General features: G+C 49.6%; 5 protein-coding genes across 14 annotated transcripts in view; 4 read left to right on the top strand and 1 right to left on the bottom strand.

Moving 5' to 3' along the window:
* Positions 1-673: 673 nt before the first annotated feature.
* On the bottom strand, positions 674-24,934 carry SLC13A5 (solute carrier family 13 member 5). Its single transcript, XM_022596003.3, has 12 exons — positions 24,827-24,934; positions 18,645-18,773; positions 18,228-18,364; positions 15,701-15,888; positions 14,566-14,731; positions 12,935-13,057; positions 9,465-9,680; positions 8,537-8,637; positions 7,356-7,474; positions 5,318-5,479; positions 2,221-2,358; positions 674-1,035 (listed from the first exon to the last, which is right to left on the bottom strand). The coding sequence occupies exons 1-12, from the start codon at positions 24,926-24,928 to the stop codon at positions 910-912; spliced, it is 1,707 nt and encodes a 568-aa protein (XP_022451711.2). The 5' UTR covers positions 24,929-24,934; the 3' UTR covers positions 674-909.
* A 15,961-nt stretch (positions 24,935-40,895) lies between these two features.
* Positions 40,896-52,830, top strand: XAF1 (XIAP associated factor 1). Of its 4 annotated transcripts, XM_022596019.2 has the most exons (10): positions 40,896-40,997; positions 42,240-42,301; positions 42,620-42,693; positions 45,257-45,392; positions 45,587-45,631; positions 45,932-45,988; positions 46,349-46,544; positions 47,715-47,800; positions 50,668-51,009; positions 52,758-52,830. In XM_022596019.2, exons 1-10 carry the CDS (start codon positions 40,958-40,960, stop codon positions 52,812-52,814), a joined length of 1,095 nt encoding a protein of 364 aa, XP_022451727.1. In that variant the 5' UTR covers positions 40,896-40,957; the 3' UTR covers positions 52,815-52,830. The 4 variants fall into 4 exon arrangements, with proteins under 4 accessions (XP_022451727.1, XP_089756688.1, XP_022451726.2 ...); XM_089900562.1 differs by lacking the exon at positions 45,932-45,988; XM_022596018.2 differs by lacking the exon at positions 45,587-45,631.
* FBXO39 (F-box protein 39) lies at positions 52,758-62,589 on the top strand. 5 transcript variants are annotated; one of them, XR_002647703.3, is made up of 4 exons: positions 57,233-58,258; positions 59,148-59,324; positions 60,082-60,165; positions 61,283-62,589. XR_002647703.3 is itself a non-coding variant. In XM_030763294.2 (3 exons), the coding sequence occupies exons 2-3, from the start codon at positions 57,233-57,235 to the stop codon at positions 59,523-59,525; spliced, it is 1,404 nt and encodes a 467-aa protein (XP_030619154.2). In that variant the 5' UTR covers positions 52,758-52,830; positions 57,191-57,232; the 3' UTR covers positions 59,526-59,801. The 5 variants fall into 5 exon arrangements, 4 of the variants coding, with proteins under 4 accessions (XP_030619154.2, XP_022451720.2, XP_022451722.2 ...); XM_030763294.2 differs by lacking the exons at positions 60,082-60,165; positions 61,283-62,589 and adding an exon at positions 52,758-52,830 and having other exon boundaries at positions 57,191-58,258; positions 59,148-59,801; XM_022596012.2 differs by having other exon boundaries at positions 59,684-62,589.
* Positions 62,590-94,108: 31,519 nt separating this feature from the next.
* Positions 94,109-113,935, top strand: SMTNL2 (smoothelin like 2). Its single transcript, XM_022595968.2, has 8 exons — positions 94,109-94,528; positions 101,786-101,876; positions 102,396-102,632; positions 103,302-103,377; positions 104,294-104,473; positions 105,461-105,578; positions 105,885-106,036; positions 112,853-113,935. The coding sequence occupies exons 1-8, from the start codon at positions 94,139-94,141 to the stop codon at positions 112,977-112,979; spliced, it is 1,371 nt and encodes a 456-aa protein (XP_022451676.2). The 5' UTR covers positions 94,109-94,138; the 3' UTR covers positions 112,980-113,935.
* A 22,468-nt stretch (positions 113,936-136,403) lies between these two features.
* Positions 136,404-140,655, top strand: part of TEKT1 (tektin 1) — a 29,318-nt gene continuing 25,066 nt past the window's right edge. For 2 of the 3 annotated variants that reach the window (XM_030763292.2, XM_022595983.3), the window contains exons 1-2: positions 136,404-136,893; positions 138,198-138,404. In XM_030763292.2, the coding sequence (XP_030619152.2) occupies positions 138,215-138,404 (190 nt within the window). In that variant the 5' untranslated portion in view covers positions 136,404-136,893; positions 138,198-138,214. The remainder of the gene's footprint in view (positions 136,894-138,197; positions 138,405-140,655) is intronic. The other variant, XM_022595985.3, reaches the window with a different exon arrangement.

A 140,655-nucleotide genomic window follows, 5' to 3' on the forward strand; every position in this document is an offset into this window, starting at 1 on the left:
TTTTGGCGGTTAACAGGTATTCGCTCTGGGTCTGCAGGTGAGGGAGGACCTAGACCTCCGCCTGTGGCCCCAAAGGAGGCCATCACTGCCCATACTTGGAGTGTGATCCCAGCTGTCATGGGGCAGGAAAAGCATCTCCCGGAAGAGCCAAACTGACCTGCCTGGGAGAAAAGGGGTGGATTCCAGCAAATGTCGGCCAGACAATAGAGGGGCCTAGGAGCTGAAGGAGGTGCCCCACAGAGCTGGGAAGGGGGTCCAACCTGTCAGTTCAAATGGAGCAGTGAACTGTCAGTGGGGTGCTGCAGGTGGTGTCGTCCGGAAGTTATCGACTCAAATTCCTCATCCTTTGGCGGTGGCACCATACTCCTGGTGGTCCCAGGAGGCTCTGATTCCCACTCACTCCAGCAGTGGAAAGCTTCCCAGGACCGGACATTTTGTCCCCAGGCTGGGTTGTCCCTTCCGAGTGACGGGAGGGATCTGAGGCAGCCCAAGGTAAGCTGGGAGAGACACAGGCTCTGGAAGGTTGTTTTCTCACCTCCAGAGCTGGGATCTGGTTGCCATTTGGATGACGAACACCAGAGCCCAGCCATGGGGCCAGCTCGAGGCTTAGTGGGGGTGGGACCCTGCCTGTCCCAGAGATGATGGCAGGCCCCCAGGAAAGATGGATGCCAGCAGCCTTATGGGAGGCTCCCTTCACTTCCGAGCCTGCCCTCCAGACACCCATCCCCAGCTGAGACCCCAGGCTTGGAGGAAGAGGTGGCCCGTTGGCTGGGTCTCCGTGGGGTGTGGGCATCATGGGGTCACCTTGGGGCATGAACCCCAAAGCTCTGCTACAAGTTGTACTGGAAGGTTCGGGTGTCCTCAGGAGGGCAGGGGCCTTGGGCGTGGTCTTGCGGCTCTTCCTAAGTCTCAATGTGCTGTCACATTAGCCCAGTCAGGGAAACTGTCCAAGTCAAATATGACCCGTCCCCAGGTGTTGACGGCCAAAAATACACAGGTGATTCCAATGACGTTCATTATTAGTCCTGTTTTCATCTGGAAAAAAACAGGGTCAGAGTCAGCACCCTCGGGTCTGCCAGGCTGTCAGAACAAAGGTGAATGGGCCTTGGGAACCAGCACTCTGGGAGAAGGGAGCAAAGGACAGACAGACTGTTTGCTGGGCCTCCCGTCCCCGGGCCAGGCCCTGTGCTCACCCCACCCCCCAGGCAGAGCAACTTGGTGTCCAGTAAGAAGCACCACTGCTAAAGCAGCCTGGGAAACAGGCAGGACAGGTGGGCTCTTCAGGCCCATTGGGACGTTTGGAAAACTGGGCCTCAGGGAGGTGAGGGAGTGACTGGAGGGGCCCGGGTCTGACTGCAGGTGCAGCGCTCACCCCAGCGCCTTCACCGTCCCACAGGCACGTGCTGGCCTTTCTAGGGCATGCTCTGCGTTCTTTGGGTGCTCACTAACCATTGCTTTCGAGCCCTGTGGCAGAGTTTTCACTGGGGATTGGAATTGAGTTTGCAATTCCTGGTTTCTGGGACCCACCCTCTGTGTGAGAATGCTCCATGGAGTCCCAAAGATACCCAGCGGAGGCTCTGAGTTAACTAACACCCGATTGGGCCGAGGGAGGGACCCGCCTTCCTGGCCTCCCCTGTTTGCCCACTTGCCTCTCCCCATTCCGGAGCTGCAGAGCCGCCCTCCTCCCACCGGAGGCTGGGATAAAGCCAAAGCAGAACTGAAGAGTTCCTCCTTTGGCAGCATTTGTTTCCAAGGCAGCATCTGCTCCCAGGCAGTGGTGTCTCTCCTCCTGCCTGCTTCCATGTCTGTAGACACCTCTGTCAATCTCTCTGGCTGTCATTAACATTTCCCCTCATCTCAGCCTTGCCCCTCCTGACTGTCCTCACGGGTTCTTACTAGATTGTGAAGTCCATCTTGTCCATGTGGGACTCCCACCCTCACCCCTTCCAAGTGCTCAGTGAAGGCTCCCCTGGTGGCTGCTCGGGCACTTCCAGGTGGGAGATTCTGTAACCCACCTCTCAGCTTTGGGAGACAGAACAGTCTATGAAATAAGAGATCATGTCAAAAAAGAAGAAAAAAGCTGCATATAAATGCAAATAATGAGTTAGGTCTGGACATTTGGTCCCAAACTGTTTGACACCACAAGTCATTAATAAATGGGGCATCCCTCATGACAAAAGCATCATAGCTGATAGGAGTGAATAAAAGCGGCTGCGTTACCATGTCGGAAACCTTGAGGTGTCCATAGGAAAACACGATGGCATTAGGTGGGGTGGCCACGGGCAACATGAAGGCAAAGGATGAAGTCAGGGTACAGGGGATCATGATGTACAGCGGGTTGAGGCCAATGGAACGTGACTGGGGAAAAACACAGCACTACAACGTCACAGATGCAGAAAACAAAAGCTCCCGGGAACCATCACTCTAAAAAGCTTTTCCCTGATGTACTGTGTACATTCCCACCTCTGTGCCTTTGTCCTGCTGGCTCCTCTACCCTTTGCCACAGCTGGATGATAACTCTGCTGGACCCTGAAGGCTAAACTTACCGGAAAGCCTTTCTGAACCCCCTCAATTCACTCAGCATATACTTCTTGGGCACCTACTATGTGCCAGAGACCATGCTGGGCACTCCTGCAGCCCATGTGTGCACATGTAGGTCTGTCCTGACACAGAGAGAGCCTAGAGGGCAGGGACCACATCTCTCACCTGTGTGTGTGCCTCTGGATGGATGTGTTTTTGTACACATTTGGGATCATTTTGTGTATGAAATTTGGTATCCATCTGTTCAAAGCTTAAAATTCAGCCACATCTAGCACAGAGTAGACAGATGCTCATAAATATTTGTTGAAAGAATGAATGATATAATAATTTGTAATGTCTGTCAATATCAAAATTAATAATCTATCATGCAGATCTACTTGCACATGAGAGCAGACACATATGCAGAGATGTTCAGTGCAATATTGTAACAGCAAAACACACAGGAAACAGACTCGACGGCCATCAATAGCAGGACGGTCAAATAAAATACATATATACAAACAATGGAATAGTTTGCAGCTGAAAAGAAGAATTGAGTAGGTCTTATGTGCTAACAATGGAAGGATCTCCAAGATATATGATTAGATTTAATAAGGTGCAGAACAGGACCATGGAATAGTGCCATTTAACAGGAGTTGTCTCTAGGGAGGAAGCTAGAGCGTAAGGGTCTGTATACTCTTTGGTATTATTAGACATTTTCTGGCTATGTGTATGTATCACATTTTCAGCTTTGAAAAATTATGTGTTCCCATTTTATGAAATACCCTTCAGGACTGTGATTTTTTTTTAATGGCTTGATAGTATTACATTGTATGAATATATGATAACTTATTTCACCAATCTCTGCTATTATGCAAGTATTTTTATAACAAATAATTCTTTGATGTGCATCTTTATAATTTAAGCTTGTAGGCATCTCTGATGATTTTCCTAAGACAGATTCCTGGACATAAAATTCCCAGAGTCCGGTATAATCTCTTAACAGTAGGGTTTTTTTAAATCCTTGTCATTTTATTTTCACAAACCTTATATCTTAAACCTTTCTATGCACAAAATATAAATATGTACATAATTTTTTTTTACCAGTGGCCTCCAATTTTCTTTATTTTCACCACTATCAGGAAAGTATTTTAGCATATACTTTTAATATAGGGGGTTTTATTATAACATATATACATGTATCACTGTATTGATATATTCTAAACCATAGGAAAAAATAAATATTTTTTTATTGGAAAAAAAATTAAAAATTCCCAGAGTCAAAGGGTTTCAGGTTATGGTTCCCATGGGTAAACAGGTCTCTGAAAAGGCTGCGCCAGTTACACTCCTAGGAGTAACTGAGAGGAACCAGTCTGCTTCCTGGTTTCCCCATGGGGTATGCACCCCATGTGCCTCTGTGACCCAGCTGGGGGGTCACCACCTTCCCTTTGCCTGCAGGTGGGTGCTGAGGCAGGAGTGTGAGGTCTGTGTGGAATCTAAGTCAGGACTTAGGATTCTAGAAAAGCTTGTTTTCGAAGGGCCTGGCCACCATCTCAGGTGAAGACCCCCATTTGATTAGTGTCTGGAGGTGACAAAGCCAGGCCTCTACTAGGGGAAGGAGTCCTCACTATGGCACGACCAGCATCAGAAGACGTTCCTCGGCATCTTTTCGCCCTGAGCAGCCTGCTTAGGGGAGGGGGAGATGGGCCGCCTTGCTCTTTCTAATACTTCCATCTTCTCTTGGAATAAAAGGAGAAAATCACTTGGGTTTGCTTTTTATACACGTGGACACCCTGGCAACTGGTAAATGAAAATTTACCAACTTCAAAATCCTGTGTTGAGGCCTTTGTAAGTCTGTCCTCCCAACTCCAGAATGACAGCCCCAGCCTCTCCCCAGCTCATTTTACATCTATAGCAGGTTTTCATAGGCCTCATCCTACTTGACCCTCAGCACAAGAGTAGGAGAAAGAACTCGAGTGACGGGTTTGAGGATCCCACTTGAACTCAGGTCTTCTGACTCCGAACCTAGGGCTTTTTCTGTACCACCTTGAGGTTGGTACTGCCAAGTGATGAGTGACAAAAGGAAATGCAAGAGGAGGTCACAGTCGAGCTTCCTGTAAGCTCTGCTTTCTTCTTAGTCCCAATTCAAAAACATGCTTGCCCACGGAACACAACTCTTTAGCTTGGCACTCAGCATCCCCATCCACCACCACCCACAGCCTCTCTGGGCTCAGTGCCCACTGATCCCCAATCCCTGAGCTTGCCAAGCAAGGCTTCTGGGAGTTTTCAGTCATGCACTTCATTTCCTTTATGTGGGCTACTCCATCTTCCCAGAACATCCTCTCCCCTCCCACCATTCCCAGGCTCCATTTCCCCCAAGATTCTTCCTGGTGGGTTCCAGCCAATGGTGTCCCCCTGTCTTGCAGGCCCTCTGCTCTCCTGTGCTGTATTCTGAGAGACCCTCTCTCATTCCCCCATGGCATCCTTGGTGTAAACCCTGTCTCTCCAGCTTGAGAAATAATCTATTACATTTATAAATAAATTTAGGGCACCTGGTTGTTGCTTAGCACTTTTGGTCAGCGTGGAGGATACAAAGAAGAACCAGCAAAGCATTGAGCGCAGGCCCAGGGCCATCAAGGGCACACAAGTCTGTGTTGGAGCAGGGCTCAGGACCCAGGTCTCCAGAGCCTGGCCAGGCTTGGGCCCCTGATGTCACTGCCTCTCTAGGGACCCAGGATATGGTCAGCTTCCTATGAAATGACGACTAAGGGTCATCACCCCCAGCAGGGTTACTTACCATGGAGGCAAAGATGGGCAGGAACAGGGTGGTGGTAGCCACGTTGCTTGTGCATTCTGTGAGCACAGCAATGAGTGTGGACAAGATCAAGGTGATGGCTGCTGGGGACACAGCATGCAAGGGCTCCATCTGCTTCCCCATCCATTCTGACAGCCCCGAGGCCTGGGAAATACAGGGAGGGCAGTCACCACAGGGCTCGTGGCTCACAGTTCCTCCGGAGCCTGGAGGGACCTTCATCTGTCCCCAAAGAGCTCAGCCCACCTTCACTGCTGATTCTCTCTCTCCGCATACATTACCAGGTGATCTAATTCATACCCACAGTTTCAGTCTCCACCCTCACTCTGCGGCCTCCTAAATCCTCACTTCCAGCCCAGCTGGTCTGCTGTCTGGATTCCCGCCCAGATATCCCATGAGCGTGTCAGACCCAACAGGCCCCAACCTGAATTCATCTTCTGCTCCCCCGGGCTCCCCAGCCCAGTGACCAGACTCACCTAGTGTCCAACCTAGAAGGCTAGGGGGTCATCCTGGGGCCTCTGTCCCCCTTATTTCTTATGCCCAGTCACCATGTCACCCAAAACATCTCATGTCCATCATCTCCTCTCTGTCTCCCACAGTTCTTAAAGCTCAAGAGAGTGATTTGAGCCAGAAATTGGGAATTTAGATTTGGGGCTTTAGGCTAAGAATGGATTGTCCAGGGCGAGAATGAAACCTGAACAAAGAAGCAGCCAAGGACAGAACCTTCAGGAACACTCATATTTAAGGGAGAACAGAGGAAAAGTCAATCAAGGAGGCAGGGCAGGAATGGTCAGAGTTAGAAGTAGACAGGAGAAAATGATGTCTTGGGGACCAAAGGAAGAAGGAGTTTCAAGAAGGAGACAATGGTCCATGGAGTCCAGTGCTCTGAGCCTGTGTTAGATGAAGGCTATGGAGCATCTACTGGGTCTTCCCCAACCCCTGTCCGGCCTAGGCGTCCACTTCAGACATCCAGGAGATTTTTCCCAAGTGCAGATCTGACCAAGTTACTCTCTGGCCTCAACCCTTTAGTAGCTACCCACCACCTTCAGAATAAGGTCCACACTCCCTATCTTGACCCTCAGTGAAGTGGCTTCTGTGAGCCTCACCAGCCTTATCGTCTGCTGTTCCTCAGCTGGATACAACACGCTGATTTCTTTACTCATGTGTCACTTCTTTCTGAAATGCTCTTCCAAACATGCCCCCCTCTCTAGGCTGTGAAATCCTCAAGAACAGGGACCATATGTCAATATCCTCTGTAATTCCTGTGCCTGACCTAACGCAGACATGATAGGAAGGTTTGATGATGAATGAATGAGTGAATGAGAAATGGATGGAGAGGTGACTAAATGGATGGATCTGTTCATCCAAATAATAGTTATGTACCCACTATGTGCCAGGCTCTGTCCTAGATGCTGAGGAAACAGCAATAATAAGATAGACCAAGTCTATGGATTACGCTCTATTCCTGGATAGATGGATGAACAGTTGGACAGAGGAGAGCAGCACCAAGCATCCCTCCCTCTGGCTCATTTCTTCCCTATCAGGGAAGGGGGGAGGTAAGAAAGTTGCATTTTTGGGTGTTTTCCCCCAAAAACTCCTCCTCTCCTCCTATGTCACTACATACCTAGCTAGAGAAAAAAAATTTTTAATGGCAACCATATCAACAAAGACTTGAAAGAAAGATCTGCCTAGAATAAATCAAAGCAGAGATTGTTATTACCAAACCCCACAGGAGACCTCCCAGCATCCCCCATCCCTTTTGGCTAACCAGGGTCACTCATTCACTCATTTCTGAAAATCATTCAGAGAGTACTTTCTCTATTCCAGGCACTATTCATGGTGCAGGGTACCTAGATGACAAGGCAGAGGCCCTGTCTTCAAGAAATGAACAGTTACATGGAGAAGACAGACACAGAAACACACAGGCACAGGCCTGGGGTGCCGAGAAGGAGGGGTGCAGCAGTTCTCAGCTGCCCTCTTGGTGAAGGAAGGGGCCCTAGGCAGCCCACAGTGGAGAAGTTACCTCGCATCCTTTAGCCAGAGCAAAGCCACCCCCCAGGAGCAGCACGATGCCCCAGGGTACTTTCTCCTGGGCCACCTTCCAATTCAGCAGCGGAGGTGGATAAAATGGTGTTTTCATTTCTGAGAAGAGATGATAAAAACACACACACATACATTGGGAATTCCCTGGCAGTCCTAGTGGTTAGGACTCCGTGCTTTCACTGCTGAGGGCCCAGGTTCAGTCCCTGGTTGGAGACCTAAGATCCCACAAGCCACGTAGCGTGGCCAGGAAAAAAAACAAAACAAAAACCTCATACATAGCCCAGAGCAGCATTAGCAAGCAAAAGAGATAAAACAGATCTAATGCAGGGGAATAAAAGCCTGCAAGGACAATGAGTGCCGTCTTATATCTGTAAATTAGCTAAAATTTACGGTAATCACTACAACACCCGCTGCTGGTAAAGACATGGTATGGTAAAGCTGTTATACACTCCTGTTAGTGTTATAAATTGGTGCAGTCTTTTTGAAAAGCAATTTACCAATACATTTTAAAAGCCTTGAAGACATATATACTCTTTTACCCCAGCTGCAATCACTGCTAGAAATTTATCCTAAAGAAGAAACACCCTCAAAGAAAAAGCTATATTCACGAAAACATTTATTTATAATAATGAAGAATTCAAAACAGCCAGAATGCTCCATGACAGGGGAATGGTTACAGCCCCCGATACAATATAATGCCGTTATTAGAGAAAATGAATTGGAAGACCGTGGCAATAGCAGGAAATGTTTCTAGCATAACCACGAGCAAAAACATGAAAACAAAAACCAGTAAAGAAACAGGATTGAAATTATGTGTGTTTTGATTATAGCCATATAATATATATGCATATTAACAAAGACTGAGAGGGAGAGAGAAACCCCCAAAATACTGATGGCATTATGGGAAATGTGAAATCTCTTTCTGTTCCTGTTGTCAAATAAATACGATTTCAAATGTTTAAAAAGCAAAAGAGGAAATTTTGCACTAAACAATATGCAGAGAAGCCTTGGAAAATACGCTGTGCCCAGACTTTGTAATCTAGCCACAGTCCTTTTCAGCAGGGTGAGATGTTCTCCCTCCCGGGCCCAGGGAACACCATGGAGATCCCTTGCTGCCGGGCCCCAACCCTGATGAATGCGAGGCCAGGACAGGAGCCTTACCTTCCTCAGTCTGGCTGCAGAAGTTGAACTTGGGCTTCTGCGAAGGCACAATGAATAGCAAGATGGCCACAAAGATGGCCACTGTGGCATCGGAGGCATACCTGGGCAGGGAGGAGCACATGGGATTAGCCCATCTTGGCTACACGACAGTCATGCAGCAAGCCTGCTCCCACGTGAGGAAACAGGCTCATCTGAGTAAGAAAACTGGAACCCCAAAGGCCAAGATCAGGAGGGGTGAGGTAGACTGAATCCTGGCTGGACACCGAGACTCCCGCGTTCTTGGCCTAGCTCTGCCACCAACTTCGAGTGGCTCTGAGCGGCTCACTTCCCTCTCTGTCTGTGTTGCTCCATAGGTGAACTTCATGAGCTCTTCCCAACCAGATTCTCTGGGATTCTGGGTTCACCAGGGTGGCCACAAGGACTTTGGGGCTACCCCAAGCAGACCTTCAAAATGGAATGAGCAGTAACAGGCAGCAATCTCCCTGTCCACATCTCCTGCCCTTTCTAGGATATGCATGTTTCTCAACCTTTCTTCCATTCTGACCACATAACATCTTAGCCAGGAGAGAAACTTCATATCCCCCCTTTTGCCAAGTCTCTGTCTAAAGAAGCTTCTGGACCCAAGGATGTGTGTCTTCAGAGGGACTCGCCCGGACCTGAAGAAAGATGAGAAAGGAAAGATGGCAGAACAGAGACTTGGAAACCAGAGCGCTGAGAGCCCCAGTCCCAGCCCAACCGACCTCTCTCTATCACAGCCTGGCTACCCTGCCAGCCTGTTGGGGCAAGAGGGGCCACAAGAACACATCTGTGAGCTTGTCAGGAAGACTGGTGAGACATAAATGAGTCCAGAAACCAACAGAGTGCTCCAGAACTGGACAGCAGAAAAGGAGGAGAGCCATGGGGGCGCGCTGTCGGAGGAGTCACTTACTTTGTCTTGCCCTCCACCCAGGTGATTGACAGCCAGCCGGGCATGAAGCCGGGGTCCCGGGAGAACCACAGGCCGACCAGCAGGAAGAAGCAGAGAAGGACGTTGACCTCAGCGAAGGAGAGGGGCCCCAGCTTCCTGTACTCCGCCCACAGCACCTCGTGGGCAGCCTTCTCCTCACTCTTCTTCTCCAGCCCGCAGCCCCAGGACTCTTTAATACTAGAGAGTGCAAAGACAAGAGGATGGCGGGGCGCGCTGGCTGACTCAGGGCTGGTTGATGGAAGCGTGAACACTGGGCAGCAGAACGTGATAGGAAGCCACACAGGGCTGCCTGTCCCCCGGGGGCCCTTGAGCAAGTCCCTTCCCACTCCCCAGTTCTGTCATCTGCCTACCCTACCTCACAGGACATAGTGGGGCAAAGTCTCTGTTTTATGGGCCCAGCATATGCCCCCAGGGTGCCCCCAGAAGAAGCCTGAGATGGCACAGGTGGGGTGTCAGGGACAGTGGAGGTAGGAGGAGAGGACGGTCAGGAGGGTGGGAGGCTGAGCAAAACAGGGAACAGGGGATGGACAGGAGCATCGGAAGCAGAGCCGAGGCCACTGCTGGCAAGGGGGTCCCGGCAGGTGCCAGTCGCCTAGAGACCGGTGGCTGCCGACATCTGGGGGTGGCCGTGAGAAATCTGGAACCGGCACAAGGTGGGGCCGAGGCTCCTTCACGTGCTCCGTCTTCCTCCTCCCACTGCGGCCTGGAGCTGCCTTCGATGGTGCCAGGATGCCAGTCCCCATCAGCAGGTGGCTCAGGAGGACACAAGGAACAAGGACAGGTCCCAGCAGACCGGGTCAGGCAGGAACAGGGTGGGTACTTGCATTGCAAGGAGCTGACATGTAGGATTAAGGACCCAGAAGACTCTGGGGCTCGTAGTAGCTGTGGCTAAGGCAGGAGGGAAGCCAGCCAGGTCCTGCTCTTGGATGGGCTCCCTAGGAACCAGTGCCCATTGGCCAACACGCCTGCCCAGGGCACCCTGCAGGACTTCCCTGGGGAGTGTTGGCAGGAGGGGGCAGGAAGGAGGAGGGATCTCGGAGGAGTTATAGAGGGTACCTAGCCTTGGGGAGGGGCTGACTGGGGCCACTGGCACACAGGATGCCAACCCCGAGGGATCCGCTGAGGATTCCAATCACACGTTCCAGCCCCCGTCAGCCTGAAGGTGGGGGGCAAGGCCAAGAGGATTATCCCTAGAGAGGCTTCCCTTGTGGGAGTCCTTCCTGGGACCCTAAAACAGACTTCCTAGGAGCACAGGGGTTAATGGAATACATGCTGAGGTGCCGAATGCTGAAGCCAGGGCTGGACGGGAACCACCCTTGAGAGGGTGAGGGCCATGCGGGGCATGGGGCACGGCCTAGAGCAGGGACTCAAGGAGGTTGGGACACAGCTTCCCGCGGTGCTCAGGGGTTAGGAAAGGAAGTGGCAGTGATGGGGACTCAGGTCTGCACAGCTGGCCAAGATTTCCGTTCTGGACAAGGGGCAAGGACGTTTGTCCTCAGGGTCACCCGCCAGGGACACCCTCCAGATCATCCAGCATGGGGATGGCTCTGCTGGCGTGGGAGCTGGCCTCTTTGTCCTCGCCCCCTTGGCATGAGAGCGTCTGTGTTCCACCCACTAGCGATCTGCTGCCACCTGTCGTTCTCGAGACTCGGGGGCTGGACCAGAGGCTTCAGGCTTCCAGGATAAGGGGTGACTTTGGTAGCTGCCCAGCCCCTGTCTGATGCTGGAGACACATCCCGACACCACACTGGCTGCAGACTCCGGGGGCTGCATCATATATGCAGTTGTCCAGTGCCGGCCCCCTGCAGTGGTGCCCCCAGGCCTTCAGGTCCCTCTCACACTAAGTGGTTCACATTCATCTTTGGGTTTATCCGTCTGGTGACCCCTGGGCTGGCACGAGATGCAGGCAGATGGATCCAGCTTTCCTGTGGGGGCCCCGGGAGCTGGGTGGGTGCATGATGAACCGGGTCAGTGCGCTGCAGGAAAGGCAAAGGGACCCCGAGCCCCGTGGCAGGGGCCAGAAGAACCGTCATGCCTAACTCAGGGCTTAGCCTGGTGAGGAAAGTTGGGTGTAAGCCAGCAGGAATATCCCAAGAGTCCTGGGTGCTCTTGGGAGGGTCTGTGGCTCCCTTGGCTGGATGTGGCCTAGGAAGCTGCCCATAGACTCAGGAAGATAGAGTTTTTCAGAATTAGGCTGGAGGGAATGACCCTGACATTGCTGTCCACGACCAACCAGATGAGGGATTCAAACTGTGCAGCCAAGCACCCGTAGGAGCAGCTTCCCTTTCACATGGGGGCCCGGACACCGGGCAGGGTGGGGTGTGCGACGAATGCCTACAGCTACCGTTATGTCGTCATTATGGCTGCTTTGATTATGGACAGAGATTTTTTTAATGGCAGTCTTCAAAACAGTTCCTCCTTCAGGAGAAAACTTAACCAGAGTGCCCCTTTTTCCCATTAACTCACAGGTCTTCGTGGGCGCTTTTACCTTTCAGCTCTGAGATCTCTTGGTCGCATAGGCCTCTGTTTTTTTGCTGGGCTCAAGCGCCATGTGAATTAAGGCACAGAGCACATGGCTCACAGCTAGGTACTTTATACTCCAGTGTGAGAGGGTCACCTTCACGCCATAGAGAAGTTTGTGCATTTAAAAATGACAACAACATTTTGAGGTATTTGTCAGCCACACATCATGGTTTCTGTCCAAAGTCTGGCTGCTGTCAAGGTTGACTCTTGGTCAACTGTGTGCTGGGAACTGGAAGGTAAACTTTGCTGAAGCTGTGCGCTGCTGGGAACATTGTAAGCATTCAGTAAATCTGGGTTTGGACTGATGTGGATATTATCAGGAGGTCTGCTGTGACCTGGCCTGACAGACACTGGCAGCCAAGTGGAAGTCTGTCCAGCAGTGTTGACTGGCACCAAGAACAAAGTTTCTTGTTAATTGCTTTGACAACGATACACCTACTCTTTCTCCCTGGGCTGGGAGCCCGGCCGGGTGTAGGGGTCAGAGAGGACTTACCGCAGGCCACAGAGGAGCTCAGGTCAGGGGAGGGATGGCACTGTAGCATGACTACAGGTGCCAAGGGGCAAGGCGTGGTGTGCCCAGGGAAGTCCGGAACAGCGAGCAGGCAATCCGTCAGAATCAGAATGGGGGTAGGGGGAGTTGGGAAAGGTGTCGCTGAGGAAGGAGCATTTGAACTGGCCTTGAGGACTGAGGAGGTTGGAAGGTAGGAAGGCAGGGGGTGGCATTCCAGGAAGAGGGAACAGCATGTGCAAAGGCACGGTGAGCAGCAGGGGTAGCGCGAACTGGAGGGCAAACTAGCAGGAGATGAGGCTGCAGAAATGCTCAGGGCCAGACAGGAGGGACTCTGTAGACTCCCCTACTGAGCCGAGGCACGGTTAGATCCTCTGTGCCATAAGCATCTCAAACTTACTTGAATCTCATATAAATAAACCGGAGCCACAGCCAGGAGAGCAGCAGCATGATCAGCATATTAGGGAAGGCAAATCCAAACCAAGAGGCGAAGTTCACGACGTCTTTGCTGTCAGGAAACAATCTGAAGGGGAAAATGCTGGTCCACATCTCTACCAGACACTGAGCTGCGGAGAGCGGGCGGGCCGTACCCTGCGGGCGGAGGCTGAGCAGCTGCCGGGCTCCGACAGGTGGTCTGGAGCGGGGCCCCCTCCTCCTGAAGTCCAGCCACCCACACCCGTCCCTCAGCATTACCCCAGTCAAGCAGGGGCCCCAGAACACAGCCACACACAAGGCAAGCCTGAGGAGCGACCAACTGCCCCTCCTGGAGGTCCACACCCCGCTGAGAAGCTCACGAAAGGCATGGCCCTTCAGTCCAGAAAAATACCCCTTTGTACACACAGATTTTGGCCAACAGCTTCAGGGGGTCCACAGATGCCTCAGAACCTCACCCCGTGGGCTTCTGCAAGGGAAGGCCCCCCCTTAGGAAATCAAATCTCAAAAGCTTCCCAGGGTGGGACCAGAAGATGTTTCCTGGGGGCTGGAGGAGGGTCACTTCCGCCCCCAACCCCAGGCACTGCTCCCTTTAGCCCAGGGGTGTCAAACTAGCCACAGAGCTTTTCCCATTCAGCCCAGAGGAACTTCAGGGGAAACCATAAGACTGTCATTACAGAAAACACTCGCAGGAGCAAAACACTCTGCTTGTTGGATCTCGAGTGTCTGCAGGCCCGCCCTTCCCACCTCCCAGCTGCCCTCCCGACCCCTGTCCAGGGTGTTTGTCTGCACAGGACGGGCACCGTCGTACTTCTGTTCCTTCCCTCTGCGCCCACTGCAATTTGTACTTATTTTCATTTACACAACCCGCCAGAACTCTCTGGGTGTCTGCTACCCTCAGCTGCCCACGAGTATCCCATGGGCAGGGCCCAGGTTCCTCTCACTTCTGTGACCCAAGCCCCACCCGGCACAAGACCAAGAACAGAACTGGGTCCTCAAAGCCTGGGTCCCTTTGTGGCCAAGGCTGGAAAGTTCTAAACCACCCCATGGTCCACCTGGAGCCTCACGGGCACACGTCCCTCTCAAGGGCAATTAGAGGGGCCATAGTGAAAGAGCCGGTGAGGCACCAGGTGACCTAACCTCTAACCTTTCCAGGTGTCATAGGACCATCGCCATTAACAACCGAGGTCGTGAGCCAGCTTTGAGGGGAGCATCTTTAGGGGCATCTATTTTCTACAAGTTTTAACCAAGGACCCCGCTTCTTGGATTACACTGTCAATTTCCATGACTAGCTCCACGTTCAATCCACATTCCCTGTCTGAGCGAGAATCCTGAGCCCAGGAAAGAAAGGCAGGACTTGTCCTGAGCAGAAAGCAACCCGGTCTGTGGACATCAGCTCCTGTGCTGTGGGGTCCTGAGCATGTGCAGGGAGGTTGGGCCACAGAGGCTGATGGCGGCCCACCCTCTCACCCCTGCCAGGCGGCCCCCACCCCCATCCAGGCTCCAGAGCCCAGCTGAAGAGGAGGGAGAGGTGGGTGGGCCCCTCCAGCCCCATCCTCCCCCCACTATTGTCCCCAAAAGGCATGGCCAGCGACTCACTCTTGCATCTGTCCCAGGAGCACCACGTTGGGTCCCGTGCCGGTCAGGGTGGCAGTGCCTCCGATGCTGGCTGCGTAGCACACGCACAGGGTCATGGCCTTGCATATGTTCTTCCTGTCGACCTCCCGCTGCCTCATGGAGGGACCTTCAAAATTCTCTTGGCTCCCTGTGGTGGGCACACTGCCGTGGGCGCACTGGGGACCACCTGCCCAGCCTCAGCTCCTGACCCTGCCGCTGACCTGAGGACCCAGGCGTGCCAGGTCTGCCGGCTCCCCGCCCAGGTTCTGTCCCCCGCCTCCAGCCCAGTGCTCTTATCCGGCCCCACGTGACCCCCAGCTACGTCCCTCGGCGAGCCCAGTCAGCGACGTCAGACACACTCCTTTCTTTCCTGCCTCCTTGCTCTTACTCAAGCTGTTCCCTTCATCTGGAGGGAGGGGCCCAAATCCATCCCAGATGTCCTCTCCTCCTAGCAAGGCCTCTCCCTTCTCTGCGCTCCCTCAGTGTCTGGCTAATGGCAACCCTTGGCCTCCCCCAAGTCAGACGAACTCTCCGAGGGGCCTCTTGACTCCATCCCACCGGGCTGCACGATAGGAGTGTGCCTGCTTCATCTCTGCAGCCCCAGGACCTGGCCCAGGGTCCGGCAATCAGGCTGTCAGCACAGGCCCTGAGTGGCCCCACGCCGGGCCCTGGGGATGGGGTAGCGAACATGACAGAGAAAAACACAGGCACTCTCTGACTCTCCTGAGCTCGGTGCCTAGCGGGGAAGCAAAGGTGGGACGACCAACCCCAGTACCTGCGGGAACAGAGTGTGGAGGGATTTGGCCTGTTCAGAGGAGGCCTCCCTGAGGATGAGTAGGGGTTGAGGGGCATCCAGTAGGTGCTCAAAAGATACCCAAATGAATGATCAAATCCACACGTATTCATTTCAGTGATGGCGGGAACGGAGGGCAGGAGCTTGCTATAAGCTCTACTCAAGGATCTAACTTTTATGCACTAATCACATTCCTAAAACTTAGGAAAACAGCATCTTCTAAGTATTTCTCTACATGCCTGCTAAAAGGAGGGCTCCAGGAAGCAGGGAGGTGGCTAAAGCTGTTGGCAACAGAGGGGAAGGCTGCCCTGGCCAGGGCCTCACCTGGCAGCTCGCCGGCCTTGCCCTTGTCTGCCAGCTCCAGAGCCCCGAGGCTGGCCTCGGTGGCTGCGCTCATGGCCTCCATCTGCCGCAGCACGGCCTCCACAAGGGGCACCATCATGGCCGTGGTGGCCGTGTTGCTGATCCACATGGAGAGAAAGGCCGTGACGCCCATGAAGCCCAGCATCAGCCTGCAGAGGAGGGGCAGGGAGGAAAGCCGGAGAATCCCCGCCCCCACCTCTCACAGCCCCTAGGGAGCAGCGGGGGGGGGGGGCGGCTAGGCGCCCCCTGCAGGGAAGCCAGGGGTCAGGGCCAAGGTGCTGAGGCCAGTTCAAGGTTGGCTATCCAGGAGGGGATTGCAGTTTTAGTGCCTGCCTCCCTCCCTCCCTCCCTCCCTTCCCTTCCTCCCTCTGCCCCTCTCTCCCACAAACATTACTGACATCTACTGTGCTGGCTACCGGGTCACCAGGCAGCCTGAGCCTCAGTCGTGGTCCTAAGGCGCTCACCATCTAGCCAGGGAAGCGCCAGCATCCAGTTTGTGCAGACCCAGTGTGGAGAGTTGGCCCTAATATGACTTAGGGGTGCGCTGGAGCAGCCCTGTGTGCAGGCAGACCAAACTTCCCACTTCTATCTAGAAGATTGCCACCCACCCTGACCCCACCTCTCCCCTCATGAGTTCAGAAGGGCTGCGTGGAGTCAGCCTTCAAGGGTAGGATGAGCCGGGGAGGGCCCTGGGAAGTGGGACCTCCTTCACGGCTGATCCCCTGCCCCACCTCCCTCCATTCACACTCTTTGCCGCCCTCCGCTCTGCAGTGGAGCAGATCCCCAAACAGTATTCAGAAAACGTTCCCTTTCCGTGTAACACCCCACCTTCCACCTCTGTGCCACCTGTGTCATCTGCCTAGAAAACTCCTCACGGTCTCTCAAAGCCTTCAGGCAGCATCCCTTCTCTGTCACCTCCTTCCCAGTGCGCACCAGGTAGGGCTGACCACACCCTCCTCAGTCTTCTCTAGGACACTTCTCTCTGGCTGGATTTGAAACTGTTTCCATGTCTGCTCTCTCCTTAGCACATGAGCAGGGGAGGTCTGATTCCTCTCCATGGGTCCCACACACTTGGCACAAGGCCAGGAGCAGAGAAGCTTGGGAGGGGTGGTTGGCTAAATGGAACTCAACCTCTTGGTCTCCATGCCCCTCTGCAGTCAGGCTCCTCCCCAGGGCCACTAATTTGTTTGCCTGAAGAAGGGTCTCGGGGCTGCACTGCACTGGGCTTTAGCTGGTATCCATGCAGGTAGACCTCATGGACCCATAAGTACAAAGGCTGGGATCCAGGCTAGGATGAGGGTCAGAGTTCACATGAATGAGGCTTCAACATGATGCTCCGAGGCTTCAAGGGTGGCCTCAACATACAGTTCGCCCCCAGCACAGGCAGTGCCCTGGACAGCTGGAAGCCAGGCTCGGAGGAGGAGCCAGGTGACAGGAAGGAGCAGAGAAGCGTGTGGGTTTGGGCACCCTGGGTTTGGGAGCAAAGGCGCTCCAGCACACTCCAGAATGAGCCCCACCCCCCCCCACCCCCGCTGACGGAGAAAAGCCAACCACTCAGAGGATCCTGAAAACAGGAACTCTGAGGCCTCACATTTCTAGAAAATGCAATGGCTTCTGATTTGACACTGTAAGTCAATCACTGGAGGGGCTCGGGTGACAGGTCGGAGAGTCACAAAGCCCTCACTCAAGGCAGCTGAGGCGCCAAGGGTGCTCGGGCGGGCCGGGGCCTCTGTGTGCTCAGAGCCCAGCATGGCCCTTGACATGAGGACGTAGCAGGAGGGATTTACTGTGAGTTACCAACCTGCCTTCCCAGGGCTGGGCTGGGTCACGCCATCATTTAGGGAGCACGTTGCCTCAAAAAATGGTGCATGCTGAGTTCCCAATTAGAGGGGGCAAGGCCCCATCAGACAGGCCCGGTCTAATCCGCATGTGACGTCAGCAAACCATTTAACCCCTCTCTGCCTCAGAACAGAACGTGGGTGATGGGAATAATCCCCAACCCTCAGAGGTGCGGTGAGAGTCAGATGAGGTGGTAAATAAGCCCCCGGTATCATGCCCGGGGCCCTGTGGGCGCTCGGTACACCCAGGTGTTTCTGCTATATCAACTCCACGGCTTGGTCGGAATGGCCTGTGACTGTCAGGGGAGATCCTGGAGAGGGGTGAGACGACTGAGTAATGGGGGAAGGGTGGGGTAAGCAGCAGCTTTGCAGAGGGAATAGATGTGCCAGCCTTGGAGGGATGACCTTTCTGCTCCCCCCTGAGCTGCGTAGTTGAGCCATCTCTTTCCCGCTTTCCCCACAAAGCCCCTAGGGGTATCAGGCATGGCTTGATCCAGCCTCCACCCGCCCAGAGGTCTGCCTGGCTGCAAAGCCCAGGTAAGGCCATGGCCAGTCCTTGCCTGTGGGTGATCTGGCCTGTGCCACATGCCCCTCCCTGGCCCTGGGGCCTAGTGCAGAGCCCTGCGGTAAGAGAGAGAAGGCGTAATTACTGGGCAGGCTTGGCCCCCACCCAGAGGAGTGTGCGCAGGGCGATCCTCTTATGCAGGTTCCAGTGCTCCACGGCCACAGCCACGATGAGGCCACCCAGGAACAGCATGTTAGTGTCCTTCATGTACTGGATGCACACCTGCAGGACAGCATGGAGGCCCCATCAGGCCTGCCCCCTGACCACACACTACTTGGGCTCAGGGTCACCCAAGTCCCCAGAGATAGGCGAGCAGAGCATGCTGACTTCAGGGCAGCTTGGAATGGGGATGGAGGGTCAAGGGTATGTCTCTATGCCAGAGAGAGCCCACAAACAGGGTATTATCTGGTCCCCCGGGTCCTAGGCAGCTCAGAGAAGGGCTCGGAGAAGGAGCCACTGGGAGAGAAGCAGGAAGCCGCTCGGATGCCCTGCGGCTGCTCACCTGTTTGGAGTCCAGAATTTTGAAGAGTGGGAAAAACAAGGCAGGCATGAGGGCAGTGACAGCCAGAGGGATGACTTCTGTGCACCAGTAAATCGCCATGAGGATGATGACATAGGCACACCTGACAAACTGAAGAGACGGCACTGAGGCCTGGCGAACTGCTGCCGCCCTGCTCCCCACCCCAGAACGCTCGGGACAGCAGGGCATGGACTGTCCAAACAGGGTGGCATGTCAGTGGGGAGCGCTGCTTCCCTGCCCCCGTCAGCACAGCCTTCCAGGTTCAGGACAGTGAGGAGGGCACAGGACCCGTCGTCAAGAGGCTTCTGCTCCCTGCCCCCCAGCTGTGCGGTCCTGGGCAGGTCTCTCACCCTTCTAAGCCTTGCATCCGTCCTCACGTCTTCACAGGGAAGAAGAGGGGGGAAAGGAGGAGGAGGAAAAGGAGGAGGAGTGCAAGTGGGGGAAGGGGGGAGGAGGAAGAAGGAGGAAAGAGGAGGAAGAGGAGAAAAAAGAAAATACTGTTTTTGATGACCTGCTCTAAAAATTAAATCATTTTACAAAGTAAGTGCAATTCTTAGGGAAGGCTCCCCAAAGCACATCCTCAGACTCCTGGTAGCTCTATCTAATTTCCTTCTCAAAAGGCTGCTCCAACTTCCTCGGCTCCCAGAAATGTGTGTTCTAAGCCAGCTCATTCAGAAAATGGCCAGCACTGAGGATTTGCAGGGCTGTTTTTTATTATAACTGAGAAGATGGTCTTGGCGTCTATTAGCCTCTCTAGTTACAAGGGTCTCAAGCTTTACTGTTCGTATTTAATCTTGTGTGAACTGCCTGTTCACACCCTTTAGCTACTTAGCTCCTGGGATCTTGGCTTTGGAGTGAGACAGACCTGGGTTTGGTTCAAGCGCTCGCGGCCCCGGCCCCTTACTCACTGTAGGACTTTAATTCTCCGTCTCATCGCCTAATAAAATAGGGATAATAATGCCCACCTCCCTGTGTTGTTTTTTGTTTCATCACCATTTTTACTATAATCATTATTAACCGACCAGCCTCTGCCTCTCCCTCATTCCAGCCCCCTCCAGTTTAATTAGCCTCCAAAACCTATAGCTTCTGCCCCAGAATCTTCCTCTTTCCCTTCTTCCTTCACCCTGTGGCCCTGCCTTTGCTCAGGCCACATCTTCTGCCTGCATCACTGCGGGTATCTTTTTTTTTATTTGCTGTTTTATTCACTGTAGTTTTTTTTGTAATTGAAGTATAGTTGATTTACAATATCATGTTAATTTCAGGTGTACAGCACAGCTATCTTCTAATACGATCTTTCTACTTGCATCGCTCCACACTGCTGCTCCCTCTTTCTCTTTTTACAAACCGGATCTTATCACTCCCTTGTTTAGGAGCCTTCCTTTGCCTTCAGGACAAAAGCCAAATGCCTTAGCATGTCTTGGGAGACCCTCTGTGATGGAGCAGGCCCTGCAGGGCCCTCCAGCCACATCTCCCATGCCCATTCCCACCCCGAGCTCCTGAGACCCCAGGGCACTGGTGGGAACGGAGGCAGATGCTCCGCCTCCCACAGCTGCTCTCACACATGACATCATTCCTTTGGCCTGGAGTGAGTGCTTGGGGCTCAGTTCACTGCTGCCCCTAGTCTGGGTCTGTGTCCTTCCTCTATGCACGCCCCCACCCGCAGCAATTAGCACACTGGGTTGGCATTATATTTCACCCACCATTGAACACTGAACAGTGGAGTGAGCAGTGGAGGGCAGAATCCGTGTCACTCGGCATCCAGCACAGGCCTGAAACCCCAGGGACACTGCAAACGCTGATTAGAGAAACGGACCAGCACAGCACGGGCTGTGACAACACTGCTGGGAAAACGTACCTGCACACGATCACTGTTTATCACCACCCGAGATAACACATATTATACGCATGGAACATCACACGAAGGCTGAGACGTTCTTTGTCTGGATTGTGTTGTCAGTGATAAAAATAAATCTTTCTTCGGCAGCCCATGAGAACCCCAGGACACCTCTCTACTGTCTAATGCAGGGTTTCTCAGCCTCGGCACTACTGACATTTTGGGTTGGATGGTTCTGTGTTGGTGGGGGGTGGGGGCCTGTCTTGTGCATGGTAGGATGTTTGGCAGTCTCTCTGGCCTCCACCCTGCTAGATGCCAGTGGCACTCTCCAGTTGTGACAACAAAAAATGTCTCCAAACTTTGTCAGATGTGCCTTTGTTGGGAAGGAGGGGAGAATCAATGCTGGTTGAAGCCTCTGGGCTCAAGGCAGGATAGCAACGTGGTTAGAAGACCAGGCTTTGACACCGGGCAGGCCTGATCAGCGTCTGCTGTCTGCCATTGTGTGGCCTTCAGTTATGCCTTCTCTGGGCCTTGGTGTCAAGGGAGAGAGAGGTAGGAATGGTCCGCTGCAGGGTGGGGCAATAAGAGGGTGTGCTGTAGAGAATTTTAAAACGGTAATACTGTCTAAAACTCACTCTCCTTCTTCTTATCATCATGTGAGAACAATTCCCAACAATGTCTTTTTTTTTTTTGCGGTACGCAGGCCTCTCACTGTTGTGGCCTCTCCTGTTGCGGAGCACAGGCTCCGGACGCGCAGGCTCAGCGGCCATGGCTCATGGACTCAGCCGCTCCGCGGCATGTGGGATCTTCCCGGACCAGGGCATGAACCGGCGTCCCCTGCATCGGCAGGTGGACTCTCAACCACTGTGCCACCAGGGAAGCCCTCTCTCCTTATCATCATGTGAGAACAATTCCCAACAACGTCTTTGATAAAATATTCCTCCCACTCCCAACCCTGGCCCCTCCCCCTGCTTGTTTCATGTCCTCACCTGTAAATTGAGGATTTAAAAGTACCTATTCTTAACATATGGCACACAGAAAGTGATTTTTTTATTATCTGAACTTAGAAGCGGCAGGTGACACGTGTAACCAGTTTTCCCGGGACAGTTCCTAGAGGCGCCAGAAGTAACCAACAGAAAAGACACAGGCTAACTGCCCTCTCACTTCCGTGCTCCTATCAGGAGACCCAGGAGGGTGCCCCATCCCTGAATACTACCAGTCAGCAAACTTGACCCTCCCTCGTCTAGAATGCTTCCAGAGTGTTGTGGAGAGAGCAGAATAGGACAGGTGACCTTGGGGAAGCCTGAGGAGCGGTTGGTCACCGTGCAGAATGAGATGGATTCTACCTGCAGATGGGAGCCCAGTTCTTGGTCAGTTCAGAGCCTTCCCTGCAGCTGAGAGTGTGGCCGGAGGAGCACTGCAAGCTGAGCTCGCAGTGGACAGTGGGATTTAAAAGTCCACACCCAGCACAGTGGAGAGCACATAGTGGGGCTCAAAAAATACGTTAAGTGAACAACTGAAGAAAACCATGGCTCATTTTTTACCTAATTATTAACAAATAAGGGCGTCCATGACATAGTGCTTAATGGAAAATTGTAGCTAAGAGAACATACTGTGTATGTGTCTTATGGGATTTGAAAGTCTTTTCATTTTTACTTTATACTTCACAGACTTTAAAAATAATATATAGGGCTTCCCTGGTGGCACAGTGGTTGAGAGTCCGCCTGCCGATGCAGGGGACACGGGTTCGTGCCCCGGTCCGGGAAGATCCCACGTGCCGCGGAGCGGCTAGGCCCGTGAGCCATGGCCACTGAGCCTGCGCGTCTGGAACCTGTGCTCCGCAACGGGAGAGGCCACAACAGTGAGAGGCCCCCGTACCGCAAAAAAAAAAAAATAATAATACATAACTTTAATAACACAATGAATCTACTTTTTTATTTAATAAAAAGCTATTTTTTTTTTAAAAGCTATTTTTTTTTAAAGAAAGAACCCAGAGAACAGGCAGAAAAGTGGAGCAGAGATGAAGACAGGAAGGAAGCAAGGTGCAGGAGAAGAGGAAAAGAAGAAAGCCTGCAGGAGAGGGGCCCGGGCACTGGCAGAGGGTGACATGCCCTGGGAGTCGCCGCCCCGCTTGGACAGTGCCGCCCAGGCTGCCAAGTTCTCGCCAGCTTCCCCGCTGCTCTGCCCCCTGCCCTGGGTTTCCCTACAAACTTTGTGGCCGTGGGTGGGGACGGGGAGCCCCTCAGGGTGACCAAAACAGAAGCACACAGGGAGAAAACAAGCAGACAGGGTTCTGGCTCCCAGTCACCTGCACCACTGGGAGAGAAAGCACATGAAGTCAGCCCCTGGAACGACCTTTACTGATACCTCCTCTTCCCTCACCTGATTCTCACTCCCAGGGCAGGTCAATGACATGCATTCACAGCCTGAATTGGGGGTCCCAGCTCAGGGCCACCTGTGTGTGTGGGGATGGGATGGGCAGGAGTGGTGGTGGGGTCTCGGCCATACTCTTCCGGAGCAGGAAGGTCAGCAAAGCTGCCATAATTGATGTCCAGGGAACCTCACTCCCCACCAGCAGAACTAAAATCACAGCTCTCCTGCCTGGCTCCCTCCCACAGATGATAACAGCCCCAAATCTTTTTCTACAGAGGAAATATGGCCGATCACAGTTGGTGTGGAAACTAAAGAACCACTCTAGTTGGATCTGCTGTCCTTGGCCCATCCAGGGTCTGTGTTCAGCCCACCCAAGGGCTCCTCCCAGCCTCCCCCTCCCCCATCCTAGGAACCAGCATAATCTCTTTTGGCACCAAAAGCCATAAAATGTCAACAACCAAACCACCTTTCCCCATCGTACAGACAAGAACACCAAGGCCCAGAGAACGCAGGGGCTTGGCTAAAATCACAAGGATGGGGCTTCCCTGGTGGCGCAGTGGTTAAGAATCCATCTGCCAGTGCAGGGGACACGGGTTCGAGCCCTGGTCCGGGAAGATCCCACATGCCGCGGAGCAACTAAGCCCATGCGCCACAACTACTGAACCTGCGCCCTAGAGCCCACAAACCACAACTACTGAAGCCCGCGTGCCTAGAGCCCGTGCTCCTCAACAAGAGAAGCCACCGCAGTGAGAAGCCCGCCACAGCAACAAAGAGTACCCCCCGCCCGCCGCAACTAGAGAAAGCCCGCGTGCAGCAACAAAGACCCAACAAAGCCAAAAGTAAAATAAATAAATAATAAAATCACAAGGATGGGTGAAATGTGGAAGTCCAGTTCTCTCAAAGATTGGCTTCCCGATACCCCAGTACAACCCCATTCCTCTAGGACTGCCCTCAGAACATCCCCTAAAGAGCTCCTCCGTTTCCCAAACCTGCTTGGGCTGGGGGAAGCTGAGGTTTCCTGTCTGGGCTGAGAGTGAAAGGTGGAAAGAGGGAATGAGGAAGGAGCAGCCAGCAGCCAAAAGCCTTCAAAGGGCTCGGGCCTCTGCCAAACAGGCCTCGCACACTGCCCAGCAGGGCCTGGGCCCGGGCTCCCCGCACTGCCCCCACCCTGTGGCCAAGGCCATTCATTCTCCGCTTCCCTCCTGGGAGCACCAGGAGGCCAGGGCTTGGGACACGGCTTCCCAGAGACCCTGCGTCGTGCCACCCAAGGCGTGAGCTCTGGGACCATGTCCCACCTCCTGCCGCCTCCACAGCGGGCAGTGAGCAAAAGCAGGCCGACCTGACCTGCATTTCAGCTGGGAGCAGGTTTCTGACTCAGCTGTGGCTGCCCAGGTTTCAGAGCTGGAAAGAAATGTGGATCATAGACAGGGAAACCGAGGCTCAAAGGAGGGCCAGAGAGGGACAAAGATGGCACTCAGGGTTCACTTAGGTGATGATCTTTCCGTGTAGGTCCCCGACTGGCCTCGGAAGCCACCTACAGCTGGGAAGTCCCCATTCCCCAAGGGAAGAGACGGGAGAAAGAAGGGAAAGACAAGCCCCCAGGCTCCCTCTTGGTACAGGTGGCATTTGGGGGGCCTGGGGACTGGGCTATGCACTCTGGGGAGATTCTGAGCCTATAGAGGTGCTGTGTGGCCAAGATCGGTGCTAACTTCTGGGTTTCTGTGCTTGCCAAAACAGTTCTTGCGCCCTGGGATCTGTGAACCCCAAGATCCATGCCTGTCAGAATTCTTTGCAGGGCACCTCCCATAGCACCCGGAGCGCCTGAGCCTCCGTGCCCCAGGGGAGCCGTGCCCGCCCCCGGGAATCCGTGCGCTCCACCTAATGCTCCCGGGTTCGGTGCCTGCTGCTGGGCACCCGGCGCCCAGAATCCAAGGGGCTGCCCAGAGACGCAACTGACCTTGGCGGGCATCAGAATGATGAGTGGCAGCAGCAGAATCGGGGTGACGAACAAGATCACGAAGGACTTGAACTTGGAGACATAGCTCAGTGCGGAGGCCATCGCGGAGAGGGAGTCTGGCGGGAGAGGCGAGAGAGGGGCAGCCAGTAGCTTCACGGGCTTAAGAAGGGGCCGCAGTCCAGGGGGTTGGAGGGGGCGGCGGGAACTCCGCCTCTCGTGGTGGGGCCTCCCCGCGGCCCTGGGGCGGGGCCAATCCCGCGGGGTCGGTGGGACAAGCCTGCCCCCAACTCTGCCTCTGGGCGGAGGCGGGCGGCGCCCACGGACTCCAGCGCTTCTGGCGGGCCCTCCAGGAGTGGTCTGGGCCCTGGCACCTCCTGGCTCTCCGAGACTTTTCTGCGGTGCCCTAGACAGGCTCCCGCGGACGGCCAAGCGGGAGTGATTGGTCATTCAGTCTGCTGGCTTAGGCGTACGGCGCCCCCTCTAAATCCGCACCTGCCCTTCCTGGGCCCTGCCGGGGTCCCAGGTGAAAGTCCCTAGCGGTTTCTGAGTCTTTCGGATCCGTCTCCCCAACCTCTCCCTCCTTTTCACCTGGTTACTCCTGCCCCTCCCACTCTCACCCCGGAGGGGTCTCCCGCAGCGACCCACCGCGCGCCCAGCGCCGTCTGCTCCGCGGGCCTCCCCTCCCGCCCCCCGCCTCACCCTCAGCTTCCCTGCAGTGTCCGCGCTGCTCTGGGCACAGGACTCGTCCCCAGCGCGCCCTCTCCCACCCAGCGCATCCCGGGCACTCTCCAGCGATCGCGGAGGAGGTGAGGCCACCGTCCTCCGCAGCCCGGCGTGCTTTCGCCCTCCAGCGGACACTGGCGCAGCCCGCCGACGCCCTGCTGGCACTGCGTGCGCGGAAGGCGGACTGAGCCCGCCTGACAGCGGCAGCTACTGCCATTCTACAGGGGAAACGAGGGTCCCAAGAGGAAGGGACTTAACCAAGGCTGCCCTGAGAGGGTCGTTCGTTCACTCGGCCCGCCTCCTGCGGACAAGTACTGAGCGCCTATTCTGTGCTAAGCCCTGTTTTGTGCGCTGGAGGTACAAGGTTGCAGATACTACCACCCCTGTCACTTTCTTCTTTCCTCCCTTCTCCTCTGCCTGCCGGGCTTCACATTCTGTAGCTTTCTTTGGGGGAGGCCTACCCCAGTTTGTGGTTTAACCACAGCCTGTTCCTTAGTGATTAGTATCCTCTGTCTTCAACCTAGCCCTGGTGCCAGAGTCCCAGATTCTCCATATTTCCAGCTTTTTCCAGCCTGGATGTGCCTCAGGCCCTGAAACTCAACACATCCTAAATCAAATTCATGAGTCTCCTCCTGTGACCTCCACCTAAGGACAGGTATTCCCCCAAACCCTTCCTGTATCTTTCTTCTGTCCTCCCCCTTTGTAATTCTCATTCATCTAGACCTGGGTTTCCCTGCCTCCCCCCATCCCAGGGCACTGAGCACTGTTTGTACCTATTTAATTATTGGTGTGATTTTTACATTTTTATTTATTTATTTATGGCTGTGTTGGGTCTTCGTTTCTGTGCGAGGGCTTTCTCTAGTTGCGGCGAGCGGGGGCCACTCTTCATCGCGGTGTGCAGGCCTCTCACTATCGTGGCCTCTCTTGTTGCGGAGCACAGGCTCCAGACGCGCAGGCTCAGTAGTTGTGGCTCACGGGCCCAGTTGCTCCGCGGCATGTGGGATCTTCCCGGACCAGGGCTTGAACCCGTGTCCCCTGCACTGGCAGGCAGATTCTCAACCAGTGCGCCACCAGGGAAGCCCCATTGGTGTGATTTTTATTTAACGTTTGTTTTATTCATCACCATATGTCCAACCAGCACCTTTTACAGTGCCTGATCTGATATGTGCACTCAAAACTTTTTCTCTGGGATGTGTGAGTGAATGCAAGTTGTCAATGAAAAAAATCAATCAATAGTCAATCTAAGAAAGAAATGGAAATTTTTATTACAGCCAACCTGAGGATTAAAACCCAGGAAATAGCCTTTCAGAAAGCTCTGAGGACTGCTTTTCCTGTTAGAGGTCCAGGCACTTAAGTTTTTGAGACAAAGGGTTATACATCAAAGTAACATGTTGACGGTTTATGTAGTCCAACAAGGCAAGTAGTGGGTTACTGTGACCCCTTACAGGATTGAAAGAGGAATGTTATCTCCTGAGGAGTTACCTTGCTGGCGCCAGGAGAAAATACCCCCCCTTTTTTTTTGGCGAGTAGGCATTCCTGTGTCTTCTAAGGGGGTCTAGTTAATGTATAATGCAGATACACAATGCACATTAAAGGGACGAAAGTAGTGGCTCAAACAGGCAGAGAGAGAATTTTATGTTTAAAATTTTTCTTGTCCTGCCTTAAAAATAATTGTATTTCCTCTAAGTAAACCAGTTCCTTACAGTAATACAACTGCTTTTATTACCCAACCGCACTTGGGTCCGTTAGCCAAACACTCAGCAAAGCCAGTCTACTGACACTAGGTTGTGGTGAAGTGTGGTGTTTATTGCAGGTGCCAAGCAAGGAGAATAGGCAGCTCATGCTCAAAAAGACCCAGACTCCCCAATGGCTTTCAGGGAAGAGGTTTTTTTTTTTTCTTCTTTGCGGTATGCAGGCCTCTCACTGTTGTGGCCTCTCCCGTTGCGGAGCACAGGCTCCGGATGCGCAGGCTCAGCGGCCATGGCTCATGGGCCCAGCCGCTCCGTGGCATGTGGGATCCTCCCGGACCGGGGCACGAACCCGTGTCCCCTGCATCGGCAGGCGGACTCTCAACCACTGTGCCACCAGGGAAGCCTGGGGAAGAGTTTTTAAAGGCAACATTTGAGTTTTTAAAGGGTTGCAGGGGACCTGACTTTCTTCTGATTGGTTGGTGGTGGTGGGGTAACAAGGTGGTGTCTCGCAACTCTTGATCGTCAACCTTCTGGTTCCAGCTAGTCTGGGGTCTATGTGCTGTGGTCAACATGTACCCCATCCTCCACCTGGGTGGGGGCGGGGGCGGGTCTTAGTTCTTGCAGAACAATTCAAAGATGTGTGTCAGATTGTATATATATCCCTCAAGGAGGAACTAGTATCCTGTTTTATTGCTGACCTATTGTTTCTTGACTGCTTTTCCTCTGTTCCTGCGTTCCCTCACTTCCCTAATTAATAACTGCTTGAGTCTGCTCTTTGGAATTCAGGGAAGACCTGGGAGACCAAAGCCTTTTTCTACAAAAAAAAGAAATGGATACGGAGGGGCTTTTTTACCCGGGAGGACCCCACAGGGTCCTGCTCGGTTTCAATCCCCCTTTTCTTTGATCCTCCTCAATCCTAAGGGGAACAGGGGCAGGACAAGAAAGAGAATAAAGTTTTGGATAGAGAGGTTAATCATAAACTCAGCAGGGGAACTCGGTTTTAAGGGGACTCGATTTCACTTTAAAGGGGGTATACGTGGTTAGAGCGTGGACTCTAGAGCTGGACCGCCTGGATGCATGTCCTACCCCTAATCTCATCCTGGCTGTGTGCCTTATCAAGTTGCCCTCTCTGAGCTTATTTTTTCATAAATAACACCAACTTTGATTTGAGAAGGTTGCTTTGAAGATTATATGAGTTAATGCTCAGAAAATGCTTACCAGTGCCCTGGCATATCATCAACAATCAGTAAATATTTGCTCTTGCAATTATGTGCAAAATACTCTTAGTGTCAGGAACAATGGGGAAGGCTTCACCCAGGAGGTGGCATTTGAGCTGAGACTTCAAGGCTGAGTAAAAATTTGCCAGGCAGCAGTGGAAGGTAGTCAAAATCACCAATGAATGATAAAGTGTTCAAATCGTTGAGAAAAATCCTGAGATAATTCAGGAATACTGGAGACTAAAGTGCAGCGACAACAAAAATAAGCTAATAAATGGAAAGATTATACCAAGTTCATGGGTAGGAAGACTAAACACTGTAAAGGTATGCATTCCTCTCAAATTAATCTATAAATTCATTTCAATTCCAGTGAAAATCCCAACAGAATTTTTATTTGACAAGCTACATCTAAATTTCAAACTTTTGCAAGGAGCCAAGAATAGATAAGACACTTCTGAGGAGAGGGGGGAAATTAGTCTTATCAGAATAAGACTCACTAAGTGATAGTAACTGATGTAACTGTTAGCTATTGGCATGAAGATAGAAAAATAGATGAGTAGCATAAAATGAAGAGCCTAGAAGTAGACGCAGGCTTAGATGGAAACTTGCTATGCAAGAAAGATTACATGGACTAGCCAGTGCCTACTGGCAGCTGCTAAACTAATTAGTTTTAAGCAGTAGAGGCATTTTTCTTTCACTAAATATGTTAAACACATAACAAAAGTTTGATCATAATATGTAACAAATTAATAAAGTTATTTCTGATTTTTTGATCCACGAGTCATTCAGTTTTTCCCGATTCTCATCAATTGAAATGGGAATTCAATTGATACGTGCAAATTTATTTACCAGCAAATACTGACAAAGTACTGATGAGGACGCGTAGCAACCGCGTCTCTCATTCATTGCTGGTGGGAATATAAAATAGTGCAAACACTCTGAAAAATAGTTTGGCGGTTTCTTATAGAGTCAAACATACATTTACCATAAAGCCCAGCATCACACACCTGGGAATTTATGCTAGAGAAATGAAAACTCATGTTCACACAAAAACCTATATGTGAATGTTCAGAGGAATTTTATTTACAATAGCCCCAAGCTAGAAACAATCCACGTGCCCTTCAGCGGGTGAGTGGTAAAGAAGCTGCACTTTATCCACGCAGTTGGAATACTGCTCAGCAGTATAAAACAAGAAAGAAGAAAGAAAGAAAAAGAACCTACTTGGATGGATCTTAAGGGCATTATGCGGAGAGTAAAAAGCCAATCACAAAGTGTTACTTACGGCATTCCATTCATATAACATTCTGCAAGTGAAAAAAACTAGAGGGAGGTGGAACAGACCAGTAGATGCCAGGGGTCAGGGTTGGGGGAGAATGTGACTATAAAAAGGCGACTGAGCAGTTTTATATCCTAACTGTAGTGATGGACATACTAATCTATTCACGTGATAACGTTTCATGGAACTACACCCACACCCGCATACACACACACACACACACACACACTGCACGTAAAAATCATTAAAACCAAATAAAGTCTGTAGTTGAGTTGTCAGGATTGTACCAATGTCAGTTTCCTGCTTTTACTAGCATGCTATGTCTGTATGGAATGCTGTGGTGGGGCAGTCTGCAGAATGGGAACTCTCTGTACTCTTTTTGCAACTCCTTATAAATTAAACTATGTTAAAATTTAAAACCCCTTTTAAAATTGCAGTAGGTAAAAAATAAACTTTAGACTAATGAATCCCATCCCTCCCAATTCATATTTTTATGGCTGATATTGTAGCAAAGAGAATGGTATTACTGTTGAGAGGCTGACATGCATAAAACATGCCTAGGAATGCAATTGGTGAATAGTTTTACTTAAACTTTAGATACTTTTATTCGAGTCTATTTGTGTCTATTTGGGCAGGGTGTGTAAGTATTTCTATGGATAGAGCAGCTACAAGGACTGGTCACTGCTACTAAAAGCAGGCATCGCTTGTCTCCAGGCTTTAACTTGGGAACACTGTTTTATTTGTAAACAAGTTTTGGTTGCTAAAAATTCAGCAACCAAAATTCAGCTTGATTCGCTCAGAGTATAGGATGTTGCCATTAGAAGAGAGCGTTGGTCAGCTTTCGCTAGGTTCAGCTTGCAGCAGCAAATATTTACTCCAGAGCTGCAAGTCGGCTGGGAGTCTGCGGTTTTCCAACTCTGCTCCCGGCTGTGGGTAGACTGTGGGCAGCTCCACACTCTTCTCATTTCTGAACTGTGGGTCTGCTTCACTTGCTTTCTCATTCCGAGACCCAGACTGAGGAAGAGGACGCTCTCAGGACACGCTGTTCCCAAGGCGGAGAGCAGGAGCAAGAGTGCTGGTGGGACCTCGCAGCACCTCTAGAGCTTCTGCTCAGGTACAGCGTACCTCATCTCCCCGCTTCCACTAGCCAAAGCAAGTCCCGTGGCCAAGTCCAAAGTCAACAGGGTGGGAATTGTACTCTGTCCGCAGGGAAGGATTGCAAAGATGGGAAGGGAATTAATAATTGTGCACAAATAATCTGACCTACCACACGTGATAAATATTAAGTCCAGGGCATTACACTTAACATCTTTTAGAAGTGGTGTGTGTGGAAATGGGATCAACTTATTTGAGTTATATGAGCTTGGTTACTTGAGTTACAAGAATTCAGAAGTGAGATGGTTGTTACAGGGATATAAATTAACATAGCTCTTCAAACTGGAAAGTGAAATCAGACTTTTTTTCATACAAAATAAGTCTTATTTGGATGATTACTTTGACAATAAATACTGACTTTGCCAATTAGGTTATATAGAGGATGCTTCCCATAAGCCAACTGTGCTAAATTTGTAGCTTCAATATTTTGACACATGTATAGTTGAATCTCATGATAACAGAAAATAACTGTCCATTGTAACAGATGTATTGAAATTGTAAGATGTATTACAATTAACAATATTTTCATTTTCCCAAGTCTTTCTGAGTATATTGAGTCTTAAGAGATGCTTCTATGGTGAAAGAGGTATTTAATTATCATTTGAAAATCCTAATAAAGACTTTTTGGTGGAATTCTTGAAAGTTGAACAGGAAAATGACCCTAAAAGTCTGAGCAGCAAATGCTTTTCTGAGCCAGGTGCTTTCCAGTTCTTTGCTGTCAGTGAAATTGAGTGAGAACCAAATCAGGCTGCCAAATGATACAACATCCAAAACAATTTTCTATGATAGATCATTATGCGATTTTTGGTGAATTTGGTGCAACTTGGGAAAGTTCATAGAAGTAAGAAACTCTGCTCTTAAAAATCTTCTATTCCTATCTATTTACCTCAGCAAAGTTGCTCAGAGCCTACATCTATAACAGAAAATAAGGATAGAATTGATGCTGAATCTTGCCTCCACCAGGTAATAAGTAACATTCATCCATGGCTAACTGATAACAAATTAAGCCCCATCGACCTTATTGAACTGCCTTTGCAATCAAATTTCACTTTTTATATATAATAATTATTTATAAAAATCTCTTATATTTATGTTGCTTTGGTTAAGTATATACTAATAATTGCTGTCATAACTTAAAAGCAGAAGAAAATTTTAACTCTTAGAGCCTTACTTTCATAAAAAATTTTGAAACATGAGTATTTCAATTTGTACACATATTTTTATTGTGGAAAAATATGGTTGGGAGAGCAGTAGAAGACTTCAAATAAAAAATATGTTAACAGAGATTTTATTAACTAAATGGAATGGAAATATAAGATAAATGAGAAACATAACTAGATAAAATTTTGGTCTGTCAAGGAAGAGTTTGAGTAATTTTAAACTGGAGGGCTTCCCTAGTGGCTCAGTGGTTAAGAATCCGCCTGCCAATGCAGGGGACACGGGTTCTTGCCCTGGTCCGGGAAGATCCCATGTGCCGTGGAGCAACTACGCCCGTGCACCACAACTACTGAAGCCCGCGCGCCTGGAGCCTGTGCTCCACAACAAGAGAAGCCACCGCAGTGAGAACCCCACGTGCACCGCAACAAAGAGCAGCCCCCGCTCGCCGCAACTAGGGAAAGCCCGAACACAGCAACGAAGACCCAACGCAGCCAAAAATAATTTTAAAAAAATAAATAAATAAAGGGGATAATAGCATGTATCAAATTACTATGATATTTAGATTCCATTGGATACATGTTGAAAAGTGAAGTAACAATTTTATTTTTAAATGATATTTATAATAACCAGACATGAAATTCTTTGCAAGTATCAGTTTGAACTATATGAAATTGTTAATATTCAACCGTTTTCAACCTACAAATATGGCAGATTCATATGGCTCAAATTAGTATTTAAACTTATGCTATAATAACCTAAATGAGAAAAGAACTTGAAAAAGAATAGATACATGTATACGTATAACTGAATCACTTTGCTGTACACCTGAAACTAACAAAACATTGTTAATCAACTATATTCCAATATAAAATAAAAATTTTTTAAATAAATAAAATATATATATACATAAATTTTTTTAATAAACTTATGATAAAAAATTTAGATGACAACTTAAAATGTGGAAAGAGATACATAAGTTTTTCAAAATTACCTTAGGGAACACATGAGTGCACAAGAAGTTCAAAGATCATTGTCCTAGGAAAAAAAATCTGCACATATGTACAGGAGACATATAAAAGAAAGTTATGGTAATAGTGTTTGCAAGAACAAAAAATTTGAAAAATCCAATAACAAGAGAATAAATAAATAAATTGGGATATTTTCATGCCAGATTTTTATATAGCAGGAAAAATGAAGGAATTAGAGGTATACACATAAATATAAATGAAGCTTATAAGTATTTGGTGAAAGATTTATAATATTTGGTGAAAGAAGTAAGTTACAGAAGGAGACTTACAGAGTGATGATGCTTATAACATTTTAAATATGCAATATAATACTATATTTTACTTAAGGATGCAAACAGAAATAGTAAAAGTATAAAGACTAGAGGGATAAATAAACACCATATTCAGTCTGGTTTTAACCTGGTAGGGAGGAGGCCTGTGATTAGAGAGGAGAGCTCCAACTATATCTGAAATGTTTTATCATTTTAACTGGGTGTGAATACAGAGATGTTTATCATATTTTCCTTTATAGTTTTTAACATATTTTAAATATTGCAAAATAAACGTTCATAATGTTTTTAAAGGGGCCTGCATATATTTAACACTAGAAAAACATTCGTGAGGCTCCAGGTATAAGATAAAGGAAAAAAAAATATTTCAGACAAAGAAGAATAGCTAATGTCCCACTTATTGAATATTTAGTCTCCAAAGGTCATCTTTGGGGGTAGGGGTATAGAGGGATAGTTAAAGCAGCATAGGGATGAAAAAGAACTGGGTGTTTTTAAGTTAGGGATCTTTTTATCACTGTGTATACAAGTGAGGTCTGAATGAAAATGTGAACTTTGATCCCTTTTCCAAATTGATGCTGGGTCCAAAGTTTTGTGCCGTGAAATAGTAATATGGCCTTGATTGGCAAATCTGAAAACACAGATTTGCTGAGTGAGGATTCAAAATTTCCCCTTTGCTCTAATTATTCAGTTCCCTTCTTGCTGAATGGCAAGTCCTTTTTTGCCCCCCCTCTCTCTCTTTCAGATACATCCATCAATAGAAAAGATTAAAATATTTGTTGGGAGGGTCTTCCCTTTAGTAAAATGTGCCCCTTTTATAGCACATTGCATTTCGTTGTTAAAGATGCCGTATAGAGGGCTTCCCTGGTGGCGCAGTGGTCGGGGGTCTGCCTGCCGATGCAGGGGACGCGGGTTCGTGCCCCGGCCCGGGAGGATCCCACGTGCCGCGGAGCGGCTGGGCCCGTGAGCCGTGGCCGCTGAGCCTGCGCGTCCGGAGCCTGTGCTCCGCAACGGGAGAGGCCACAGCAGTGGGAGGCCGGCGTACCGAAAAAAAAAAAAAAAAAAAGATGCCGTATAGAGTTCTATCCCTCTGAATTAAGTTGTATAATTCTTTTTATATAAAGTTGTTCAGAATCCCCACAGTGCAGATTGTCAAGTGGACAATAAGGTAACTGTAGATGGAATGGGGTTCAGCAGAGGCAGAAGCCAGACTGCAGTAGGGTAAGGAGGGGACGGGAGATGACGCATGGAAACAAGCAAGATGAGACTTCTCTTTACAGAAGTTCAACTGTTAAAAAAAAAAAAGAGAGAGATTTACTTGAAAGGGCTAGAGGGTCAAAGGAGTTTTTAATTTGTTTATTTGTAGTATTATATACATTTTAACTCCATTTATACAAGGTTTCACAAGTATGCAAAAACAATATTATATGTTGTTTATGGGTCCAAACATACGTAGTAGATGTCTAAAGGACGTGCCAAGGAATAATAAGCTCCAAATTTAGGTGAGTAGTTAGATATGGGAATGCAGGGCAACAGACCTGGAGGACACAGGGGACTTCAACTATTATTTCTAATATTTTCTTAAGCTGAGTAGTGGCTGAACAGATTTTTTTTTATTTTGACATTTTAAAATATTAATAATAATGCTTTTACTTTTATAAAATAAGTGAGGGGATTATTTCAAAAAATAAACAAAATTTATAGAAAGATCAAATTTTATTTAAAGTAGAAATAGGAAACTGGAAAGTCAGGTCTTTGCTTAGAAATTTCAGAAAAAAAGAAAAAAATAGAGGGATAGCAGAGAAGATATCAACAGAACCCCAGCTGTCATTTACAATATGTAAGTAAATAATCTAGTGTTGCTTAACTCCAACCAAAAAGGGACAGAGACTGGAATATAACTGTTTAAAAAAAGAAATCAAGAGGAATGCAACAGAAGGGAAATTGTGCAAGCAGAAGGGAAAGTTTCCCAGTATGCCTAAACGACTTCCCTTACTATAATTGCAAAAGGTGGTTATATGGACCTAATCTGGAAGTCTGTATGTGTGGTTCTTTTCATCTGCCCTGAGGATGGTAGAGACGTCCCTCCAAGTATGGGCGGAGGAGGAAGGAGACAGAGGTGGAGCTTTGGATTGTATATAAATGTGAGTATTTGCCCAACTGTGTGTCCTAGAATTTCTTGATTACCCTGAATATCTGGTGTTTCTTCCTGCCAAGCAGGCTACTGTTGAGGTCCAATCAGCCAGTGTGGTCTGATCTGCATTGCCTTACTTGCTCTTCCCATCAGCGGCCATACATGGAAGTGGCCCTGGAATGAAGGATAACAGAGTTCATTTTCCTAATGACATTTCCATCCGGCTGTTGACGGTCATCATTGTGGCAACCTGTTATCTCTTTGGCTCTCCCAGCGCCCTCGTACCACTAGAAAGGGCCGAGATGGCGACAAGAAGGAACTAAAGGGGCTTCCCTTGGTGGCGCAGTGGTTGGGAATCCGCCTGCCAATGCAGCGGACGTGGGTTGGTTCCCTGGTCCGAGAAGATCCCACATGACGCGGAGCAGCTAGGCCCGTGCACCACAACTACTGAGCCTGTGCTCTGGAGCCCATGAGCCACAACTACTGAGCCTGCATGCCACAACTACTGAAGCCTGTGTGCCTAGAGCCCATGCTGCACAACAAGGGAAGCCACTGCAATGAGAAGCCCGCGCACCACAACGAAGAGTAGCCCCCTCTCGCTGCAACTAGAGAAAGCCCGCGCGCAGCAACGAAGACCCAACACAGCCAAAAATAAATAAAATAAAAAGAAGGAACTAAAGCAAGATGTTCAACAGCACTAAACAGATATTTCAACAACCAATTAATCACCCTACCTACCCCACCTCTTCCCATCCCCCAGAGGTACACACTTGCAACACTACTTCTAGCACTTTATTCCAGTATTTACCTCTATATTTCTTTTCTTTTCTTTTCTTTGGCCTGCGCCATGCAGCACGTGGGATCTTAGTTCCCCGACCAGGGGTGGAACGCGTGCCCCCTGCAGTGGAAGGGTGGAGTCCTAACCACTGGACCACCAGGGAATTCCCCATATTTCTAAGTAAAATAAACTGCGATTTTGCGACTTCCCAAGTTTATAAAATATGTCTTGACTTCCTATCATAAAAGATGAGCATGCAGCCCTCTTACACAAATCCTACCACATCACTGCCAGCCATTTCTCCTTTCCCTCCCCAGGTCTTCTCAACATTTTACATATCAACGTTCTAACTGGTGATCATACATCGACCCGCTGGGTGGGTGGATCATCCCTAAGGACATGAAAGCTCTTCGTCTGGGAGCCTCCAGACCTCCTCCTGTGCGTCTCTTCATTTGGCTGGGCCTGGTTTGTATCCTTTATGATCCACTGTAATTAATCGTAAGTATAGCACTTTCCTGAGTTCTGTGATTCATTCTAGTGGATTCTCGTACTTGAGGGAGTCGTGGGAACTCCCAGACTTGTAGCCAGCTGATCAGAAGTGAGGGTAACCTGGGGACCCCCAAGCTTGTGGCTGGTATCCTTAGTAGCTAGTGGGAACCCCAGGATTTGTAGCCAGTCAGGAGTGTGGGAGGGTTTGGAGTCCCTGAACTTGCAACTAGTGACTGAAGCGAGGTCGGGCTCAAGGGGAATGTGCCTTTATCTGGTGAAATTTGATCTAACTCTGGTAGTTAGGCTTAGAATTGTATTGTGCGTGGATAAATACAAAAGACCATTCTTCTCCCTCTTGATTTCTTTAGAATTCCTATGGCTTTTTAATGCACAATTTACAACATTGTCAGATGGTGTCAGGACTGAATTGTATCCTCTCAAATTCATATTTTGTAGCTCTAACCCCCAAAGTGTCTGCATTTGGAGATAAGATTCTTAGGAGATAATTAATGTTAAATGAGGTCGTAAGGGGTGGTGGTGGTCCATTTTTAAAAACTAAAAGACACTAATTATTCTCTAAAACGAGTGGCTGTTCGTCAGCATGACTTATACGAAGTAAGCTTTTCTGATAGCAGAAAGATGCTCAGGGTCTAAATTTTTTCTCTTTCATTTCCCCGCCCGCCCCCCCAGAAAAGTGACAATAAAAGATTTAATGTACGTGGTCATTTGTCCTGGGTCACATGAGATTTGGCAGCAACTAAGGTGGCCATTCCATGATTGAGATTTAGAAAATCACCAGCAAGAGGCAGAAAGCCCCAGAACACTGACCCTGAGATGTGCCTTTGGGGCACTGAAGCAGTGACCATCTGGAGACAAAGAGGAGAGCTGGGATTGCCGATTGCATGGGGATGGGTAGGGGGAGAAGGTGAGGAGGTGCTTTGACCAGGAAAAGAGCTGAGAATGTGTGGAAACAGACCTCCGAAGGAATGGAAGGGAAAAATACTTGGGACCACAATTGCAGACAGAATGCGATGAAGTTGCTGTTTCTTGCCCATGAGTTTAATGACAAGGTTCCCCCCCTTTGGATGCCAACTAAGCAGGAGCCGGCCGGGCATCCCCTGACTTTGCAGCCCAGCCAGGCCTGGAATCTGCCCCAAACACAATCACAGATATTCCCAAGGCTTGAAGTCCATCCAGAGACTAGTCATTTGATGCAATTGTCTGTGGTCTGAAAAACAAACTCCCACCCAAACATATTGTACCTGGGGAGACTGCAATCTCAATGATCATGTCTCCCAGGACTCAGGCCCACTCTGACCACAGGATCTTTCTAAAGGCATGACCGACAGCAGTGTGCACAATTCCACCATGTAATTTTTGTCTGGGAGGTAAAATACGTGTGTCGTTACATCATTTTCCTTAGCGTAGCAATCCCTTAAGAGAAGAAAGCCTGACCAAGATCCCTTCTCAAAGTCAACCATGGAAATAACCTTTTAATATTCTCTCCTGTCTTCCGTGGCCTCGTACAGCTTTCACACACAATTTCTCATTTTATCCTCAAAACAACGCATCGAGGTATGTACTATTACTCCTGCTTCCTGGGCCAGCCTAGAATTTCTGCTTCCCCCTTTCCATCCTCCCGTTGGAAGGTCACACTGGGCAACTCAGCCAAGTCACGTCGGAGGGATTAGTTCCCTGTGACACCCCTTCCCCCACTCCCCTGACCCACAGGCCGGACACAAAAGAGGCTGCCGGAAACTCCTGACCGCTGCCAAGCCGGTAGCCGCAGTGCCCTGGAGAGGAATTCTCAGCTCACAACAGAGCATTTCTCATCAGTTTTTTTATGGGTTTGGGGTTGGGGAGGGGTTGGTGACCAGCCAAAGATGGGTGGCAGAATGATGAAATCAGGCAAGCCCGCAGCACTGATTCATGTCACGGTGGGAACGGGGACAGGCTTTTGTGCCAACCAGAATGTGCCTTGGTTACACACTCCAGTTAAAAATAGTGATGGCTCAGGATCGGCCATGGTGGTCCAAAAGAAATTTTCCTTCGTCTGTAATATTCTAACTGCTTTCAAAGCAAACATATTTCTGCATTAGTTACAGAATATAAGTTATCTTTAAAATTCAGAAGGAAATGACCTCCGCTGCTGTTTGGAGGGCCCTCGGGTTCTGGGGTGGGGTGGGGTGGAGGTGAGGGTGCAGGGAGATTTCTAACTTCTGCTCTGATTATCTCAGACCCGCACTGTGCACACCCGTTCAGCTCAGCCAGCGTTTACCTGCCCACTACTGCACAGCCCAGGGCTTCACGGCCTACCAGGCACAAGCACATGGGACCCTCTGGAAGAAGGTGATGAATCAGAAAGAGTCTGATGAAAGAGGTGATGAATCTCAAATCACCTACACCCGTGGTTGGCTGAGGGCAAGTTGGGGCAACAGACAGACAAGCAGCCAACCATAACCAGAGACAGAGGAGGGAGGTCCTGTATCAGTCATAATGTCAGAGTTGGCCTTGAAGAACTTGTGGAATTTTGAGATGTAAGGAAGGGATGGTGCAGGGGTGGGCCAGCCCAGGAAGAGGAAACATCTTGGAAGACAATTAGGATGTAGATGAAAAAACTCATGGTCATTTCCAATTCCACCGCCATAGCCCCCATCACTGATCCTTGTGCCCCTGGAACATCTCACCTGTGCAGCCCTCTTTGACATCTCTACCACCGCCTCCATTCTGGGGGATCTCAGCAGGAGACAATGTGTGTGAAAGCACAGTTTTTTCCACTGTTGTTGCTATTCATAAAACTGCCTGGAGATAGACAGAAGTGGGAAGCAAAGGTCAGAGGGATTAAAGAATTTGCCCAGGGCTTCCCTGGTGGCGCAGTGGTTGAGAGTCCGCCTGCCGATGCAGGGGACGCGGGTTCGTGCCCCGGTCCGGGAAGATCCCACATGCCGCGGAGCAGCTGGGCCCGTGACCCATGGCCGCTGAGCCTGCGCGTCCAGAGCCTGTGCTCCACAACGGGAGAGGCCACAACAGCGAGAGGCCCGCGTAACGCAAAAAAAAAAAAAAAGAATTTGCCCAGCTGGTGAGGAAGGGAATCAGGAAGCTAACCCAGGTCACCCCCATCCCCACCAGCTGTCAAATAAGGTAGATGGTGTCTGGCTTGGGTTTATAGACCCCTAAGTGAGATCACCCTGGTTTCAATCCCAGTTCTGACATCACTGTGTGACCTTGAGCAAAGTACTTAACCTCTCTGTGCCTCCATTTCCATAGGTACAGAATGGGGTAATAATGCTTACACCAGAGCCATCGGGCAGATTAAAATGGATCCTGCCTGTAAAATGTTTCGCATTCATTCGCCGCTGTGATCTCCTATCACTGATAGTTGTTGTCCCCACCCCCTGTCTCTCATTCGGTACCTGAATTTTGGAGGCTAGTAGTTGGCTGGAGACCACGTCTGAACCTTTTCCTTAATCCCACTGCCCTCCTCAGAAAAGCTGCTCTCACTCCATTTGCAGACTTCACAAGAATTCTCTCAGCCCGCTTGTGCCATCACTCAGTATGGTGCTTTGGAATCCTTCTGTTAGCACAGCTGTGTCTGGGGTCTGGGAAAGCTCTGAGGACCCCGGGGGTGGGAGATGCACATGAGAGAGGGTCTCTCGAGCAAGTGGAGGTGGGGGGTATGTAAGCAGCCTCCCATCCTGTTCCCACATCCCAGAATAGCACTCTGTCTGGCAGGCCGGCACCCCTTCTCTTCCTGTGTGCTACCCAGGGCTGGCCCAGACGAAGAGCTTGTCTGCACCTTGGCTTAGATGGGCTTTCTTGCAAGCTCACCCGCAGGGGAACATGAGAGCTGCATGCTCACTGAATCCTAGACCCTCCCGGCCTCACTGCTACGGCCAGGTCCCCTCCATCCCTGACAGGTTCATCCAGGGACTGGGTCGTAACCAGGAGGAAGTTCGGGGCCTCCTGGGACTTCCACCCACCGATCCCAGCTCTCCTCCTGCAGAAACCCAGCCCCGTCTTTCTTCCTTGGTGGGTCCCACACTTCTGGAATCTTGAGTGAAGCTCATGTGCCCCATCCTCTTATTGTTCATATGAGAAGGCAAAGGGCCAAGGCTAGAACTGAGAACCAGCCCTTTCCCCCTGCATCAGTGGCTCCCAACTTCTTTCCACGTTAGAATCACCTGGGACCTTTCAAAAACTCCAAAGTCACAGCCACATGCCAGACCAGGGAAATCACGCTCTCTGGAGTTGGGCAGGTAAGTTTCCCAAGTGATTCCAATATGTGGACAAGTTTTGGAGCTACTGTCCTTGCAGCCCCAAGAATCCCGATAAATGGCCACACGTCAGGCTAAGTGCCCTGAGTTAGGATTACCCATTACCTCAGCGGTCCCGTTTCGATTGCTGACCTTCTGAGATAGGTCAGAAGGAGGGACGTACTCATGTATTAGTGAGAAGCTGCTACACACTGAGCCAGTACTGTAGAGTTATGTAGTCGGCATGCTCACTAAAGTTTAAATAAATTAATATGCTTAGACAAATGTGCAAAGCCACAATCAAAATTCTCCAATTATTCACTAATATCTTAATCGTGTTTATAAAAAATAAAGGTGAATATTGAAGCTAATTAAATCTCCTTAAAAATGCCAAGGTGAAGTGTATAAAATCCAAATGTCTCTGACGGGGTTGCAATTATTTGCAAATTTTTCAGTTCCCACTGAGCGATTAGATACACTGTTTTATCATTTTTATTTATCTAACTAATTACATCCTGCTTCTCGCTGTGAAAAGAACACAAGTAGACAAACAACTGTTCTATATTCACTTGATCCAATTATGTGTATAATTTTGGACATGTGTTGCCTTTAGCAGAGTTTGATTTCTTTGAATCTCAAATTTTGGGGTCAATTAGTCCAGTCATTTATAACTGTCTGGGTCCTGGACTCCTTTTGAGTCCACGTACTCTGATGAAAGCAATTTTTCACACAGTTTCTGGGAGCACCTGGACTCCCAAAGTCCCCCAGGTCCCCAGCTGAGTCCAGAAAAATGAGGAAACAAGCCCAGAGGCTAAAGTGACTCAAGCCGCCAGTCAGTTCCACTCTCAGGATTGGAACTCCCATCTCCCGACCCTCTGGCCATTCTGGGAGAGACAAGCCTAGGGCCTCCTTGCCTGGGTTCAAAGCCTGATTCTTCTGCCTGTTGGCTGGCGATGTGTGCAAGTTATATCACCCCTCAGTGCAGTGGTTTCTGTGTCTGAAGACTTCCTCATTTGCCTGCCCGCTTGTTGTGTTTGCTGTAATTATTTACAAGCGAGAAAAGAGGCGCTCGGGGGATAGGCAGTTGCCCTAGGTCACCAAGCTGCTAAGCGATGTGGCTCCAAAGCCTGCAGTCTTGGCACATACCACGCTGCATCCCCAATTTCTCCCGGCCCTGACCGGGACCGGAGTAGGATGCAGGAAGTCCAGGAGCCACTCTCAGGGAACAACCTTCACGTTCAACAGGGCACGCCAGCTCTCTCCCCGGCAGAGAAAGGACCAGCAAGAGGACCAGGAAGGAGAGGGAGGTCAGTGTTTTACGCAAGGGGATGGAGAGACATGCATGAGTGAGGCCAGCCTGGGTGAGGGGAGGGGCTGCTGCCCAGGGGGAGGCCTGGCCTCTGGCTCCCACCCCAGGGGTCGTAGAAACAGCTGGTGGCAGCAGCACAGGCCGAGGGAGGCGGCAGGGGCTGGCTGGGCTGGCCGAGCTACAGAGGGGCTTCCTGGAGTGTCCAGCCACAGGTACCTTGGAGCAGCCCTGGGCTGAGAAATCTGAAAACCCCTCCCTTCCTGGGCTGTGGGCTGGGTTGTTGGAACACTTTCAGTTTTGTTTCTCTGCCCGCAAGAACCGAAACTCCTCGAAACAGAAAGACTCCGCAGACCAGAACATGGAGGGAAACTTCCAGGCGTGCAGGAACTGGTAAGAAGTTGCTTTCCCGGCGGCCGACCTGAGGCTGGCTAGTGAGAGGGGCAGACAGGATAAGGCTGTTTCTGAAGTTAAGAGGAAAGGGCCCTTGTACCCAGGAGGGCTAGGGTGGAAGATTTAAACTCAGGAGATGTAGGGAGATGATGAGAGATGGTCGGGGTTGGCTAACATCCCACCCCAGATATTTCAGTCTTTCTGGGACAGTTCTAAAGCCAAACAGCCAGGCTAACTGTCCCTGCTGGGCTATTCATATTTTTCAGAGCTTGGGTCCTAACTTGGAGTTCTGATCATATGCTCTTCGCACCAGTCTTAGACAGAAAGGGGCCCACGGAGGTTGTCCGGGACCACACCCGCCCTCACCTTGAGAGGGCGCTGTGGAGCAGGGTGAGGGGATAGAGCAGGGGTCCCAGACCACACCTCTAACTCAGGGAGACCTGGCCCCTTGAAGTACCTCACTCTCGAAGCTCCCTACCTGTGGTGGGAACCAGGGGGATCCCTCCCAGAGAGCTTTCTCCAGGCAGACCCTCCTGGCTGAACCAGCTCAGGAAGAAGAGCTGAAGGGCCAGGCCGGACAGAAGGAGAAAGGGGCCAGGCCGGGCAGAGGGGCAAGAATAGAGGAAGGGTGTGGGAAGCAGCTTTTGTGCCACCTGCTTGGGCTGTGCAGAAGCCAGCCCTTGTTCAGACCAAGCAGAGTGAGCCTCTGGCTACTCCCCTCTGGCCACATCCCATGTGCCCAGGACATGGGCGGGCAACTCTCATCATCGTTTAGGCCTTTAGAGCTATGGCCACTACGTGTCCTCTCTCCCAAGCTGCCACAAGCAAGAGCTGGTTGAAATGAAAGGAGGAGTATTAAGAAACACCCTGCCTGGGGACTGGGAGGGTCAGAAGCTTGTGTTTTTTGGGGTCTCCAAGAAGGGTCTCAACCTCTCTGTGGGTTGCACAGGTGAGCCTTAAGGCAGGGAAAGGTAGATGGCTTCTCGTTCTGGGAGACCTGGGAAGCTCTCCCTATGGGGATTCTGAAAGTTGGCATTGCCCTTGCAAGGCTCTGAGTGGGCATGCAGGCCTGGATTTCCAACTGGCTGTGGGCCAAGCAGGGGAGTGCTTGAAAATAGACAAAATATTTGAAAGAATTTGATGTTTGTTATTTCATTTTAAAAACAGCTTTACCAAGGTATAATTGACATAAACTGCATTTATGGTACATTTTAAAAAATATTTATTTTATTTATTTATTTGGTTGCACCAGGTCTTAGTCGAGGCAGGTGGCCTCCTTAGTTGCCGCTCACCGGCTCCTTAGTTGTGGCATGTGAACTCTTAGTTGTGGCATGCATGTGAGATCTAGTTCCCTGACCAGGGGTTGAACCAGGGCCTTCTGCATTGAGAGTGCCGAGTCTTAACCACTGCGCCACCAAGGAACTCCCTGTGGTACACTTTTAAAGTGTGCCATTTGACATGTTTGACATAGATATATACCCATGAAACCATCACCATGGCTACTAAAATTCAATAAACTATCAAGTTAGGAAGAACAAAAGGGAATTTTATTCAAGCCACACTGAGAATGATGACCCAGGAAGCAGATTCTCAGAAAGCTCTGAGAACTGTCCCACCAGTTAAAAGTCGAAGGCACAGTCATATACATTTTTGAGACAAAGGATCATACATCAAAATGACATACTGGGGCTTCCCTGGTGGCGCAGTGGTTGAGAGTCCGCCTGCCGACGCAGGGGACACGGGTTCGTGCCCCGGTCCGGGAAGATCCCACATGCCGCGGAGCGGCTGGGCCCGTGAGCCATGGCCGCTGAGCCTGCGCGTCCGGAGCCTGTGCTCCGCAACGGGAGAGGCCACAGCAGTGAGAGGCCCGCGTACTGCAAAAAAAAAAAAAAAGAGACATACTGATATTTCACAAAAAAATTCACCAAGGATACATAGTCCAAGTAACCACGTACAAAGTGTACCAAGCAAACAGCGAGTCACTGTCACTAGGACCCCCTACAGAGCTGTGGAAGAGCCCTATTCTTTTATGAAGTTACATTGCTAGCTTCAGGAGAAAGAAAGAAAAAATTGATCTTTACCATCGAGCAGGCACTCCCATCTTTGAGGAGCTCTGGTTAATGTGTAATACAGATGCACACTGTACATTAGGGAGGGAGGAGGCCCAAACAAACACAGAGAGAATTTTATGTTTAATTTTTTCTTGTCCTACCTTAAAATATAAATTATATTTCATCAAATCACAATCAAGATGATGAACGTATCCATTCCCCCCAAAAGTTTCCTCCGGCCGCTTTGTAATGTCTGCCTCCCGCCCCTCCTTGCCCGCCCCCTCTCACCCCAGGCAGTAGAAGAGTTTACAGAGCATCCTTACACTTATTTTATGATTTTGCATTGTTCTGATCTAGGACCATCATGGGGAAGGGGGGCAGGTGCTATCGTCATCATATTTTCAGTGCTTGAGGCCTTGAAAGGTCTTAATCCAGCAGCCGTGGAGACGAAATACGGCTCCATGCTTTATACCATGAAATAAGCCTGTTTTTCCTCCCTCTTGATCCTGCAGCAAAAGAAGCGGGGCCCCTGGCCACTTGGCCCTCCATGGGGCCCACTGTCTGCTCTTCAAGGTCCTCTGTCCGGAGTGCAAGGAACCCGTCCTACAGGATACGATGGAAGAACACGGCGGGGGCGGGCACCAGCAGGTGGGGAGGCGGAAGCAGGGATGGGGGTGGGGGCACCAGGTGGCCAGCCGGAGCCCGGCCCGCACTGCAGCCCGTCTCAGGTGGGCACCCTGCGCCCAGCACCCCCTGTGAAGTGGAAAGGGTAGTTAAATCTGCCTTTCTTATACTGCACTGAGTCAACCCTGGTTTTCCCATCCCCTATCCTTTCCCTACAGGCGAATGGGTTCAGCCAAGGCAAGGGAGTCCCTGTTTCAGGAAAGGTAAAATGTTCTTTCGAGATGTGTCAAGAGGAGAGACAGGAAAGGACAGCTCTAGAAGGCACTCATGGCCAAGGCTGGTCAAAGGTTAACCTTTCTCTCCTGCTGTTTCTGGAGATCCTCAAGCTCAGGCATCCATTTCAACTCAGCGGGTCCCACAGATGCTCCTTGAGCACAGGGCTGGTGCTGCAGGGAGACGAGGGAACCTGACTCCTGCCCCCAGGCGCTCACAGACCCGCACCTGACACACACAGCTGGGGCCGCTGAGCTGGGTGGGACTCCAGCGTCTCCCTCCGTGTTTAGGTGGGGTGCGCAGTGTGTCAGCAGAGCCTGCCGAAACACTTGCTGGAGATTCACGAGGTGAGAGTCAGCTGTGATTTCTTCTCCCAAGCCCAGGAGGAGGGGAAGGGGCCAGTAATAAAGATTTCCCCCCCTCCCCCTCCCCCAGCTCTCTCTTCTCACCCAAGGAGGCCTGGGGCACAATGGGGAACTAGCTCATCACAGGGCCTCCTGCCCCCAGATGCCCGTCAGAAGGGCCTGCCATGGTCCGCAAGCCCAAGAGAGCTCGTGTTTGCCAAGGAGAGTCCCCCCACCCCCTGGCCTTTCCCACCTGCTTTCTCTTACTGGCTTCAGTCCCCCAGGGAAATAAGCTCATATCCCCAACGCAACTGCAGTCACTGCAGGCCAGTGATCATGCCCGTCCCCCCTGCTTCCCCGCAGGCCAAGGAATGCCAGGAGCGCCCCGTTGAGTGCCAGTTCTGTGAGCTGGCCGTACGCCTCAACAAGGTGGACATCCACGAGCACCCCTGCGGCAGGCGGACGGAGGTCTGCCCAGACTGCGGCCAGCGCATCGTGCTCCACATGCTGGCCCGGCACAGAGACGAGTGCTGCGGTGAGCAGACCCGGCTCCAGAAAGGTGAGCAGGGGTGGCAAGGAATGTAAGCTCTCAGCAGGACAGGTGACATGTGTGATGACAGATACACGTATCTCAAATTCATATGGCTACTCTGGACCACGTACTTAAGAGTGGCCTTCTTGTGTGTCTGCTGTGGTCTCTAAATGACTGGTCCAGGGACACCAAGACGCCAGGAGCTGTGGGCCTGGGAGCTACACAGATGAGTGCAGAGGCAGTGGGGGTCCGACAAAATGGGAGGCTTCCTTGGAACCCCTCAAGCACAATTCCAGCCTGGCAGAGACCCACCTGCATCCTTTTACAGATGAGAAACCTATGCATAGAATGAAACAGGGGCTTGCTAGAGGCAGAAACCAGACAGGACATCCAAGTTCCCTGACACCAAATCAGGAGGTTTCACCACCATCAGCAGCGGACAGAAGGGATCTAGTTGTAACTCCTGACCTTTGAGCCTATGTGTTGGCCGCCTGGTAGCACTGTGTGTTGTCTTGACCTGGTTACCTCTTCATGAGATGCGTTTACGGAGGACAGCAGTGTGACAGATCTTGTGTTCACTGGTTGTTTTAGTAACACAGTAACACGTAGAGAGAGCCTAAAATCCTTTGGATGGTAAGTCTCTCCTGGTAAACGATTTTATTAAAATCGGCACATGAAAAACTGGAGTGCTTGAGATGTGTGCACATTTCCAGCATGGCTGGGCTTCAACACAGCCCACAAACGACTCTTCAGCACAACTTCACCAACACAACACAACTTCAACAAGACAACACAGCACAGCTTCAACACAGTCAACAAAGATGTGTGCAATAACTCCTCGTTTGATCACAGAGCTCAGAGACCGGTGAAATGAAAGAGCAGTCAGACTGGACGGGGCTGGCATCTGTGGTAACGGCTCCTTCTGTCTCCTTAGAAACCAGTCCTGCGCCAGGAAAATGTCTCTTCATCAGGGCTGTGTGCTGCCCCGAGTGTACTTTTGCAGCTTAAAGGAAATGATGTGGGTGATTCCTGCTGTGGGTGGCCTGTGTGGCCAAGGACCCTGGCAGTGCAGGACACTCACGGCAGACCAGGGACAGTTCATCATCAGGACTGCAGGCCATGTACGTGGTTGTGGGACAGTCGGGCTAGCCATTGTCAAGGGCAATCATTTGTGCTGTTGTTTCCATGCTTTTTCAGGGAAGAGAATTCCAGCTCCTGAAAGCAACATCGGCTGTCATTATTGCAACCAAATGATCCCAGGAAATAAGTATTTCCACCATGTGGTGAGTAGAAATTAGTTATTTTCTAATGGTGCCAATAGCTAGTCCATATTCCAAAAAGAGTGATATGAAAGGTAGATTCTGGGTCCAATTTTACACAGCATGGATAACAGAGGTTCCCATATTTAGTTTTGCTTTGTTCAAAAAGGGATGTTGTGAATTGGTGTAGGCTAATTTAGCACACATAATTGGTCTCCCATTGTGCCAGCCCTTCAAGGAGCCTCCCTGACCAGTCCAGCTATCGTTGATCACCTCCAAACATCTTCAGCCTTCAGGGCCTGGCCATGGCAATTTGGTCCTTAATAGGACCTGCCTTATTATTTTCTGTCCCATGCGGGAGTCTTCTCAATTAGACTGTGAGCTCCCTCGAAAAAGTTAACAACTTTCTCCATCTTCCCACAGTGAAACTGGTATCAGGGCTAGGTACCAAAAGGGGGACTCTGTAAAGATGTCACGATGTGATTGATTGATTGATTGCTTTTGCCTGGGAACATTCACAGACTCCTCCCTCCACCACCCTGAGCACGTTTTAGTGCATTAGCCTGTGCCAAGCTGCTCCCTTCTTTTGCAGGATGGAGCATTTTATTTCTGGGGAAACTTCCTAAGGCTTCTCTCCAAAGAACTCATTTCCTTCTGCTTCGATGGAGCGCTGTTTGTCCTTTCTTTACCCTTCAATTCAGAGAAATATGAATATCAGAACTTAAGAGACCCTAGGGATGATCTAGACCTTTTTGTTTATTGTGGGACAATACATATAAAATTTACCATTAGTGACATTTAGTGCATTTTAATAGGAATACTTGACTTAATAAAGTCTAAATTAATCATATTCCCTACCCTCCTTACAAACAATATATGGATTTGAGAACATGTTGACTCCGATTCTCTATTCCCACCTTATATGTAAATGCTATGGAATTTAGTTTCACCTTTTTTTTTTTTTTTTTTTTTTTTTGCGGTACGCGGGCCTCTCACTGCTGTGGCCTCTCCCGCTGCAGAGCACAGGCTCCGGACATGCAGGCCCAGCAGCCATGGCCCACAGGCCCAGCCGCTCCGTGGCATGTGGGACCCTCCCGGACCGGGGCACGAACCCGTGTCCCCTGCATCGGCAGGCGGACTCTCAACCACTGCGCCACCAGGGAAGCCCCTCACCTTGTTTTCATACTATCCCTCTTTAGTCATTATTATCGCTGTCATTTTATGCAATTCATGCCTGCTTGGATATACTCACACATTCACGTTTCTCTTTGCTTACGTTCTTTCTTAAATCCCAAGCTTTCCGTCTGGGTAGGATTTCTCCCTTCCTGAAATACACGTCTAGGTAGTTCCCTCAGCAAGAAGCTGTGAGGAGTAAATTTTTAGTTGCCTGCACAGGTACTTTTCTCCTGCATTATTGAATGGTAGTTTAACTGGGTATCCGATTCTACGTTAACCATAATTTTCTCTTAGCGTTTTGAAGTTTATTCCACCGTCTTCCCACCTCCATGATTGCTGTTGATAAGTCTGCTCTCAGTGTAACTGCCGTTCCTTTGTGGGTAACCCTTTTTCTTTGGTTGATTTCAAGATCCTCTTTGCCTTTGATCTTCCTGGTTTCACTGCAGTGCGTCCAAGAGAAGACTTATTTTTATTCATCCTGCTTAAAACAATATGCTCAAGTGTGTTTATTTTTTTCTTTCTTCTTCAGAATTGCTCCCGCCCAAATCTAAAGATTTAGTTCTGCCTTAATCAGTTCTGAAAAGCCTCAGCTATAATCTCTTGGAATCCCCAATATTCCCTAACCCCTCCATGTTCTCCCAACTCTTTCTGTGGAACATATTAGATGTACATCAGGCCTTCTCATTCTATCCTCGTGTCCCTTAACCTTTCACATTTTCTATTCCTCTCTCCTATATTCTGAATAATTTCCTCAAATCCTATTTTCAAGTCCATTCTTTCTTGGCCAAATCTAACTTGCTATTTTTAAGCCTATCCATTGAGGTTCAGTGTCTGTATTTTTCATTTCGAGAAGTTCTGTTTATCTCTCTTTCAAATTCACCTACTCTTTTTTTCATAGGGTCGTATTCTTTTCTCTTGTTTGAATCATTTTTAATTAATTTATTTTACAGTCTCTCTCGTATAGTTCTGTTATCTGAACTCGTTGGAGACTAATCCTGCTAATGGTTGTGTCTGTGACTCTTACCCAAGGTAGAGTGTTTCCTTGTGTGTAAATTTGAATCGTGAGCTTCTATTTGGTGAGACTCTATCTGTGAGAATCCTGTATGACCTAGTTTGGGATTATGTAACCTCCAGAGGGATTTTGTGATTGCCTCTGCCATACATCCCAAATTTTACATTAATTCTTCTGCTTGGGTATTCCCAGAGCATGAGGATTTTGTAAATCTGAACCCCAAATACAAGAATGGCATGAGCCTTGGATTTTGAGTTTTCAGGAGTGTCAGTTTTGCTTCCGCACCCTCAATTTCTAGTCCAAGGTAGACAAGCTCTCTTGCCACTTTCCTTTTCCAATTAGCCGATTCTTTTCTCTTAGCCACCACAGGTTAGCCTTCAAGGTTCCCAGCTTTACGCAGGGAAAGGGGAATCTTACTTCCAATTCCACATCTTGTGTGGATGGGACTCTTCTCTTATCCAAGCTCTTAGATACGAGATTGACCCCACATCTCCTCCTAAAGTGTCAGCTCATGTGCTTAACAGGTCAGGTCTTCATTCCTGGAACATGGAGCTTGCTTGCTTTCTTGCAAAGTCAGCTCAGTGAATGTCATATTTTATCCAGCATTTCAGAGTGGGAATATTTCAGGTTATCTTGCCTATTGTATTGTCCACCATTAAAGCTGAGGTCATTTTAAAATTTGAAGTATGACTCATAATTGCAGGACAGATGCCGTCCAGTCTCAGACTCTGTGACATATTCTCCAGTTGGGAAACCAGATATTCCTCCTTCATCCCTTTCAAGTCAGGCTGCTAAAGATCAAACTTCCACAGCAGAGAAAGACGTCCGTCCAAAGACGAAAAATACAAGCAGATTTCCCCTTCTTTCTGAAAAGTCAACGCGGCAAGCACCGAGAGGCACAAGCAAAACCACGGATCTGCCTTTGAAGTCTGATGGCAAGCTCAGGGCCTCCTCTCCTGTAGAAGACGAGACAGCCTATGACATTCTGAGGAGGTGTTCTCAGTGTGGCATCCTACTTCCCCTGCCAACCCTAACCCAACATCAGGTACCCAGCCTCCATTCTCTCCTCATCTGGCTGGGAGCCATCTGGACAGTGTTTAAAGAAATCCAAGACCTGCAGGATATTCTCAGACATCTTTATCTCCCCTTTCTCTGTGTGTCCAAATCCATTCTCATAGCACCTGTCACCTGGTTATATATGTGCATCATCTCCCACCTCTGAAGGCAGAGCTAGATCTTTCATCTCTGTATCTCCAGTTCCCAGCCCAGGGAATAACCACAGCAAATGCCCCCAAACTGTGGAGCAAACAAACGAACAGAGCATACCCAATCTAGCTGTCTAGCTCATAGCGTAGATAAGGCAATCCAGGCCCAGAGATGAGAGCCTTGGTCAAGATACTAAGTCAGTTGGTATCTTACCTCCAGCAGATCAGGACTTGCAGCCTCAAAAGCCTGATTTTTTACATCCTAGATTATTTTCCAATAGTAACAAGAATTAGTATGAGGTCGTTAACCATTATGCACCAGTTACAATACAAAGCTCTTTACAAATGGTTAATCATTATAAAAAACATGCAGGTAGTTTATCCCTATCTTACAGATAAGGAAACCAGACAGAAAGGTCGAGTAGCTTCCCCAGGATTATACAGCTAGAGAGTGGCAGAATCCAGCCTAAAATACATGTGTGTATAGTTCCGAAGCTTATGCTTTTAAGCCCCAAACAGGATGCCTCACTCAAAAAAAAAAAAAAAAAGCTTTCATTATTTGATGTTTTTCAAAATACAAAAGTACTAGATACTACTAAATACTATATTTTGTTGTAACCAGTTGACATGATACCATACAAACAAATATAAAGATAAAGCTCATCCTCCCCCACACCCACCCCACTTCCCCAGTCCCACACCCCAAGATACTAGTTTCAGTATCCTGGTGGGTGTCCTTCCAAAGCTTTAACTCTGTTCACACAAACATGAACAAGCCTCTATGGGGTTTGAATTGTTTTTTCTTTTCCCCTATATATCATCTTCCTATATTCATTACTCTGCCATTTGCCTTTTTCACTGAATATATGATGCACGCTCCTTACAAAAAAGTAGACCTAGATCTTGTTTTTTCTAACTTCTTCTCTATATGCACACAGCACATGATTTTACAAAACTCAGTGAATTTCATACTTGCTGGGGGTGTTATTAGTGCCATATTTCCTTGCCTCCCACAATTTGAAATTTCCTTCCATACTTCCCTCCATCCTTACATAATAGGGTCGCCGAATTTAGCAAATAAAAATTCATTACTTGGGACAAAAATAACTACAAAATAATTGCATGAGACATACAAAAAAAATTCTTTGTTTCTCTGAAATGAAAATTTAACTGGACATCTTGTATTTTATCTGGCAACTCTGTTGTATAACTGCTCACACACATACACATTTGGAGTCCAATTATACACATTTCTTTACATGTTAATGTTATGATTCATCAATACCCAAGGACATCCCTCCAAGTCAAAGGATGTTGCCCCCCCCCTTTTTAATGGCATAAGAGTCCATGGTGTGGGTATCCTCTAAACTGTTCATCCACCCCCCTCATGGTGATAGGCCTCTATTAAACATTGTCCCAAGCCTCCCATAGACCCCTCATGGCTCACTGAGCTCCATACAATTTCTATGCCATCTGTAGCTCAGGGTTCCTGCTCCGGGAACTGGGGATAGGATTGCCCAGAGATATCCTAGGAACTAACACTCCCCACTTTAAACACACTGAACTTTTTTAATATCCATTTCTTTAGGAGAAATGCTGGTGGTTAGCTTCATCAAAAGGAAAACAAGTGAGAAGTTCCAGCTAGCTTTGGAAAAGAAAAGGTACAACAGATTTAGAAGATTTTGTTTTTACACTGGTTTTTCTGCTTGCTTTCTGTGCTAGTCTTTACTTGTGAAAAGAGATGGGCTTTATTCACTGGGTTTCTTTCTTGTAGAAGAAAAGGTTTGGATTCTGTTTTCCTCCTTTTGAGCCGAGATGTTGGTTTCCCCGAGAGGTACAGATAAACCAGAAGAAAAAAGGGCTCTGACTCTTCTGCCTGAGAATTCTGATCAAGCATCTAGGCTCCACACAGCCTGGACACCTTAGGGAACCCAGGTGTTTTATTCTTGTCCCCGAAGAATAAAAAAGCCCTCCCTGAAAACTTGTCCTCCACCTTTTTGTAGATTTTTCATTGGTTTTCCAGGGCCACGGATGGCAGCGGCTAGCACGGCAAGGAAAGGGGAGTGGCAGCAAAGAAGAAAGGGAGAAAGGAAGAGAAAAATGAGGCTGGGTGGCAGGGGAGAGCCAGAAAGCACAAAGACGTGCTAGTGAGGGCTGTTGGCAGGGAGACCAGCTGGGAGACACCTAGAGATGCAGCCCACCTCCCAGCAAACAGCACACCCTACCTTTCTGCCTGGCCCGTGGGGAGACCCCAGACCCCACCAGGGAAGGGAGGGCCCAGGACACCCCACCCTACCGAAACTGGAAAAGTGGGGCATTTCTCAAGCTTTGTCAAGTTGTCAAAGTCAGGTTTGCTTAAGACTTTCCTTGGGTCGGCAGCGACAGTGGTTTCCCGAAGAGAGGCCCCGCACGCTGGGTCCCCGGGACTGGACAGGACCCCGAGGATGGGTCAGGACAGGAAAGGTGGCGACTGCGCGGGCCTGCGCCCCAGGTGTGGGGGCAGAACCTCTTCTTCGCATGAGGAGGGACGGGCAGGGGTCGCGGGGCCCAGCCTCCCGCCTCTGGCCCCCCGGCCAGGGCGCCTTCCCGGGCCACCTGCGCGGGGACCCGTCTTGCCCGCACGCGCACGATCGGTTGAGCTGGCAGCCCCAGGTTTGGGCCCCGCGGCCGCGGGCTTGAGCAGAGCCCGGCAAGTGGGGGCGCGTCACAAAGGCGGCCGGCCCCTCGGCCTCTAGCCTCTGCGGGGCCGGGCGCGGAGCCCACCGCCGGTGGCGGCGGAGCCAAGGCGGCGCGGGCGCAGCAGGCCGGCGCTCGCGGTCCCAGCAGCCCGAGCAGCGAGCGGCGGGTAAGGCGACGCGAACGGGCACAGGCCGGGGACGCCCTGAGGCCAGCGCGGGGGTGCGGGGCTGCCCTCCTCACCTGCCGCCCCCGCGAGGCTCCTGGGCCACCTCCCCTCCCCGGGTGATTGGACACCCAGGTTTCCTCCCAGGCTTGGCAGCTGTGTGACGTGGTAAACCCAGCCTATGTTCCAGCGTCCTTAGGCTGGATTGGAATCCCGCTCACCACCTAGTACGCCATCTCACCGGGACACTTTCCTAACCTCCCATTTGTAAATACCTTCCCTACAGGGATGTTTTGGAAGCACCCTGCCACCCACTTTCTGATGGCAGCAAGCACTTGTATAACATTTACTGTGTGCCAGGCACTGTTCTGGTGCTTTCCGTATATCAGCCCGTTTAATCCTCCCAACGCTAGGAGAAAGGTACTATTATTACCCATATTTACAGATGTGGAGACTGAGGCATAAATAAATTAATTAACTTGCCTAAGGTCACATACCGCAGCTGACAGAACCAGGATCCAACCCACTAAGCTACGAGAGGGGAGGTTCCAGGCGGTGACATGACTTTTGGACCACTTGCAACACCTTTTCCAGCCCACCAAAGATGTTCTTCCAATCCCCCTGCCCCCCATGGCTTAAAGTGTTGTATAATTCTTCAGACCCTGTGACCTTGCTGGGTCAAAGGGCTTCGATTAGCTTTCTAACTGGTTTAGCTTTTTTCTTTTTTCTTTTCTTTTCTTTTCTTTTCTTTTCCCTTGACCACTCTGGGAGGCTTGTGGGATCTTAGTTCCCTGAACAGGGATCTAACTGGTGCCCCCTGCAGTGGAAGTGAGGAGTCCTAACCACTGGACCGCCAGGGAATTCCCTGGTTTAGCTTCTCTTGAGCATCTCTTAGGTGCCTTGCTCCTTACTAAGTGCCGTGGAGTCCCCTAGCCCCGGGCAGTTTATATGTGATTGAAGACACAATCTTATTTCTTCATTAGTTAAATGTTTAAGAACTTCCTCAAAAGAAGAATGAGGCTGTCCCTAGTCTCAAGGAGTGTGTGGGCTTCTGGGAGAGAAAGGCTTAGATTATACTAAGATTATACTAAGGATGGACACAGAGAGAGAGGGGAAAGAGAAGGGGAGCCGGCTGACCCCACTGGAGCCCTGTGTCCTGGGTGGGGGCAGGCTGCTACCAGTTCCCGTGTGGAAGTCTATCTGGGTGGGAGATGGGAGGACCGGCTGGAGGCAGGGGCCAAACTGTTCTGTAGGTGATCATGGGGTAGGGAGGACAGAGGCACGGGGGAAGACCCCCAAATAGGTCCCCTACGGGAGCTTGCTTGAGGATGCTCATCGCCACTGTGCTGTTGGGGGGAGCTGGAAGAGGCCTGGGGGTCCATCACAGGGAGAGTGGGTAAGAGAGAGAAGGGGATACCCACCGCTGGGTCTATTCAGATGACAGATGCCGTATGAGACGTACACAGGGCAACGTGAATGATGCTTACGGACGCTGAACACACATTTGGCAAGCGTGCACACAACCAAAAAGCAGTGCATCAAACACGCTGGAATAGTTGCCTGTGGTGGGGAGCAACGGAGTGGGACATAGAATTAAAAGGGAATAAATGAATAAATAGAATCAAAGAGAGGTCTTGCACAGACAAGTGTCTGTCCTGAACTGAAAATTATGATTAACTTGTCCCTCTGAACCCAAGGCCTGAAAAGTGGACGTAGGAAAAAAGTGTAAGAGAAAGAGTAAGAAAGCCCAGGTCTAGCCTGAGTCTTGTTACTAACTTGCTGTGTGACCATAGGCAAGCCCCTTCACCTCTCTGTGCCTAGTTTCCACGGGTTAAAAAAAAAAAAAAAATCAATTCTCAGATCTCTTCCAGCTCTGAGTTTTTGTGAACCACAATGAATGATCTTGGGTTACCTGGTAAAGAAGCCAATAAAAGCTTTATGGAGTGGTAGGGCTTGAACTTTAAAAATGGGGGGTTTGGGAGACATAAAGAAAAGGAGGGTAGTTCTCAGGCAGGGGAAACATTGAAAGCAAAGCCATGAAGATTACAGCAGATGGCTATGAAAAGTCTGACCGAGGGCTCAGTGTATCTGGTGGGGCCTTAGCCCAGTTCTTCCCCTGGGACCCCCTAGCCTGGCTGGGGATACCACCTGCAATCCAACAGCCAAGTCAGAGACCTTTCAGTCCTCCCAGTTCAGGTGTTCACCAGTTACCAAATCATGTCTGCCAAAGAACTCACTACCCACCCCGATTCCCACTATAATGCCACCCTAGTCCCAGGCTTCAAGCCTGGCCTCTACTATGGACCATCCTTCCTCCATTCCCCCAGAGTATTCTTTCTTTACCTCAAGACTGACCACGTCACTTCTGGGCGTGTGATCCTTCGACCTGCCCTGACCTCAGCTGAGGTTCTCCACCTTTGTTCTGCTGCTGCACCTTTTGAATATAAACACAGCCATCAGCAATGTTGCTCAACACAGACACTGATTCTCATCCAGAGAAGATGTCAAAATTCCAAAGTCTTAGGGAGAGGGGACAGTGAGAATCCCTGGCTGTAGGACACAGCCTTTATCACATCATTCAGAACATCTTGAATGATGCCCTTGAACCAGCACTTCCCACTGCTCCAGCTCCAGTTCCATCGCTCCCTGACCCTCACAAGTTAAGCTCCAGGCAATTTTTAGTTCCGTGAATGTGAACACATCACGCATACTCACAGTTCTGTGGCTTTGCCCATCTTGTTCCCTCTGCCTGGAATATACCAGTTCCTCCACCACCAACCTGTCTGCCTTGCAAATCGTACTCACCCTGCAAAACCCAGCTCAGATGCCACCTCCTCTGAGCAGCCCTCTCTACTACTTCTTACACAGACAGAACTAATACCCCCGTTTGTGCCACCCTGCACCATGAATATGCCTGAGGATTTTCATGTCTCCCACAGTGCTGTCATTGAGTCCTGGTCTATGTCCCTGATAGACCCCTGATAGGCTGTGACTCCTTGCAGGTGTGCACAGTGTGGTGGATTTATCATTGCACCCACTGCACCAGCCCAGTACTTACACATGGGGCCATAGTGCAAGTTTGTTCCATTGGGTTTAATATGTGTTTGGCAGGTAATGGTTCTTCCTTTTTACTCCCCACAGAAAACAAGTGATTGCTTTTCTTTCCTCATTTTTGGAAGCCCTGCCTACCGCACAGCTGCAGTGGACATCCCGGTTGCTTGATGGACGAAGAAGGCCAACTGATCCAGCCTCAAGACCAAAGCTGCTGGGCCACCCTGCCCGATGTGTGCCTACATCGTATTTTCTGGTGGCTGGGAGACAAGGACAGGTCCAGAGCAGCCCTTGTCTGCAGAAGGTGGAACCAGATGATGTATTCGGCCGACCTCTGGCGACACAGGGCCATCACGTTTAGTGGGAGACATTCCAGGGTACACGCGTACGAATTTGAGTCGGCTGTTTGGTATGTTAAGAAATTTGGTCGTTATCTGGAGCACCTGGAGATCAAATTCCTGACTCCTTACAGCGTTGTCCTGACCAGGAAGTTCCAGGTCACCATGCAAGGCCTTTTCTCGTGTCTGGGCAAGAGAAACAACCGTCTGAAATCCCTCTCCATCCAGTACCTGGAACTGGACCGCCTGGTCTGGAGGAACAGCATCAGAAGCTTGTTCTTGAAAAGCTTGAGCTCCTTCTTGAAGAAAATGGGCAAACACCTGGATCATCTCAACCTAAAAGGGGCTAGGCTCACCGTGGAGCAGGGCTGCCACATCCTCAACTCCCTGAGCTACTTAAGGACAGAGAGTGCGGTGTCAGAGCTCAACATCGAGGACTACTTCAGCCACCGCCTCGCTGTCTACAGCAGCCCCCAGTTCAACCAGACCATGGCCACGTTCCGCAACCTGGTGTCCCTGACCCTCAACTACAACTGCATCTCCGATGAGCTGCTGGAGAACTTGGGTGAGAACAATGCCGGCACCCTCTGGAGCATGAACATCAAGTGCCACGCTCATGACCCCCACGGGCAGGTCGTCTGGGGCATGTCCTGGGCCAAGCTGGCCAGGTACGCCACCAAGCTGAAAGTCAACTTCGTCTTTGAGAAAGTCGTGAAGTATGAGCGCTTGGCCCGGATCCTCCTACAGGAGATCCCGATCAGGAGCATCAGTCTGAGAAACTGCTCTTTCAGCAACCCCGACTGGTCCATGAAGCCCACTCTGACGGATCTCCTGCCCACCTTCCGACACACTCTGCAGGTAGGTATGAGCTGAGGGCTGGGAGGCTTGTGAGGAGTGGCTGCCCCTCAGGTTCCTGCTACCTGCTCTTGGCTGGGCTTGCACACACTCACTCAAGGTCAAATTGAGGTTCCGGGAAACGTCACCAAACTAAGTCTCCCCCGGTCCCCAAGACCGCGGCAGAGGACAAAAGCTACTGCTCACTTCCTAGACGTGGAACCAATTCCTGATTGTCTGTCAACCAAGGAGAGCTCCTATATCCCTGGCTCAGAGCTGTGGGGCCTGAGCACGCAGGTGCCTCTACAGGTGAGAAGCAGGTCAGCAGCTTCTTCTACTTCTCCACCCAGTCACAGCAGCACACAGGACCCGGTGTGTCTCCAAACCAGACAAAAAGCCAAATTTGACCCAAGTTACAGAAGAGCTCAGAGGTGTGGGAAGCTCCCCATCTATAAAATCGGGATCATTTTGTCCCCCCCCACCGAAGACCTCTCTCAGAAGGCTGTGAGGATTGATACTCAAGCATATAAGTACCACTACTAACAGTGAGGGATGACAAAGTGCTAAGAGCTCATTTACGCTCACACAGCCCTGAAGTGGGCAGGCAGACATCATAGCCATTCGGTGCTGCCCATGGCCACCTGGCTAGTCCATCGCAGGGCCAGGACCACCACTTTAGTCTCCAGACTCCAGATACGTTGCCTTGAAACTCCAAGTCTCATAAATTTGGATGAGATCACTTTCATTCCCAAATCCCTTCTTCCGACAACTGCTTGTCCAGTGCCCCTTATCTAAAGCACTTGAACCACCATGGGCTACCAGGCCAAAGCCAGGTCATGAAAGTGTTATGAAATGATCCAACCAGTCCCAGCATCTCTGTCCACATCCGTCTTCCCCTTTGGTGCTTTTCCAGAAACTAAGTTTTGAGTTCAACAACAACCATGAGTCTCTGGAGGAGGAGCTGCACCTCCTCATCTTATCCTGCACGGAGTTGTTTTACTTCAACATCTGGGCTTTCCTTGATGTTAACTTTGTGGAGCAGATCCTGAAGAGTCAGGAAGAAGGGCGGTGTGCCCTGCGCACACTCAAGGTAAGAGCCCGCCCGGGGGGGGTTCCACGGGGATCGGGCAAGGGCATCCAGGCCCCTGGGCGGGTAGGCGTCCAGCCCCAGCGTTCCTGCTCTGGGATGAAGGTCAGGAGTGAGGCAGGGCATGGGGGGTGGATGTCTCACAAGTCCGTCCATTGGAAGTTAACAATTTCACGGAAGGAAATCTGGAGCTTTCATCCTTAGTTGGGCTTGGGCTTTTCCTGGTTCTGCCAACAATTGTACGTGTACATCATTCAGATTGTCTTTGGGGTCTGGGTGATGTAGCCACTGTGTGTGTGTGTGTGTGTGTGTGTGTGTGTGTGTGCATGCGCACACGCGGGGGTGTTTGTCTATCGGCACAGGTGAGAATTTATACAAACAGATATGAGACGCCTGAAGAGGACAGGACACTGCGGCATATTTACAGGAAGTACAGAAAGCTGATCGATTCAGAGTTTAACTATTTTTCCGTCGCTTACTGCATGACGTAAGGAGCGCTCTCCAGAGGAAGAAAGCCAAGAGCACTTTGAACTTGACAATCTGAGCCTCACAGAATGACACTTTGGGCATCCCTTACCCCCAGCCCTCTTTCTCCTCTCTCTCCTCTTTGCTAGTTTCACACCAACATGACACCCCAGCAACGGCTGGGACTTCTGGTCATGTGAAGACCCCAGGTGACTTTAAAGTGCTATCTTTACCAACTATCTGGGTGTGATTTCTTTTTTTTGTCATTTGGTTTTGCTTTTTGACCCTCACTCAGCCACAGAACTGAAAGCCCAAAGTCGCTTGGAGCAGTGTCTTACTCGGGGACCCTGACTTTTGCTAATCTCCCTCCGGAAAAGGTGTAAGTAGTCAGCGAGCAAATGGAGCTGCATTTTCCACTGACTGTCAGTATCAGTTCAGAAACACTTTCTATCCTGGCTGACCTTCACATGAGAGCCTTCTGCCACTGACGCTGGCCAGGCCTGATCTCAGATGAAAGAAATTCACCAGCACATCCTAGAGTGAAGCAGGGAAATTCCCTCGTTTAGAAGGAGCCTGCTCAGAGCGGGAACTCCCTCCCACAGGAGATCAGCCCCTAATTTATCAGTGTTGTGGACTCGGGTCTCCCGCATCTGCTTTTCTGGGGTCTCCTTTATTCCCCATCCAGGCAGCATGGCGCCCAGCCTGCTACAAACGTTCAGTTCTCATGTGGGGCTGAACCAGAAGTGGCCTTTACACTCATATTCACAAAGAATCTGTAATGTCCTGGAGAACTATTCCTAATGTGATGTTAAGTGGAACTGTGTTTAGCGTGATACCGATCATGTAAAAACACAAACACAGGTTTGTGGGGTTTTTTGCAGTACGTGGGCCTCCCACTGTTGTGGCCTCTCCCATTGCGGAGCACAGGCTCTGGACGCGCAGACCCAGCGGCCATGGCTCACAGGCCCAGCCGCTCCGCGGCATGTGGGATCTTCCCGGACCGGGGCACGAACCCGCGTCCCTTGCATCGGCAGGCGGACTCTCAACCACTGGGCCACCAGGGAAGCCCTACAGGGTTTTTTTTAAGCATAGAAGAGATATACCAAAAATCTTAATAGTTATCTCTGGGTGGTGGGATTATGGGTGATTTTTATTTCCCTTTTCATGCTTTCCCCTATCTCTCAAATTTTCTACAAAGACCATGTGTTATTTTTATAGTCACAGGGAAATCTGATGGGTTTTAAACGGGGAATAAGGGTAAATTCCTGAGCCCATGCCATTGACATAGATTGCTTTTGGTCTTTTGAGATTTTTGTGCATATAGTTGCTTATGGGGGGGTTTCCAATAGATAAAAATGAATATATCTCAGAACATTTTGACAAGTGTCTCACTTGTGATTTTATCTTATCTTTTGTATATTGTGTCCATATTTATGCTTAGCTTTTCAGGTCTTTGTTCAAGTTCATATTTATCCAGTGCTTTTCAATTTTCACAGGATTTCCACATTCACTGTCATATCTGAATGTCCCTGCAATGCTGTTGGGTGCCTATGGTTCCTGTTTCATGAACATTCAGAAAAGATCAACACCGGCAAGTGGTGTGGAGTCCCTACCTTGTTACCAAACTCGGGTTCTGCTGCTTGTCACTCAAGAATCCAATACTGAGAGACAAGTGTTGGGTAAAAGGAAAGATAGCTTTGTTGAGGAAGCCAGCAATCCTGGGGAGAAGGTGGACTCATGTCCAGTGGAGAACCACTGGACATGTGGAGAACCAACCAATGTCAGTGGAGAACCAACTCCCCACTGTTGATCGGGGGCAAGAGCTTTTAAAGGGGAGTTTTAGGGGTGCACAGGTGGGTGGGGGGCTATGTGCAGAAGAGCACAGCCAGCTCCAACAGTCACCTTGAACTTGGTCATTGGTGGTCTGATCAGCCTCATCTTGATTGTTTTAAGTGCAGTTAATCTTCAGTTCCAGGGTCGCTTTGTTCCCATTTCCTTGAGGCCAGGTCTTGGAATTGTGCAAGATGGAGCAGCTCATGTCACGGCCACAGTCTGGTCATCATGTAGGTAACTTCTTCCACCTGGTGGAGGTTTCAGTATCTGTAAAACAGCTCAAAGGATATGGCTCAGAATATTATCTGTAGCCCTTGAGGAGGAGCTAAATGTCCTTGACTTTCCTTAATGGTTAAACTATGATTATTTTGTCTTCTTTGACTGTTTGCATTTCTTTCTGCATTTTCTTGTCTGATTAAATTTATTCTTTGGCTAAAGTTTTTCTACAGACAAGAGGTGGCAGAGGGTAAGGGGTATCTGTCCCAGAAAGGCCCCATAGAGTCCTGCTTGGTTATAATCTAAGGAGAGCTCCCAGGTCTTAGTTGCTGAAACCAGAAGGGCCCTTGGGAGCCATCTAGTGCCTGTGGACCAGAGATGAGGCAGCTTGCTTTAGGGGAGAGGGAAGGCTCAGCTGGAGTGCAGACCACCTGGGAGACTGACTGATTGATTGATTGGTGTAATGATTTATTCATGCTGTGGACCAGTTCTGGTTAGTTTCCTTTCGTCCCCAAACACAGGATCTAAGCATAGAGGACTCTTTTATGGAAAACATGTTAACAGAAGTAACATTTTTATGAACATGTTTTCCATAAAAGAGTGGATTTGTTTTCCAGTTTTGCAAATCTCTTGCACATCCCGCTTAATAGCAGACAGCTGGGTTCTCATCCGGGTTTCTGTGGTCTGTCATAACGTCAGACGCTGTGCGGGGAGCCTCCGCAAAACTCCAGAGAGAATTAAAGTGAAAAAGGCACGTAACGTCTTGCTATTAGTGGATCTCTTGAAAAAATGTCTCAAGGACCCTCAAAGATTCCCCTGACCACACAGAGAGCTACCGCACAGACCTTCCTGTTCCCCGAAGAATCGAAACAGCAACAAGCCCGGGAGAGTCCTAGTGGGAACGTGCAGAGCACACGAGGTTTCCGAACCCACGGATTTTTAACAGGTATCCACTTTTTAATTTACCGCATTCAGAGGCGCAGTGGTAGGTGGAGACACAGACCTGTGGCCTGGCTGGGTGACAGCTTATCCGCGCCTGTCCTCCAGTGCAGGGCAAGAGGCCGGAGGGCTGCTCCCACACGCCTCCCCCTGCTGGGAGTCCACAGAGAGCACGCGGTTCTTTGCAGAAACGCGCAGAAGAAACTGGCACGTCCTGTCTTGTATGGATGAGCAGGAAACACATTCTGACTCCCCAGTGCCTCCTCTCAGCTGTTGGCGGGGCTGATGAAGCCCCGGCCACCAAGTGACTGGGGTCAGCTCCTCAGAATTTACGAAAATAGGAGGAAAGTAGGGCTGTGATCAGACTAAGGTGTAAACAGTTACCCCAGGCAAACTGACAATGAAAGTGCAGTTTTTCGTTTTTGAAAAGACTCTCAGGGGCGGACCTCTGACTCTCTGGGCTGGAAGCGTTCTGAGACTTGGGTTCTTGGTCCACTTAGGCCACTAATTTGTGTGACCCTGCATAAGTTCTTTATCCTGCTCAGGTCTTAGTTTCTGCTATCTGTCAAATGGGAAAAGCTGAACAGTGTATCACTAAGGTCCCTGAAAGACTAATAATGCTGGGATGGGGTGTGTGACACTGAACCTGGTGTGAATGGCCACATTCCTCAGCCTGGGCTTCCAAGCCAGGCTGCCTGGGTTTGAGTCCTGAGCTGCCCCTCACTTGCTGTGTGCCCTTTGGCAAGTATTCCCTGTCCCTCCGAGTGTTAACAGCTCTGTTTGTGCATGGAAAAATAATAGCGCCTCCCACCCGGGTCTGCTGTGAGGGATCAATGATTTAATACATATAATACCACACATAAGCCTATCCCTTGGACGTTCAACAAATGTTGGCTTTTACCTTGTTTAATAAATGAGGAAACAGACTCAGCAAAGGAAGGTCACTTGCCCAAAGCCATACAGCCATTTCGTGGCAGAACCAATACTATGGTTTTCTGATTCAGAACCCAGAACTCTTTCTCCCAACCCTAAGGATAAAACGGGAAGAGCCCAGTTCCCCTCCCCGTCCCAGTCAGCCCATGCCAGACAGATAATTAACGTGATCACTGGTTGAGCATGTACTATGTGATAGGTATTAATTCACAGTTTCATTTCATCCTCACTACAGCTCTTGAAGGTAGAGACTGTTATATCCCTCTTTTAGAGAGAGAAGAAAACTGAGGCTTAGCAAGGTGAACCTGCCCAAGGTCACACGCTTAGGAAGCTTTGGAAGTGAGCCTCAAACCCAACCCAACTCCAAAGCCATTCTCTTACTTACCACGTATCGCCTCCCACAGCAAAAAGATTTGGAGTCAATCATACTGTAATTCCATTTAGCACAGGAGCGTGTGGAGGAGAGGATCAATGAAAACTTTTGTTTTACTGTGTTTAGCTTAGAAATGCTGCCGGGTCCAACAGATCTCTTAAGAACCAAGTATTTGAGTAAAACAGAACAATATGAATTCATCGTTATGAGGTTTTTAGGATGGTGTCATTGTTTCAGAAAAAAACGTCACCAGCGGTAACTTGATAGAAACAATCTTTTATTAACACAAAATAGTCCGCTTCTTTGATGGATACTTACCCCTTTATACAAGTGACCCAAACAGCTATTCCAGAGAGGGGACCTACAGAAAATTTGATTTGCAGTTGGAGGCCACAGAATTGTATTAGTTCACTGGATGAATATCACACACAGAGATCTATCACACACAGAGATTGCCTGCCTTCCCTGGGTGGTGTTTAGAAAATTAATCTGATTCCTATTCCTCTACATTTGCAAAAGTACAGATTTTAAAAAACAGTCTAGACAGCCACACAGAAAATCTCAAATGCTCAGGTGGTGTGTAAGCCCCTTGAGAGCATACATTTTTGCTTTGTTCATTGTGTATCCTGCGTGCGTAGAACTGTGCCAGGCACAGCAGAGGCAGTCACCATTGAATGATTTAAAATAAGATCTTGTCGAGGTGTGAGTCCACCTTTGTTTACAGTAAATAATTGCTTTTTAAAATATTTATTTATTTGGTTGCACCGGTCTTAGTTGCGGCAGGCAAGCTCCTTAGTTGCGGCTTGCCGGCTCCTTAGTTGTGGTATGCAAACTCTTAGTTGTGGCATGCATGTGGGATCTAGTTCCCTGACCAGGGATCGAGCCCCGGCCCCCTGCATTGGGAGCATGGAGTCCCCTGCACCACCAGGGAAGTCCCTAAATAATTGTTTCAAAGTAAAATGTTTACAGATTTTAAAAATATTTCTTAAAACTTAATGTGCATAATGGGAAACTGAAAAACACAAGAAGCAAAAATAGTCACCCATAATCACAGTTTACAGTTTGACGTGTCCTTCTAGGTCCCATGTATGTATCTACACAACTAAACATCCATTTTTATGTAATTAAGATTGTATAGTTATGTACCATGCTTTTTCACACATCATGAAGATTCACTGTTTCAAAGACCCAAAGCTATTCAATATATGAGTATTTTGATAACCAAGAATACACTATACCAACTCAATCAAGAAGAAAAAAATGTAATCCTGCCTCTCTTGGCGACAAACATTTCATAAAAGACAAAATTGGCAACAGGCCTCTAGCTAAAGATATTGTCAGAGTTATGATTAAAATACTGCATTCCCTTAATGTTCAATTAAAAATGAGATATAGGGACTTCCCTGGTGGTGCTGTGGTTAAGACTCCATGCTTCTCCTGCCGGGGGCGCAGGTTCAATCCCTAGGTGGGGAACTAAGATCTCTGCGTGCCACGTGGCTTGGCGATCCTCCCCCCACCAAAAAAAATGAGAGATAAAGTAACAGAGTACACAAAGTATAATGCTTCTAAGAGAATTCATTATCCAACGTATACTATTAAAATATTAGCAAGGAGATGTGTTTCCATTGAATTACTCAGCAATGTATCTCTATAGTACAGCCGAAAGAGATACACACACATCAGTGGTCAGCCTCAAAATGTAAATATGAACACATCCACACACATCCCTCCCTCTCGAGCCAGCGCACAGCCACAGTGCGTACTGTTCAGAAAGGTGGTTTGGCCAATCCCTTCCCCCCTAAAATAACAATATTTCATATGAATCTTAACAAAAAGATACTTTCAAAATGTCTTTTTACTACCTCTACTTTTAACATATATCAGGCACTTCAGAACATCCACTAGATACTTCAGAAAAGTACTTAGCATTGTCAACTATTTATACAGCAGTGAGGGATAAATTGCACACACAGAACAATGGTTATGACATGGAAATGTCTCCCAAGTGTGACCAGTCTGGCACAGAAGCTTCTTTCCTTCCTCCTCAAGGTCTGCCACTCCATGTCCTCTAACCCACGTATGAGTGGGACGTACGTGGACCTGGATCACCCCGATGTCACCTCTAGAGGTCACCTCTAGAGGTGATTTAACTGTTCCATTTCAAAATGTCATTTCCAGAAGACATTTCTTCCCTATGACTTTTTAAAAAAACAAATGGGCATTTACAAGGTGTGCAATTTTCTTACTGTTATCCGTGGGCAACCTCTTTACATCTAGAAGACCTAGATGGGGCAAGTTTTCTTTTGAAAAGTGGTGCGGGTGGAGGGTGGTGAGTTGCGAGTATCTTTTTCGTATTATATAGACAGGCCTTCTATAAACAGCCAGTAACTCTAACCAAAAGGTGGTGCGCACTTCCCATTGGCCAAATATGGTCTGTTATTCTACCATTTCTATCTCCTGAGATCAAGGTCTGGTAGAAATGACAACCACTGCCCTTCAACCCCTCCTCACCCGGGGCTCTGCTCACCCATTAAGGCCTTTGTCAGATGTTGTCTGGTCCAGGTGAGGCACCCATTGTCGACCAGGGCTCCACTCACCTGACAGGCCCATTAAGGTGTCCAGACGAGGGGAGGTCTCGTCCAGTTGGGACAGAGTGGTCACCCCAGGTCCAGGATCTACACAGCTCCAAGGCCTGAGTGTGGTCAAGCTGTTGTCCAGGTACCACCTTCTCGGGCCCTCAGAGTTCTGACAGCCCCCGTGGGGTTCGAGTGGCCACTGTTCTCGCCCTGCCCCACCCAACTCCCAGAAGTGCCGCAGCTGGGTGGGGGCTTCACCTGAGCCCCCAGCTTTGGGCTGAGAGATCAGGCAGTCAGCAGGGTCTGGCTAGGAGATGGGGGCAGGCGAGAGGTCTGGGCCCAGCCGTGGGCAGCCCGTCCCTGGCCCTCAGGTTACCTGCTGGCCGAAGGCCCGAGGACCTGGTTGGAGGGCCCCACGGGAGAAGGCCATGATCCGCTTCTCACCACGCTCTCTGCCCAAACTCCAAAGTAAAATGTTTTGTTTTGCCCACCTTACTGAGTAATAAGGCAAATATGTCTTTTTTCTTTTTTAAGCCATCAATAAGAACACACATTTATGGCACCGATACAACTGTGCAATTATTTTAGTCAACTCTCTCGTGTACTTTTAGACCACAGGCTGGTAATATAAGGCCTTCTCAGTGCAACAGACCTTACAAATCACTTTACCAGCCCCTCTCACCACCACCCCAGTGTCCCCTCTTCACAGATGAGGAAAATAAGGCCTCGGGGGGCTGGGGGTCTCGCCTACCAGTCTTCAATACGTAACTACCAAAACTGGAAGCAAAAGCATGTCTAACCTCAAGGCCTTTGTGCTTTGTCGGCCACAACCATTCCTAGGGAATTTATCCAACCCCCTTCCCCTCTTCCCCAGGGGAAACCTTGTAAGTCACAGCCTAACTTTGTCACTCACCTATGTAACTGATGGCCTGCCTGTGACTGAGGAGTTAGACAACTTTAGAGAAATACAGGTACAAGAAGAATGACAAAGATGTTTCCTGAAGGACCATTAGTTATAGCAGAAAAGTAAAATCAACTAAAGAGTCCATTAGCTTGGGAGTGGGTGACTTAAGCACTGGTAATTCTGCATCATGCAGCAATTTAAAGACGGAGGTGGGTCGTCATGTCTCCACGTGGACACCCTTCAAGACGTACTAAGCGAAAAAAGCAAGCTGCAGGTCTCTCCTGCGAGGGTCAGGCCACAGGGCTGTCCCGTGGCCTCCCACCTCGGGCTTCTGCGACCCCTCTGGCTCTGGGGCTCATCAAGCTCCCTGCTACGCCCCCGGCCGCCGCCTCGACCCCCCACCGCAGACAAGACCAGACACCGGGGAAAGCGATCCCGGAGGGTGGGAGCCAGCGTCCGCCTGCTTCCTTCAGGGGCCCGGACGCTGAAGACCAGGGTTTCCTTTCGTGGTGGTCGAGGAAACCGGAGAACAACCAGTCTCATTTGAGGAGGTGAGAGAAGCGACGAGGAACAGGTAGGCCGCAGGGGTCGCTGGCTAGCTGCTGGCTCTGGCCCCGCCCCCAGGCTCTGATTGGCTAAAGCCAAAGCTTCGGGCCGCGCCCCCACTCGCGGGAGCATTTCAATGAATGGACCTGGACCGCTCTTCAGCTGCCTCCTGGGAAGCCCCACCTAGGTCGCCCGTGCCTAATTACCTGCCTTTCTCCAGAACTTGAACTTGACCGTGGTCTACAGGGTCTTACATGATGTTACCCCAGTCCACCTCCCTGGGCTCTTCTACGACCTTCCCCTTTTCTCTGTTCACTAAAAAGTCCAGATGAGATTGTTTTCCCCAGATACTCACATGACTGCCACCTTCTTGTTGTTCACCTTTATCTCAGCTCATCCGAAAGGCCTTCTCCCATCACTCAATCTAAAGTGGCAGCCCGTCCTGTCACTGGTATCTCATCATCGTATTTCCATCACCACACTTTCCACTATCTAAAATGACTTTGTGGTTTAACTGTACCGTCTGCCTCTGGATTGAGCTCCACGAGGACAGGAAGCTCTGTCTAATTCATCTCTAATCTCAGTGCCTAACACAGTCCCTGACACTGTAAATTGGAGCCCAGCAAGTATTTGATGTTACTGAACAAACAAATAACCGTACCCCACCCAACACACACACACCAATGATGTGCAAAAGATATGAGTATACCTGTGCTGACTGGCCGAAGATTCAGTGGGTTTCCCTGTGCAGGGGGCATTGCTGGAGGCATCGAGGTCTATAGTAGCTTCTCTATGGAGAATGTGACAACCCAGCTACAGTTAGATGAACAAGCGAATCCTCCCGCTTCAAGGGAGTAGGTGAGATTCTTCCTAATTTTTACATTTTTTAAAGGCTTGCAAAAATTTATAGATGAATTTTGAAGTAAAAAATACTTTTAGGCAACAGATCCTGGTTTCAGGATCTGGAAGCCCGAGGTCCAAGTAAGCCTCGGTCACTCATTAACCATGTGCCCTCTGGCGAGTCAATTCCTGCTTCTGTGCCCTCATTTCATCATTTGAGATCCTGTCAGTGAAAACGCGTTACAAATTGTAAAGCTCTTTTGCTGGATGGGAGAGCTCTTCGTAAGAGCTGGAGCCTGTGATCCCTTGCCACCTCTGCCCCAGATCACCTGGTGCACACCCCTGCCTCTTCCCAGGCCTCAGTTTTCCCATCTGTACAATGAGGATGATGGATAAGTTGTTTTCAAACTGTGCTCCCTGGGCTCCCCTGGGGAACGCTACAGAGAGAGACTGTTGGTGAAGCTGTGTTCTCAGACATCCTGCTTTGGGCAAAGGAGCTCTCCCTCCAATTTTTGCTTAACCACAATTATCCCATAAGATTGTGTTTGACAAAGCACACATGTGGCCTAAGCTCAGCCAGTTAGATAATTGATCTCAGGTCGTTTCATTTGTGTGAGTGACTTCAGTATTTGGAGATGAGGATCATGGACCAGTTTGGCCCTTCCAAGAGACATTGCCATGCTTCTGGCTTCTTGGTCTTTTAGAACAGGTTTTGTCAACCAGGACACTCTTCTGAACCACAGAACACAGAAGATGATTGAGTGACAATTTCCCCCATCTTTCCAAAACTTTTGCCTTTCCTCTTTCTTCCTGCCTGGACCCAGACTCTAGACCTAGACCATGGGGATGGTGGAGCTACACTAGGATGGTATGGTAAGGAGCCTGTGCTTTGAGGACTTTTCAACCTGTTGTATTAGCCCCGGACTGTATATCTTTATTTTCTAAATGGAATTATAATTTACATACAATATTTGTTTCAGGTGTACAACATAGTGATTCAATATTTTTATGTTTTATGAAATGATCACCGTAAGTCTGGTTACCATATGTCAACATACAGAGTTGTTACAATATTATTGACTATATTCCCTATACTGTGCATTACATCCCAGTGAATTATTTATTTATTTATTTGGCTGCGTTGGGTCTTCGTTGCTGCACGCAGGCTTTCTCTAGTTGCGGCGAGTGGGGGCTACTTTTCGTTGCGGTGCGCGGGCTTCTCATTGCAGTGGCTTGTCTTGTTGCGGAGCACAGGTTCTAGGCGCACAGGCTTCAGTAGTTGTGGCTCGCGGGCTCTAGAGCGCAGGCTCAGTAGTTGTGGCACACAGGCTTAGTTGCTCTGAGGCATGTGGGATCTTCCCGGACCAGTGCTCGAACCCGTGTCCCCTGCATTGGCAGGCAGATTCTTAACCACTGCGCCACCAGGGAAACCCCTGAATTATTTATCTATAGCTGGAAAGTTGTACCTCTTAATCCCCTTCACCTATTTTGTCCATTCCCCCACTGTCCTCCTCTCTGGCAATCACCCATTTATTCTCTGTATTTATGAGTCTGTTTCTGTTTTGTTTGTCTGTTTTGTTTTTTAGATTCCACATATAAGTGGAATCATGTAGTATTTGTTTTCTCTGTCTGACTTATTTCACTTAGCGTAATACCCTCTAGGTCCATCCATGTTGTCGCAAGTGGCAAGATTTCATTCTTTTTTATGGCTGAATAATATTCCATTGTATGTATTTATACCACATCTTCTTAAACCAGTTGTCTGTTGATGGGCACTTGGGTTTTTTCTATGTCTTGGCTATTGTAAATAATGCTGCAATGAATGTAGGGGTGCATGTATCTTTCTGAATTAGTGCTTTTGTTTTCCTCTGGTAAATACCCAGAAGTGGAATTGCTGGATCATATGGTAGTTCTATTTTTAGTTTCAGTCGGGGATGAAGAAAAGCTTCTGGAGATGGTTGCATAACAATGTAAGTGTACTTGCTGCCACTGAATTATACATCTTAAAATGGTTAAAATGGTAAATTATATGTTATGTATATTTTACCACAATAAAAAATGTAAAATAAGTACAAGTCAAAAAAATTAAAAGTTTAAGGTTAAAAATGTCTCCCTTGCACCTTCCCGATGTGTTTTGGGTAGACAGCATGCAGCTGGAAAAAGTGTGCATAAGTGGTGGCGGGGGGAGGGGAAATGTGTGCGTCTGACAAATGCCTGTTTCCATTCCCCCACTGCTCTTACACCCTGAGATCCTCTTCCTCACTCACTCACTAGGCTGCTTTTGCTTTCTCTGGAGTTGAAATGAGGGAGGGAGAGGGAGGAAGAAAGGGGCAAGAAAGGTCTTATTCTGACTAGTACTGTGTGAGCTGCCACATAATCTCCCCGGGCCTGGCATGTGTATAAAGCTGACTGTTCATCTAGCGGGGCTCTTTTGTAAGTTCTTCCCAACCCTCTAGCCCACACCATTACCTGGGTCTGTCACCCATAATTCTCATCCTTGGTCTGGACTGGCAGCTGACCTCTCCTAGGCCCACGGGCAGGCCTAGGCTTCAGCTTCTTGCTAAGTCTCAGATGCCCTCCTGGTGGCGCCCTTGGACAGGTTTTATTATCGCTCTATGCAGGTCTTCGCTCTCCAATGGCTCACATCTGGTCCAAGGGAAACAGTCACACATACTTTCCTTCCTACAGATTTTAGGGGAACCAGTTTCCAGTGCAGCAAACTGTCTTCACTTTACTATCAAAACCAGTGGTAGAACTAACACAACATTGTAAAGCAATTATACTCCAATAAAGATGTTAAAAAACAAACAAACAAAAACCAGTGGTAGCCAGCAAGTCTGTCATGCATTCTATTTTAAAAATCGGATGAATTGAGGTATAATTTACTTAAAGTAAAATTCACCAATTTTAGCTATATACCACCGTTGACCAACACCACAATCAGCATAAAGAACATTTCCCTTGACTAAAAAGGTTCATTGTGCCCTTTGCCTCACCTCTCACCTCTGGCCTTTAGCAACCACCAATCTGATTTCTATCCTTATAGATTTGCCTTCACCAAAGGAATCATGTTTTGAGGATTTACAGATTATAAATGCAATCATACAACAAATAATCACTCAGATTTGGTTTCTTTCACTTAGCATTAACGTTGAGAAACATTCATATTATTGCATGTATTACTAGATTTTTCTTTTTTTGCTGAGTAGTGTTTGTTGTATCTATACACTACAATTTATTTATTCACCCATTGATGGAGTTGTTTCCAAATTTTTATCGTTACAAATATAGCTGCTGTAAACATTTGTGTACAAGTCTTTGTGTGAATACATATTTTTATTCCTCTTAAGTAAATATCTAAGAGTGGGATTTCTGGTTCATATGGTAAGTGTATGGCTAACTTGATTTTTAAAAAAAAAACAAAACTACCAAATTACTTTCCAGAGTGACTGCACCACTTTGCATTCCCACCAGCAATGGATGAAAGCTCCAGTTGCTCTATATTCTTGACAACACTTAGTATAGTCAGTTTTAAAAAATTTTAGCCGCTCTAGGGTATGTGTATGTGGGTTTGTTGGTTTTTTTTTTTCTAATGTATCAGTACTTTTAATGTTGTGTGCACCAAATTATAGTAAATAGATGACTATAAACAAGAAGCAGTCCCTCTGTTTTCATGAATAGCACACTGCGTTTATAGGAAATTGAGTTTATATTCCACCAAGTGTGGTTCTCCCATTAGTTCACTTTGTGATGTGTCATTAAAAATATCTTCAAATCCAATAGGCTCGTCATTACTCCTCAAATATCCAGTGAAAGGTTTGAGCTTGGAAGAAATGGAAGATGCAGAACATGCTGCATTGCTTTGAATTCCATTTGTAAATTTAGTGGAGCAAATAGACCCCAGAGTTTCTCAGTGTAGAAAAATTCATTTTGTCTTGGTTGAGCTGGAAATTTTATTTCTGACAGTGTAAGAGGATGACTGGGAAAACGTTCATTTTTCACACAAGAAAAACACCTTTTCAAAGAAGATCATGGCTTTCAAAATGTCCACTTGCTGAGATCCAAGCCCAAGTCACCCTGCACACAGCCTCTCAGCACCATTACTGTCAGCCGGCCCTGCTGCTCACTTCCATTTCATGTGGTTTTAATTTGCATTTCCCTAAGGTCTAATAATGCTGAACATCATTTTATTTGTTTATTTTCCATTCATATATCTCCTTTGGTGAAGTGTCTGTTCACATCTTTTGCCCATTAAAAAAAGTAAGCTGTTTTTATTGAGTTTTAAGAATTCCTCGTACATTCTAGTACAGGTCCTTTACTGGATAAATGTATTTTGCAAATATGGCTTGCCTTTTCATTTTTCTTAATGATATCTTTTGAAGATCAGAATTTTTTATTTTTGATAAAGTTCTATTTATCATTTTGCTTTTGTTTCCTATCTAAGTAGTACTTGCCAAGGCCTGGTGGTTAGGATTCCAGGCTTTCACTGCTGTGTCCCAGGTTCAATCCCTGGCTGGGGAACTGAGATCCTGCAAGCCATGCAGCACGGCCAAAAAAAAAAAAAAAGGATCACAAAGATTTTTGTCCTATGTTTTTTTCTAGAAGTGTTATAGTTTTAGCTCTTATAATTAGGTCTATGATTAATTTTTAATTAATTTGGGGGTATGGTGTGAGGTACAGATCAAGGTTCATTTTATTTTTGCATATAGGTATCCAGTTATTCCAGCACCATTTGTAGCAAAGACAATCCCTTTCACACTTTCCAGCCTTTGTTGAAAATCAATTTGCTACGGACTCAGCCTCGGGTCCTTGGACTCTTTAATCAACAGAAATTGAAAAGAGGCCAGATGAGAAATTCAGGCTTCATCAGGAGGGAGCGAAAACACGTAACAGGTGCCTTGCTCACTCCTGGAGGAGCCGAGAGCTGTCTCCTTAAATTGGGTAACAATAGGGGTGGGTCCGTGGGTTGGGCAGGAGGTGTAGCTTAGGTGGTCCACCAGCCCCTTTGTGGTGCTGTATGCAGGGATCATGCGTAGTACCCGGCTTTTCTCCCAGCACCTCAGAAGTGGCAGTTGGTTTGTGGCCTCTTTGTATCTTATTGTTCATAATTCGCCCCGTTACTGCACATGCATGAACTTATTTTTAGTCCCTTATAGTTTCTTTGGATTCGGTTGCTCCAGGAGAGGAGGAGAGACTTGTCCAGCTGCAAGTGCAAGCACTCCAGTAAAGGGTCCCAGGTCCCATGTCCCAGCCTTGACTCTGTGTGTGTGAGCCTATTTATGGACTTTCTATTCTGTGCCATTGATGTCTCTGTACCCTTATACTGAGCTATCTTGATAACGGTAGCTCTCAAAATTGGGTAGTTTGAGTCCTCTAATATATTTCTTCTTTTTAAAACATTTTTTGGCTAAATTTTAGAATTATCTCAGCAATTTTCAAGAAAGAAAGCATGCAGGAATTTTGACTGGGTTAGTTATACTCTACAGATCCATTTGGGGTGAATCAACAATAATACTGTCTTATGATTCATCAACTTGGTATATCTCTCTGTTTATTTAGAACTTCTTTAATTTATCTCAGCAATATTTTGTAATTTTCTATGTTTGGTATATATTTTGCTAAATATATTCTTAAGTGTTTTGAGTTTTCCTCTATTGTGTATGGTATTGCATTGTCTGCTATTGTAAATACTATGTAAATGATACTTTAAAAATTCAATGTCCCACTAATGTCTCACTAATATAAAGAAATACAGTTGCGTTTTGTATATTAACCTTGATCCTTTGATCCTGAGACTTTGCTAAATTCATTTAGTTGTTCCAGTAGTATTTTGGTAGATTGCTTAAGATTTTCTACCTGGACAATCATGTTTTGTAAATAAAGACTTTTACTGCTTCTTATCCAATCTGTATGCCTTTTCTTTCCCTTGCCTCATTGCACTGGCTAAGACTTCCAGTACAATTTTGAATAGAAGAGGTGAGACAGATATCAGATATCTGATATTAAGGGAGGAAAAAATCTGATATCCTGATTTTTTTCTCCTCTTAGGGGAAAAGCATTCAGCCTTTTATATTAAAGTATAATGTTAGTTGTAGGCTTATCTTGACTGTCCTCTGTAAGGCTGAGGAAGTTCCTTTCTGTTCCTAGTTTGCTGAGGTGGTTTTTTTTCCCCCCTAAATCATTAGTGGATGTTGCATATCATCAAATGCTCTTTCTGCGTCTTTTGAGAGAATCCTGTAGTTCTTATTTGCACTGGTAATTTGGATTATATTGATTAATTTTCAAATGTTAAACCAAGCTTGCACTCCTGGGATAAACCCCTTATGGTCATGATGCCTTATTTTGTTATATATTACTGAATTTGATTTGCTAAAATCCTGTTAAGGATTTTGTATCTATGTGCATAAGGGATATTGTTCTGTAGTTTTGTTGTAATGTTCTTAGCTGGTTTTGGTACCAGGAAAAACCAGGCCAGGAGCTGGCCTCATAGAATGAGTTGGGAAGTATTTCCTTCTCTACAGATTTCTGGAAGAGTCTGTGCACAATTTTTAGTATTTCTTTCTTAACTGTTTGGTAGAATTCATCTGTGAAGTCATTTGTGCCTTGAGTTTTTTGTTTCTGTTTTTTTTGGAAAGGTTAGCTATTCTTTTTTTTTTTTTTTTTTTCTTCTTTTGCGGTACGTGGGCCTCTCACTGTTGTGGCCTCTCCCGTTGCGGAGCACAGGCTGCGGACGCGCAGACTCAGTGGCCATGGCTCACGGGCCCAGCCATTCTGCAGCATGTGGGATCTTCCTGGACCGGGGCACGAACCTGTGTCCCCTGCATCAGCAGGCGGGCTCTCAACCACTGCGCCAACAGGGAAGCCCTTAGCTATTCTTTCTTTTTTTTTTTTTTTTTTAGTTATTCTTTTTGAGTGCACTTTGATAGCATGTGTCTTTCAAGGAATTTATACAATTTATACAAGTTTATTGGCATGAAGTATTTCATGATATTCCCTTATTATCCTTTCGATGTCTGTAGTATCTGTAGAAATGTCCTCTTTTCATTCCTGATCATTTGTGTCTTCCCTCCTTTTCCCTTTTCCTGATCAATCTGCCTATATTCCCCCACCTCCACCCCATTTTATAGATAATTTCAAAGAATCAGCTTTTGAATTCATTTCTGGCATAACTGACTTTATTGTTGTTCTGTTTTCTACTTAAATTCTGCTTGTTATATTATTTTCTTCTGCTTATTTCACACTTTACTTGTTCCCATTTATCGTCCTTTTGTGATTTCTTTGGATCAATCAAATATTACTTATGATTCCATTTTGTCCCGTTTGTTAGTTTATTGGCTATAGCTTGTTGTTACTGGTTGGTTTCAGGTTTATAGGTTACGGTGATGTTATACCATCTCATGTGTAGCATAAGAACCTTACAATAGTACATCCAAATCCGTGAACTGAAGCAATTGTAGAGTTCACCTAATTTTTCCCCATCTTTCAGAGATCACTGTCCTTTGTTGCCTGAAATCAAGTGTCTTGAAAATTGTTATTTCATATATTTTGTCTGTTCTTAGATTGTTTCAGTAAGAGGGTAAATCCAATCCTCATTATTCCTTCTTGGTTAGAAGTCGAATCTTTTCAGCAACTTGTAAGATTTTCTTTTTGTCATTGGTATTAGCAATCTGACTGCGATGTGCCTTGGTGTGGTTTTCTTTGTTTCTTTGCTTGGGTTTCTTTGAGATTATTGGATCTATGGGTTTATAGTCTTCATCTAATTTGGAAAATTTTAAGCCACGATTTCTTCAAATATTTGTTCTGGGGACTTCCCTGGTGGTCCAGTGGCTAAGACTCCGCACTCCCAATGCAGGGGGCCTGGGGTCAATCCCTGGTCAGGGAACTAGTTCCCACATGCCGCAACTAAGAATTCACATACCACAACTAAAGATCCCACCTGCCACAACTAAAAGATCCCGCATGCCGCAACTAAGACCTGGCGCAGCCAAATAAATAAATAAACAAACAAATACTTGTTCTGTTCCCCCATTTTCTCCTCTTCTTCTGGGATTCCAATTTGTAATTGGAATATGTTAGATTGCTTGATATTGTCCTACAGCCCCCCACTACTCTGCTTACTTCTTTTTCAGTGTCTTTTCTCATAGTGCTTTATCTTGGGTAGCTTATATTGCAATCTCTTCCAGAAAACTGATCTTCTCTTCTGTAATATTTCATCTGCTCTTAAGCCCATCCAGTGTATATTTCATTTTGGATATTGTGTATTTAAGCTTTAGAAGTTTCATTTTGGTCTCTTTTTTTTTTTTTTTTTTTTTTGCTGTACGTGGGCCTCTCACTGTTGTGGCCTCTCCCGTTGCAAGAGAACAGGTTCCGGACGCGCAGGCTCAGCGGCCATGGCTCACGGGCCCAGCCGCTCTGCGGCATGTGGGATCTTCCCGGACCGGGGCACGAACCCACGTCCCCTGCATCGGCAGGCGGCCTCTCAACCACCGCGCTACCAGGGAAGCCCTGGTCTCTTTTATATATCTTTTATTTCTGTCCCTATCATGGCCAGATTTTCCTTGATTATATTTTAAGATTTAAAATAGATGTTTTAGCAGAAACTAACATACATTGTAAAGCAATTATACTCTAATAAAGCTGTTTAAAAAATATATAAATAAATAAAATAAAATAGCTGTTTTAAAGTCTTTATCTACTAATTCCATAACCTCTGTCATTTCTGGGTCTGTTTCTTATTTGTTTTTCTCCTAGGTATGGGTCAGATTTTTCTGTTTCATTACATATGTCTTGTAATTTTCTAATGGGTGCTGAATTTTATCTTGTTGAGTCTTATGTGCTGTGTTTTATTGTATTCCTTTAAAGAGTGCTGGGTGTTGTTCTGGTATACGGTTAACTCACCTGTGACTCAGTTTGTCCTTTCAGGCTTCTTTTTATACTTTGTTATGGCAGGAAGCCTTTATTTTGGGACTAATTAGCCCTACTACTAATGCATCATCCTCATTCCCCTCCCCACCAGCTTTACTGACGTATAGTTGACGAATTAAATTGTAATATATTTAAAGTGTACAACATTATTTGATATACATAGGCATTGTGACAGGATTCCCACAGTCAAGTGAATTAACACATCCATCACCGCACATAGTTACCTTTGTTGGGTGTGTGGGGGAAGCTTAAGGTCTGCTGAGAGAGCAACTATACAATAGTGTGTTATCGGCTGCAGTCACCATGCTGTGCATTAGATCCTCAGAACTCATCCATCTTACAACGGAGAGTTTGTACCCTTTTACCAACCTCTCCCCATTCCCCCCTCTCTCCAGCCCCTGGCAACCACCACTGTATTCTGTTGCTATGAGTTTGACTTTTTTTTTTTTTAACGTGTAAGTGATATTATGCAGTACTTGTCTCTCTCTGTCTGGCTTATTTCACTTAGCTTAATGCCCTCCGGGTTCATCCATGAATCTGCAAATGACAGGATTTACTTCCTTTCTTTTTTTTAAATAGATCTTTATTGGAGTGTCATTGCTTCACTATACTGTGTTAGTTTCTGTTGCACAACAAAGCAAATCAGCCACATGCGTACACATGTCCCCATATCCCCTCCCTCTTGAGCCTCGCTCCCATCCTCCCTATCCCACCCCTCTAGGTACTGAATAATATTCCATCGTGTGCGTGTGTACGCACACATATGTGTGTGTGTGTGTGTGTGTAATTTTCTTTATCCATTCATCTGTCAGCAGACACCTAGGTTCTTTCTATATCTTTGCTATCATGAATAATGCTGCAGCGAACATGGGAGTACAGTTATCTCTTAGAGACAGTGCTTTCATTTCCTTTGGATGTGAATCTCCCAGAAGTGAGATTGCTGGATCTTATAGTAGTTCTATTTTTAATTTTTTGAGGAACCCCTGTACTGTTTTCCATAGTGACTGTACCAGTTTACGTTCCCACCAACAGAGTGCTGGAATTGACTTTTCTCAACATCCTCATCAACATTGGTTATCTCATGTCTTTTTTTTTTTTTTTAATGGCTGCATTGGGTCTTTGTTGCTGTGCCTGGGCTTTCCTCTAGTTGCGGCGAGCAGGGGCTACTCTTTGTTGCGGTGCATGGGCTTCTCATTGCGGTGGCTTCTCTTGTTGTGGAGCATGGGCTTTAGGCGCGTGGGCTTCAATAGTTGTGGCTCTTGGGCTCTAGAGAGCAGGCTCAGTAGTTGCGGCGCACAGGCTTAGTTGCTCCGTGGCATGTGGGATCTTCCTGGACCAGGGCTCGAACCCGTGTCCCCTGCATTGGCAGGCGGATTCTTAACTACTGCGCCACCAGGGAAGTCCCTCGTGTCTTTTTGATAATAAACATCCTAACAGGTGTGAAATGATATCTTATTGTGGTTTCGACTTGCATTTCTCTGATAATTAGTGATGTCAATCATCTTTTCATATTGGCCATTTGCACATCTTCTTTGGAAAAATATCTATTCAGGTCCTTTGCCCATTTTATAATTGGGATTTTTTGCTGTTGCCTTGTATGCATTCCTTATCCTTTTTGGATATCAACCCCTTATCGGATATGTGGTTTGCAAATATTTTCTCCCATTCCACGGGTTGCCTTTTCATTTTGTTGAAATGCATGACCCATCTGAAGACTCTACCCAATGCTTGGTATATTACGAGGCCTCTCCATTCTGACTGGTGGAAACAGGGACTATTCCTACTCCTGTGTGAGCCCCAGAAACGTTTGGTCTGCTCCTCTATGATGGTTCTTTCCCTTGCCTTGGGTAGTTTCCTCTCACACACAAGCACATCAGTTCTTAGCCCAATCCTCTGGGGATCCCAGTCCCCTAGCCTTAACCCAGGTGGAGGTCTGGGGCCCTGGGGGAAATGGCAGGGACCGGAGGGGAAATGGGGGGGTGGGACAGACACTAGGAAGCCCTGTGGAGGGTTGGAGAGACTGGGAGGGTGGGTGAGGTTGAGGGACCAGGGGTCTGGGAAGGGATGGGGGAGCTGGGAGGAATTTGGAGGAATTGCGTGGTGATAGGACAGATGGGAAGGGAGGCAACCAGGGCTGGCCATCTTGATAAATCACAGCCCTTCCAAAAACAGACCGCTCTGGTCCCCCGCTCCGTGACCAGCTGCTGCAGCAGGCCCCATGCTCTGGCTGGGTCTGTGTGGTGGCAGCCGCTAGGACCCTCTGCTGACTGGACCTGGAGCTCCCTGGCTGCCAGGATGGGCCCTGCCCCCACCCTGTGATCAGCATGCTCTCATCCTGCTTGGGGTAGGAAATGAAAGGGAGCCTGGGGGACCCTGCCTTTCCTCCTCACTGGGTCCGGGGGTGGCTGGAGGTGACATTAAAACCGTGTTTGTGTTTTACTCATATCTGGCCAACCAAGGGTCTCAGTGTAAGGGCCCTTCTGGCAAGTGGGAAATAATGGAAAATAAATAAAGATGCTCTGGTCCCACATGAGGAACTAGAAAATGAGTCTCTAAGCAGACGGACCAAACGGGGAGTGGGGGGTCCTGGAGGGACTCTGGGAAATGGGAGGAAGTTGGTGGGGTTCAGGGCTGGGGGTATAAAAAGACTGAGTGTCTGGGAGGGTTAGGCAAGGACTAGGGGAGCTATGAAATAGAACTGGTGATGATTTGGGGATTTGAGTTGCTAGGGAGAGACTGGGAATGGAAGGAACTAAGGAGGTAAGAGGAGCTGAGATTCCAAAAGGGGTAATAGGGGGCGTAGGAGGGAAGAGGTGAATTGGGAGAGCCTGGGAGAGGCCAGGAAGGCTGGGGGCTCACTGGAAGGATGTTAGGGCCTGGAAGAACTGTCAGTGACGTTCAGGGGCTGGGAGGCGCTAGAGGCTCTGGGAAGAAGAGAGAGGTGATATGAAGACGTGGGTGAGGCGTGGGAGGGATGGCCGCAGGGGGCAGGGGAGAAAGTGGGGGCTACAGGGCAACACGGGCGGGGCTGAGAGACTCTCCTTCACCCAGAGGTTAAAACTGCCCGCTGTGGTTAATAGATTTCTCAACTTCTCCTTGTAGAGCTACCAGTTCTGGCATTCCCCACTTCAGGGCTGAGTTAGGTACATGCCTCACTGCAATCCCCTCCTTCACGCTGGCCCTGTTGAAATCCACCTTCCACGTGGCAGTAAAGGAGACCAGGTCCTCCCCTTACTTGACACCTTCCAGAGCTCCCTCTCCTGCACCACTGCCCTCAAGGCCACCCCTCATATGGACCCACCCCCTCACCGCTGCCTCCCTCTCTGTCCTCAAGCCTCTGCCCATCTTTCTGCTGCCCACCAGCCTCACCGTCCTCAAAGCATTTTAACGCTCCAGACTGGATCCAGGCTCAGGCTTCTTTGCTCCTGCTGCTGCTTCTGCCTGGAATGTTCTTTCCTATACAGGTCTTAGCTACCATCTTACTTTTCAGGTCTCAACACAAATTTCACCTTCTTTGGACAGACCTTTTCACACCCTCCTGGATAAAACAGCCCCCAGCTCCCTACAGTCACTCATGGACCACAGGGTTCATCTTCCTCATGGCACTGACCAGCACCTGCTGTCACGTGACTGCACCATTTGTGTTCATATTGAGTCCCTCCACCAGAATATAAGCCTCTGGAGGGCAGACTGCTGTCTTGTTCACGGCTGTATTCCCCACGCCTGGAGCCATACCTAGAAGACAGTGAGGTTTCAATAAGTGACCATTGGTTGACTACTGATGGACACATGCGTTCACACTCATGTTCATAGCAGTGTTATTCACAATAGCCATGGGGCAGAAGCAGCCCGTGTCCATGGATGGAGAATGGATAAACAAAATGTGGTACATACATACAATGGAATATTATTTGGCCTTAAAAAGCAAGGAAATTCTGACATACACTGTCAGAATTCGGATGAACCTTGAGGACATTATGCTAAGTGAAATATGCCAGTCACAATAAGACAAATACTGTACGATTCCACTTTCATAAGGTACTTAGAGCAATCAGATTCTGAGACAGAAAATAGAATGGTGGTTTCCAGAGGCTAGAGGGAGGGGGACATAGGGATCTATTGTTTAACGGGTACAGAGTTTCGGTTTTGCAAGAGGAAAGAGTTTGAAGATGGATGGTGGTGGTGATTGTGCAACAATGTGAATGTCCTTAACACCACTGAACTGTACACTTAGAAATGGTTAAGGCGGTAATTTTTTTTTTTTTTTTTTTGCGGTACGCGGACCTCTCACTGTTGTGGTCTCTCCCGTTGCGGAGCACAGGCTCCGGACACGCAGGCTCAGTGGCCGTGGCTCACGGGCCCAGCCGCTCCACGGCATGTGGGATCTCCCCGGACCGGGACACAAACCCGTGTCCCCTGCAGCGGCAGGCGGACTCTCAACCACTGCGCCACCAGGGAAGCCCCGAGGTGGTAAATTTTGTTATGTGTTTTGTACCACAATAAAACAAGAACATGATTGATGCACTCATGACTGCTGAATCCTGTTAGCGGGTTGTTCATTTTATTAGTATGAAATAGCCACCTTAATCTTAATGCCTTTTGTTCTGAATTCTATGTTGTCTGACCTCACTATTGCCACAACAGCTTTCCTCTTTCTTTTGTTCTTGCCTGAGAAGGATATTTTTGTCCATCCTTCCTATGTCAGTATTTCCATATTATAGTTGCTTTTTAGCAACAAGTTTGCTCTTGTTAGTAGAATATGATTGGATTTTATCCATTCTGAAAGGCTTCGTTTTCTTAATAGGTAAATTTAAGTCACTTAAATGCATTGTGATAGGTATATTTGGACTTACTTTGACATCTTATTTTGTATCTTCTATTTACCATGTTTTTTTCCTTTTCTTTTTCTAATTTTAGTTTTTATTTCCATTAGTTATACATGCACATAAAGAATGAGGTAATTTCCTTCAATGTTTGTTTAGAAAAAGATGTTTGTTGGGTTACGGGTTTTTTTTTGGCAATCACTTTCTTATTTCCTCCGGAGTTGATTTTTGAAATATTTACTCCTACACAGTAGAAATCTTTCATTTTATAAAGTCCACAATATTACTTTTTTCTTTTGTGGATTGGCTTTTTGTGCTGTGTATTAAAACTCAAAGCTCATGATCTACAGACCAAACCCAAGGTCATGTAGATTTTCTATGTTTATCTCTATAATTTTGATAGTTTTGCATTTTAAATGTCTGTAAATGAATTTGAGTGAATTTGGTGTAAAAAATAAAGCAAAATATTTACTTCTGTATTTCTAAATGACATGTTTGTGTTACTACTTCCTGATTATTAAACTATCTTGCAGCTTCATCCTGTCCTCCATATTTTGCTCTGCTATACAATGGAATATCATTCAGCCATGAAAAGGAATGAAGGACCACAATGCATGTTGCATGGTTGAACCTTGGAAACATGCCAAATGGAAGAAGCCAATCACATAAGACCACATGTTATATGATTCCATGTATATGAAATATACAGAATGGGCAAATCCATAGAGACAGAAAGTAGGTTAGTGGTGGAATTGGGGAATGGCTGCTAGTGGGTACAGGATTTCTGCTTGGAGTGATGAAAATATTTTGGAACTAGATAGCAGTCATGGTTGCACACCTTTGTGGATATATGAAAAACCACTGACTTTACATCTGCAAAATTTACTTAATGGATGTAAACTATCTCAGTAAAAAAGCAATCTGCATCTCTATGATCCTTCTGAAGAAGACAAGAACCTTAGTGTCTTAGCTCAGAGTCCTACTGAAAGCAAAACTTGTGATAAGGACTCTTGCGTTAGAAGGTTGATCTGGAAATCACGGCAGGAAACTGGAGAGAGAGACCGGGAGAGTGAGGGATGGAGAAAGCACCACTATGAGTGTGATACTGAGGTCTCTGCCGTGGGCAATTTGGGCTCAGTTCCAGTGGGGACCTTCTGAGGAGCCTGTAGAAAGCCTCTCAAAATTGTCCACATGAAGAGCTAGTGGGAGAAGCATTTATCCGTCAGCTCCCATGCCCCCTGGTTGAGGGCCGCCTCTGGAGGCGTTAACTCCAGAAGCCCTGGAGCAAAAACTGAGCCTGTCATCCAGAGCCCCCCAGGAAGAGTTGGTTGCAGCTTTAGCTGAAATCAGGAGAGGCAGGGAGGATGTGAATTAGGACGTCAGTAGCATCTGATACATGGAAATCCTTTTTTTTTTTTTAACTGAAGTATTGTTTATTTACAATGCTGTGTTTCAGGCGCACAGCAAAATGATTCAGTTGTGTATATATATAAATTTTCACATTAGTTTCCCTTATAGGTTATTACAAAATATTAAGTATGGTTCCCTGTGCTATATAGTAGGTCCTTGTTGGTTGTCTATTTTATGTATAGTAGCATGTATATGTTAATCCCAACCTCCTAATTTATCCCTCCCCCACCTTTCCCCTTTGGTAACCATAAGTTTGCTTTCTGTGTCTGTGGGTCTATTTCTGTTTTGTAAATAAGTTCATTTGGGATACATGATACTCATGACTGCTCTCCATGCTCTTCCCTGCCAACTCCCATGTTCTTGTGATCTGAAGTTTTAGGACCAGGAACTAAACATAATAACATTAATGATAGTTATTTAGATTTGCCAATATATTTAGCTGATTTATTTGCTCACTCTTATTCCAACCCACTGCTTCTTTCCAAGCTCATTTTTCCTTTTAAGTGATGTCTGAAAATGTACTTAATCTGCCATTACTCTTAAACGATAGTATTGCCATGTTCACAACTCTAGGTTCAGCTTTGTTGTCCTTTACTCCTTTGAAAATATTTTATCGTCTTCTGGCTTCTAGTACTGTTGATGAAGACTCTGGTGTCATATTCTTATTCCTTGTTTTCTGGTACTAGGATTTTTTTGTCTTGATCCTTGATGTTCTGAAGTTTTACTAAAATGTGAAACTAGTATAGATTTTTTTGTTTTTTGTTCACCGTGCTTAGGATGTGCTAAGAGTTTTCCCAGTCTAAGGATTTATGGATTTTTTTTTTATTTCTGGAAAATCCTCAACCATGACCTCTTTAGCAATTCTCTCCATCACGCTTTCTATATATCTGTTCCGGATACATCTGTTTCTATTCTCCTCATGTCTAATTTTTTTCCTTCATATTTTCCATCTCTCGATCTCTTAGTCATAAGTTCTTGGAGATTTCCTCAACTCGAAACTTCTAATTCATTATGTCTCTCTCCAGCTCTATTCAGTTAAGATATTCAGCTCACCTTTTCAGTTTTTTATTATCTGTAATTTTAATTTCCCGTGTTTGTGATGGATTCTGTCATCTGTCCTACTCTTATTTCACAACCTCCTTTTGTTGTTTTGTGGTTGCGGTTTCTTTGAGGACCTTAACGATACCTACTTTAAAGGCTTTTCAAATTGCTCTAAAACTTTGTTTTCTCAGCTATCAGTTCTTCCATTTGCCAAGTTTGTTGGCTTCCTCAGTGCTCTGTGATTCTTGGTTGTGAGGTTATCTGGAGGTTCTGCAAAACCCAAGGCCATCTGCTAGTGGCCTCAGCTTGGTCTGTATCTGGCTGGGCTCCAGACCAGGGTTTTCTCAGAAGTGTCCACTGTGGGCCTCCAACCTCATGTGGATGACACATTTCTGGGACAGTCCCTTTAAGCCTAGTGGCTCTGCTGAGGGCCCAACCACAGGTATGTGGCTTTGGTTTTTGCCACGACCTTGAAGGGTGGACAGAGCTGCTCTGGTTTATCATCACAACTGGCACCACAGATCCTGACACCAGCCAGGCTCAGGTCCCAGCCTGGCTTAGCGTTTACACCATGGCCCACACCCTACAAGTTCAGCCCTGCTCTCTTCCCAGCCCCTGGGGACTGCCAGCTTCAGCCCCTTCTCTCCCTGCGGCCTCCTGTCTTCTTTCTTTTACGGAGTAGTCTCCATTTCTTGTCTACAGACACGTCCCCCTCATTAATTTTTAACAATCTCACGTCTACGTGTCTGGAGCAGAAGGAGGTGGTTTCAGCCGTCTTCAACCAGAAGCAATGGCGACTTCTCCTCATGTCATACAGCTGCTATTAATGACACGTGGTTCTACAAGCAGATCTGTAGAAATGCACACACCCAGAGCTATATGTTTTTCCTGTACTTGAGTTAAAAACTACTCACATCGAAATTGTTTGGACCTGCTGGTGACCAGGGTCTGGCTCAGCCTGGGGCAGCAGGATAAAGGTGAAAGCAACATGTAATTTTTATTGAGAGTCAAGTTTGAAGCATGCATGCATATTTATTAATTTTATGTAACAGATAGGTAGACAGACAGATAGATAGGGTGCTTACTATGTGCCAGACATAGGACGTTTGTTTGTAAGGGCCTTACAGACATGAACTAATTTAATGCTTCTTAACAACCCCAGAACACAGATACTATTAATATAATCCCCATTTTACAGATAAGAAAACTGAGGTCCAAAGATGAGTGAGCCATGACTGAGATGCAGAGTCCTATGCTCTGAGCCACTCCCCTATGCTGTGTGTGTGTAACACCAGCTTGCACATGGGAATGGGGACTAGGAAGTCAAACTCTGACTGTGGTATGACTTTCCACAACTAGGCGTGGAATGAGGAAGAGGGACAGAGGAGTGGCAGACTCAGGGATCTGGCCCACTGACACAGCCTCCCACCCCAGGCCAGCTCTGCCCACTTCTTCTCTGTCTGCTCATGTGGCCGTGGGGCTGACCTAGGTCTGGCTCAGACACAGCAGCTGAGGGTACCAGGGAGGCCTAGCTGCAGCAGGGGCACTGGGTTCTGTTCTCTCCCATCCTCTCCCAGCCCAGTCCCAGCAACGGGAAAACTCTGTTCACTGCAGACCGAAGGGCTAACACACCACTCCATAGTTCCACTTCATGTCCAGGGAACAGAGAGATGGAAAAAGACACAGGAGTAAGGACTGAGGGGAGAACAAAGACTACAGAGAAACACAGAAATACGGAGAGTCTAGACAGAAAGGTGCAAAGACAGAAACAGACGCAGGTGCTGGGAGACAGAGAAACGTATGTTTCAGACACCTGGAGGGTGTCTGAGATGGGAGCTGCTGGGAGATGGGGTGGGGATGAGTCAGAACTGATGTGTGTGGAGGGGTGGCAGTACAGGGAGCCGAGCCCCTGAGGCCCTGAGGGGCTTGGGGTCCTTGGGGATTCTGGAACAGAAGGGCCTAGAGCCAGGGGTTCCCGACCTACCGGTGCGGCCCTTCATCCGAGAGTGGGGCTGGGGCTGGAGTAGGTGTGTGGAAGCGTTTCCAGCCTCCTCCCTGGGCTGCTGACCTGGTGTCTGTGGAGCTGGGGACAAATGCCCTGCCTCTCAGTGCCCTCCTCAACGGCACCAGCTGGTCCAACCCCCCACCCCGGGGCAGTGTCAGGTTCCGGGCTGTTCCCTGGGGGAACTTTGATCTGGAAAGAATGAGAGTGACCGAGCTGGCTGCTGCCCAGGGCCGAGCAGTGTCACTGAGACCTGGCCTGGGCTGTCCCTGTCACCTTCCTGCCCACTGGGACACCAGGCAGTCCCTCCAGGGCTCAGGAGACACAGAAGGGATCTTTCCTGCTTGCTTTCCCCGCTGGTTCTCTCCATCTCCATTTGCTGTTCAATCACTAGTTCCTGCGCTCATGCATCCAGTGCCCCTCGCCGTCACTCACTCATTCAACAGGCCTTGGCTGTGGAGCTGCGGGCTGGGCGATGGGGCAGAGGGCTGAGTGAGGTGGGGCCCTGACCTTTCAGGAGCCCCAAACTGAGATCACTGCTCAAGAGAGACACAAGCCACACATTGGAGGAGGGAGCCAGGGCGGGAGAGGAGGGGTGTATTCCAGTGGGCAGTGTGGGGCAGGGAGGAGAGACGGGGAGTGCTGCAGGCTTCATCAGGTTTGGCTTCCCAGAGGAGGTGGCGTTTAAACTGGGCTCTGAAGGTCTAAAGAAGGAGTGGGGAGGTTGTCAGACAGGATGACAAGTGGAAAGGATGCTTCAGACAGCGGGACCAGTGCAGCCACAATGGCAGAAATGTGAGAGTTTGTGCATTTTGCTGGAAGGGCCTTGAATGGCACCCTAAGCCATTCACTTGTTGGCGGAGCAGATCCATGGGCCAGAGGGACCGTTTTGTTAGAGAAAGGAGACTCTGGGGGCTTCCAAGGGAGGCGGCAGCCTGGCGGGCCCTCGTGTTGGCCTCCGCGCTCCAGGCCTTCCCAAGGATGGCTCGTGCCCTTGTACACCTCCCTTATCCGCCCCAGCCCCAAGGAGCCTGCAGGACACTTCTGAGGAAGCCCAGCTTGTCTGTGGACTGCAAAGGACTCCAGAGGGGCCCTGGCCCAGGTCCTAGCCCAGCCTCCTGCCGTGGCCTGGCCTCCCCAGCCCCCCTGCTCACTCTGAGTGACATGGCCTTTTGCTGGGCTGAAAGCGGACCCTGCCCAGCCTGGGGAAGGCCCAGTGAGCTCTAGCCCTGGAGCTCTGGCTCCCCTTCTCCTGGAGGCCACTGAGCCAGGCCCTATAAATAGCCCGGGGAGGGGGAGGGGGAGGGGGAGGGGGAGCAGGCCAGGCAGGGCTGGAGGGGGCAGGCTTTGGGTGGGCAGTCGTGGAGGTGCGGGGAGAAGGGAGAAAAAGCCCAGAGTTCGAGGCCCGGTCCTGTCCCTGACAACGACGGCTCGCCCCTCTGGGTCTCAGGGTCCTCTGGGCCGGGGCAGCCAGGCTGGCAGAGCACAGAGCGCGCACAGGCAGGGACTGTTGTTCTAAGAGGACAGGAGAGACCCCTCCTCCTTCCTGGGTGGCTTTTCAGAGGCACAAGGGGCAGGATATTAGCTGTGAGGGGCCCCAGGCTGGGCCTGTCCTGCCCCAGGGACCACTTCCCCAGTCCCCGGTGGCGCAGGACAAGCTATGGTGAGGTGCCGGCTCTTCCAGCACCTCGTTTTCCCCTCTTGGCGCTGCAGATCCCAGGGTGGGGGCAGGGAGCTGGGGTGAGTCAGCGGAGACCTTTCCGGGCCCTGAGGGGGAGGTTCCTGGAAATGGAAAATGTGAGCCCACAGCCTTATCTGGGCTGGAAGCAGCTGTCTCCACCCCACACCCTCTGCAGCCCCTGCCTTTGCCCGGAAGAGGCAGGCGCCTCCACCCAGGCTTGTGTGCTGTTTTTCCTTTTCTCTCTGTGTAGCCTGGCTTTCAACAGAGACCCGTGGGAGATGCTCCTCCGCTGGGACCAAGAGGGCCCCGTATTGGTCCGGGAGGGCGGGAAGCTCCACCCTTTTACCCCCTTCCCCCATCAAGACCACCCTTAGAATCTTATATGCAAGTCTCTGCAGAGCACCCAGGATCCATACCTTCTAGAGACAGACTTCCAGGTCTGGTTAAAGAAGCAGCGAGAAATAGGGCACGTGACATGTGTGATCAAACTCACACGATGTACACACAAACATCTGATATACGTGAGCATATGTAGGCACTCGAACTACACATACAGGCATGTGCCCATCCTGTGTTGACACATGTACCGCAAGCACGCATACATGTGTGTCTAGAAACACATTCACCACTTATGAGCAAATGCATAAAAATCCCTCCTAGAACCACGGGTGCTTGAAAATGTGCCCACACTACATACGCGTGCAGGTACTGTAGACTCTGTACCTTCCACGTCTTCCCTCTACACCAACACACCCACACAGGTATTGTACACGCAAGCCTGATAACGTGCACAGACACATCCTCAGATACACGGGAGAAAGAGGAACATTACAAATTTACACGTGTGTCCGGCAGCGTGTCCCTGGGATGGAGTTTAAAGGAGGGTTCGGTAGTGGGGAGTTGGAGTGACCCAGGGGGCAGAGGTCTCTTCTGTCCTCCCTCCCGGGGGCCTCAGTTTCCAGGATCAGCCCCAGTGGCTCCGATTCAGGCAGGCAGAGCTGCAGGGCAGGGCGCAGAGCCTCTGTGCTCCTCTCCTGGGTCCTGGCTGGAGATGAGGCCCGGGGGCCCCAAGACTGGCCCACCCAGGGCTCCTGCACAGCCTGTACCACGCTCCTGCTTCCCTGCTTAGCACTCCCCTTGGCTCCTGAACCCAGCAACCCGTCAGGAAAAGATAAACGCAGGCCCTGTGTCCACACCCCTATGGGTCTCATAACAAGGCAATGGTTTCCAGGGCAGAGGCTGGATTTCAGGATTTGGGAGGAGGAGCCGGGGATGGTATGCTTGCCGGGAGGGAGGGGTCCAGTCCTGGAGTGTAGTTCTCCGTTGGGTCATTGTTAGCCTACTCCCTGTGGGTGCCTGCAGCTGGGGACCCTGAGGAGTGTGGTGTGGCTGCCTTCACACACCTTCCCAGTTACAAAGCCAGACTGCCAGGCCCATTAGCCCGTCCCATCAGGCTGAGGGCTACATGGAGGCCATGGCAGGGCCAATCGGGGTCTGACAGATAATGGGTCTGGCCCGCCCCATGACTTTGCAACCTGAGCCCTTCCTGGCAGAGGGGCTTGGAGGGGTGAGGTGACCAGTGAGGTCGGCAGCTGCCTTTGACTCAGTGCAAAGGCTGATGTGACCTTGGAGACAGGCCCTGTGTAGTACATGTGAGCCCCCTCTAATGCATCCTCTCTGTGACCCATCTCACTGAGTCCATCCATTCACTAGTCCTGTTGGTTCCACTGGCTCTCCAATGAGTCCCCTTTCCCAGGCATTCAATCACACAGGTTTATGGAGTACTTTCTGAAGCCAGTTGCCTCTCCAGTTGTGGGAATGGATGCACAGCAGAGACAGACCCTGCTCTCTGAGGATGGGCTCCAACACGTGCACGCAAGTGTGCGTACGTACCTCACCCATGTACGGGGACCAGGAGCGGTCCCAGGTAGGTGGGCCCAGGACGGCAGAGGACTGCACCAGCCCACTTCTTAAGTCCTTTCCCCTCCCCGTAAGCCCTATGTGTGTTCTCAGAACGTCAGGAGTCTGGGGAGCGGATGGGACCTTCAGGGCTGAGGGCTGGAGGCGGGTGGGTATATGGAGAGGGGCTGGACTGGAGGTGGAGGAGGGGAAGTCATCAGTATGGGTGTGTGTGGGGGGGTGACACCACCCAGAAAGGGTCTGCGGGTGAAAGGGGGACAGGCCCAGCTCAGAGCCCCGGGGACCACAGTTAAGGGATGAATGAAAGCACAGTCACTCAGGAAGGTCACCGGGGAGGAGAAGCAGAGGAGGCAGGAGGGGAGGCAGGAGGGATGGTCCTCAGGGGCTCCTGCCAGAGGGCCATGAGGGTGGTTCTGGAGAGCTCCGAGGAGCCATTCCAGGGGATTGGAGCCTCTGGGCAACCTGGGAACAGGAGGCACTGCCCAGACTTGGCTGGATTTGACTGTTACCTCCAAGGGGTGCTGGGAGCAGAGCCAGGGCCCTGGGTTCCAGTCCTGTCTTTGCATCCCTTGCTGTGTGACCTGGGGCCTGTCCCTGTGGGCCTCAATTTCCCCACTTAGGTCCCTGGCTTCATGGTTTTGGCTTGGCTGGGATTTGATTTCAGGAGGTAACTGGCAGGGGACACAGGAAGGCTTGTCCCAAATCCTGCCCCCAGCCCAGCACCAGAGCAGATCAAGGGACCAGCAGACAGTGGACGGGTCGGAACCAGGGGAGGGGGAGCTGGAAGGGCAGGTGCCAGAGACCCCAGGACTTGGCAGGAGGTCGTCCTTGCTAGCCTGCTGACATCAGGGCTGGTGAATGTGGAGGGAGGTCAACTGGGTCCATCAGCCCTCACCTCCCCCCCGCCGCCCCGGTCTGGTACTGGGCAGGAGCTGAGCCGGGGGAGGGTGAGAGGAGGGGCCTTGAGAGGGCAGCAGAGAGGAGCCCCTGGGGCCTGGGATGAGCATCAGCCTCAGCCGAACTGGCGGGGAGCCAGCCCTTGGGTGGCGCTGGTCTTCAGTGCCCCCCTCCCCGCCCCAGAATCGGTGCCTCCTCCCTCCCTCCTCCTCTCCCTGACCCTCTGCCCCTCTTCCTCCCACTCCTGGTTCATCTCTCCTCTCCTAGGCTCATCTCCAGCTACTGACTCAGTGGTCTTACTGCCGAGGGAGAGGGGCCAAGGGAGATGGTTTGCTTCTTGTACTGTCTGCCCAGAACCCACCGTGAGCCCCATCTCTGCCCTTGACAGAGTTCCTACTGCAGCCGCAGATGGAGCCCTGCCCAGCCCCCAAGCAGCCCTACCCAGATGTTGTCACAGTGGATCAGGAGACAATCCAGCTGAGGTGGGAGAGTGTGGATGGATCCTGGGCAACCAGTCTCTAGATTCTATCACCCATTAGGGGTCCCACTCTAGAGACCTGGCCAGCCTTTCTTCTCCTGGAGGCTGGGAGAGAAGGCTGGACCCCTGCCCCCCCTCCACCACCACCCTCACCTATGCTGCCCGTCCAGGCACCGGCCCAGATGCACATCCACTGTAGGGCCAGGGACCAAGCTGTCCAGCCCCTCCCAGACTTCCCCACCTGGTCCTTCCTCAGGTCCTGCAAAAGAAGAGGCTGGGCTTTTCTGGCTGAGAGCTGGGTCTCTGAACTCCAGGCTCCTGGGCTCAGACCTGGAGGGGCTCTGAGTGTTACTCGGGGCAGAAGCTGCAGCAACAGCCTCTCTCCTAGTCTCTATCAAAGATTCTACCCCAAGAAAGAATGCAGGGAGCAATCTGGCTCACCCTGTCCACACAGCTACTTGGAACACACACACACACACACACACACAACATGAACGCCTTTTGGCACTTGACTTTCTCATGAAATAATTGCTGGAAGGCTCCTTGGATTAGGTAACCCAGCGTTCCTTCCTGTCCCCACGGTGGAGGGGGGAAAGGGGGAACCAGCGTTCAGCATCTGTTAGGCTGATCCAGTTCCTTTGGGGCAGAGCAGGCCAGTCCAGGAGGTCTGTGGCTGCAAACATCTTTGGAAGCCTAGTGTGATGGGAACAAGCCTTTCGGACGTCTCGTTCCCCAGTCACCTGGCTGTGCCTGCCCAGCCACCGGGCCTCCTCCGGGTGGGCCGTGCCTGGGAAGGAGAAGGCTAATCAGGAAAGATTTTTTTTGCACAAAGAAGGATGGGATGTTCCCATGTTTATTTTAAATCAATTTTACAATATATTTGGGAACGTACAGCATCTTTGCCTATCATTCTGAAGCAACAGCTGTTTTCACTCCTCCCTTTCTTGGGACGGTTGGGGGATGGGGGGTATGGAAGGGAGGAATATCTGGGTTCAGGCATGAAAGGAGTGTTGAGAGGGAGTCGAGGTGGGAGCCCCGGCCTGTGGATAGAGGCCAGGGACCAAGGCTCTGATGGAGGGAGGGGGTGATTAATTCCAAGGTCGCCGATCCTAGGATTTGGAGATTGGGCCCTAAGCACGCTCTCTCCTCTGTCTCTAACCCCAGTCACTCATGGATCCCCTAGCAGGGGCCCCTCAGTGAGCCCTGAGCCCCTATGACCACCAGCAATAAGGATGCAAAGATCTTGCTACACAGAGTGGGTCTGGGAGGGGAGAGCACATAATTGCAGAGTCAGGGAGGGACCTCACCACCTGTCTCCTCCCTTAGGTCTTATAACAGGTGCAAGAAATTCCAGGCAAAGATCCCACAGGTGAGTATGTGCTTGTGAGGGCCGTGTGCACGGTGTAGAGTGGGCAGTGACGGGCACAGGGTGACGGTCGGGATTCTGGGAATTACTGCTGTGGCTCTCAGGTCTCCCTGAGCAGTGAGGGGGTCCCTACCCCCAGTAGGACCTGGGCCCTGCGAGTGAGAGCCCCGATGGAAAGCATAACCCACGTCCGCGGTCTCCGAGGTCAAGTCCACTTGGGAATCGAGGCCTTCTTCAGGTGGCCCGCAGCCCCTCCCCCAGGCCGCACGCCGCTCCTCCAGGGTCAAGGGGGGCTCGGCCTCCGCACTCCCTGTGCAGCTCCGCACCGCGGAAGAGGAGAGGCGGAGTGAGCTCTTCTCCTCCGGCGCCACCGGGGAACCTCCCCTCCCCCACTTCGCTGCATCCCTCGGGTCGACTGGACAGGGGCTATCCCCCCCCTCCGAGCCGCCTGGCCCCGCCCCCGAGGCCCCGCCCCCGCGCGGCGCCCAGTCCCCCGGCTCGCGGGGCCCGCCCCGCCCCCTGCCCGCCCCTCCCACCAACCCTCGGGAGAACCCGGCTGCGGGCGTCCAGTTGCTGCCCGGAGCTGCGGAGGTCGACTGCTCGCCCGGCTAGGCCCGATATCCCTCACACGTAAGCGCTCTGCCCCATCATGGAGCCGGCCCCCGACGCCGAGGAGGCGCGCACGGTGCGCGAGGCGCTGGGCCGCTACGAGGCGGCGCTGGCGGGCGCGGTGCGCGCGCTGCACGAGGACATGCAGGGGCTGCAGCGCGGCGTGGAGCAGCGCGTGGCCGAGGCGCTGCACCTGGCCGGACCGCTGGCGCGCACGGTGACAGAGCTGCAGCGCGACAACCAGCGGCTGCAGGCGCAGCTCGAGCGCTTGACGCGCCAGGTGGAGGCGCTGGGCTTGACGACCGGGCTGGCCCCCGCGCCCGGCACGCCCAGCCCTCCGCCCGCGCCTGGCGTCCCGGACCGCGCGCCCCGTCTGGGCACCGCGCGCTTTGCCAGCCACGCCACCTTCTCGCTGTCCGGCCGAGGCCAGGTGAGCCTCGGGGAGCGCCGGCGCCTGTGCGCGTGCGCCGGGGGAGGAGGGCTCCGCGACCCCCGCCGCGCCTATAGGTCCCGAGTGCGTGCGCCTGCGGGACTGGGCGCTGCCCTGCCACCCGCCGCTGCGACTCCGTCGTGGGGGTCCGGCCACCATCCGGCGAAGCACCGGCTTAGCCTGCCTGCTGCACCTGTCTTGGGGCCCCTCCCTTCTTTGCAGCCGGGCCCTGTTCGCCCCGAGTTCTGTCCCCCTCTCTCTGCTGTCCCGTGGCACTAAGGGCTTGGGCGCTGTTTAACACCGCCCGGGGCCCAGCCGGCGTGTTGGGGTGGTCAGCAACCCACCCCACTCCCCACTCCCACACCTCCATTGACGCGCCCCCTGCGATGCCGCTTCACTGAGGCCTGACGGTTCAGGTTATTGATTAACCCAGATTGAGAACTCAAGCCCGGGTGTGTGTTGGGGGCAGGAGGACGCCGTCTGCTGGGGCGCAGCCGGGGCAGCGGCGTTTGGGAACTCGCAGGGGGTAAATCCTTACCTTGAAGGGAGAAACGGGGTGGCGGTGGGGGCCAGGGGGAACCAGTCGTGAGCAGTCTAGATTTCCGGGGTCAATGATCTGCCAGAGGCCCACACGGCGTGGGTGTGGGGTGGAGGTCTCTCCCCTGAGCCTGGGGCCTCCTGGAGCGGCGGGTAAGAAGGTTCCTGTGGTGTGTGCAGTGGCCCTTAGGTGGGATTTCCCACCCTGCCAGGCGTGTGCTCCGGGGTTGGGGTGCCAGGGTCTGGGTAGTGTGCACCTGCAGTCCCTCCTTGGTTCAATCCATCACACCTTCAAATCTCTTGTGTGGGTTGGGCTGCACCTCCAGGGGCCAGGAGGAGGGGGATCAGATTAGCCCCTGCCCCTGGAGGTCCCAGCCAGGGTGGGCGATGGCCCCAGACCGAGCAGTACCAACATCGCGGGCAGCCAGAGCAGATGTTCTGCTCCAAACACGATTGTCCCGTCCCGGTGGATGTCTCAGGCTGGCTTTGTGCTGGAGGCCAAGGACCTGCTGCTGCTCGTTCAGGGGGCGGTGTGTGGGGCTGTGCCTGCCGCCTCAGAGAGGCTGGAAGGACTCACCAGCCGGAGGGGAGCCTGGTGGGTATGAGAGCAGAGGGAGGAGTTGTGAAGGCCCCTGGATGCTGGGCCGGGGAGTTGGGCTCTGCCTTGGGGGGTGGGGTGAGAGGTTCTTAAACATGCTGGTGGCAGAGCTCCTGGGTGTCCCGGTGCTCCGTGTGAAGTGCCTAGAAATGGATACACTTAATTCTGTCCTATAAGCATGACCACTGTTTGACCATGGTATAAGATCACCACTGTGAGCTCACACGTACCTAATAAACTGTGTCATCGGCTGTTTCTGAGATTTTATTTTAACACACATTTGCTACTTGTCTGCTCGTGAAAGCAGCTGTCCAAGTTTTCGAAAAATGCTTTCAGAGTCGTGTAAATAGGTACATGAATTCACGCAAATATGTGAGAGGAATCTCTCCAGTCATCTAAGTTTTCTCAGTGGGGAATTAGTCACGTGGGGTGGGCTAGTCCTCTTGGCTATGGAGCTGGTAGGCACGGGGCACCGGGCAGGGGAAGGACAGGGTCCTCCTTGTATCCAGCAAGGTCCATGGATGGATGGCAGGTTGGAGGGTGGCTGGAGACAGGATAACTTAAATGTGGTGGTCCAAGGAGAGGACAGCCAGAGCTTGGGGAGCCCTGCTGGGGGACTCCTGAATCACACATCTGGTGGAGATGCTGGGTTCCATTTGGGTTGTGCTGAGGGTGTGAGGCTGTGGGACATCCAGGCGAAGGTGTCCCAGAGCAGGCGGAGTCACAGATCCGGTCGAGGTCGGAGGTCAGGGGGACATCGGGGCAGAACCGGTGGTTGAAGCCCTAGAATGGGTGAGGTCTTAAGGGCAGCCATGCAGAAGGAGAGGGTGAGGCCAGAGCCCTGGGCAGAGTCCAGGAAGCTGCCAGGGGGCTGGGAGGCCCTGGAAAGCCCATTCTTAGACATGGAGAGAGGGAAGTCCTTCTGGAAGAAGAGGTTGGGGGTCAGCAGGGACGCTGCCCCTCGTTGAGGGATGAGGATGGAGACACAGTTGAGGAGTAGGTTCTGGACTTCAAAAAAGCCTGAAAGGGGCTTCCCTGGTGGCGCAGTTGTTGAGAGTCCGCCTGCCGATGCAGGGGACACGGGTTCGTGCCCCGGTCCAGGAGGATCCCACGTGCCGCGGAGCGGCTGGGCCCGTGAGCCATGGCCTCTGAGCCTGCGCGTCCGGAGCCTGTGCTCGGCAACGGGAGAGGCCACAGCAGTGAGAGGCCCGCATACCGCAAAAAAAAAAAAAAAAAAAGCGAAGGGAGGTGGAACAGCCAGCAGAGTTGAGCGCTGCGGGTAGAGGATGGTCGAGGCCTCCAGTGGGATCAGAGGCTCCCTGGGCCTGAGGCAGCTTCTCCCTGCCCTACCAGAGGCGCTGGTCCCCACTTCTCTTGCAGCCCACCTCTCTCTCGCCCACCCGGGCTCCGAGCCAGTTTCTGGCAGGGAGGGTGCTGTGCAGAGTCATCCACACGTTCTTGTTCATGGGCTGTTACTGGCAGCTTGTGAGCGGACACTTGGTCGTGAACAAGGAATCGGGGCTCCAGGGTGAGACTGGAAAGTGTCAGCTGGGCGCTGGGGCTGTCTGGCCTCTCATACTCCCATATTCCCACGTGTGTGTTGCTGGGGGTCGGGGGGGGCAGGGTGGTCTGGGTAGGAGGGTCTCATCCGCGCACAAGAGCCAGTGGTGGCAGTCGTCAGGCAGTGCGGAGGCCGGTGTTCCACTGCCCCTCTGTAACAGGCAATGAAATGTAGAGACCCTTGGTTGAGACCCTTTTGCTTCCTGCAGTTTCAAACCAGGGACTGCAGGGGTGGGAGGTGGGTCATATTCAGCATATACTTATGCCCTGAACTCAATGCAGGGTTGATCTAGTAATCCAATTCTGAGTGCACAAACCTTGACCTTGCTAGGTAGTGAGTAGCCAGGGAGGCTCTGGGAGGAGGGAGAGGGCAGGGCAGTAGGGTGGGAATAATCAGGAGGACTCCCTGTAGGAAGCCCGAGACCCTGCAGCAAATAGGAGCTGCCTTGGGCACATTCGCTGTGAGGCCTTAGGGACATCTCCCAGCTGGACCTCAGTCTCCTTGCATCCAAGGGGGATTGGCCCATCCCTGTTTGGCCCCTGTGCCGAGTGGGCTGCGTAGTTATAACAGTGACATCAACCTGATCGGTTCGTAAGAGTGTCCACGGAGCCACAGCTGTGGTCTGGCTAGTGGAGGGTAGCCTGAGGCCAGGCCTGGCCCAGGAGGCTGTGCCAGAGTTGGTCCCTGGAAATGTCCTCAGCTGAGCTGGAGCCACCGGGTCCCCACGTGAGATGGCCAGGAGCAGCATCGAGGTCCGGCGTGAAAGAAACCAGACTTGCCTTATCTGCCTTCCTTTCCCAGACACACTGTGTGATAAGAGAGTGAAATGCTTTGGGTAGAAGTTTGAATTGAGTCTTTAAAACTGTGGTGTGAGGGAGGAGGAGGACGGAGCAGCCGTGTTAGGGGCTCAGGATGGGGGTTCTGGCGGCTTGTGGGCTGTGCTAGGCACGCAGACGTGCTCCCCTGCCCGGGCGCATGAGCCCACGTGGGGTCAGGCAGCCCCAAGAGTGCCTGAACTATTATTCCTGGCCTCACAACAGTGTTTAAACACTTCCCCAGGGAGAGGGTCCCTGAAATAAGACTCACCACCCCCCGCCTCTCCCCCGAACATTCCCAGGCCTGGGCTTCCTCACAGGGAGCCTCCCCCTTCTTCAAACAAAGCCCAGATCTTGGGAGTGCGAGAGCCAGCTCCCCAGGACCTGTCTCATCCCCAGGGCTCTCCAGTGACTTCTACTCTGACCCCAGCACACAGAACCCACCCCCTTCCCTTCCCTGTGGCTGAATCAGGCTGCCCCCACCAAAGGAAGACCACTGGGGGAGCATGCATGCTGGGGGCCCTGTGGGTGGGCTCAGGGACTCAGATCCTGCTGGAGCACTTACCCCGCTCTCCTCCTCCCCTCCCCCTCCAGGGCCCGGCCTCACAAATTTGTCTTGAGTTGTCTTTCCTGCTCCTGGAAAGCATGAGCGCTTTGTGGATAGAGCCCTGGGTTGGGGTAGGAGACCCAAACCTTGACTCTGCTGCTGCCTTTGGTCACGGGGTGAGGTTAGGGATGACCCCCACCCACCAGGCTCGTATGAGGGGCTGGAGGGGGATCTCTGGATGGGTTGAGCGAGCAGTGGGTCCCAGTCTCGGGGATGGCGTAGCGAGGGGAGTCCGGCCTGCCGGCGTGAGTCAGCCCCATCCCCTTTCCCTCCTGCTTTGCCGGAGACCCCTTGGCAGGAATCCAGCTGGTCCAGGACCTGCTTCCTGCCTGATTGTGGCGTCTGGTCCCCCTGGGGCATCATGGGGTGGGTACGGGGCCTGCAATGTGTGGGGGCTAGGCGTCTGCGGTGGCGGCAGGGGGCCCAGAGAGACCCACATTCCTGGGGAAATGGTTTCACCAGTGGCCGGGCCCTCCAGACCTCCGCCTAGACCTGCAGAACCTGTTGGACCAGAGTAGAGTGGGCGGGCAGGACGTGAAGCCCCCAGAGCTGAGCGCCCTGGTGACGGGTGGGGGCTGGGTTCAGGATGGACTGGCTGTTTCTCCTTCCTCTGCCGAGCTGGCTTCAGTTTAGGCTCTAGGGGTGCCCTCCCCACTCTGAGGTGTCAGGAGTTGCCCCCTCTTCTCCAGTGTTCCCGCGAGTGGGGCCGGCCTGTCCCGCTCCATCCTCCTGAATCGGAAGTTGGAGGAGTCACCTCCCCTCCAAGCCCAGGCTCTCCCCAGGCTCGAGTCCTGTCCTCTCCCACTTCCCCAGGGTCCCCACCGCACAGAGGGTCCCATCACCCGGCTGGAGCCTTTCTCTCAGCCTATAAACATTGTTCTACCTCGTCCACCTGGAGGAGCCCCTCCCCCCGCCCCTCATGGCTGCAGGTTCCGTGTCTCCATCTCTCCCCGAGGCTGTCTCCTGCACCCACCCCCACCTCTGATTCAGCTCCTGAACTGTCACCAAGAACCTCTTTTTTTTGCTAAACCCAAAGGACCTTTTTAGATCTTGTCTTGACCTTCTTTTTCTTGACCTGAGGCTACCTCTGGAGCCGCTGACACGCCAGCCTTCTCCACACACTTCCACCTGCCTTTCTCCACGTTCTTCTGGTTTTCTTCCTCCCCGCTTTGGCCGCTGCTTCTTATTCTCTTCTGCAGGTGCCTCTTTTGCCCCCAGGTGTGGTGCCCATCGCAGGCCCCATCGGCCCCGAGCCTGCTCTTCCTCTGCTGGGCTCCAGATGGGAGAGCCCTGTTTCTCCATCGTTTGTCCGTCCTTCCTCTTAAACTTCAGACTCAAATATCCAGCTGCCTCCTGACCTCAACCCCTTGATGCCCCAAGGACACCTTACACTCATCATGTCCCAAATTGAAGTTCTTATTTTCCCACCGATCCCCCCCCCACCGCCATAGTCAAGTCAGCTGGGCCCAAAGCCCAGGCTTGAAAGAGGTGTGACTCCCCCATCCCTCCATATCCACTTACTCTCCCCAAACCTTTGAGTCCTTTTTCACTGCCCCATCTCTCCTCCCCAGGTCCCCATGTGGGACTAGTGAGGTAACTGGCCATCTGGTCGCCCCCTTCCATGGCACTATGTCACTGGCTTCTGAAGGATGTTCCTAAAACACAGCTGACAACCTTCAGTTCCTTCTTGTCCAAGGAGTCAAGTCCAAGTTCTCCAGGCTGGCACCTTGGGCTGCATGGTGCTTCTCCAGCCACCAGATCAGAATGCTTTGTGCCTTGCTGTCTATCTGCTTTGGCAGATACTGGTCGCTTCCACTCCTGGTCCCACCTGGCTTACTCTAGACTGGCTCTCAGCTACCCCTGCCTCTGGGAGGCCCTTCCTGGCCCACGGGGCTGGATGAAGTCTGTCTTAGGCACACACCCTCATGCTGGCTTGTTGTCATCCGCTCACAGCCCTGGCTCCCCCATCAGACTGATCCCCCCCATGGCAGGGTGGACACCTCTTGCACTGGTTGCAGTGATAGCTGAGCCATCGGGGGCCAAGGATGGGCCTTTGTCATTCTGGGAACCTGGTAGACAAGGGGGCTAGGTAGTCTGGAGTCGTCTAAGGAGAGGTACGGCCACCTCTCAAGCCACTCATCCTGGGCTCTTAGTAGAGCCCCGGATCGGGGTCTGCCTGTGTTCTCCTCTTGCAGGGCAGACCCTACCATCCTCACAGATGCTCCGAGCCCTCCAGCCTTCCTCACTGTGACCAGGGCAGAGCCAAGGTTGAGGACAACATCCCTCCTGGCCACAAATCTCAGCTGTTTCTCACTGTGTAACCTGGACTGCTCACATCCCCTCTCTCAGCCCTCAGGTCCCATCTGTAAAATGGGTGTGGTGGCATCTTCCTGGGGGGACAGAAGCAAGTTGGTTTAAGTGGCATGCCCAGAAAAAGGACCTGACGCTTGGCAGATGCTGGAATGGCAGAGGCTTTGCATAACCTACTCCCTCATCTCGAACAGGGAAACCGACCCAGAGTGGGCACGACCTGACCTGGGTCACCTGGTGGCTGGCGACACAGCCAGGATGCCAGGTTGCCTGCTGGCTCTTGGTCTTGGCTCTCTCTCTGCATGACACCCCCCACTGCTGTAGCCCAGAGGAGATGGAGGGGCCCCATGGAGCCAATCAGGCCTCTGTGCTCTGGACATCCAGGCAAATCCTTGTGACCCGGCAGCGTGAGGGCTCCTGGGCCCATCGTTGGCCCGGAAGGACCTTATGTTGCTGGGTTTAGGCTGCTCCCACACAGGCAGCCCCCGGGACGAGCAAGGGCCAGGCTCTCTGGACCCCAGGCATCTGGTCCAGCCTGGGGGAAGGGGTAGGGCGCCTTGCACATGCTTTCAGAACTCCCAGTCTTGACATTTGTCCCTAGCATTTTGGGGGTCTGGGATGAGCCCCGTGGAGGTGTTTGCCTCCAGGATCCTGGGGGCTCAGCTGGTGAGACTGAGTCCTGTGTGACCTTGGCCCATCACTGTACCTTCCTGGGGCTGTCTCTCTCAAAATTGAGTGCTGTTTGCCCTGTCAGAACCAGGGGGGTCGCAGGGGGTGCGGGCAGCTGGCCCCGGCTGACTAGGCCTCGGTGGTGTTTGTCTCTCTGTAGAGCGTGGATCACCATGACGAGGCCGGAGAGTCGGAGATGAGAAGGACCTCAAACTCGTGCATCGTCGAGAACGGGCACCAGCCTGGGGCAGGTAGGGCTGGCGGCAGAGGAGAGCGGGCTGGGTAGCTTTGGGGTCAGGGCTTCGGCCATGCCTCTGGGCCAGGCCACCCCTTGTCAGGGATGGAGGGCTTGAGCCTAAACCCCAGCGGGTGGTGAGGCTGCCAGGAGAGCAGCCTCATTCAGTGTGAAGTAGAACTGTGTAAACACAGAAGAAAATGAGAGATCTCGGAAGGTGGTGAGCTCCCCTGTTTCTGGAGGAATGCAAGCAGGGGCTGAGGAATCGTCCAAGCACTGAACAGGGTAGAAAGTGGACTGATAGACGACTATTTATTGAACTGTCTATGAGGGAAAGTTGGAGCAGACGCCAGCTCTGGTTGGAGCAGCGAGACGTCCGCAGCAGGGGGAGGTCAGGGAGGCTGGAGTGGTCAGCGAGGCCTTCCTGGAGGAGGTGGGAGGAAGGTTCACAGAGACTGGAGTCCTCCTGGGAGGGTCTGAGGCCCCTGTGGATGCCACGGCTGACACCCCCAACCCTGCTGGTCCCATGTTCCAGGTCCAGGTGATGGACCCCCTGAGACCTCCCAAACTGTCCCGGCACCAGAACCCCCCAAGCCTCGCCCTGCGAGCCTCTCCTTGCGGCTGCCTCACCAGCCAGTCACGGCTATCACGCGAGTCTCCGAGAGGTTCTCTGGGGAGACGTCAGCCGCAACTCTCTCGCCCACGTCTGCCACCGTCCTGGGGGGCCTCAGCCCCAGCGAGGCCACCACACCCTGGACTCCCAGTCCCACTGGTAGGAGCAGGAGGGCATGGCCTCAAACTGGGGGGGAGGGCAGGGGCTGGCGGCAGTTGGCAAGAGACTCAGGAAACCTGGGCAAGCCCCAGCCCCCCTCTGCTGTCACTGCGACCCCCTTCCCTAGCTCATCTGCTCCATAAGATGGGGCTCATCTTTCCCGACTCCTCCCCCCAGAGATGCTGTAAAGTAGCCTCGTCCCCCACGGGAGACGACTGTGGCTTTTACTGCAGGTCGAGGCTGTGGTTAGAAGGTGGCCTCTTACCCTGCACACTTTGACGTGGTCCCCGGGGCCTGTCTTGGGCCTGGGGTCAGGCCTCAGTGGTGTGTCCTGGGGTTAGGCTGTGTGGATTTCCAGAATGAGGGCTCGGGAACAAAGTGTTTGCTGGATACGTAGCACAAGAGGCCCTGGGCTCTGTGCTCTCAAAAGCGGGGCTGGGGGCGGGGGACGCTTTAAAAGGCCTCTTTTATGTCATTGCTGTATGTTCCCAGCATCCTTTCTCCTCAACTGTTGGCCGAGGCAGGGCCAGCTTAGCCCAGGGGTCCTGCTCCTGCCCTGAGTGACGCTGGGTAAACGGCACAGGGCCAGGTCAGAGGAAGGGAGGCTGGCAGTGGTGACCCTCCCCGAGGCCAGGGTTTGTTATTTCTCTCCCTTGCTTTGTCCCGAAGAGAAGAATTCTTCTCTCCCACGGTCTTTATCCAGCTCTGGCTACGGGGCAGTGACGGCCAGCAGGAACAACGGCAGGTGAGTCTGGGCCCCAGTCCCCGGTCGGGGGAGGTCAGCCCTCCCCAGGCAGCGTCTGGACTTTGCCTTGAACTCGGGCTGCCCGGGCCCCTGCAGGGAGCTCCCTTGCTGACCCAGGATGAGGCACCCTCCTGGGCTTGGTTCCAAGGGAGAGCAGGGTCGATGGGTGGGGTTTGAGCAGAGGACATGAGGCCTCGGGGCTAGGTGGAGGGTTTTGTTTGGAGAATATATATATATAGGGCCTCGGGCTGGTTTCTCTTAGGACCCTTGAAAGGAAGTCTGTGCAAAGATTGGAGGGGGTGTCTCAGTCCCCACAGGAGGATGGAGCGTGGGGCAATCTCCCACTTTCCTCTCCACCCATCCTGCTTTCCGCCCGCGGCTGAGGACGTCTCTAGGCTGGGGCAGGTCTGCTGCCTCCTGGCCTGTGGTTGTCCCCATTCTCCTCCAGGCCCACTGGATTGTGATCGGAGCTGGGGATAGAGGCTGGCTTGGCTTTTGTCCCCCCTTTCAGTAATAAAAGGAGAATTGTGGCTTTCTGGAAAACTGTTGCAGGGGAGAAACAAAGGGGGTCTTTTTCCTGGTGGTGAGGAGGGGGCCTGGTCCTGGTGAGGCCGGTTCTGCCTACACCTCCCGCGAGGAGGATGCCCCCACCCCCACCCCGCTCAGCCCAGGCACGGACACCTGCGAGGGGTGACGATGCTCAGAGAGGGGCCCGCTGCCGGCCAGGCCTGCCTCGGACAGCAGCTCAGTTTGGAAAAGCTGCAGAACCGGTTGGGGACTAGAGCAAGTGGTGCTTCCTCCCTGCCTGTAGCCCGGTTGCTGCCTCGTTCTACACTCAGTGGGGTGGGGGACCCGGGGCCCAGGTGAGCTAGTGATGGGCGGGTCTGTGTTCCTGACTCCGTGCTTCTCTCCTCAGCCCACCTCTGGTGATGCCACCCGAGTCTCTCCCATCCCCGCAGCCGCCAGCCACGACCCAGGCCCATCGGCAGGGGGAGCGTCGCCGGGAGCTGGTGAGGTCGCAGACGCTGCCCCGCACCTCGGGGGCGCAGGCCCGGAAGGCGTTATTTGAGAAATGGGAGCAGGATACAGCTGGCAAGTACGGATGCTCTCACCCCCCCGCCCCCCAGACCAGTCTGGGCCCCCAGAGTAGGCCTGGGCCCAGACTAGGGTCAGGCAGGCACAGTGCGGGGGCAGTTCCCCAAGATGTGACCTCTTGGACAAGACACAAGGTCAGGGCCAGCTACGGAGCAGGCTGAGGGAAGGAGAGGAGGGGGCAGGGGGCCAGGCAAGGCCTGGGGAGAGCCTAGGCCCCCTTCCCCGAGTCCTGGAGGGACCCCGGCTGCCCTCACACCCACATTCCTCACCCAACTGGAGAAGTTGGTTTCAGGGCGTGACTGGAGAGGCCAGAGGGCAGTCACTGGGATGCCCAGCAGTAGCTGGAGGTGACACAGCAAGACCAGCCCCCTATCACGCCCCACCCCCCGCTCCCAGATGGGATCCACCTCTGCACGCAATTTATCCAGCGCTCCTGTCCGCTGGTGGTATTGATGCCTGTTGCTTGTGGGGTGCGGCCCAGGCATATTTGATGATGACCACCCCCAGTCCCGCTCCCAAGGCTCTGACTCTAGTGAGTCAGAAGGGACACCCAGGAAGTGTCCTGCTGACCCAGACAACCTGTTCTTGGCCATTAAGGAGTGTCCTTGGGGCCCAGAGGAAGAAACCGTTGCTCCAGGCTAGGAAAGAGGGCAGCCCCAGAGGGAGGCTCAGAGGAGGGGTGGGATGAAGGGAAGCGGGGAGTGTGCTCCAGGCAGACGGCAGTGGCACATGCGGCCTCAGGTCCTCTGCCCCAGGATTGCCCATGTGGGAAGTAAACAGGGGACATGGAGGCTGGAAGGGATCTGGTCGTGCCAGACTCCATCAAAGGAGGCTGTGCCCTGGGATGGGGGGGCTCATGCCTAGACGTGGGTGTGGGGCTGGGAGGGTTGCGTGCTACCTGGGTGAGCAGGTGCGGCACATTCTCGGAGTAGATGGCAGCCGAGGGGCAGCCCCCCAGCCACCCAGCAGGCCTGCCCTCTCTCTGCAGGGGGAAGGGTGAGACCCGGGCGAAGCTGAAGCGCTCGCAGAGCTTCGGCGTGGCCAGCGCCAGCAGCATCAAGCAGATTCTGCTCGAGTGGTGCCGCAACAAGACGCTCGGCTACCAGGTGAGCCTGGCCTGGCCGCCGGGACCCCAGCCAGAGGTGGGAGTGGGCACCGCCCCCCCACTCTTGTTCCCCTGGCCGGGACGGGAGCCCCAGTCTGGGGCGGAGGGGTAGGAGCTGGAGAAACTGTACCCTCCCGATCGGTCCCCAGCCGCTGCAGGTGGAGTCCAGCAGGCACGGCTTGTTGCTGAGCTGGGTAGATGGTGGGCCTGGGGAGCGGCTGGGAGGACCTGCTCGTGGGATCGAATCAGGTGGAGGAGCTGAGGCCAGCGCTGTGCTCCCCCTTACCTCCCTGCGTTGGCCTCGTAGCACGTGGACCTGCAGAACTTCTCCTCCAGCTGGAGCGACGGGATGGCCTTCTGCGCCCTGGTGCACTCCTTCTTCCCCGATGCCTTCGACTACAGTGCCCTGAGCCCCGCGCAGCGGCGGCAGAACTTTGAGCTGGCCTTCACCATGGCCGAGTGAGTATGGCGGGTCCCCTGGCTGCCAGCCCCTCCCAGTCCCCAAGCCCGAGTTCTGCCCTGCGTCCAGCACAGGGGCTGGCAGGACGGGGGCAGCTGTCCACAGACCTGAGAGCCTTGAGGCCACCCAGTCTGTCGCCTCCCGTGTAGATGGAGAGACTATGGCCAGGAAGGGGGGATTTTCCCCGGGCCACCCGGCACTCAGTAGTAGAGCCAGGCTCTCTCCTCTTCTCGTGCACCTGCCCTCTTGGCTGGTACCCAGCCTCTGGTGTGCAGTCTGCCAGACCAGCCACAGACAAAGTGCAAGGGGCAGTAGGACAGGGTCCGCCGGAGCGCTGAGCCTGTCCTCTCCAGGCTGGTGAGAGATACAGTTGCTTGGGAGAGCCCAGCAGCTGATCAGCAGGAAACTGGATAATATCTGACTTCTCCAGTAGGTACACTTTGCTTCCCTAAATGTCGTAAAAGTGTTTGATATGAAATTGCCTACCTTCTTAAGACCTGCTCATAGGGAGAAGATTGGGTGAGGGGTGACTCTGGGTTCAGGAGGTGCTCGGGGAGCTTGGCATTTGGTCATAGGCTGAGGGCTACCCCCAGTGCCTCAGGGGAGTGTCAAAGAGTGCTCTGGTGAAGGTGCCTTCAAACCGAGTAGGCAGGAGGGTTTAACAAAGGGCTTCCTTGCAAACGTGGGCAGGAGTGAGCGATGAGCCAGGCGCCGTGGGGTACCCTCGGGCTGGGGAGAACAGCTGTGCGGAGAGGGCTGGCTGATAGGAGCTGTACTTTGGGGCAGTGGGTGCGACCAGCTCACAGTGACCCGGCAGGAAGGGAGCTGAGGGAGTAAACCCTCCGCCCTCCCCCACCTCCTGCCCTCATGCCAGGGCCTCACGTGGGCTGGACACGGAAGGCAGAGGGCAGGGGAGCTATTGCTGCGGTCCATCGAGTCCGTGCCCCCGGTCCAGGGCAGGCACGGGGCAGAGATGAGGGTGTTGAGGGCTGCCTGTTGCTGGGCTTTGTGGAATTAGGGGGAGGAAGGTCAGAGGGCAGGAGGACCTCCCCAGAGCTGAGTTTCCTGGAGGGAACATTTTTCATTCTCTCCTGGCCGCCCACCTTTGTGCCTGGTGGAGTGAGCCTCTGGCCACCCGTGTGTGCCTGACCCCCCTCGTGTCTTGTCCGCGACCCCGGTGCCCACGTCCGGGAGGTGCTCTCACGTGCTGGCGGAGCTGGAAGAGCCCTCCCTGAAGCCTAGCCTGCCCACCCCCCCCCCACCCCGAGTCTGTTCCACCCCACACCTGGCCCCAAGCCCGGCCGGGGAAGGAGTTGGAGCTCACAGGTTACAGCCCCGTGCCCGGGACTGCGGGTCTCGCTCTAGGGGCAGAACGGAGACCCTGACTTGTTGGCGTGCCGGCGTTGCCCCTGCGGCGTTGTCTCGGATGACCTGCGTGGCCTCTCGCCCCCGTGGGGTCGTAAGAACTCCTTGTGTACTTTGGAAGCCATCTCTTCCCTGGCTGTTTAGGATTAGCTGTCGTACTAATTGCGGAAACAGCTTTGGGCAGAGCGTGTTACACAACCGAATCCAGACGATGCTGAAGTAGCGCCAAGTGTAACGGCTCGATGTTGAGGAGGGGGCGCCTCCCCAGCTGCTTGGAAGCCCAGAAAGGGCGACTGTCGAAAAGCAGATGGTCAGAGTGTACAGGGCCCGGGCTCTGATGTGGGCACCCAAGACCCCCCCACCACCACCGCTGGGTGAGGCCACGCTTGCCTGACAGTTTTTCTTCATCGAGTCCAGTGGGCCTGGCGGTGCCCGCTCAAGCCCCGGCCACCTTGGTCACCCTCAGCCCTGGACCAGGCTGGGCTGTGGCAGGAGAGGGGTGCCCCGGGCCCCAGGATGGTGGCCCTGCACCCCAGCTCGCAGGGAACGTAACTTCCCTTGGCGACCGGAGCCAGAGCCATTCGTGGCTGTGCTTTCCCAGCACGAGGTGTGAGCTCAGAGAGCCTCCAGACTCCAACCAGATGTTTCTTCTACTCCCACATTGGGGTTGGGGCGTGGGAGCCTGCTTCAGGCTGTACCTCCCTCCCACCCAGAGCAAAGGACGTGGTAAAAACGGGGCCCCGCCTTCCTGCCGCCTGAGCCGGCTCCCGGCTAGCTGGGGAGGGGAGGGGAGGGGAGGGGAGGGTGGGCTTCGGGCCCCTGAGATGAGTTCTGGCTTATCTGCTGACTCGAGAGAGGGCCGGGAGGGGCGCCCACAGCCGGCCTGAGGGGGAGGAAGGTGCCTCCCCTCCTGAGTCATCCGGGAACTCAGCTCACAGGTGTGGGGGACAGGGCTGGGAGGGTGGGCCTGCCTGCCCGAGGCCTCCTGGGAGGATGGCAGCTGGGCTCACCTAGTTTCTTGGACAATAAGCTGGTTAGAACAGCTGGAAAGAAGGCACAGGGGCACCTACTTGAGGATACTGGCTACCAGTGTCTTAACAGACACTCCTTAGTTTTGCCAGCAAAAGCCAAGCAGACACGCGGGGCTGGGGGAAAGCCATCAAGGGCCACGCAGGCAGCAGAAAGGCAGTTTGCGGTGGGCGGTGTAGGGTGACGGGAGCCTGGGCTCTGATGAAGGAACAGCCTTTGGAAAGGAAAGGCAGCCGTGGACAGGGCCCCTGCACATCAGGAAGGAGAAGCTTCCAGACCCTTCGGCGAGCAAGGGGCCTTAAAAGCACAGAGACGCATCTAGAACTTGGGGAGTAAGAGGGGTTTGTGATGCCCCTCCCCCTGATAATTTACCTCCCCAAAGATTCCCCGGGGCCTAATCTGTGTGAGTGATGCGGTGTCGACAACACAGTGAGCTCCCCTCGTGGGACAGGTGTTGGGGGCTTGGAAAGCGGGAGGACCAGCTCCTGTAGTAGGTGGTTCCCCGCCGAGATGGAGAGTGCGGTGTAGGCCCGGGGCCGGCCAGTGTAGCTGAGGATCCCGCTTGCCCTGCGGGGAATGTGTCCTACTCTCAGGTTACAGCCCAGCTGAAGGAGCTTCCAGGCTATTTGTAGTGCCCATGTGTCTCTAAAACCAGATAGGAGGCTGTAGTCCGAGCCCTGGCATCCCAGGCTGCATTTAGAGAAGGCTTAGACAAATAAAAATAACCCCTCAGGCACCTCCTCCACCTGCCTGCCTGACAGGCTAGCCCTGTAGTGACGAAGATCACAATAGGAGAGCAGTAGGAGAAAATCCTCTAACGCTTTTTTAACCCCAAACAAGATGGGGCTAATTCATCTAAAATTGGTAGTAGGCAAACGATAGCTCTGGTTCTTGCTGCGCAGTGACATTTGAAATGACCTGTACTTTCTTCTTTGGCTGATTATTCCATGCTGTTTGAACTATTTAAAACAAGTTTGTGTTTTCACAAAAGCAGTTTTGTTTTCATTTAAAAGGCAGTTGGGGCCTGTAATATTTTGAGACTGAAATGTTTTTATAAAAGTCAGTGTTCATCGTCATTTTCCTTTACTCACATCCTGTCTCAGGAGTTGTGTCCATAGCTTCTAGAAATCTTATCATTACTGTCACGGCTGGTTGGGGTGGGGTGGGGACCAGATGGTTAGGGGCTCAGTCCTCTGGTTTCTGGGGAAGCCAGCACCTTGCCCATAGCTTCCTGTCTGCGGGGTAGAGGGTGATACCAGGGTCAGGCCTTAGCGCCCGTCCTGACTGCCACCCTGGGCAGGGGCAGGGATGTTATTAGTGGGAGGGTCAGTGCAGCCTCTAGAATGAAGAACGGGGGCCAGCCCAAGTTGGACAACACTTGGGACGTGCCAGCAATTCTAGAGAGAAACCAGAACCTGCTCAGAGGAGGGCCCCCAGGTACCCACTGGGGGCACAGCGAAGGAACCAGACATGGTTAGTTTCAGGGAAAGACATGGACATTAAGATTCTCTTCCAACACGTGAAGGGCTCTTTTGTGGGGGGGAAAAGCAATTAGACTGAGAATAGCCTTGTGAGGCCAATAGGTAGAAAGTACCAAGAGGCAAAATAGCGTAAGAAACGTGAGGGAAAACTTCCTCCTGGCCAGGGCCACCCGCAGAGGGATAGGAACGGTGCTTGGAGGAAATTAGGGCCCCTTCCCTGAACCTGGAGGGGAGCATGGCCGAGGCAGGGCCTTCACCAGGTGGCTGGTGCCTGGTGGGGTGTGTTTGGAGGGTGGGATTTCAGTTCTCTTCCAAGGCTGAGGTTTAGGGTTCTAATGGTGCCCACGTTTCCTGGGGGACTGAGTACCGAGGCCACTGCTGTCAGTGGTGATACCTGGGCACACACCTGGCATTCTCCGTCTGCAGCCCTGGGAGGGTAGGAGGAGCTCTCCCTGCGCTGCAGGTAGGGAGAAGGGCATCAGACGCCACCTGATAGCTCAAGGAGGTGAACTCAGGTCCACGGCCTCCCCAGGAACTCAGGTTTTCAGTCCTTGACTATCAACAAAGCACCTCTGCGTGCATATCCTCGTCACAGCGTCCACTCCCCTGACACCGAGCCCTGCCCCGGCCCATCCTGGGCAGCCAGGGTGCCCGCTTATCGGGCCAGAGCCACTCGCCACCCCACGAAGCCCTCGGCTTCCCTTGCAAGCTGCCCGCTCCAAACCGAGGGGGAGCCCGCCGACGGGATCCAGGACTGGTGTCTCCGTTTCGCCCTGACTTTCGGTTTCTGATAGGAGGCCCGGCGTCAGGCCAGCACCACAGGATGGGCCCCGTGCTAATATTACAGTGCTTGTCTTTGGAGCACGCAGGCCCAGGAGCCGGCAGGGACTGGGAGAAAGTGCTTGGGGTACAAGGCACCACCTCCCAACAAGAACAAGCCCACCGGGAGGGGGAGCGGAGGTCGGGGGCTGACTTTCCACCGAGGAAATGGCACAGAAGGATGAAGCTATGGGCAGAGCCGGGATCTGAACCCAGCTCTTTAGAGTTCCAGTTCAGGCCTCTTTTCCCTGATGACCCACTCTGCTGCTTGGAGCGAACCGTGATAATACAGACAGCAACAGTGATCATTCCTAACGTTTATTGAGCTCTTCTGATGTGCCAGACACCGTTCCTGCTGGTTGTGTGATTAGCTCATGAATCCTCCCACCTCCCTGTGAAGTGGCTGTTATCCAGTCGGGGAAACTGAGGCCCTGAGAAGTTAAGTGTCGTCCTCAAATCATATCGCTAGGAAGGATACAGCTGGGATGTGAACAGTGTCACTCATGGACTTATGGATATGGGGGCAAAAAGACCGGAGACCCTGGAACTACAAGAGTGCACACAGCTGTTGAAGCTGATTGGACCGAGTGCAGTTGCTTTGGGCCTTTTGGGTTCAGCCTGATAACGCGTCTGGCTCGGCACAGGGCGGGGCTTTGCTGGGCTTGGCGAGGGTCCCTGCTGTTACCTCCCAGGTGGATGCTCGTCTTCCCACCTCCATGAGACCTTGAAGCCGGGACCTTCAGTCCCCCTCCAAGCTGGGAACGGCAGAGGGAACAGCTTTTTTTTGCAGCCCAGTGAAAGGCCCCAGTTTCCACATGCATCTACACCAGTGGGCCAGAAGTTAAACCAGTATTTCCCAGAGCATGAGGTGGGCCCAGGGCGAGGTTGAGGGGAGGCTCACAAGATGATTTGAAGCAACTTTTAAAACTTTGAGTTGGGGGCTTCCCTGGTGGTGCAGTGGTTGAGAGTCCACCTGCCGATGCAGGGGACACAGGTTCGTGCCCCGGTCCGGGAAGATCCCACATGCCGTGGAGCGGCTGGGCCCGTGAGCCATGGCCGCTGAGCCTGCGCGTCCACGGGAGAGGCCACAACAGTGAGAGGCCCGCGTACCACAAAAAAACAAAAAAAAAACAAAAAAAAAACTTTGAGTTGTTGTGACCCTTGAGTAGATAATAAAATCAATTTAGTGGCTCACGACCAGCATTAAAACAAACAAAACAGAAAAACAAACAAAAAAAGGAGGTGGGGAGAGAAATAAAGACGAAATCTAGAGAAAATATGAGTAGTAGAAAAGGTCAGTATCTTTGTGAAACTTTATTTCCACATAAATGTATGCATGTGCTGAATGAATCACGATGAAACACCTCTAACTATGGGTTATGGTTAAAAAAAAAGGTTAAAGACACTGTTTTTTTTTTGTTTGTTTCGTTTTTTGTTTTTTGTTTTGCTGTACGTGGGCCTCTCACTGTTGTGGCCTCTCCCGTTGCGGAGCACAGGCTCCGGACGCGCAGGCTCAGCGGCCATGGCTCACGGGCCCAGCCGCTCTGCGGCATGTGGGATCTTCCCGGACCGGGGCACGAACCCGTGTCCCCTGCATCGGCAGGCGGACCCTCAACCACTGTGCCACCAGGGAAGCCCAAAGACACTGTTTTAGGAAGCATATGGGTGAATTTATTTTTTACTTTATTCATTTTACATTTATTGTTATAGTCCGTGCTGATTCTCCATATACTGCTGATACACGTTGAATTTTTTTAGTGAAATTTAATTTTGGAGCTAAATTTTTATTAATAAAACTAACCTTTTCGATTAATATAAGTTTGTCTAAATTAATAAAATTGAATTTTTTAGCAGAACTTAATTTAGTGAAACCTTAAAGTGAAGCTGAATTTCACTGAAATTTTAAAGTAAGTCTAGTTATGTAAAAACACGAGTCGTAAGGGCAGTTCCTGGATGTGGGAGTCTGGGAAACACTGCATTAGAGAAAGTAACCGCAAAGGCTCTTCTGGGGTGATGTGAATTCACAGTTGGAGAGCACTTGGGAGCCTCCAGCTCCGGGCCAAGCTCTGTTCTGGGGCTGATGGCTGGGGCCGGCATTCTGATGCGGCTTCTGTGTTTCAGGAATCTGGCCAACTGTGAGCGCCTCATTGAGGTGGAGGATATGATGGTGATGGGCCGCAAGCCAGACCCCATGTGCGTCTTCACTTACGTCCAGTCTCTGTACAACCACCTGCGTCGCTTTGAGTGAAGCCCCTCGGGGCTGGAGAGCCAAGCCCCGAAGGAGTCGGTGGGGCCGCCTGTGTCCCGGAGTCAGGATGCCCCCCGAGCAGAGTTCCATTCTGGTGTGAGAGAGCTGTTTGTTCTGTGCCTCGTAACCGCGCTCCCCAACCTGCCCGGCTGCGTTACTGATGGGAAAGTACCGCTGAGCTGCGTGCACTGACTGCACTGATCACAGCCAAGGGCTCCAAGGAAAAGGAAGTATTACCAGAGAGAGAGAAATTGGTGCTAAATAATTACCTTCCTTAAAAATAATAATAATAATAATGCTTGTCTGTAGATTCTGGAAGCCTGAATCAGTGTTCCCTCTGCTGAACTGGATCCATTGGCTTTACAGGGTTGCATTGACTACCAAGTGTTTTTTAATCCAAACACCCAGAGTTTTCTACTTCCTCACACTATTGTAGGTTCCTTTCCTCCCTCGCTCTGGGCCACTGCCAGGAAATATAGAGACGCTTAGTCAGCAGCTTGACAAAGAAGACTGAAGTCTTGGGAAGAAACTGTTTAATCACTCCCAGGTCCTGGGCAGCAGCTGACCTGCAAGTCACCTCGGCTCTCTGGGGAAATGGGAGGGCTCTCGCCGGGTCCCAAAGCGGTCCTGTCCTTCCCAGGAGGGCTCCACACGTGTTTGGCTGAGAGTAGGCCCCCGGGAAGTTAACGCTTTTAGGGAAGGACGGGCATTTGGTGCCATGAGGTGGTTTTTAGTCACAGCTTCTTTTAAGGGATTTGACGCATATATTTATAAAAAGTAACTCCATCTGTACCACTGACCGTTTGTACATAAAAAGATGTGTCGCACTTCGCTTGGGATTTGTTATTTCTGTTTGGGAGATGGGGTGCCTGGGAATAAGAGATTTCTCATCCATTTCAAATGAAAATCTGCTTACATCCCGCCCGCCCCCCACCCTTAACCGTTTCTGTACCAAAATCACCGCTCAGAAAGTTGAAAATCACATTTGCTTTTCTTGCGTTTGCCTGTCAGTCACCCGTCTCCGTGTCATGGAAGGAGCACGGACAGAAAGTCCCCCCTTGCAGTTCTGTCCCCTGGAAGTTGACTGACAGATCTGTGATCAGCAGTGGGGTGGTCCCGCATGTGGGGGAGCCCATCGAGGGGCACTGGTTTATTTTCACAGCTGTTCGGTGGTACAAAAAAAGCTGTTAGGGTTTTCTTAGAACATCTTTAGATTCTATAAAGCCGCAGCCATTAGCTTATTCTTATTCAAGAAGCATTTTCTAATTGGGTTGGATTTTAGCCATGAACTTGGAGGACTTCCCTTTAAGGAGTTAATATATGTGTTCAGCTCATGCAGTGTGTTCTAACCACCAGCATCTGTGCCTTCTCAGAGTCACCTGTGGTCCCCTGTGTTGGGGGACAGAGCTCTTCGGGGGTGTCGGGAGGACCACGGCAGAGCTTGCCAAGTGGGTGACTGGTAGGTCTCAGCAGGTTTGTTTGTTCGGGCTGCAGCCTTGTCCCATCCTTTGGATTCTTCCACAGTGGGAGCCACTCCCTTTCCAGCTCTTGTCTCGTGGAGGCTTGGGAAGGTGAGCCCTATTCTTAGCAAAGACACTGCACCTGGTTTTTTTTTTCTTACTGAAGTTTAGGGTTTCAAACCTAAAGCCAATCCAGGCACACAGGGGCTGTATAAAAAGCATGCCTATACATTCCTGAGTCCTTGCACGTGTTAAGCGGAGCTCTCCTGAATTGCAGATGTGGTCTTGCACCTCTGCACATAAAATAGAGCAGATCCTGCTGGGGAAATGAACAATTTCTCTTAAACTGAGGCATGGTGTCCCTCATGTCTCACATTCAGAGTAATACAGGCTAGATATCTTTAAAGTAGGTCCTGTAATGTTCTCGTCTGTGGTTTGGGGGGAGGGGCAAATGAGGGCTCATAAGCGTTAAGGGGTTTGAAACTTGATTATCTCCAAGACAAAGCCTGAGGGTTCCAAGGTGTGGGGCAAGTAGGGGGGTGGGCGGAACGCGAGCAAGCCGCCCAGTCTCAAGGCATTTGGAAGCCATCGTTTTAGATCAGTCTTGCACGGAAAGTTCCCATTTGTGAAATTGGACGTCGAGTCGCCTTCTACCATGGTACAGATGGCCTCACATGTTTATTTCCCATCCCCACAACACCTCCCGAGAGGAATGATTTCTCAGAGCTGCCTGTATTCCATAAGATTCTTCTGCTTTCCCAGATCCCTTCACCTGGATTTTGTTAAAACTTATTAAGTGACCAGATTGGCTTGTGTGTTTTTCCCTGAAGGGAATGTTTCTCCAGAGCCAAGATGGGTTTTAGCTTCTCTGACAGCTGATGGAGATTTTTCTAGCCAAGGGAGAGCTCATAAGCACTTTCTGAATATGATCTTGTACATGCTGGTTAGAGGAGAACGTTCAGGCCAGGTGTTCGGGGAACAGTCTGTGAAGGCCAACGCATTTCGCAAATGTGTTCGATGACGAAAAGTTCTCAGTTTTCCCTGCTGCAGTGGTCAGTGCTCTGTAACTGGAGGAGACATGTGTGAGAGGATATTTTCTCTTCTACCATCCCAGGTCTATGTGACTCCAGGCAATTGGATGGCACGCTGAAAATGCTGAGTAAGTTGGTCAGTTTTAGGTGGGACATCTGTGCAACCCAGAAGAACCGACTCTGAATTGGGTTTCTCGGACTTAGTGACAGGTGACCAACTCATCCTGATGAATCGATTATGCCTGTTGAGACGGCCAACTTGATTTGCCTTTGTTCCCCTCTCTGAGCTACGCTCTCACATCCACCCATCATCCCCTTCTGCTGAATGACGAATGTTCTCGGTGGGATTATTATCCGTCTTATCTGTCTCACTTTTGAGATTTGGTTTGGGCTTGCTTTTAAAGCCTTTGATCTCTTATCTCTTGGTTTTTGGACTTGATTTGACATCAAACAGCCCTCATCGTCCTTTGAAAGAGCACCTTAAAAATGCATAGGCCTGCCTCTTCCCTAGAAAGCACCAAACAAACCAAAAAATACCTGGGAAGGATGAACCAAGAATGCTGCACTCTCTGGGGTATCCAGGCAGCCTCTGCAGGAGGGAGACTGTCCGACTGGGTGTAATAAAGAGCTGATGGAGGCCCCGAATCAGTAGGGCAAGACGATATGGGTGGTGACACCCGAGACATGCCAGTGTTTGGGTGCATCTTGACTCCACCCTGGTCCCTTGAGTTGATCCAATGCTGTCACATAGGCAAGGGGCAAAAATCTATATTTTTTACAAACCAAATTTTTCAAGACTCACAGTTACAAGTGTCCTTAGCGTGTTTGATATCTCGGTGATATGTGCGTTATTAGACCCCTCTTCCTGGCATCCATGACCTCACCCACACTCTCAGGTTCCCCCCACCTGTCTGGCTGTTTCTTCCCAGTCTCCACCATGGCCTCCTCTCCCTCCATCCGTCACTCCCCTGTGCTGTGTCTTCTGCTCTGTGCCCTGTCTTCTACATCAGGGGTTCATAACCCAGGACTGGTGTGGGCTTTGGGAGCCTGAATGTCCAGATAGAATGTTTTCCCTTCCTTTTCCCTCCACAACTGGCTCCTTCTCCGGTGTTTACTGCATCAGAAAACGGCAGCATGATCACTACCCATTGTCTATGCCAGAGACCTGAAAGCCACCTTGTCCCTGGGCATCATGGACCGGCTGCCAAAGCAGTTCACCTGTTTCCTTTCAGGCATTTGCAAAACTCTTGCTAGCAGAGCCTCATGATTTCTATTGAGTGTCCTGACGCAATAAAACCCCAAGGTTTTATTCTGATAATCCTCAAATTTACAGAAATGTTGAAAGAAGAGTTCAGTGAACATCGTGTATTCTTTTGTCTTGATAACCTTCTGCCACGTTTGTGTCCTGTCTCCATTTTTCTGAGCCATTTGGAAGTAAGGTGCATTATGACCCTCGGCCCTGAATACTTTTTTAGCAGATGTCTCCCGAGAATAAGAACATTCTCCTACATGAGCACGATATACCAGCACACCTAAGAAACAGAACATTTACTTGTATACAGTGTACATTCAAATTTCCCTAATTGTTTCCACATGCCTGTTAGGCTGTTAAAAATTGTTAACAATCCAGGATCCAATCAGAGTTCACACACTGCACATGGTGGTTGTGTCTCTTTAATTGCTTTTAATCTAAAACCGTCCCTCCACTTTTTACTGCGTATTTTTCACTTAACTCTTTTGAAGAGCCCAGACCGGTTGCCTTGTAGACTGTTCCCCACTCTGCTGTCGTTTGTTTCCTCCTGAGTAGATTCGCGTGAAACGTGTTTGGCACGAACACAGCCCAGGTGATGGATGTTTCCATAGCATCACATGAGGAGCACGTGGTGCGGGTTAGCCCCCTTTTGGCCCTGGGAGGGTTGATGGTGTGGGGAAGGGTGTCCACCAGACCTCTCCATTGCACTCTCTCCCCCTGTAACTAGTTAGAAATCTGTGGGTGATGCTCTTGAGACCATGTGAGTATCCTTCTCCCCAACACCTTTAGAATTATCAGCTGAGGATTTTTGCCTGAGTCTGTGATTAGACTGGGCGTTGAAAAGGGTGATTTTTTTTTAACTGAAGTATAGTTGATTTACAATGTTGTGTTAGTTTCAGGTGTACACCAAAGTGATTCAGTTATGCATACATATTTTTCAGATTCTTTTCCATTATAGGTTATTATAAGATATTAAATATAGTTCCCTGTCCTTGTAGGTTGTCTATTTTATATATAGCAGTGTGTCTCTGTTAATCACAAACTCCTAATTTATCCTGCCCAGCCCCGCCACCCTGCTTTCCCCTTTGGTAACCGTAAGTTTCTTGAAAGGGGTGATTTTTAAGTTCCATCATTTCTTCTATATTTAATAACTGACACTCCTCCGTAAAGGCCATTCTCTCTTCATATCTCATTTTTTTGAGTATTACTATGGACTTATGATTCTTTTTTTAAAAATGCAATGTGTTGAAATCCCTGTCATTATTATTTTTGATACTCAAACTGTCCAGTTTGTCCAGGGGGAGAAGACAGCTCTTGTGTCCTTTTGATGTGTCCCCATCAGCCTCTGAGCACTTCCTTGCCTTGTGGCACAAGGTGTTCCAGGCTGACCTTTTATTTTCTTTGCCGTAATCCTGGAATCAGCAGCAAGGGATCCTGGTCTCTTTTAGTGGGGAGTCGTATTTATCAGTCAGGATCCGGGAACTAGGTATGTTCATTGCTACTGGGTGTCTTGCTTCTAAGCCCTTTCAGTGAACAGAGCTAAGAAATTTTATGTATAAATGCCTCCAAGCATACCAGCAAATCCGAGACCACAGGATTCATCTGTACCCTCCTCTATTCCATACTTACATTTCTTTTTCTCCAACAATCCTGATTCCCGACAATTGCGATGTATTACAACTGTCTTCTATACTGTAATACACAGACAAGAATTCCAGAATTTAAAAACTGATGCCAAGGCCAATAACGAATCCACTAAGTAAAGTTCAGGATTTCTTGGCAGCTCTCCCCCCCTCCCCCCCGAATAAATCCTCTTAGGGTGCACAGATCCTTCCCTCAAAAGCTGCTTGCAGTATTTGTTTTCTCTTTGAAGTCATGTTATGAATTTGATATATAGTTAGGTTCATCTGTTTCTGTTTGCATTCAATTGAGGGTTTGTTTCCATGAGTTTAGTTTATTTTTTAAATGTGCAAATTCTTTCCCTAGTTTAAAAATTAAAACTGTATGAAAAGGTATCCTCCCATTCACGTTCCCCCATCCATTCCTGTTCACTCCTTTACACTCTGGTTCATCCTCCCTTTGTGTCTTTCTCTCCTTTTTTTCCCCTCCCCTCCCTCCCTTCCATCCACAATAATAAGCAAATACATAGCTATGTTTTTATTTTCCTTTCTTCCTTACATAAAGGATAGCGTAGCCAATACTTGCTATGTACCTTGCTTTTTTATTTTCATTAGCAAGTGAAATCGTTTCATAGAGCTCGTCCTCATCTTTAAAAGGTGGCTGCATGGTCCTCTACTGTGTGGGTAGTGGGCAGTTTCTTTAGCCAGTCTCCTGTGTAAGGGCATCTAGGTCCTTCTGATGTTTAGCTGTTACGAGCAGTGAGCAGCCTTGTGTATGTGCTGCTTTATATTTGTGGCGGTGTGTCTTCAGGGTTAAATCCCAGAAATGAGGTTGCTGGGTTAACGGGTAAATGCCTACTTTGTTAGATATTGTCAAATTCCCCTCCCTATGGGTGGATTTTGCACTCCCACCACGAGTACCTGCTTCTTCCCCAGCTCACTTTTTCCCCAAGTGAGTGCTCTCAGACTTTGGAACTTCTGTCAATCTCACGGGTGACGGATGGTATCAGTATAATTTCAATTTGTATTTCGCTTAAGAGTGAAGATGAGAATATTTTTATACTTATAGGCTATTTGTATATCTTTTTCCATGAACTCTCTGTTCGTGTCTTTTGTCCCTTTTCTTTTCCCCCCCTTGATTTTTTAAGAACTCTTTATATGAGGAAGATTTCTGTATCTCTTTCTTTAAATTTTTATTTTATTAAAAATGTTTTTAGGGCTTCCCTGGTGGCGCAGTGGTTGAGAGTCCGCCTGCCGATGCAGGGGACACAGGTTCGTGCCCTGGTCCGGGAAGATCCCACCATGCCGGGGAGCGGCTGGGCCCGTGAGCCACGGCCGCTGAGCCTGTGCGTCTGGAGCCTGTGCTCCGCAACCGGAGAGGCCACAACAGTGAGAGGCCCGCGTATCGCAAAAAAAAAAAAAAAAAAAGTTTGAAAAAAAATGTTTTAAAATGTTATATTTTTAATACAATTTTGAAAGGTTACTTTCCATTTACAGGTATTACAAAATATTGGCTCTATTCCCCATATGATGTAATATGCCCTTGCAGCTTGTTGTACATCTAATAGTTTGTACCTCTTAACCCCCTACCCCTAAATGGCCCCTCCCCCCTTCCCTCTCCCCACTGGTAACCACTAGTTTGTTCTCTACGTCTGTGAGTCTGCTTCTTTTTTGTTATATTCACTAGTTTGTTGTATGTTTTAGATTCCACATATAAGTGATATTGAACAGTATTTGTCTTTCTCTGACTTATTTCACTTAACATAACGCCCTCCAAGTCCATCCATGTTGTAGCAGATGGCAAAATTTCGTTCTTTTTACAGCTGAGCAGTATTCCCTTATATATAGATACCACATCTTCTTTTCATGTTTTAAAATTTATTTATTTATTTATTTACTTATGGCTGCATTGGGTCTTCATTGCTGTGCACAGGCTTTCTCTAGTTGTGGTGAGTGGCGGCTACTCTCGGTTGCAGTGCGCGGCTTCTCATTGCGGTGGCTTCTCTTGTTGCAGAGCACGGGCTCTAGGCGCACAGGCTTCAGTAGTTGTGGCTTGTGGGCTCTAGAGCGCAGGCTCAGCAGTTGTGGCACACGGGCTTAGTTGCTCCAGGGCGTGTGGGATCTTCCCGGACCAGGGCTCGAACCTGTGTCCCCTGCATTGGCAGGCAGATTCTTTTTTTCTTTTTTTTTAATTTTTAAAATTTTATTTATTTTTGGCTGCATTGGGTCTTCATTGCTGTACGTGGGCTTTCTCTAGTTGCAGTGAGCAGGGGCTACTCTTCATTGCGGTACGTGGGCTTCTCATTGCAGTGCCTTCTCTTGTTGCAGAGCACAGGCTCTAGGTGCGCGGGCTTCAGTAGTTGTGGCACGTGGGCTCAGTAGTTGTGGCTTGTGGGCTCTAGAGCGCAGGCTCAGTAGTTGTGGCGTACGGGCTTAGTTGCTCCAAGGCATGTGGGATCTTCCCAGACCAGGGCTCGAACATGTGTCCCCTGCATTGGCAGGCAGATTCTTAACCACTGTGCCACCAGGGAAGCCCGATACCACATCTGCTTGATCCATTCATCTGTCGATGGACCTTTAGGTTGCTTCCATATCTTGGCTATTGTAAATAGTGGTGCTGTGAACATTGGGGTTCTTATCTCTTGATCCCAGTTTCCTCCATCCACTCTGCCTGGTAACCTTATGTAACGCATATCACTTCTCACTTGGATTAGAACAATTACCTCCTAGAACTGGCCTCCAGGCCTCCATTCTTGGCCTTCTCTAACCCATTCTCTACCCTCAGCCACCAGAGTGATCTTCCAATGCAAATCTGATTGCATCACCACCTCCATTGAATGGATTCCCGTCATCCCTAGGATATAAGCAATTCCTTAACAGGGCATTGAAGACCACCAACCTGGCTCCAACTCTCACCTTTATCTTTGTCCCTCACTGTTCCCTCTGCCCTGTTCACCTGAATCTTTCCTACTTCATGCTCAGAGCTCAGTCTAAATATCACTTCCTTCGGGAGGCCTTCATTGACAGCCCTCCGCCACCTCTGTCCCCAGAGCACCATAAACTCACTTTGTCCTATCACCCACCACTCTTGTTTTATCACTAGACCGTAAGTGCCAGGAGGGCAGAGAGTGGGCCCGGCTCCCTACTGGGTGCGCATGGTCTAACAAGAGCCTGACACACAGTAGGTGCTCCACGAGTACTTTCTGAACGGATGGGCAGTGCTGCCAGGTGGGCAGGTTATTCTGAGCTGGGCGAGCACAGGAGTAACAGGCCAAATGAATCAGTTGTTCTGGGCCCCCGGGACCCCGCCCAAGTTTCTGAAGGTTAAGTGCCTCCTTTCAGAATGAATCTGGTGCCGCTGCCTCTCCTTCCAGTGGGACATTCTAATCCAATGTTGCTTCAGTTCCAATCGCCAGAGACTCTCAAGCGCCCACGGGAGGAGCAGAGTTAGGCATTTGTTTATTGAGCTGATACTGATACGTGAAGCCGAAGGTAACAAGCTGTAACTGAGCTTCTCCAAGCTTGACTGGAACCACCATCGGTTCAGAGGTTCAGATTTCGGCCCCCAGAGTTCAGCGTCACTGCCTTGGATGAGGGATGGTGATTAGTGTCACGGGTTTTCCACTACGAAGGCCACCTTCCCTTCAGTCGTTATCACGAGACTGGAAAGAAAGAAAATCCAGTTCGGTTAGAACAGAGAAGGGTTGAGAACACTTCGGGGTATCTGCTGTGCTCGATGAGAAAGCAAAGCCGGGGAGGGGAAAGCAGACCACAGCCCCTCCCCTGGCTCTGGGACCCCCAGAAGGACCCACAGGGTCCTTCCAATGACTAAAGGGTCCTTCCAATGACTAAAACGCCGCCCACAACAGAGTACAGAATCAGATCTGTCCTAGCGTAGTTAAGCAAATGGCATTAACCACATGGCACATGGCAGAATCACAGAGCAAACTCCTACCGATGACACTGAAGTATCCTGAGCCACTCAATTGGTCCACTGAGCCCCCGGGGACAGAGGCAGAGCTGTGTGCCCATCCGTTCCCACTGCCATCCTGGCCTCAGACAGAGTTTGCACATAGTAGGTGCTCAGCAGGCTCTGTTGACCTGACTGGGACAGGTCACCTGCCCACTATTGACACCACTCCACTGTCATGGTTACCATCGCATTGCACATTGGCAAGTTTGGGGGACGCCAGGCCACTTTATCCCGCTAGTAAAGGCTTTGACGTAACTAGAGCAGGTTCTGTGCAGAACTAACCACAGATCAGGGGTTAATTAGTCAGCCCTGCTGGCAGTCCTCAGTCTTTAAAGGAGTAACTGATTTACAACGGTCTTGCCTCCCACTGGTGACTTTCCCTCTGCTCCCCAGGCCAGGGATGGGCTCCAGCACACCAGGCCCGCCCCCCGAGAGGGACCAATTCCACAGAGGAAAACCCAAGGTTCTGCCCCGAACTGTGTCCCCTGCACCCTCGCCACAGTCTTCCTCTGGGAATAGGAATTTCATCCCAAAGGAGATCTGTTTGTTTCTTTCTGTTACTTTATCCAGCAGGCTTACGCTGACCCAAGGAGCGTGACTAAGGGGAAATGGAGTATTTTCAGTCAGGGGCCATCACAGCCACTGTATCAAATATCTCTTGGAGAGGTGGATTTCATGACAGGTGTGTTTTTATTCCGGAAAAATAATGCACTTTCCTTCCAAGAACGCTCCCTCTCTCTCTCCCTTACCCCCATCTCACGCTGCCAGGAGAACCCTCGGTGATGGCAACCACCATGTTTAGCGTGGAGAGACCATAACACCTGAAGGACAGTAACACCAGAAGTCCTGGCTTCAAGTCTCTACTCTGTCTTTTAATGACTAGGTGAACTCACCAAGCCATACTTTTCTCTTCTTTCAAATGGGCATCAGTCCTGCCCTACTGGCATGGAAGGGGTGGGGAGGGGGATTAGTGAGATGATCTAAGACCTGGGAAGCTGCGGTGGTCCTTGTTGGGACAATGTGGACAGGAATGGAGCCCCGGGTTGGTCTCAGCGCTCTTTCAGGCCAGAGACGTGAAGGAGAAGGCAGAGTGAAAAGGTGGCTGGGTTGGGATAGTTTCTAAAACTGCCCTTGCATTATGGATTGGGTATTTTTCCTATACATTTAAAAAATCAAAAAAATAAAATAAAAAATCAATTTTAGGACTTCCCTGGTGGTCCAGTGGTTAAGCCTCTGTGCTCCCACTGAAGGGGGCATGGGTTCGATCCCTGGTCGGGGAAGTTCTGCATGTGCAGAGCGGCCAAAAAAAAAAAAAAAATCAATTTTAGTGAAACAAAATTTACATCCTTTAAAAAACTGTTTTATCAAAGTAGTACGTGTTCATAGGTTAAAAAGTCAAATGGTACTAAAAGACATACTGAAAAACACTAGCCCCCTTCCCTTCCCATAGCCTCACCCCATCTTGGGGTTCCTTCTTCTATATATTTCCCTTTGTATTTATCCCTGTTTTTTTTTTGTTTGTTTTTTTTTTGCCATGCCACGCAGCTTGCACGATCTAAGTTCCCTGACCAGGGATCAAATCCAGGCCGTGGCAGTGAAAGTCCAGAATGCTAATCACAAGGCCACCAGGGAACTCCCCTGTCCCTGTATTTCTAATGGACATTGTTTCACTCCTCTCTCTCGATTTTCCCTTTGTATACATCCACTGACTTCCCACAACGGGGGATGGTAAGGTGCCCCTCCCACACTGCGACCCCATCACTTTCTCCCCATCAATCCCCCCCAATGTGGTCACATCATAATTTTTGGCTAAAGCAATGGTCGGTGTTTATTTTGTCACAACTATGCAAATAGCGTTCATCTCAGAATGTCCCCTAACCGAATTATCTTCTTCCCCAAACCTGCTGTGGTGGTTTTAAAACATGTTCACAAACCCTTTGACTTTCCTTCTACCAAGAGGGGAAACGGATCCCCTGCCTACTTGATATGTGACTTGATTCTAAGGAATAGCAGGTGGCTGAAGGGATGCTGTGTTGCCTCTGATGCTGGGTCATTAAAGGTGATGTGGCTTCCCTCTCTGTCTTGGGACATACCCTGTGGAGCTCTGGGCGACCGTGTAAGAAGTCTGGCTCTTCTGAGGCCACCATGCTGGAGAGATTATATGGAGAGACCATGGAGAGAGAGACAGAGAGAGAGAGATGGATGTCTGAGGAGCCCCAATTGGTCCATCCTCCAGCTACTCTAATCTTCTAGTAACCCTAGCCCCAACCAGCAAGTGAGACATGCCCAGCTGAGCCCAGCTAATGATAATAAATGATGGTTGTTTTATGCCACTAAGTCTGGGTTGGTTCAGCAATGGATAACAGGATCATTGTTCCAACTTCAGTCTCCCCGTCTCATTTGACTGCAACTTCATCTTTCCAGTTGCTCAGACCAAAAATCTTGGAGGCACTTTTGACTTCTCTCTTTCTTTCACCCCTCACATCTATTATGTCAAGAAATATTCTGGCTCTGCCTTCAAAGTCAACCCAGAGTCCACTCACTTCTTACCACCTCCAATGCTGACACCCTGGTCCAAGCCACCATCATCCTCTTGGGTCATCATGGTTGTCTTTTACCTGGATCATGGCAATAGCCTTCTAACTGCAGTAGCATCTTGCTCTACCTTTCTGCCTGCTACAGTTTATTCTTTTTTTTTTTTTTTTTTTTTTTGCGATACGCGGGCCTCTCACTGTTGTGGCCTCTCCCGTTGTGGAGCACAGGCTCCGGATGCACAGGCTCAGCGGCCATGGCTCACAGGCCTAGCTGCTCCGTGGCATGTGGGAACTTCCCAGACCGGGACACGAACCCATGTCCCCTGCATCGGCAGGCAGACTCTCAGCCACTGCACCACCAGGGAAGCCCCGGCCCCATTCTTTTCGCTAGTCTTCAAATGCTCACTTCTACCTTAGGCCCTTTACACAAGTCATTCTTTTCATTTATTTCCTGGAGCTAGTAGTTACTTTTTGTTTTCTATTTGCTTAGCATTCTCTATACCAATTGCTTATTTTTCCCCCAAGCGCTTCAGTATTTCTGGATATTATTTCCTATGTCCTCAAACATGTCATTTTCTTTTATTCCTTGAGTGCCTCCCTCCTGGTCCCCGCTGGACTGGCTGCTCTCTAGCCACTGTCATCCTGGCATCTCCTTTCACTGTCCTCCTGTATTGAATCCCACGAATCCTAGTTCCACATCTTCTTTCTTAGTTTCCGTTCTCATTTTGTTGGTGTATATCCTGCAGTAGCTGTTTCAGAGAAGATATACATGTGAGGTAAAAGTTAAGTCCTTTCATGTTTGAAATGTTTTATTCCACTTTCATATTTCACTGATCATCTGGTTACAAGTATTCGAGGCTGAAGGTGATTCTCACGCAGAAGTTCGAAGGCTTTGCTCCATTATTTTCTAACTTCTTTGTGGCTATTTAGAAGTCTAATGCCCTTCTGGATCTTCTGTATGTTTTTCTTTTTCCTTTCTGGAAGCTTTGAAAATCTTTTCTCTGTTCAGGGTCTGCTGAAATTTGTGCTGATGAATCTTGGTGCGTCTGTATTCATTGTGTCAGACACTTAGTGGGGCCTTTCAATCTGCAGACTCATGTCCTTCAGTTCTGGGAAATTGTATTGCTTTTGCTAGAATTTCCTTCCTTCCATTTCTCTTTTCCCCTGTTCTCTCTTGAATTCCTTCCTGTTAGTTGGAAATTGGACTTCATGGAATGGTCCTCATTCTTATCTTTCCTCAATTATTATTATTATTCTTAAATCTCTTTGTCTTTTTGTTCTACTTTATCTCCTGAACTTTCTTTTAAGTATTTTTTAAAATAAATTTATTTATTTATTTATTTTTGGCTGCATGGGGTCTTCGTTGCTGCGTGCGGGCTTTCTCTAGTTGCGGCGAGTGGGGGCTACTCTTCGTTGTGGTGCACCGTATTCTCATTGCGGTGGCTTCTCTTGTTGAGGAGCACGAGCTCTAGGCACGCGGGCTTCAGCCGTTGTGGCACGCAGGCTCAGTAGTTGTGGTGCATGGGCTTAGGTGCCCTGGGGCATGTGGGATCTTCCCAGGCGAGGGCTCGAACCTGTGTCCTCTGCATTGGCAGGTGGATTCTTAACCACTGCACCACCAGGGAAGTCCCTCTTTTAAGTATTTTATTCTTACTCTCCTTTTAAAATATTTCCAAAATCTCTCTCTCTTTTTTTTTTTGGCCTTGTTGCACAGCTTATGGTATCTTAGTTCCGTGACCAGGGATTGAACCTGGGCCCTCAGCAGTGAGAGCATGGAGTCCTAACCACTGGACTGCCAGGGAATTCCCCAAAATCTCATTCTTGTTTTCTCATTAATCCTTTTAAAAATAACATCCAACTCATTTAATGTCTATAACATCTTATTTTACTTCTCTGAGAGAATTATTGGAAGGACTTTTATTTTCACATTTTTTTCCTGCTCCCATCAGCTTTCTTTCCTCCAGATTCCTTCTTCCTGTTTGTTTGTGTCTCTATCTTTCAAGTTGGAAGCTTTCCTTAAATATTGGGTGGTCCTGGACTGCTCATTCTGTCTAAGCCTGATTCGCTAAAAAGATGAACAGAGGCTGTGAGGGAGTGGGTGGGCTTGTCAATGGGAAAGACTTACTACAAGGTGATTGGGCCTCAAACTGGCTTTTTAATGGGGGCGGGACTCTAAAATGTCAGACAAGAGAGTTCTTTTCTCTGGAGCCATTGAGTTATCCAGAGAGAACTTTCATCAAATCTTCTAGCAGTGAGGGTGAGGGGGGCACGATGGGGGTGTGGAGAGGGCTGGGGTAAGCCTGCCTGTGATGCCTGCTTATTTTCAAAAGCAGAAGGGGGAAGGAGGTCTAACCACCCCCTATACAGGCCCTTTAGCCCCCCAGATTTTAGTGCCATTCCTCGTTCCCACCTTCTGTAGATCCTGTGCCTCCAAGTCCCCAGAATGTAGAGTTGCACAAGGCCAACCCCTTCTGCTTGTTGGTCTCCTTCTCTGCAGAGGCCCAGGTAGTGATCCCCAGTTCCACCAAATCAGCTACCATCCTCCCCATCTTTCCAACTGTTTGTGGAACTGTCTTATCCATGTTGTCTCTTCTCCCATTTTCTCCCTTACAGGCTTATGTGTATATATTTTTATTCCTTTGCTGCCATTTTAGGGAGGTTTGGGAAGTGGGAAGTAAGCCATCTGCCATGCTTCCTAAGAAGCGGGTTGCATTCTAATAACAGAATTGGCTGTATTGCTCAAAGATAAGAGAGGGCGGTTAAAATACTCAATTTATGTGCGGGATGTGCATTCTCGCTCATAATCCACACGTGCCTTCCACGAGGGGCCAACTCATCAAATTCCCAGGTGGTGGACTCGCCTTCTAGAGCGGTTATGAAGGTTCAGTGAACTAAGACAAGTAAAATGTACAGTGCCTGGCATTTGAGTACTAAAGTATAATTATTCTTATAATTTGGAATGTACTTGACTAAGGGCTCTGAGGATTTAGGTGAACTTCCAACTCTCCTCTTCTGTGCCCTGAAGCAAGAGCGTTCTTCTGTGAGCTTCTCCTGGGAGATCCACCAGCCCATGGGTCTCGGGGCTCTGGATTTTGAGGAGGCAGTGGGGAAATCCCTCTGGTCTTGGCCACTCTGGCTGTGCGTAATCGGCATATGTGGGGCATCCCAGCTCAGCCCAAAATGGTCTTGTTTTTTGGCATGAACCCATCTCTTTGCAAACACAGACACTTTGTCTTTCTTCTCAGCCCTCTCTTAAAGTTTTCTTCTTCCTATTCCTGCTCATATACATCTTTTTCAACATGAAAGTCAGCCTTTAATTTGTAACAAAGAGACCTGGGTTCTAGTTCTGTCTTTGCCATTAATGGCTTAGAAGTAGCTCAAACAAGGCATCTAGATTCAACCTGCCTAAGTTTGAAGCCCAGAGCTGGGCTTCAAACTTAGGCAGGTTGAATCTAGATGCCAGTGTCCCATGGGCAAGCAGGTTGCAACTTAGGCAGGTTGAATCTAGATGCCAGTGTCCCATGGGCAAGCACTCAATCTTCCATGGGCTTAGTCTCCTCATCTCTCCAGTGGAGATGGTAATAAACTCATAGAACTGCTCTGGGGATTAAAGCCATAATCCATGTGAATCTCCCAGCCTGAACTCAGCGTTCAAAAAAAGCTAGATATAACTCTTATTATCATGCCCAATTTAAACCCTCGGGCAAACTTTGTTACTTCAAGCACAACTGGAGATGAGGACTCTTAGGGGTTTGAAGCTTTTCAAATGGCTGAGGCAGAGGAAATGTGATCTCCTTGATTTTGTTTATAGCTTCTACTAAACCACATAGCAACAGAACAACATAGCAACTAATGAAAGCAATCCCGTTTTGCTCAAGTCAGTCAACTTGCGTTTTTTTTTAATGTCATTCTGACTTTTAAAAAAAAACTACTTGAGTAGGTTTCGTGTCATCTAGACAAAACCCTGTGCTGAAGGCGGTATTTGATTTTTGTTTCTGCCCGAAGCCGTTCTCATCATAAATTTATAAACGAATAACAAGCTCCCTCTGTTCGCACGAGCCTGTTTTATAAACGTTTCTAGATTGTTGCCACACTGCCCTCTAGTGGAACATGATGATTTCCTTGTCTTAGGTTGCAGATTTTTTTTTCTTTTTTTTTGTTGAAATATAGTTGATTTACAATGTTTCAGGTGCACAGCAAAGTGATTCCGTTTTATATATATATATATACACACATATATATGTATTCTTTTTAAGGTTTTTTTCCACTATAGGTTATTACAAGATATTGAATATAGTTGCCTGTGCTATACAGTAGGTCCTGTTGTTTATCTATTTTATATACAGTAGTGTATATCCCATTTATTATTTATTATTAATAGTATTAGGCTCATTTGAAGATATGGCTTATCCACATATTTTACAAAACTTTAAAAAAAATTACTTATGATTTAATTCTCAATCCTTTGAACTAGGAGACTTGGTTTTCTCCATCTAAGATTCTACCTTCCTGCAGAGCTGTTCTACTGGTGGGCACATCAATCTCACTCTTATGGTTCCTCTGGGTTCAGAGGGCTGCTCTCAAATTAGTCCACAGCAATTCTGATGGAGCAGGGAGAGCAGGCCTCACAGGGCCCAGGCCAATTGTTCTGCACAGGGGATGCAGTTAGAGCTCAAAGAAACTGCCTGAAATCATCCTTTTGTGCCAGTTTCTGTCCGACTTCTCCCCAGCTGGATGTGCTGATGATCTTGAAGGGGATCAGAATATGCCACCCTAAAATATGCCACATTGGCATAAGGATTATTCGGAGCTGGAGGTAACTGAGAAACAACAGATGCAGGAAAAGTTCTCTGCCCTCCCTTTATCTGCCTAAAAGTAGGGCATAAATTTTCCTTGGAGGAAGGTGTCCCTCTGTACCAGGAAGAAGAAACTAACTCTTTTCACCAAAGACTGGGGTCACACCGAGATGAACCCGCATAAACAGACCTTACTTAAATAACCCTTATTTTCCGTTAGTTTCCCCATATGTTCCCTAGTCACTTTCCCAGAATTTATCACCCTTAGAAGCTCACATTTCCTTACTTTTGTCTAGTCACTTCTTCACAATTTATTGCCCTTTGTTAAAATGGTATAAGCCTCAAGTCTAGCTGCTTCTTTGAGCTTTCACTTCTTTTATTGTGAAGCTCCTGTGCACACAAAAATATTAACATCAATAAAAAATCGTATGCCTTTTCTTCTGCTAAACTTTGTCAGTTTAGTTTGCACGTACCCAGATACGGAATATAAGAGAGTAGAGGAAACATTTTTTTCTTTCCTGCAATCCCAGGTGTGGAGATAATTGCGAAAAGGGCAGGAGGTGGGTTAGCAGCCTTTGCTGCACCCTCCAGGAAGCCTCCAGGGAGCATCTGGCAGCTGGTTTGACTCTTGAATTTACTACCTCATCCAATTCAGCACCTTCAGCTGCTGTGCCTGACAAATGGCTAAAGACAAGAAACCAACCACACAAAGAACCCAGCGCACACTTTGCTCTGCCTCATCTTGACTTTCATGGGGCTTTGTGTGCTCTATGAAATGTTAATCCTCCAGGGTGAAACCCAAGCTAGTTTATCCTTAGAGTTACCCGGGCCAGTAGAGATGGTGAGCAATGAAGCACTAAATTTCCTCTCCTAAAATACAAGGGATCTATTCAACAAGCTCACTGTTGCAGCACAGAAAGCTATTCTTGTATCAGATCAACAGAGGGAACTGGTCCAAGTGCAAAGACAATTTGAGGTTTATGTTCTGTTTCCTGTGGAAAAGTGAAACCCAAGGGAAGACCACTGGTAGGACACAGCAGGCCCCACAAAGGTGCAGCATTTCTTAAACTTAAGTTCTGATCTAGCAGGTCTGTGCTGGGGACTGAGAATCCATACTTTAACAAGCATTCCTGGGGGGTTCTGATGCAGATTATTGGAGAGTTGCCCACATTCTGAGAAATACTCAATGGTGTCTGCCAAGATTCAATAGCAGATACCATTAAAATTATCAGGAGCATGAAGCCATGACAATATAGTAAAAGGATAAGTATAATTACATTTTCCAGGGTTTGGCTCAATCAGATTTTGCTTGGCCCACATAAATGCTAGTAGATAGGTATTTATAAACAATAAACATATGTTTCACGTCCTGAACTGTACTTTTAAATAGAACATTAGGAAATAGTCATTATACATAGAGAACAGACTGGTGGTTGCCAAGGAGGAAGGGTTTGAGGGAGGGATGGAGGGGGAGTTTGGGGTTAGCAGATGGAAGCTTTTATATATAGAATGAACAACGAGGTCCTACTGTACAGCACAGAGAACTATATTCAATATTCTATGACAAACCATAATGGAAAAGAATATTAGAAAAGAATGTATATATATATGTATAACTGAGTCACTTTGCTGTACAGCAGAAATTAACACACTATAAATCAACTATACTTTGATAAAAGATATTAAAACTGAAAAAAGAAATAGTCATTACAGAACATTATTAAGTTGTAGTATACAAAATCAATACACAAAAACCTGTTGTGTTCCTTATATTATTATATACTAATAATGAACTATCAGAAAGAGAAATTAAGAAAATAGTCCCATTTACAATTGCATCAAAAAGAATAAAACACCTAGAAATAAATTTAACCAAGGAGGTGAAAGATGTGTATATTGAAAACTACAAGACATTAATGAAAGAAATTGAAGAAGACACAAATAAATGGAAAGATATTCCATGCTCATGGGTTGGAAGAATTAATATTGTTAAAATGTCTGTGCTACCCAAAGCAATATACAGATTCAGTGCAATCCCTATCAAAATTCCAAAGGCATTTTTTCACAGAAATACAACAAACAATCCAAAAACTTTTATGGAACCATAAAAGCTCCCAAATAGCTAAAGCAATCTTGAGAAAGAAGAATAAAGCTGGAGGTATCACATTCCCTGATTTCAAACTATATTACAAAGCTATAGTAATCAAACAGTATGTGGTATTGGAATAAAAACAGAGACATGGATCAGTGGAAAGAAGAGAGCCAAGAAGTAAACTCGCACATATGACAAAGGAGCCAAGAATATACAATGGGGAAAGAGCAGTCTCTTCAATAAATGGTGTTGGGAAAATTGAACAGCTGCATCCAAAGAAGGACTGCCTTGAAAGGTGATGAGTTCCCCCTCACTGGGAGAGTTCAAGCACTGGACAACGATTTGGCATCCTCTGTATCTGCTATATAGGATATTTCAGCATCAGATTGGACCAGATAATTGTTCAAGTTCCTTGCAATTCCAAGAATCAGATTCTCTTAAAGGATAACTCAAAAATTCAAAAGTACACCTATAGGCTTAAAAACTACCAAAGTTGCTTTCCAAAGTTCTTTCATGCAAAATGGAATCAAGGTGAGTAGAAACTCTAGTACTGTATACACTGAATACTTTAAAAGTTTGAAGGAATAGAACTCTTAAGATGTATCTAAGCTATCTGAAACGTACATCAAAATAAGAGGAGTATGGGACAAAGAACAATGCAATAGCATCCTTTGCTGATTTTCACAAGCCCCAGATAGGTAATCATGAGGGGCAATTTCTTTAAATTACACTCAAATTGTATGCTTTCTAAGGTCTTGAAGTATTTTAGCTTTTTGATTATTGGGATCCATACATGTATAATAATCTTTTTCAAATCTTTATAATTAAATTGACTCTTGGTAGGAGAACAAAAGCAAGCATAAAAAGAGAATCTGTTTTCCATAGCTTTTCCTATATAGAATAAAATGGTACTTAATAAGAAGTAAGCAAGCAGTGATTGGGTAACATAAATCAGAGCTAGCACATTGAGTTCTTTTACTGAGTAGCTTGTTTCCTGATATTAATTTCGGCAACAGGGTGTTCTCAGACATCTCCCTTCCACTTAGGAGAGCTGCATTCTTATGCCAATGCTGCTCACTCTCATAGCGGCTGGACAGCTCAACTTACTAGAGCATATTCATTCAGTATGCATTTATCGGGCACACACTATATGTGCAGTGAGGCTAGGCACTCTGGGCAGAGTAAGATTTAGTCCTAGTCCTCCAGCTAGGGTCATGGGTCAGTTCAAGGGTCATGGTAGCACTGTAGGAAAGTTAAACAAGAAGTTAATAATATCTGATTTTTTTTTTTTTTTTGCGGTACGCGGGCCTCTCACTGCTGTGGCCTCTCCCGTTGCAGAGCACAGGCTCCGGACGCGCAGGCTCAGCGGCCATGGCTCACGGGCCCAGCCGCTCCGCGGCATGTGGGATCCTCCCAGACCGGGGTACGAACCCGTATCCCCTGCATCGGCAGGCAGACGCTCAACCACTGCGCCACCAGGGAAGCCCTTTCGTCATCTTTTATCCTCAGTGCCTAGCACAGGCCCAGTACTTAGTAGATGTTCAGTAAATATTTGAACAAATCAGTGTGTTAGTGAATTCAGGAATGAGATCAGAGAATGATCAATAAATCTCTATTGGATCAGAAAGTGAATGAGTTCAGCTGCGGGGATAAGTCATGCCTTCATGAAGTGGGTAATGACACTTGTAACCGTCTCTTACATTTCATATATTACTCGGAAAAAAAGCACATCAAATTTTAAGTTTCTTCATAGTTACAACTTTCTCATACAACTTTTCAATTTTCTCAGAATTTCTATTTGTCTTTCTCGATTAGAAGAGACATATAATTTCAACTCATCAAGAGCACGCAGTCATACTTCTGGATTATGAATCACACACTTTGTGTGATTCTTCTTAGTTCTTCAAGCACTCTTCTGACTTTCAGGTATAGTTTGAACGGATCGCTTTCCAGTTACACAGCCATTATACTGAGGTTTCTTTTCTTTATGGTTCCTCTATTTGTTATGGTCAGTATCTTCCTCTTTCTGGATTTTTCACTTTTGCTCTCATCATTTTTTTTTTCCAAAAGAGTGTAAATTCAACTCTTAGAGCTGTCCAAATATATCTTTAGTTTGCTCTCATACATGAGGTGTTTTGACTGGTTATAGGATTTCAGATTTAAAATCATTTCCTCTAGAATTCTGAAGACGTTATTCTAGCATCGTTTCTAGCAACCCGTGTTATAGACAAAAAGCTGTATACTTATTCATTCCTTTCTTCCTTACTCTTTGAATAAAGAAATTTCACCAGAATAGAATGTATATACATACAGGATAGACGCACATATAATGTGTATGTATGTGTGTGTGAGAGAGAAATAATTATCTCAGGTGAGTCTTTCAATCTAAAGACTTGAGTCTTAAATTCTGTATGGCATCACTTACATGTAGAATCTAAAATAATACAACAAACTAGTGAATATAGCAAAAAGGAAACAGACTCACAGATACAGAGAACTAACTAGTGGTTACCAGTGGGGAGGGGGGTGCAATATAGGGGTGGAGGAGTGGAAGGCACAAACTATTCGGTGTAAAATGGGCTCAAGGATGTATTGCACAACAGAGGGAATATAGCCAATATTTTGTAACAACAAAATGTAAATGGAAGGTAACCTTTCAAAATTGTGTAAATTTTTTTTTTTTTGCGGCTCCGGACGCGCAGGCTCAGCGTCCATGGCTCACGGGCCCAGCCGCTCCGCGGCATGTGGGATCTTCCCGGACCGGGGCACGAACCCGTGTCCCCTGCATCAGCAGGCGGACTCTCAACCACTGCGCCACCAGGGAAGCCCATCAAAATTGTGTAAATTTTTAATTAATTAAGGTAAATAAATAAAGACTTGAGTCTTTAACTCAAGGACATTTTCTCTCTCTCTCTTTCCTTCATCTTCTATTCTCTATTTTTCCCCCTCTGGAAGTTCCACTTGACAAATATTAAATCTCCTGAGTCTATCCTCTCGGGCTTAATTTTCCTGCTGTATTTTCCATCTCCCAGTGGACACAGTGACCTGGAGTGTTTTGCCGAAGGCCTCTTTCCCACACCTGCACTCAGGGTTGCCCACTCAGGCCTCTCACCCAGTAGGAGGCGGGCTGGGGAAACGGACCTACACCACCTCTGCAGGAAACAACGCAGTTTGGGAAACATAGTTTTGTTCCAACCAACAAAAATCTCAAAACCACTTAAAACTTCAATGCACTTTGCCTGAGTATTCCTACTTTGAATATAAGCTTTGGTTGTACACTTCTTAATTTAGCAAATTCTAAGCTTTGCCCTGCATATCTGCTTTACATTCTAATATTATTCTCTACCCATATACTGATGCCAGATACACACTGAGTTATTATTGATAATAAGCTGTTCGATACTTCCTCTATTGGATTCATTCCTTTGCTGGCCTGTGTGGGTGCAAGATAAGATTTTACTTTTGAAAATATTTTCAAATACTTGCAATTACACTTAAACGCCAGAATAAATAGTTGCAGAGTGCTTTTGTTTTCTTTTTTTTTAAAAGTATATCAAGAGATGCAACAGCATCCAAGTTTAGGCCTTTCAGAGAGCAAAACCAGCAGAAGAGAGTCCAGCTGGCTGGACTCAACTACAAGCATTAGTTCTTCGGTGAGGGTCTCAAGGTTTTTCTATCCCTCTCCATGCCGTGGGGAAGGGGGAGAGGATTAAATTTGTATACAGATGCAAAATACAATGGTGACCTATGATCATGATTCATATAGCTAATTTCATGTACTTTGGCCAATTGTATCATGTTCCCAACAGGTCCAAGAAATTTCCCCTTCTGTAACCTGAGGTGCGGGGACGCCAGGGTCGGGGCCTCCAAAGGTAACCACAGGGGTCATTCAGGGTTGGCTTGCTCCATCAGGACGCCGCCCCTTCTTCTCGCCTAAGTAGGAGAGGACGCCCACCAACGAGCACCTCCCCTGAGGCCCAGCTGCCCCGCACGCTCAGGAGCCAGACCATCTTCTTCAGGTGTCCTTGGAATGCATTCCTGGGGCTGGGACTCTGGCCTATTCCCCCCGGCTCGCCTTCCCTTAGTGGGAAACCCAGGCTCCACGCCCTGAATACCCATTGGTAGTCAAGACTGGCGACTCTCCCGCTGGTGTGCGGGTGGCGGGCGAGGCCACTTCGCTCCTTAAATAGCCCCTTCTCTGAGGGATGGGGAATATGAATATGCAACACGAGCTCCTCCAGACGCCACTGGACAGGCGGTCTGTTTAATATTCATGACGCCTCGTGGGCCTTCAGGACGCTAACAAAAGAATCAAGAGATGTTAGGGGGGCGGGCTCCACGAGGCAAAGCCTCCACTGATTGGTTGTTCTTGGAGGTTGCCTTCGATTGTGGGGTGTGAAAGGTGGAGCTGCAAGTTTGGCATAGGGCGGGAGATTTGAATACCCATTTTCTGTGTTCCAGGCTGTGCGGAAGTGCTTTTTTTTTTTTTTACCAGCACTACAACCATAAAGAACATATTCCGAGCACTGTACTCTCAGTTTGAGAGCTCCAATCCACTCATTTTCTAGATGGAGAAATTACTCCTGACTCCTAGCCTGGGTTCGGCCACCGCCCCCGGCCGGAAGCTGAGGGGCGGGCCCAGGATGCGAGACCCGGCCCCTCCTCCTATCTCCTCCTATTAATTCCTCGCGGCCGGGGCAACCCCAGGAATGTCTCGTGGCTAACTCCGTGCAGCGCCGGGCTTGTGGCTTAGTGGTCCCGGGACGGCCTGCGGCTGCGAGGACCTGAAGCCATCGTCCAGCCCAACATCGCTGTACACCTGGGGAGTCCGAGACCCAGTGAGAGCAGTGCGGCCCGAGGTGGCCCAGCCCGCAGCAGGACCAAGGCCAGTCGCAGGTCTCCTGACTCCCAGCTTGGTGTCCCGCGTCTTCGTGGTAGGTTGAGATGGCCGAGCATCGGGCCTGAGCGCTCCCAGGCCACATCCCCTTGTCCCCGGCGCTGGGGGAAAACACAACTCGCGCCTGCGCAGAGCCTTCTGGGGAAACAGCAGCTTCGCGGAAGACCCCGCCCCTTTTGCCCTGGTGACGCGTCTCCGGTTGCCATGGAGACCGCGCTGTTTACAGCCCAGTTCTGCAAGAACCTGGAGCTCCGGTTGGGGTAAGGAGGCTTTTATCCCGGAGTTGTGTAGTAGTTTTTTGTGGCGCTGAGGGTAAGCCCCGGCCCCACACCACCAACCCTTAACTGCAGCGCACAGACCTACCCAATGCCTTGTGCCCAGTGGTATCAGCCCAAATTTAGGTTTAATTTCGACCTCAGCCCTAATTTAGATTTCTCTGAGAGCTACTCAGACTTAACCAGAAATCTTGGGTTAAGTTTTGAGCCCCACACTCACACTTGGCCGAAGCCATAGGAGGGACTGGACTAGGAGACCCCATGTTGTCAGAGGGAGCCGGGTGGCCTGGGGCTCAGCCTGGTCAAGATCTGACTCCAGGTCGCTCCTTGTATGTTTGAAGGACTTCAGAGATCCAGAAGCCTTTAAGAGCAGGCGGTCAGCTATATATTTTGGGTGAGATGTTGGTGGGGGCAGTTTTCAGCCCTGTCTGAGGACGGCAGTTCTCACAGTCAGAGCTGTGTGCAGATGAGGTGGGGAAATGTTGGTCTTTCTGCTGCTGCTGGTCTCTGCCTGCTGCCTCCTCATGTGTTCCTCTTCTTGTCCTCTCCTTTTCTTTGTCCTGGGAAGGTTTTGTTTCTTTCATCTGCTGAACAGGCTCAATACCCAGCTGTCAATTTACAGATGTCACAGTTGTTCTTTTTTTTTTTTTTAAGAAAACATGTCTGGGTTCATCTGTTTGGCAATACCTACTAAAACTGAACACTGCCTTATGACCCAGCAATTCTAATGCATTATAAAAATGCGAGCATATGTTCACCAAAAAACACATTGTCTCTAAATGAGAATATTCATAGCATTCTCATAATAGCACCAAACTGGAAACCCAAATATCCATAAACAGTAGAAAAGAGAGACAAATTTTGGTATAATCACACAATGGTATACTACACAGGAATGAGAATGAACAAACTACAAGTATATGAACAATACTGATAAGTCTTACAAGCATAAGGCTGAGCAAAAAGAAGTCAGATATGAAAGAGTACATAGTGATTCCATTTATATTAAGTTCAAAAATACCAAAACTAATTTATAGTGTTAAAAGTTGGAATAGTGGTTACTGTTGGGGGGAGGGGGTGAAGAATAGTGATCAGAAAGAGACGTGAGGTGCTGGTAATGCTTATTTCTTGATCTGGGTGCTCTCTGTACAGAGGTTTTCATTTTGTGTACAGATTATGATTTATATACCTTTTGGTATGAATGTCACACTTTAATAAAAACTGACATTAAAAAAAGGACAACTTGCTTTCAATGAATCTAAAAAAAAAAAAATTCTGCTTTTGATCAGGACTTTAGAAACCTCAAATGGCCAAACTACTGCAACATCCACCCAAGTTCTTGCCCTCAGAGTGGCACATTGCTAATAAGAACCAGTACCACAGAGCAGAGGCCCAAAGGTCCCGGTCCGAACGCCTGGTGGCAGAAAGCCAGAGGCTTGTGAATGAAATTGAAAAGACCACAAGAAAATCTCAAAGCGATGTGAACAAGAAACTAGGTAAGATAACATATTTGGTATATTTGGGAACATGTTTGGATGATACTGTTGAGGTATGGCGATACTGTCATTTGCATTTCATGTTCAGGAATGGCAACGTATTATCTTGAAATATTAGGGAGAAACATGTGTATTCTCCGGGCTCTGTCTTTAAGTTCACTGCCCTAAGGTAGAGACATGGTAACCCAGTCTGATTTTCAGGCATTCATCAGCCATTCTTTGACTGATTCGATACATATCTGTTGAGCGTCTAAGAGCATCTATGGACTAAGCCCTGGGAATATCACAGAGGATGATCAGAGCCTCCGTTTTTGAGGGGCTCCTGGATTGAGGAGGAGAAAGATAGAAAAGTGAATAATCAAAATATAACTAGATAGGAGCTGGGGGAAAGGATACAGAAGTGAGGGCAGAGTCTGCCCTGGAGAATTAGGGAAGACCTCCTAGAGAGGAACACTTGAGCTGAGTCTTTTTTTTTTTTTTTTTTAATTTATTTATTATTTTTGGCTGTGTTGGGTCTTTGTTTCTGTGCAAGGGCTTTCTCTAGTTGCGGCGAGTGGGGGCCACTCTTCATCACGGCGCGCGGGCCTCTCACTGTCGCGGCCTCTCTTGTTGCGGAGCACAGGCTCCAGACGCGCAGGCTCAGTAGTTGTGGCTCACGGGCCTAGTTGCTCCGCGGCATGTGGGATCTTCCCAGACCAGGGCTCGAACCCATGTCCCCTGCATTGGCAGGCAGATTCTCAACCACTGCGCCACTAGGGAAGCCCTGAACTGAATCTTAAAGAAAGAGTAATGCTCTCTTGACAATCCCATTCCTACGAACACAATGTAAAAGGTGGTGCCCTTAAATAAGCAAAACAAGAATAAAAATAAGATGAAACAAACAAAAGTCCCAAATGCCAAAAAGTGATAAACCAGAGGTCACAAACTCAACAGTCTATCAGAGTTGGGCAGGTAACATAAGGGTTTGAATAAGACCCCTAAGACAATAGGGAGTGGTGGGGACTGAGGGTCCCTGGAGAACATGTGCTCCATCAATTTTAACCCATTTTTTCCCAAGAAAGAATATGGGCCCAGTGTTGCCGAGTTCCCTGATTTTTTTTTTTTTTTTTTAGAAAATCTGGAAAGCTGGAATTTTACCCACTTTTTAAATGCTAGCCATTGATTTGATATATTTATAACACTGGGCAGGATGAACAAACACATCTATAAACAAAACCTGGTCTAAGGGCTGCTAGTTTTCAACCTCCAATAAACCAAAACTTCATTCAGGCCTGCAGGGTTAAATGTTAGGCTTCTCCTGATGGGTTGATGCTTACTCCTGATACCAGCCTATAGGTAGGCCTGATCACACTAGACAATAAAGCATTCTGGTTGACAAGCCGTGTCCCTGCAGACAGAACTCCCAGTTAGTATTTTAGCATTTTATTCTCAAATATGACCAGATGAAGATCACCAAACATGTGAGGGAAGGTTCTAAAATGGCAAACACTGAAACAAACAAAACTAAAGAAAGTACACAGAGCAAAAGAAAAAATAACACTATAAGATCCTCAGGGAATTTAGAAAAGACATTGCATCTATGGAACAAGAAGACTCTTAAAAAAGAGAACATTCAGAGAACAAGAAAGTGTTCTTGGAAATTAAAAATATGAGAGCAGAATATTCTTTTAAGTCAAAAGAAGGGTTGAAAGATAGAGTTGAAGTATCTCCAGAAAGTAAAAAAAAAGACAAAGAGCTAGATAGAAAACAAGAGAGAAAAGACAAAATTAGAGGATCCATCTGGGAGGCTCAATACCTATAGGCGTTCCAAACCCTCCTACACTGTTGGCAGGAATGTAAATTGGTACAGCCACTATGGAGAACAATATGGAAGTTCCTCAAAAAACTAAAAATAGAACTACCATATGATCCAGCAATCCCACTCTTGGGGACATATCTGGAGAAAACCATAATCTGAAAGGATATATGCATCCCAATGTTCATTGCAGCACTATTTACAATAGCCAGGACATGGAAGCAACCTAAATGTCCATTGACAGATGAATGGATAAAGAAGATGTGGTACATATATACAATTGAATATTACTCAGCCACAAAATAGAGCGAAATAATGCCATTTGCAGCAACATGGGTGCCTAGAGATTGTCATATTGAGTGAAGTAAGTCAGACACAGAAAGACAAATTATCATATGATGTCACTTATATGTGGAATCTAACAAATGAACTTAGTTACAAAACAGAAGTAGAGTC

Source organism: Delphinapterus leucas, chromosome 19 (genome assembly GCF_059928025.1).
Source record: "Delphinapterus leucas isolate spDelLeu-1000000601 "Yukka" chromosome 19, BTC_Dleu_Yukka2, whole genome shotgun sequence".
NCBI lineage: Eukaryota > Metazoa > Chordata > Mammalia > Artiodactyla > Monodontidae > Delphinapterus > Delphinapterus leucas.

Excerpts from the sequence above, each read along its gene's own strand:
- SLC13A5 (XM_022596003.3), bottom strand. The coding sequence starts at position 24,928 with ATGGCCTCCGCACTGAGCTATGTCTCCAAGTTCAAGTCCTTCGTGATC. Across the intron at positions 5,480-7,355 it reads CTCTGGCTAAAGGATGCGAG|GCCTCGGGGCTGTCAGAATG; the intron begins GTAACTTCTCCA and ends TGTATTTCCCAG. Across the intron at positions 1,036-2,220 it reads ACCTCAAGGTTTCCGACATG|ATGAAAACAGGACTAATAAT; the intron begins GTAACGCAGCCG and ends GTTTTTTTCCAG.
- XAF1 (XM_022596019.2), top strand. The coding sequence starts at position 40,958 with ATGCCAGACCAGGGAAATCACGCTCTCTGGAGTTGGGCAG. Across the intron at positions 45,393-45,586 it reads GCGGGGGCGGGCACCAGCAG|GCGAATGGGTTCAGCCAAGG; the intron begins GTGGGGAGGCGG and ends CTTTCCCTACAG. Across the intron at positions 45,989-46,348 it reads ACTTGCTGGAGATTCACGAG|GCCAAGGAATGCCAGGAGCG; the intron begins GTGAGAGTCAGC and ends GCTTCCCCGCAG.
- FBXO39 (XM_030763294.2), top strand. The coding sequence starts at position 57,233 with ATGGACGAAGAAGGCCAACTGATCCAGCCTCAAGACCAAAGCTGCTGG. Across the intron at positions 58,259-59,147 it reads CCTTCCGACACACTCTGCAG|AAACTAAGTTTTGAGTTCAA; the intron begins GTAGGTATGAGC and ends GTGCTTTTCCAG.
- SMTNL2 (XM_022595968.2), top strand. The coding sequence starts at position 94,139 with ATGGAGCCGGCCCCCGACGCCGAGGAGGCGCGCACGGTGCGCGAGGCG. Across the intron at positions 102,633-103,301 it reads CTGGACTCCCAGTCCCACTG|AGAAGAATTCTTCTCTCCCA; the intron begins GTAGGAGCAGGA and ends TTTGTCCCGAAG. Across the intron at positions 103,378-104,293 it reads GCCAGCAGGAACAACGGCAG|CCCACCTCTGGTGATGCCAC; the intron begins GTGAGTCTGGGC and ends TTCTCTCCTCAG.